The sequence below is a fragment of the Canis lupus genome, chromosome 1 (genome assembly GCF_011100685.1).
Source record: "Canis lupus familiaris isolate Mischka breed German Shepherd chromosome 1, alternate assembly UU_Cfam_GSD_1.0, whole genome shotgun sequence".
Classification (NCBI taxonomy): domain Eukaryota; kingdom Metazoa; phylum Chordata; class Mammalia; order Carnivora; family Canidae; genus Canis; species Canis lupus.
In genome coordinates this window covers 62780347-62881575 of record NC_049222.1, presented here as the reverse complement: position 1 = coordinate 62881575, position 101229 = coordinate 62780347, and the positions used below count along the sequence as shown (strand labels likewise).

The window sequence follows — 101229 nt, the reverse complement described above, 5'->3', positions numbered from 1 at the left end:
TGAGTTGTCAAATGAACAATTCCTGAATGCCTGTCTTCAGTGCAGGTCCTAATTATGACGCTGGAGCTGGGTCACTATATGAACTACAAGAAAAGAAAGTCTAAGGACCAACCTCCATCTGTGAGAAATAACCTGCTAGAGTTCCTCTTGTCTGTGTTTCATTGAAAAGAAAAACTGTGCCCCTAGCACCAATCTATTTCCAGCACGGTGGAGGCGTGGGCAGGGTGGCTTCTCTTTGCAAACCTTTCAGTAATGAAGCCCTTGGAGCAGGGAACTGCATCCTGTCTGTCTGCCTCTCACTTTGGAAAACATGTTTATCAACTCAGAGATGAATCATTGCAGCATTTATGCTAAATTGGCAATCCAGGGCCACATAGTTATTTTCCACTGCTCCAGCAGACTTTCTCTTCTATTTACATCTGAATCTCAGCCCACTCCTATTGAACAGAAAGTCTGGCCTCCTTCCAGACTTCCCAAATCTGATTCTGGAGTTCCCAGAGGATAGGTCTGATTGGTGTACACTACCTTGAGGGCCAGCCTCAGCTGGTGAGAGGCCTGCTGCTCTGCTCTAATTGATGTGTTATGGAGATGTCAGCCACTCTGAGTCATCAGCAAATGTAAGTTGGAGTACAGAGTGTGCTGCAGTGATGCAGGGCAAAACAGAGCCAGTCCCAGCTTCGTTCTCTACTGACTGCTGACAGTGCGCAAGAGATTCAGAATATAAAACTTCATGTTGTAATCCCTTAAGAGGGGTATCTGCTCTGTGCAAAACAGTGTTTTGTGGTGATTAAAGACCTAGGTTTATGTATCAGAGAGAACTTACCCTTATCAGGGAAGGGTCTTTGGGCACATAAATTGATGTCACAAAATCAGTTTCCCTCATTGGAGAATTTTGTCTATTCTCAGAGTCTAGGAGTAGTTTTAAGGCTTAAGTGGAATCCAGTATATAAGAGGCAAAACAAAGAACCAGGCACAGGATGAGAGTTCAAAAAGTAATAATATTATTAAGGATATTCCATACATTGTTTCCATACAAATCCAGTGTGGCTAACATCATTTCTTTCCTTTTATTTAGTCATTCCTCTGGCTTAACTCTCCACAGCACAACCCTTTATATCTTACCTTCCCTTTCACCTCAGTACAATCCACTCATCCAAAGGAATAGAGACAAGAAACGATTCATGTCCAAGAAGAGGCAGTAAATGAAAAATACAGATATTATTTTAAAACTCAAACACTAACTTCTTTGGCGTTAACTTGACCCATTGTCTACCTAAAACCTGGGTGTGGTGTTTGCTTTTGTTTATTTGTTTGTCTTTTGTTTTTGTTTGTGGTTTTTAAAAATGTGAACGGGCTTCAAATTAAGTCATTGAGCACAAACCACAGAGGATTTGCTAGTATGCCAAAATTCATAGGACATTATGTTAACAATAATACAAAAAAAACCCAAAACAATAGTACAAATACAGTGCAAAAGTCAAAGCCCCTATTCACACAATAGCTGAAACAAAATCTATTTCTACCTGTAGATGGGATTTACACCTGGGTTTTCACCCATGCTAGCAATCACGTGATGTTTGAGTAAGGCCATGGCTCACTGAACGTCTCTTCTGATCTGTCTTAGCCAATCCAATACTGCTAACAACTTTGCCCCTTGCTATTCTTCGGGCTTTTTCAGTTTCTTAGGTTAATTTTTCTTCCTCTGGTCTTCAATTGATTTCTGGACTTACAATCTCACTTATTCTTGTGTTTCAATAGCAACCTTAGGTTGCTAAGGCTGCCATAACAAAATACTACAGACTATATGACTTAAGCAACAAAAATTAATTTTCTCACAGTTCTGGAGGCTGGATGTCAAAGACCAGGGTGCTGCTGGGTTTGGTTTTGCCTAAGGCCTCTCTCGTTGACTTGCAAACAGCCTCCTTCTTGCTCTGTCCTCACATGGCCTCTTCTTTGGTGCTCTTTTCTTATAAAGACACCGGTCCTAACAAGGCCCGTATTTACAATATCATCTATTACCCTTAATCACTTCTTAAAAGGCCATATCTCCAAATACAGTTATAACAGGGGTTAAGACTTCAATAGAAGAAATCTGGAGGAATACGTTTCAATCCTTAACAACCTTGCAGATTATTCATTTGAAAAAGATCAACCTCCCTGACCTTGTCTAGTCAAACACCAAAATAGCAGGACATCATTCTGTAGGTCGCTTCCAAGAAGTATGACGTTCATCCTAAGGGTAGACCTGGGCCTAATGCAATCGAATTACACAGGGCCTGGGAAACATGGCAACACATCAGTTAATTATAAAACCAACATTTATTTAGTGAATTGGATAAAAAAAAAATCTCTCTTTCTTTTACTGAAATAATATTTCAAACATACAGGAAATGTAAAGAATAATAAAATGGAACTTAGGCACTCATCCAACTTAAAGCTTAGAAGATACTTTAAGATAATTTCCTTTAAAAGAAATATATTACAGATATATTTGAAGCCCCTGTGAATCCCTATTTGATCATATTCCCTTCTTTTCTTCTTAGAAGTAATAATCATTATTTTGAATTTGGTGGTTTTTACCCTCAGTATGATATTTTTATTCTTTTGCTTCATATAAATAGACTTGTTTTTCTCATTATTAAATTTCATATAAATGGCCTCAGAATATAGGTGTCAATGTCCAAATTCCTTTTATATATGTAGCTGCAGCTATTTTAATTGTCTTATCACACTCCAGTGTAGAATAGTAGAATATAGCACAATGGAACTGTTTATTCTTCTCTTGATGGACATTTACATTGTTTTCAATTTGTTGGTTTTTACAAATAACATTTGAAGGAAAATTTTTGTATCAAATCTTATGTGCCTGTTCAAAACTTTCTCTAGAAACTGTAAAGGAGGAAAAATTTCCCCAAGATTCTAGGTTCCAAAGTTTCTTTCTTTTCTCTTAAATCCTTTGCTCATTTTTCAATGGCATTCTCTGCCTTTTCTTATTGATTTTCAGGAGTTTATTCTAGATTCAAATCCTTTGTTGGGGATCCCTGGGTGGCGCAGCGGTTTGGCACCTGCCTTTGGCCCAGGGCGCGATCCTGGAGACCCGGGATCGAATCCCACATCGGGCTCCTGGTGCATGGAGCCTGCTTCTCTCTCTGCCTGTGTCTCTGTCTCTCTCTCTCTCTGTGTGACTATCATAAATAAATTAAAAAAAAAATTCAAATCCTTTCTTGGATATATTCATTGCAAATAGGTTTTGCTAGTCTCTATCTCATCATAAATAAATATATTTGTGGTTTATGATTAAATAAGTTTATCTTAAAATAAATAAATAAATAAATAAATAAGTTTATCTTTTGCTATATAGAGAATTTTAATTTTAATATAATCAAATATATGACTTTCTTTAAAATTTTTTGGTGGTGGTGGTGGCGAAGCATAAGAAATCCTTCCTAACCCTTGCATCAAGATATTCAGCTATATTTTCCTTCTAAAATTTTAAAGGTTTATTTTCACACTTAAATTCTTAATCCATTGAATTAAAAAAAAAAAGGTGTGTGAATCCACTAAGAATACTAAATATTAAATAAATACGGTAGGATGCATATTTATAATTTTTATCTGATAGTTCTAATGTCTGAAATTTTAAGGGAAGTGATATCCTTATTACTATTTATTGTATCTTATGATTTTGCTCATGGTAAATTTGGTTCCTCATGGATTTTAGATTGTGCATTATGAACTTTTTTGCAAGATCCCTTTGTATGGAAGTCCTGGGAAACATAAGTTTGGTATGTCCCTCCAGAGTGGTTGGTGCTTTTCTTTTTCCAGGCATTCCAGAAGTACCACCACCTAAGACTTTTTTTTTTTTTAATGTTATTTCTGATTATGGTTTTCTAGACCACTCATGTAGCTTAAATTGGAACCTTAATTCCACACAGTTATGAATTTTCAGCAGAGACACTTACTTTCTACCTGGTAAATTTGGTGATTTCCAACCTCAGGTATATTTTTATACTTTTGCTTCATATGAATAGACTGTTGTTTTTCTCATTATTAATGAGAGTAATACTTATAAGTTATTATAGTATAAATACTATAAGTAATACTTACTTATAAGTTTCCTTATGAGGGTAAATTTCCCTAGTGAAGTAGCTATTCTATTCTTTTTCATGAAGGCATATCCTTTTGGGGGGCCTAGTTGAGTGTAGGATCTTATTTCTAATTTACCATCTCTTTCTTGGATCCAAACCCTCATTCAACCTTTAAAACTGATGGAAATAGAATAGCAATCTCCTCCATCCACTTCTAACTCCTCCCTCATTCCACAAACCCACCACCCAGTATGATTCTGGAGCTTCAATACTTTTACTTTCTTATCTTGAATATTTCCCTTGTTTTCTTATTTGCTCAATTATCCATTTAAAAGGATTTTAAAAATATTGTGATCATTCTAACTATTTTGTTTCTCTAAGTTGAAGTTCTTCTTTTCTATTTATAAATATTGTATATATATATATATATATAAAATAGATTTACTTCGTGATTTACTTTAATTGGACAAAGCAGGATTTATATTCTTAAAAATTAAATAACTGTTCTATAGTTTCCATTTTCTTTTCAGCATTTTTATACATTTTTTCTATTCAGATATCACTTGGGAGGTATAGCAAAGGGTTTAAAATTCAGATTAATTTTCCATAAACAGTACAGCATCATGAATTATTTATTTTCAGAATTTCAGCTGGCTGTCCCTGGCTGCCAAATTTTTGCTGTCATGCAAATTGCAAAATAAAATAAATAAATCCCAACTGACATATTATGTAGCAAGAAATGTTCCTTATCTCCACTACTTGAAACTGGGAGCAGGGACAATTTAAATTTTTCCAATTTATGTCAGTAATGTTGTGGTGTCCCATACAGACCGTCTCTCTAAGCACTTTCCCAGGTCATCTGCTCCTAGTATCACTTACCTAGTTATACTCAGAATCAAAGGATTCAGTCTATGTAATTTCTTACTTCTCATTCCAGAAAGAGACCATTCAGGAAAAAACTTAAAAATCAACCAAAATTTATTTTACTTATTTTTGCTGCTTTTTCTTTTCAAAACTCCTGTTCTTGTTTCCTTTTGGGAGACTGGTAGATGCCATTTGGTTAATATAATTAACAAAGTGAAAATCTGCTTCGATTGTTAGTATTCCCAGAAATCTGTTGAACATCTTTTTTTTTTTTTCTATGTCATTTTAAGGAGTTTATGGTAGGATCAGACTAATAAAGTGAATATAACAGATATTCCAAAATTTAAAAAGATAAGAGCATATAAGTGCTTCTCATGTTCATCAACAAACCTGTCCTGTGAAAGAAGAGAGCAAGAGACCCTTCCAGTGTCCTCATTTTCCACTCAATGGAGATCATAATGTATCTTAAGCAAACATTCATGAAGTGTAAGTCATCAGAGAGTAGGTTTCTCACATTTTCCTTTTTTTTATAAAATGCTTTTGATTAAAAATAAGTCTTTAAAAAGTTCTAACACATGTAATACATGCCATATTTTTTCTCAGTTGTCAGGAACATTAGAAGCCACTTCTGATGATCATTTCCAAGTAGCTTTAGATAATGTGTTTCCAATATGAATCTCCTTTTTGAGAATGTCCATTCTTATTTTCAACTTATATCTTTCCCTTAGTTTTTGTCTTTGACAGAAATAGTGACATTTGCCCTCCAGGTCTTTTATATCATGAGTCACTTACATTGCACGGAAAGTACTTCAATATACGTAGATAATATTGTTTTATAAGATATTCTCTATATCTTATGTTTTCTTTTTATTGACACATTCTGCAAATATGCCAATCTTGAAAACCACATTGCATTAAATAAATGTAACAGAGATGAGGTTTTTTTATTACTATAAAATGACAAAAATTAATTTCAACAGCAATTAAACAATTCATCTAGTTGTCTGGATTATACAATACATGTTATATATGACATGCATGATAAGCTGCACATTATACCACGTTATGTTACAAAATTTCTATTAATTAGAATTATTTAAAAAGCAGAATATCTTGATTAATTTCTGATAATTTCAAGATATTTTTATGTAGCAGAAAATTGTAGTAGAAATATCTTCAGCACTAGATAACCATGTTTTAGAATCCTGCTCCTTCCTCTTACTACTCTGAATTCATCTTCATAAAAATCTTAATTTTCATCAAAGTGAAGCATGAGTTAAAAATACCTTCTCTCTGCTAAAAAACTACTTGGCACATAATATATTCTTTTCTTCCATGTTTATTAGGGACATTTAAAAAGTAGAATAAGCTATGTGTTAAATAATAGCTAAGGTAAAGTAATATTCTGTCTCTTTAGTCTAATTTCATTTTCTGTATTGCTGATAATGTTGAAAGCAGAATGTAAACTATTGGGACTACACAAAACAAAAATCTTCTGCACGGTGAAGGAAACAATCAACAGAACTAAAAGGCAACTTATGGAATGGTAGAAGATATTTGCAAATGACATATCTGATAAAGGATTAATATTCAAAATATATAAAGAATTTGTAAAACAACACCAAAGAATAAATAATCCACTTAAAAATGGGCAGAAAACATGAATAGACATTTTTTTTTCCAAAGACAGTATACAGATGGCCAACAGACACATGAAAACATACTCAATATCACTTGTCATCAGGGAAATGCAAATCAAAACTACAATGAGATATCATCTCACACCTGTCAGAGTGGCTAAAATCAACAACATAAGAAACAAGAAATGTTGGCAAGAATGTGAAGAAAGGGGAACCCTTTTGCACTGTTGGGTGGGAATCCAAACTGGTGCTGCCACTCTGGAAAACAGTATGGAGGCTCATCAAAAAGTTAAAAATAGAACTACAATCCAGCAATTGCACTACTAGGTATTTACCCAAAGGGAAAAAAGTACTGGTTCAAGGGGATACATGCACTCTGATGTTTATAGCAGCATTATCTATAATAGCCAAATTATGGAAACTGCCCAGTATCCATCAATTGATGAATGGACAAAGAAGAGGTGGTATGTGATTCAATGGAATATTACTCAGCCATAAGAAAGAATGAAATCTTGCATTTGCAACAAAATGGATAGAGCTAGACATATTATGCCAAGTGAAATAAGTCAGAGAAAGAGAAATACCATATGGTTTTACTCACATATGGAATTTAAGAAATAACCAATGAGCAAAGGGTAAAAAGAAGAGAGAGGCCAAAAAACAGAGTCTTAACTGTAAAGAACAAACTGATGGTTACCAGAAGGGAAATGAGTTGGGAGATGGGTTAAATAGATGATGGGTATTAAGGAGGGCACTTGTGATGAGCACCACGAGATGTACGGAAGTTTTGAATCACTATATTATATACCCAAATTAATATTACACTGTATGTTAACTAAATGGACTTTAAATAAAAACTTAAAAAAAATACTGATAGTAAACAGATCAACCGATATTATTTAACATTCATCAGTACTTTGAGACTTTGTCAGAATTTTCAACATTGCTTAACAGTACTCATCTCAAACAGAATAGCATTGGTGTTCTCTGGCTTCTAGTTCAGTTTCATGACACTGTTGCTATTTCTCAACTCCCTATTCACCCTTGGTAAGTTGTACTCCCTGTTGTCAGGGCATGAGTTGCTTAGTGGTAAGAGCACATAAGGATGGTTGGTCTATAAGGCAGGAAACATTGACCAAAAGCACTGTAATAGTTTCCTCTTTCTTCAAATGGGGACTAGTGGCCTGGAAAAGTGCTACTACACATAGAAATATAAAAAATAAAAAAAAGTATCTGGAGCAAAAGAGGCACTGAGTTTATGACTTCCTATTATAGATGTTCTTCTTTATACTAAGATCAGTTTACAGTGATAAAAGGGTCAGTCCTTCAAGAAGACATGCCAATTATAAACCTTTAGGTATCTAAGAGTAGAGTGCCAAAATACATGAAGTAAATACTGACAGAATTAAAGGAAGTAATAGAGAATTCAACAATAAGCATTGGTGTCTTCAATATTCCATTTTCGATAATGGATAAAACAACTAACCATAATATCAATCAAAAAATAGAATACAGAGACACTAGAAACCCACTATATTTAAATGACACCTTCAGAACACTTCATATTTTATAATGTTTTACCTAAATGTAAAAATAGAAAGTTTCCATCATATAATAATTAACACTAATAACTAACATTTGTTATTTACCAGGCTCTATCCTAAGTGTTTTACATGTTTCTTATTTTTTAATAGTCACAACAATCTTAATAAGTACAAAGAAGATTTTAAAAAATTATCCTGATGTCTAATTATCCTGATGATAAGCAAAGATGTTATAGTATAAGATTATGTCCCCCCTTTTCCAAATTCTTATATTGAATTCTTATATTGAATACCCTAACCCCCAGTACCAAAGAATGTGACTGCATTTGGAGATAGTGCCTTTAAAGTGGTAATAAAGTGAAAAATAAGGCTTTCAGGGTGGGTTCTAATCCAGTCTGACTCCTGTTTTATAAAAGAAGGAAATTGGGACATGGAGAAACACCAAGGCTATTTGTCCACAGAGGAAAGACCATGTAAGGACACAGCAAGAAGGCAGCCATCTGCAAGTCAAGGAGAGAAGCCCCATAAAGAAACAAAACACGCCAACATCTTGATCTTGGACTTCTGCCTCCAGAATGGTAAGAAAACAAATGTGCTTTTAAGCTACCCAATCTATGGCACTTTGTTAAGGCAGCCTTAGTAAACTAATACAAAGGACTTAAATAAGAGTCTGACCTGAGAGATCACAGCCAACAACTACTCTAGAGTATCATGGCTTACATGGTTATTTTTCTTTGTTCCCAATTTCTAAAAACGTATACGTTGTTCTAATCCATACATATTATTAATACTCATTTTGAACCTGTTTATCAAAATAATCATAGGGAGCTATTTAAAGTCACCTTAGGTTCTGAGTAACTTCAGAAACTTCGGGTTTTATGTTGGTTCACAAATGATGAATCTTAAAAGAAACAGACTTTGATTCTGGACCACCCATTCCGAAAGGTATAAAATGACTTTGTTAAAAACTGTTTTAAAGACAACTTGGAGGTTTATGAAAGCTAAAAAATTTAGAGATAGAAAGAATCTCACTTGCATATCTTGGTTACCATAACATTTCCTCCTATAATCCTGGAAGGATATCATCTCTGCTATATGATTATTTAAAGAGAAGGTATCCAAGGGAAATGAGTACTTGTTGTACACTTTCTGTGTATCCAAGACCTCAGAAAATCCTGCCTCACATTATGGAAGAGTAAAATCTGAGAGCTTTTTTGCCTAGGCTTATACATAAATTATCTGCAAGAGGAAAATAAATGACAAAGCAATTGTTATTACAAGGAAACTTACTGTCACTTCCAACCAATATGGAATACCTTAATTAATGTGCATCAATAATGTCTAGAATATTTATTATTAGATCAGTAGATATTTAGTTTCCTATGCCATAGTATTTTGTTTCCTTTCCTTTAATTTGCAGTATTGGAACACATTGCATTGAAGCACATGTCAGAAGTGTTAGTGAGAAAAAAAAATGTATCACAAAGGGAATAGCAAAGTTCCTACAATGTACCTTTCTTAAAAAACTAAATTAGGCTTTTATTCCAATGATCTATTCTGCTAGAGTTCAAAGTTATTAAAATGGCAATCAATTTAAAAGACTTTTTGCACTATTGATATGTATATACTCTGGCAATTCCTCCCACTACAAAACAAGTAGAAATGCTATATTTTTTAAAGGCTATTTAAATAATGCTAAACTGGCAATAAAGTAAGGGAAATCCTCAGATGATAAATATAAGCCAGGTGTGAGAATCTAAAGAAGGATATCAAAGATTGATGACAGAGATTACTTAAAAATAAAAAAAAATCTTTCAAAGATTGATGGTAGCCATTGACCTGGGACCTTTTACAAATCCTATTTTACCAAAAGTTTTGGTTTGAATAGTTACTGAAGGTACAAGAAATATAAATGCTTAAGGCTGGAGCATTTGAAACACAGAGCAGTGAATGGAGCTAGGACTACCTAAGACTGTTAGACACCTGATGGAGGAGAGCAATATTCGATCTCCATCATTCACTACATGGAAACATCAATTCCACTGAGGTCAAGAATTAAATGTGAAAGGCAAACATGTAAAATATTTTGGAAAAAAGAAAAGAGGAAAAAATCATTTCCTATAGAAAAATCCATAGCTTTAACAATTTTTATTAGAAAATAGGAAAGATTAATAGTTTAAACCCAAATTAGAAATTTATATTAAAAAGACAAGATTCACAAAATTTAACACAAAGAACCAGGCAAAAAAAAAATAGTGAAATTAATGAAATAGGAAGCAAAGGTACAATAGAGTTTCAAGTGAACTTCATAACTTATAAAGTTATATAAAAAAGGTTTATGACAGTACTAATAAAGACATATATGAATAGTCTGAGGAGTAGAAAGGGAAGATGAATACAAACACAGCATATGTATGTTAAAAAGTAGAGATTATTATAAAACTTATGCAAATCAACTTGAAAACTTCATTGAAAATGGTCAAATTCCTAGAAAAAGAAAAACAGTAACTGAAACAGACTCAACTATAAATGGAAACTTCAAGTCCTAAAGTCATTGAGGATATAGGATTAAAAGTTTAAATATCTACATAAGGAAACTACCAGTCACAAATCATTTTAACTAAATTCTGTCAGACATTCAAATTAAGAGATAACCCAATCTTACATGAATTATTTGCAAAACTATGTTTTTTAGAGATATACACATAAGTGGTAAACTATAGAGAAAGTAAAATTAACTGTCAACATAAATTAAGATAGTTACCCTTAAGCAGTAATCAAAGGACGTCATGTAGAGACATAAAGGAGGATTTCAACTATTGGAAATGATCTATATCTTAGGCTGAGAGGTCAGCACATGGGTGCTCCTTCCTTTATTCTGTACTATTCTATACTATTCTATTTTATTCTGTACTACAAACATTGTAACTATTAGCAATGTCAAAATGCTTTGAGACAATAAAAAATCTTAAGCTTTTTAAATTTGATTTTTCAATAAATAATACATTCACAAAGTTCAACAATAAAAAGAAATGTAGAAAGGTGAAAAATAAAAATTTCCTTCTCACCCTTGTCTTAATCCACCCAATTTCCAAACAACAAATGTTATTAATCCCTTATATTCTTCTGCATTTTCATAACATATAGGCAAATATGAATATTTTATTTCCCACTCCACTTTTTTACATTAACCATAACATATTCTGTGCAATATTCTGTCCCTTGCTGTTTTTCTCAACAATATATTTAGAAATCTATTCCAGCACATAAAGCATTTACTCATTTTTTTTTAGATTTGTATAGTGTTCTTGTTTATTTAAGCAGATTATATTAGATCTACATAGTATCTTTTCCATGGATATATCATATATTTTTAAGATTTTTCTTCCCAAATTTTTGTTCCTGCAAACAATTATCCTATAGATATCTTTGGAAGCATATTCGAATATATCTTATGAAATATTTCTCATGTGTGCAAGTATGTCTGAAGGATAAATCCCCAAAAGAGTAGCTGGAGTTTAGTACCATTTGTAATTTTGATATATATTGCCAAATTGTCATCCTTCCTAAAAGTAATATAAGAAGGGCTTATCTCCTCATAGCTCCTCATAGCATATCTCCTTATCTCCTCCTTGAGAAAGAGTATGTTATCAAACTACTCCATCGTTTGAATTTCTATTTCTCTCATTTTGAGTATGGTATGGCATTTTTTTTTCATATATTTTGTTTTGTTTTGTTTTGTTTTTTGTTTTTGTTTTTTTCATATTTTTAAAGATACTATATTTCCTTTCCTGTGACCCATCTGATCATATCAACTACCCATTTTTCTATTGGGTTTCCTTTTTATCATCAATTTCTAGAAACCTCTTACTATATTAGAAAACTTGACTCTATGTCTATAAGTTGAAAGTCCTCCCAGTTTCTCATTTGCCTTTCGGCTTTGCTTATGATTTTTTTCCGTGCAAAATTTTTTAATTTCATTTTTTCATTTAGTCAAATGTATCCTTCTTTTTAAAACTTTCTGGAATTTGAATCATAGTATAAAAGACTATTTCAAGATTATCAAGGCATTCTTTCATGCTTTCTACCAACACTTCTGTGGTTCCCTTTTTTAAATTTGAAATTACTAATATATTTGAAATTTATTGTAACGTATGATATGATGTATGGAGCTATGCTGTTTTTAATCATAACTTATTTTCCCAAAGAGAAATCATATCTTAAATAGATCATTCTCAACTTAAAATACTACATCTTTTTAAAATTCATTATTTTAAGAGAGCATGACTCTGTGTATCATTTATATTTTCAGTGTGTGTCTAATACAATGTCTTCACACATTATTTTAAAAGCCATAAAAAAGCAGTGAAAAAGTCACATAAAATAATAGTGGCCAAGTAATTCCAAACCACCCTTTTCCAAACTCAACAACAGGAAATGCTGAAATAATCTCAAGTAAAATGCAGAGCCTTTTTATTCCCTTTTAGTGAACTGACTTAAATGTTTATGCTTAGATTAGCCAATTTATTAAGATCCATAACTCTATGTTTTTTAAAGATTTCAGAAAATCCAATCTGTTAAATACTCCAGTCCACAAAATTCCTGTAGTAAGCTCTATGAGAACTGCACATCATAAATGTGCAGTAGGGGAAACACCTGAATGGACTCATGGGAAGCTCTCCCAAAAAGTAGCACAGCTTTCCTATATATCTTCACAGTGGTTTGGCAGCTATCACGGTAGTAACATCCTGTCCTACTTGCCTTAACTCACTGACAAATGTAGAGAAGATGGTCAAGAGCTAAGTGGAGTAATTGTGTTGAGATGCTCCACATCCCATTTTCTTCTTGAAATCAAGGAACACATGCTTCTAACCATGATCGCTGGCTTCATGAAATGACTATTTAGAGATAGGCCTGATAAAGTTTCATCTTCCTGTAGAACTGGGCTTAGCCTGAAGCTATTGATTGCAAAGATCCTGAAAGTTTGGGAATAGTGGATATGTACAGTCTGTCTCTAATTTGAAAATCCCTGAGCATTGCCCTCTTTGAATGAGTAGATGTTTACTTAACATAATACTGGTGGAGAATTCCAAGCACGGTAAATAGTATGGTGCAAAAGAAACAGGTTCATATGCAGGTAGAACCGAGTTAAATAGAAAAAGGGTTAGGAGAACAAGGGGAAAGTTATTAAAAGCAACAACAATATCACTGGACTGATATTGGTAGAACCAATTCTACCTTAAATTTATTGTATGACATCTAGCAAGATAGACCATTTATGGGTCTCCATTTATATACTAATAACAAGAGCAATTTAGATTATTTAATCTCTAGGATCTTCCAGTAGTGGCATCCGTTATTCTCAGGGATGTAAGAACAGAGGTAGTTTTTGGTTCAGATGAGGGGGCCATACCTGAAGGATAATAATAAAACTTCTTTTGTTTTGTGTGTGAGTGTGTTTTTTAATTCAAGTGTTAATAATAATCTGTCAGTTTCCATTAATCAAATATGTTTACAATTAGTAAATATTCTCATCATTATTCCAAGTTAAAAATATGTATAGTCACATATTTTTAGATTTTTGTTTAAATTTTGAAGTATATAGTTTGTTTTACTACTCTTGAGAAAAGTTTGTTAAAACATGCCTATAATGCTCATTAAATGACAAAAGAGCAATTGTGATAAAATAAGGTTCAAAATTCCTTGTTCCAGGAAAATGTTTTCAATTACCCTTTAGTAAATAAGTTGTGTAAAAATCGCTATTTTTTTTCTGAGACCAACTAAAATCCTCCATATATAATCAATAAGGGAAATAAGTGTATAGAGACTCCGTAAACAAACAAGTTCACAAAAGTAGACAATCTGAAGGGTGTCTCTACCTTCCTGTTTCTAGAATCTACATGTTTTATTATGACCATAATAAATTATGTTTTTCCTTCATAAATGTAATGAGTCAGTTGTTGATGTCCTTAAATACCTCTTTATAAAAGACTGTATGTGAAATAACTCCGGTTTTGATTAACATGCCATCTAGCCTGCCCTAACATAGACATTTTCCTGATTTTCTATGTGAACAGAAATAGAGAAGCTCCACGTTTCCTTAAGATGGAAGTTATTTGCTGTTCTTTTTTTTTTCTATATTTCTTAAGAGAAACTTTTATTTACTCATGGCTCCTCCTAGATGAGTTATAATGAGTATTAATGGTGTCTTTTACTCTACCCATATTTTGAAACTTTCCCATGATGAGTTTCATTAGGTATTTTATAATATGACTTTGCTATAAAAAGCAAAACTTCTCATTAAGTTTCACATATCAGGAGGAAATAATCTTTTTAATACTATCTAAATTAGCACCTCTGGAAGTACAATGGTCAGAGCTTCCTTTAACTGTGGTACATAGAATATACCCAAATTTGTTCCAGAAAACAATGGGTTTGTGGTTCTCTGTGGATAAGGGAAAATCATAGATGAAACGGAAAGATTAAATCATACAGTCTATCTGAATTTATCTTTGGTTTCTCTTTGCCTTCTTTTCTGATGTGTTTGTTTTTCAGTTATAATGAGTTAGAGTAGTAAAGAATCTGCCTCAAAAGGGACAAAATTGAAAATTGTGCAGGACCTTTGGACCACCTCAAAAAGCAGATTGTGAGCTGCATTACCCCTGAGTGTCAACAGCCCTAGTAACTACCTCCAGCCTAAGTGGAAAAGAAGGAATCAAAAAACCCTAATAGTCACCCTCAACACAGCATGGATATGAGAAGATGATGCTACATTTTTCCATGAAAAGGAAGGGGCCAGGTATCAAAAATTAGTTCACACTGTTGATACAATTATTGGCCCATTTTACAGATGAGGAGAGAGAGTGCCAGAGGTCACACAAATTAAACTAGATAAGCCTTCATCACACTTAAAACACCAAGTGACCGTATATAACTTGCTTATCTGCTGTTTGTATGTCTTCCCCACTAGAATGTGGAAGAGCAGGGGCTTTGTTTTACTGCCATATCCCTGGAACTTGGAACAGTTACTGGGGTGGAGGAAGTGCTCAATAAATATTTGTTAATATTGAAATAAACTGAAATCATCATTCACTCCATGGCTTAATGGGGTAGACTATAACAGACCCTGGCTTGTCTCTCTATCCTGTTATTCTAGAAGGCATAAGAAGTGCCTTTATAATGATTTGGAATTATACCAATTTTATCAAATATATTAGATTGAATCAAGAATAAATCAAAATAACATTATAACATGCCCACACATTTACAATCCATTTGAAAGCATTATATACTCCCAAATACTAACACCAATGTCATGTCTCCATATTTTAATGACAAATTTATTCATAGCTATTTATTATATCTTCTAAATTTACAGGAATTTAGTTTATGATAAAAAGATTGAAAGATATATTCACATTCACATTTCTGAATCCAAAATTTCATTTAGTGACATTTTATTTAACAGAAGCCCGTTCATCCTCAGAGATCAAAAGGGACAGAAATAACCTCAACAAGAAGTGAAACATTAATACTATGGTTTTAAGAATATAATAGAGGACCTACAAAATTTCTAAATCCATGTAGAAGTAGATAGAATTAATAAAATTTACCAATGAATATATTCCTAGGATTCAATCATAAAAATAATGCATTAAAAAAAATTTGGTAGAAGATGACATGCACTGTGTATGCTTGAAATTGAACCCTTTATTTCTGAAGTGATGCTAAACACATTCTTGAAGACTGGCAAAAAAGGAGGTCACAGAGGCAAATGCCCTCCACATGGTTAAAGATCAAAAAAGTAAGAAAATTCTTTTTCCCCAAGCACAGGCCATTTAATCTCTTCTCTATAGAAGGTTTTCCAAATTACCCATTAACCCCTAACTGCTATATATTTATGTAATTGGCAAGAAACATAATCTACATAGGCTACACAGTCCCCCATTTTAAAGCCACTGAAAGACTGATTGCCTTCTGAAAACATTTTCAACATCTAGTCTTATTCTTCAGGTTATAGTTCCTTCTTCAACTTCACCTTCAACATCACACTTATTTTCAGTGTCTTCTTAGTAGAAGACATAGTAGGAGATGGTAAGGCTGGAAGCTTGAATGATTCCAACGTAGGGAAAGGGACATGGGGTCGTGAAGGGAAAAGAATAACATAGGTTTGGTAAGAATGAGACGATAAACTGCAAAGGATAAAAATCAGCAACACATCACACCAAGAACCAATATCTAAGGTATTTGGCTACTAAAATTATGGTGAAGTCAGCCCAAATTGAAGCGGGGGGGAGTATGGGGATAGTCATGGATGACAAATATGACTTTAGGTTCAGAAAATGATAGTTGTTATCAAAATGCAGAGAAGGGAGAAAGCTAATTAGAACATGTGAACACGAGCGGTTCCTGTCATGTGGTACCAGAACTATCAGCCTCCAAAGTAAAAAATTTAGAAAGATATCAAATATAAAACACAACTGATATGACTTCTGTTAAAGTGTTTCCAGACTACATTGTTGTAATATGTATTTCTAATATCACCAGAAGAACCAAAGAACTTCATTTCTGTTATAACGATTTCAGAGAAGGAGTGATCACAATTTCTTACCCCCCTCCTCTTCTTTTCTTTCTCCTTTCCAGCAAAAGTAACTATCTTGGCATTTTCTCTGACTCTGCCTTCCAGTATTGGAGGAGTTACGGTTTTTCAACTTCCTGCAAATTTTAAATCGGTATGAACAAGGCTAATCAATGAAGAACAATTACTATGGTTTTGAGCTCAAAATGACTTTTTGTCTTTGTAGCCTCTCCAAAAGTGAGTGTAAGCCATGCATATTATAGATAAAGGGGCCAATAAACTTAGAGTAACTTCCAAAGACAGAGCTCAAACACTAATATAAAACTAAGGCTCTAGGGTAGAGACCAGATTTGAGGAAGCATGGGGATATAATTATTGGTTCATGTTTCCACCATCATCAGAGAGGGAAAAATTCCCTCTTTGAAATGAATAAGGAAAAAGATGTTTCTTATTAGGGGAAAAAAAACTATCCTTAAATGCATACTACTGGCTACTACATAACATACCATGCTGAAACAAATTATAGATCTTCATGCAATCTTTTTGGATTTGCTACTAAATTCCAGGCACTGTTAAGGCACCAGTAATGCAACAGTAAATAAGACAGACAAACTCCCTGCTTGTGTGGAGTTAGTATTCTATTAGGAAAAAGTAAAATAAACAAAATAAATAAGCTATCTGGTGTGTTAGAAGGTGATAAAAGTTATGGGGAAGAAATAGGCCAGAGAAGGGAAGTATAAAGAACCATGTAATTTTAAATAGAAAAATTCAGAGAGGTCTTTCTAAGAAGGTGACATTTGAATAAAGATGAAGGAAATGAGGGGGGAAAACTATGTGGATATGGGGGAGGGAGGTGTAGAATGAGACAGAATGAACAAAAATGCAAAGGTTTTCAGCTGGAAGAATGTTTGGCAAACTCTTGGCACAGCAAGGATGGAAATTTGGCAAGAGAATAATGAGTAGGAGAAATATTCCTAAGAAATCTCTAAGAAAAGCCAAGGTCAGGGGTAAGAGGGTATATTACGTAGAACTTTAGAAGCAAGAGACTAAACTATTTAACAATTACTTTTGCATTTTACACCCAAAAAGTCCAAACCAATCAGAAAATATGCCATTCTGCTCTGCTGGTGCTTACAGACTTTCTATCAAACCTCCTCATTCTCCATTATAAGGACATTGGTTTTTTATTCTTGCAGGTTTTGAGAAGAGTAAAATGATCTGAGCTCATTCTTATTATAAATCCACTTTAGGGCAAAAGGGCAGATGCAAAGAGATTCATTTTCAGATTATTAAAATATTCCAGGTGGAAAATGTTGAAGTTTTGAAACCAGGTAGTGATGTCATGGTTAGAGAAGTGGTCAGAGTATGGATATTACATTTTGGAGAAGAGCCCACAGTAAGAGCTCGCTGATTTTTTATGTAGTTTTGAGAGAGGGGGGTGGAAAGAGGATGATTGGAAAGTTTTGAGCTCTGGAACCCAGAAGATTAAGGCAACACTTAGGGAGATGGGAGAGTTAAAGGAGAAACAAGTTCAGGGGGAAAGAAGAGAAGTTTGTTTCTTTGTAAATGTTAAATATGAGATGTTTCATTTCATACATCTAAAGGAAGGGATGGATATTACTGGTCTTCTCCATAAATGGTAGATCCAAAAAACATTTCAGAATTTTCTAGCACTAAAATCCTATAGATTTTTGAGAAACTTTTAGGTAAAAATTTATAAATCAAGACACAAATATTTAATCCTATGCAACCAGTGAATTGTATTTATATGTGTATAATGTCACATTTTTTCTCAAAAGGAAGCCGAGTGTTTATGGTTTCTGTCTGATACTTTTATGAATCCAGTTAGAAAAAAAAAAAGGCAGGAGGGAGAAGAGAGCATAGTCATTTTTATTTTCTGAGAGAAGTGAATTCAGAGACGGGGGTTGCTGATGTCTTTGCTGTGCGAAATCATCTGCAGTTGAGCCAGAGAAAGTTGTAAAGTCTACCAAAGAAGGTTCTAGATAAATGTCTCTTTTCCTTCATTAGATGACTTTTCATCTACAGGAATGAAGGAATTTCACAGATACAAATGCGTAATTTGTTAAGCATTTTTTTTTTCAAGTCAGGCTAAATACTTTAATTTCACTTAATATTTTGAAAGTAAATAAAAAAAATATTTTGAAAGTATGTTTTCAAAATACTGGAGTATTTTTAATAGATTGATTTATTTTTTAATAAAGATTTTATTTATTTATTCATGAGAGACAGAGAGAGAGAGAGAGAGAGAGAGAGAGGCAGAGACATAGGCAGAAGGAGGAGCAGGCTCCATGCAGGGAGCCCGACGTGGGACTCGATTCTGGGTCTCCAGGATCACTCCCTGGGCTGAAGGTGGCGCTAAACCGCTGAGCCACCGGGGCTGCCCAATAGAATTGATTTAAATCAATGTTTCTTTATAATTTTGAATTTATGTTTCATATGTGATAACTTTACATAAAAAATGAAATTTTATTTACTGATCCTTCCCATTGCCATAAGGAACTTAAAAGTTGATTTACTTCTTCATTAAGACCATCCTTTGAAATCTTGTCTAAAAGTGATAGAATACTAAAAATGACATTTTGATTAAGTGAATTGCTAAGCTCCAAACAGACGTGTCAGAAAATCTCAGATATTCTAACCAAAATAGCTAACTAAAATTTCTTTAAAAAATATTGTCCATTTTTAGATGACATTTTAGAAATTTGCATTTTACAGGTGCAACAGATTCAATACTACCAAATTCAACGTTCACCAAATACAAAATGAATGCTTTTTTTAAAGCAGAAATGTATATTTATTCAAAAATTATATCATACCAGTTATAATACTGTATTGGAATAAAGAGCTCCCTCAAATAGTAAACAAGTGTTCTTAGTATTCTTATCAAGGACTTGTAGAAGTACCTCTTAGACATCTTGTTTTTTTTTCATACTTTTGAAAACAAAAACTACTTGGTTTTGGAATTTTATTTATCTTTTAAATAAGTCTGAAAACTGAAAACTGGACAATGCTTTGAATCTCTGTTATATGTAAACCAATTATAGCCCATTGCAATTTTTTAAAATTGTTAAGGATTTTTTCACTCTTAAAAGTTCCATTAACATTTATTTTGATTTTCATCTAGGTCCCTCTCATTCACCACAAAAATAATTTTGACAGAATAAATGCATTAACATCATTAAGGACACAAATATTTGTATTGAAACTTGAAACTAAGTCCAATACTGACCAACCACCTTCTTCATTGTAACAATGTCCACTATCTACTATAAAAATGCATTCATTGCATCTAAATCTATGCTTATTTTTTTTTTGTTTTAATTTCAGCAGTATCACTTGCACCCTCCATCTTTGAAAAATAGTACAATTTGGCTATTTCAATCCACAGAATTGCTCTTAAATGTTTTTTTTTTTCCCCACAATCCAAAGGAGTAAAATCCCACACTCATCACAAAATAGACTTCATAACAGTATCTCCATGTGTGGGTTAATGTATGGATGTTTACCAAATCAAAACTTGAATTTATGAAAAATTATGTTCTCTAAGCCATTATGATCATGATATTAATGTTTCAAAGTCATGCCTCCTTTTGTATTCTTACTTATTTGTCACCTTTCAAATACTAAGTAGTGCTTATTGAAAATCAGTTTTGTTCCAACTAAAACAAAGAAAACAAATTCTTTTCACTAGGGAAGATAATTATGCAGCCTGGTAATTTAGCCAATCCACTTTCATGCCAATATATTTCATACAACTTGCTGATTCTTACATGATCTAATGGCCTCATAAACTTAAAATGCACCACTATTTCTTAGGCCATATATCTACATAGCATATTTAAGTGGAATATATGCCTATGAGCTTATTGATATAAAAAATGTGGATACTACATCTGAAAGTTCAAATACCATGCCAGAGCTCTGCTCCTTTTACTTTGTGTGTGGAAAATCATTCTAAAATGTCCTCATGGCTGATGGCAACTTTTCAAGTAATCATTAATAAATACACACAAAATAATTTAAAAAGATTTTAACTAACCAGACCAGCTAGACATTTAGATAAAACAACAGAAGAGTACATAGCCTCTCAGTAAGTTTTCTTGATATAATCCCTCTAAAGGACCACAGGCATATCCATAAACCTTCAGGTTGTTTGTAGAAGGAAAGGAAGTCGATTTCTGAAGATACACTGCCATGGCTCTAAGGGCTTCTATTTGTGAGTAATAAACATGTTCCCCAAGGTCTAAAACAATGCTCCATTTTCTTGATGCATCAGAGGGACCTCTGCTCCCTCAGGAATATTCCAGAAACTTCAAATGTTTAATTTAACAATGTGACCTAGTTAACAATATGAAAGAGAACCTAGCTGCTTGGCTTTCCTGCTTATGAATGTATGAATTTTTCAGGCCTGTAAAGTGGACCAGCATTTTCTGTGAAAAGACTTAAGGAATATCTGCCTACACTATGCAAACTATCCTTGAAATAAAAGAAATCATGCATGCCCACTTTAAACACTTCCTTGTAAAGACTCATGTATTGTTTTAGCCTAATGCCAGATTTGTAAATAACGTGCTCCAGTTACGGTATTGAACTGACACGATAAAGACTTAATACCGTAGGAGAATGTTCCAGGCAAGGCCTCAATGATCCTTCTTCGAATGGTACTCATATTTCACCCTTTTGATTTAGATGCATGGATTTATTTTCCAGAAGAGACTACCAATAGAATCCACATTCTGGTATCACTGCTTTATCTCATTTTTAAAGAGGCACTTCTTCACATTTCTTAGAGTGTATTTTCACAACAATCTCTTCCTTTGAAGATATCAGGCAAATATCACTGACAATAAGAGTAAAGGTATTTATTTTTACACCAGCTTTGGAAGCAGCTGCCCCTGAAACAATGGAAGTAAGAAAGGATGTAAGAAGGAGCTGGCAAAACAGGCAGGGTGAGAGAAGCAGCGACTACTAGCTTGTTCCAAATCAAATGTGGTAATTCTTTGATGTCTACATATTTTCAGTGACAAGACAGCTACAAATGGAAAATGTAGATCTCAAAATAGGCATGTTCGTTATGGCCAACAGCTGTGTGTGTGCGCATGCGTGCGCATGAGACAGAGAGAGAAAGAGGACTCCATCACAATTAAACTGACATACAGGAGTGCTTATTTACTAAGTTACATGACAATAGACATAACTACAGAACACAGGAAATTAAATTAGGGGGGGAAATCCCTAAATGGTGCTAATTAGCTGAGACGGAAGGGAAAATCTATAAAGTTGACCAAATATCCCTTGACTAAGCAGCTCCAAAAACATTTCTGGCCAATGAGTTTACTCACAGATTGAACTCGATAAAGCAATTTCAAAAGGCATCATCGTCGTAATTTGTTCATTCGTTTAAAAATATTTTACACAATGCAGCCAAGTCTCAACTGCTCGTTTGAAGAGGAGCAGACGCACAGCCACAGGATGCAAAGTCTCCAAATGTTGGGTAAGGGAGATAGTGGGAATCATACTTATAATTGAATAGTTATTCATACAATATGCCTTTCTGGTTATTTTTAGATATGACACTAGCCTTACGAGAGAGAAAAGAAGCTGGCTCTGCTGCTTGACATCTGAAGCTGGTCTAAAAATTGGCAATAAACAGTGTGTATCAAGAGAAACATGGGAGAATGAAAAGTTGACCATCATCCTGCACCTTGTTTCTAGTTTATACTAATGCATTGTATTGCTGAACACTTTCTTCTATTGTATATAAAGTCCAAGACTATAAAATGTATATCAGCTGGGCAAAAATATAAGAATCCTGTGGTTAGGGTCCTTACAGAGATAAGAGTTGCCGTGGCTTTTTATCCCCAATTCACTCCAATCTCGATAATATTTATGGGTAGAGCAGAGGACCTGACAGTTGTTATTCTTCCAGACTTAACTTGAGGTTGGCATTTTCAAGGTACATTTCAATCATATTATTTATGCATATTTATGCATTTTTACAAACACCGAACAGTCCATTTGCGATACTTATGCAGATTGGCGTACTGATCTTGATTTTAAGATTTTTGGTATAGAATTATAACTGGAATTTTTGAAGCTTTTGGCTAAAAAGTATATAAAGGCTGTTACATTTATTTCTATCGGTTTCCAAGAGCTCCTTGAGATATTTTTCTTTCAAAAGAATATTTTAGTGGTAAATTTTCAATCTCAAAAATTACCACTCTGAAAAGGTGGTAAAAATCTTGCTTTTTCACACTGGAATTTGAAATTTAAAGTAATATTTTTAAAATGTGTTATAATTGCAGGATTTTTATGAAATAAAAACTAAATAACATAAGGATTCCACATCTAGATTTAAGCTATAATATGCTGTCTCAGATGCCCTCAGATGCATTATGTCTTATGGATACAATATGTTCTTTCAATCTTTTCTGGAAAGAAAATCTGTACTTATAGGTTCATTAGGATAATTAACTTGAATTTGAGAGAAATTATATTATTCTTGGTCACCTGATACTACCTACATTATGTTGAGACCTGTTGTTTTCTGAAGGAAAAATTTATTCACTAAAATGGCACAAATTCAAGATTTCATTACAAGTTAAATTAGAATTCCCTTAAAATAGGTTCACTGAAAGTCTATTTCACTATACTTCATTTTCATTAACTTTAGTGGAAATAGTTTTCCAGAGTTAGCATCTCATGTAATTATTTAAACATCTGTAAGATCATTGAATATGTATGATTTATTTTATAAGCCTGTCACATCAAGGATTTATTAGAGCTCAATAAAAATATATATATGTGCATGTGAATATATATACATATATATGTATATATGTGTGTGTGTATATATATATACATATATGTATGTATATATATTTCCAACCAGAGCACAAGAATTAGAAATTAGCCCCTTACACATGGCAACTTTTATGTCCAATATTAGTTGTCAGAACACTATTCACATATGAGTTCTCTTTCTCTTGGTCAAAGGATTTTAGGGGGGAAATGTTCTTAAGTACATCAGACAAGGATACAATGGGGTCTCAAATGAAAGACATACTGTGAACACAGCAGTTTAAAAAAAAATCCACTCTCTTTCAGAATTCCACATCTTAATCTGGGGAAATATCTCTTCACAAGACTCCAGGAATTAAACAACATAGAAGAGTTCAAGTGTTTAGTTTTTCAGCTCCTCTGCCATTCCTTTTCTCCAAAATTCAAGGCCAGTGATAATCACTAGGACACATTTTCTGTGAAATGAAAATCGCTAGACAGGATTTACATTTATCATCCTAATTTCCTAGAATCATCTAGTCACCTGTGTCCATTAAAAGTACATTGGAATATGACAGTTTCAGAGAAAAACATTGAAACAATCACTATGATAGCTGAAATATGGCTTCATAGGAAACAGGGCTACATTTAATTAGCTTCCATTGAGTACGTGTCTTTTCTGTTTTTTTGTTATAGTTCATACCACTGGCATGGACTCATGAGCCAATCTTTTCCAATTTCAGTTACTACCAAAGTTTACAAACTTGATGTGAAGATTACATTATATTTACAAAGAACTTGGCACTTACAGAATAAATTATTGACTTTTTTTTTCTTTAACTCCAGACCAGGGCACCCATGGTTCAAGCGAATGGGAAAGCCCAATGTCTTATTTTATATTATGCTACATTAACATGAATAAATAAGTTTCCAGCTGGTCATTCCTCCACAGTGCTGTCCCTGTTGCTGAAAACAAGTACCTTCCATTTCTAATCCATGGGGAGTGCAGAGAAGTTATCAGTCCAGAGAGAGCAAAGGTTGCATGTTTTCTTCTTCATTTTTATCCATGCGTTTTAATACTGTAGGATCCACTACCGATTGGGATCTGGAAATGATAAGGCCAATGTCAGTGAGTAATTATCAAATAATCACATTCCCTTCCCTGTCTTTTCTCCATTATTACCTGTCTCAGAGATGTGGATTATCTTCCCTTTATCAAGGAATTTATGAACTGAGAATGCTGAAAAATTAGAGTGGGGCATACTTACGTTGGGTTTTGCATCAGAGGAAGAAAAAAAATCCCCTCTGAATTCTAAATAGAATAATGAACAGCAAAGGCTTCTGAATGTACCATAATAGGCTTACATTCTCCTCTTCACAGAGAATTTATAGAATAGGACAGATCTGTGATAATAGAACATTTCCAAGTAGGAAATTATTACAGTGAAACTACTGTTATGAGAAATGAAATAGAAACAATAAGAACCTTGATTCCTCTCTTAAAGAGCATTATGAGGGGTGCCCACGTGACTCAGTTAAGCCAGGACTCTTCTTGATTTCAGCTCAGGTCATGATCTCAGGGTGGTGAGATTGAGCTCTGCATTGGGGTCCAATCTGGGGGTGGAGCCTGCTTGAGATTCTCTCTCTCCTCCTCTCCTTCCACCCCTCCCCCAGTTCTCTTGCAACCTCTATCTCTCTCAAATAAATAAGTCTTTAAAGAAAAGGAGGTCTGTGAAACAAATTCAACATGAATGTGCATTTTTTGACCATCATTTTTTATTTCTAATGACCCCATTAGAAAAAAATTTTAATGTGAGACTTTGTCAGATTCCCCACTAGAACATCCAAATAAAATCAGTCTTACTCTGGAAAGTTTTGTGAACCGACTTAAGATTTTTTTAAAAAGCAAAACAAAACAAAAAAACAAAAAAACAAAACCTCTCTTGTCTAGGCAGGGGCACTTTCTGATTAGGAGAGCAAGTATCTGAACTCCTTACACACGCTTTTGATAGTAGGTGGGAATTATATCTCAATTCATCATTAGGAAACAACATGAAACTGAGAAGGAGGAAAGTCAATGAAACATGCTACTGTTATGGCAGGAAACTGCATTCTTAATAGCTATGGCATTAAAGAAGCAGCTGCCCTTTTAAAATTCTCCTCGGTAATGAATTTTCCCCCTGCTGCTGCATTCCAGCCAATTGGCTATTGCTGTGGCAATATGCCTCTTAGCAAACCTCATTAACTCTCAAGAAGAAAGACTATAAGCTAAAATACAACTGCACATGCTAATGAAAAAGAATAGCAATGGAACTAATTATCAAAGCAAAAATAATTATAGGATTAACTGATTAATTGACGCATTCATTTAAATAAACTTAAATTCATTTCTAAAGAGGGAGCAAAAAGAAAGGCGAGGACATTAAAACAAGAATGTTTTATTTCCTAAGTCATTTTCACTATTTTATCTCAATAATACATTATAGCTCAATATATGTCTGTATCAGACAGGAGATCAACTAAAGTTGAATTAGCAGATGAGAAAGAGAGAGAGAGATAAGGAGAGGGAGAAGGAAAAGAAGAGGAAGCAGAAGAAGGGATTTTGCATCACTTTTAAGTGCAATAATAATTTATCTTAGGAAAAATGATTTATCTCAAGAATAAAATACATTCTAACACAGTGGACAACTGCACAAAACACTTAGGAATTAGACCTTTAATATTGTTTTACTTAGACTAAAATTAAAAAAAAAATTATTTCCCAAGATAAATCCATGCTAAAATACAAAAAAAAAAAAATGTTCATTCAATGTCCTATACTGAAGTATTAACTTGACAACTGGTCCCCACTAAACCATAAGTTCCATGAGCAGAGACTTCATCAGTTTCTCTCCTTATGGTGAGCACAACGTGCATCATAGAGGCTATTACACAACACTGTCTCCATATCTTCAATTCTATCCAAGAAATGGTTTGCAGACTGAAAGAATTTTGGGATTAAGCATTTAAAACAAAGAGTAATAAAGATAAAGCAATTTACCTATAAAAAAAAGAAATTCTTAACAGAAAATATGTTTCAAAATTCTCACAAAGTTAGATTTAGTCTATAAATGTTGATGCCTATCTTAATGACATCAATTAATCCACACCAAAGCTCTTCAGACAGCACAAAGTACGCAATTTAAGCATTTGCTGTGAGGTTCTATTAAAACACATATCATGTACACACATGGGCACGCACACCCACATACAATCTTTTAAATCCTTATGTTCCTTGACTATTTAAAAAAATGATTAGAGGATATGGTGACTTTAATGAAATATTTTAAATTACAGTGCACTATCAACCTGGAATTAAATTTCTAGTTTGCTTTTATCATGCACAACTGGTATCAGGATTGTTGGATGATGAATGCTGGCTCCATATGTAGAACAATTCCTCAATAAAACAAGTCAGGCAGAAATGATTTCTGATTAAGAATTTTTTTTTTTGGTATTTAATTGTCCCAAATGTACCATTATTTTAGTCCAGATTTTTCTCTGTCTTATCCAAAACAACAGGGCTGTTTGCGCAGGACCACAACCTATTAGTGCATCGGTCTGTTTCTGCTGCAATAGAAGGTGTTTATCATTAACTCATAGCATATCTCAGTGGACTCCACATAGCCTCTGCTGTCTTTGCAATAAATAACTTTTCTTTTTTTCACGAAACCCAAGAACTTAATTATTCAGGTATCATGTATCCATTTGCCGTGAGCCCACAATATTGTGCTATACCTTAATGTAGGAGGATAGATTTTGGACAGAAAGGGATTCTGATTCTAGTTCTGCTAATTTACTAGCTCTTAGGACCAGGAGGAAAGTAAACTTCCTAGATTTTCTTCTTTTAACTACAAGATGGAGAAAAATAACACCTACATCATACAGATGTACTAAGGATCAAGTTCAATGATGCGTATGTAAACCACAACACAAATTCTGGCAAAAAAGCAAGTGGTAGCAGTTAGGGAGATGACTTTTGGAGTTGCATAGCCTGTTTTTCAATATTAGCAGTGCTACTTTGTGGCTATGTGACATGTGGAAGTTACTTACCTTCTCTGTATCTGGGTCTCCTCACCAAAGAAAGGGGAATAGCACTATCTAATCAACTGTTTACAGAAGTAAAGGAGTCAATATATACAAAGCATTATTAGATGGAGTCTGACAAGTAGTAACAGTAGATGTTGAATATTATTCAATAAAATCGGAGCTCATATCACAATGGCAATGGTTCACTGCACTGTTACGTGCCTATCCTAGGCACTATCCTAGGTACCAGAGATATAAGGTGAAAGACTTTCCCCTAGTATAAGGCCCCACAATCCACCAAACTTTGTATTTTTCATGTGACTATCTATGTTATCCCTCCACAAACTAATACAGGGGCACAAAGTCATCTTCCTACACATCTAGCTAAATTCCCCTGACGGGGGAAATATCTACAAGTCTTTGGTGAAGAAATGATTCTTTTTCCCTCTCAATCTAATGATATTCCAAAACTGGGAGAAAAAAATGGATGAGGGGAGACCAGGGGGAAAACTAGGAACAATTTTCTCCCATCCTTGATGGGGAACTGGCACTCCCTGACACACAGAAGGTGAGAATCAAATACAGTAATTTTCTTAAGCTAATTCTTCATAAGTTTTCAGATAAAACCCTAAAAGCTTCATATTATATAAAACCTACACCAAACAAAGCATGTCTGAAATTCTAATCAATCCACGTCAGAAGCAAGAAACTCAGGGTTGGGGAGGTCAATGTGCTATGAGCCAAGTCTGCAAGAGGACAGAATGGCCTAATTAATTGGAAAGGAAAATCAGGATCCAAAAGGACTTCAAAAGGTAGACAGACTGAGCCAAATCTAACAAGATGGTATTAATCAATTAAAATGATCTGCTTGGAAAAAAAAGCTAAACACAGAAAGAGAGAATTATGAAGACATGGATCTATAAGTAAAGAGGCTCTTCTAGTGCTAGGGAGTTCAATATGAGTCAGCAATGTGCTCTGGCTGCCTGAACTGCAGCAACAGTCAACAACAGACACCAAAGGAAGCCAATGAGGGCAAATGCTAGGCAAAGCATTCTGGTACTGAAGCTCAAGTAGTAATAGCATCAGAAGTCCCCTATTTTTTTTAATTTATTTTTTATTGGTGTTCAATTTACTAACATACATAATAACCCCCAGTGCCCGTCACCCATTCACTCCCACCCCCCGCCCTCCTCCCCTGAGAAGTCCCCTATTCAGACAAAGCCACTGAAGTCTTCATGAAGCCTAATTTGGGGATGGGGCATAACACTAAATAAAATGAGTCAACTGACAGGCAGAAAATAAATGAGGTGACTGACAGGGAGAGACCAGCATGAGGAGAAAATACAGCTGATTAAGACCTAGGGCCTGATAAAGACCTAATGGCTCTTTTAGCGAGGTGACTTTGGATTGGGAGATGCAGGAAAAGAGGATCCCATGCAGCCATGACAAGTAGCCATTGGAGAGGATTGAGCCAGAGAAGGAGGCTACAGGAGCAGAAAGAAGGATATTGGGGCTGAAATATGGGGAAGAGAGAGAAGGTGGGAGACACATAGAGGAGTGAGGGGGGCAGGATCAGATCATGTAGCACTTTGTAGGCCATGCTACAGAATTTATTTTATTCACTGTATCATCAGCAGCCACTAAAAAGAAATTCGAGAAGTAAAATGATCTGACTTATATTTAAAAAGATCTTTTAGACTTGCCACGTGGATGATAAATGGGAGCCAGGGGAGCAGGGTCAGGTGAGAGGCAAAGACACCAGTAGGAAGTCTGGGAGGAATGCAGGCACACAGACTGTAGGTGATAGGATACGCACAGATTGTGTAGGATATGGAGAGAGATGTGCTCAGAGGAGGGGACCATGTTGGTGAACAAGTCACAGAAGAAGTGGGTGAAGGAAATGAGCATTATTAGCTGGTAAGGAGAAAAACCAAGGATCACAGATGACAGCTGTTTCCAAATCCTTATATAGCTCAGTTCCAGAGTTGAGAGCACTACGTCATACTATCTGGAAGGATAGATGAGGAAGATTTATATCAACAACATGGAAGGCTCTACACTTCATGGATTAGAATCCCAGTCCACTACATGCAGACTGTGTGATTTTGAAGAAACAATATCTGTTTAACAGGGTGGCTGTGAGGATTATATAAATTAATGTTACAAAAAAGATATCTCAAAAGGTCCCAACTCATGATAAGTACATAGTAAATGGCAGATTGTAACAACAATTAGGATCATTATTTATATCAGAAGGAAGTTATTCTTAGGAAACTGGGTTTTATTTATTTTTTATTTTTTTATTTTTTATTTCATTTTATTTTATTTTTGGAAACTGGGTTTTAAATTTTTGTTTTAGAAAAACAGTTTTGAGAATTTGATGAAATATATGCCATTCCTCTAGAAAAAACACACAAATATATATATATATATATATATATATATATATATATATATATATATAGCTGGACATACCTACACATGCAATTTTGAATATAATGTTTAGCACTTAACAGATGCCTCTAAGAGCCCGTCCATGGACCAGCTTGATGGGAGAGCATAGAACTCACAGTAAGAAGCCCTGTTTTAAGAGAAAGGAGTTGAGAAGCCCAGACTTGGCTTATACATAAGGTTGTTTATTGGTGAAGAAATGAAAGCTGGAGATATCTCCAGTCATTCCTTTCTCTCCAACACATCGCGGAGCAGCCTGGGGAGAAGAGGACACCACACACACAACAGTAGCAACAACAGCACCAGCTGTACAAAAAGGGCCGCCTCCGGGAACATAGGTGCCCCTGCGTGAGCAGAACTATGACCAAGGGACCATAAGGTTTTTATCAGAGAAAGAGGCAAGTGTGAGGGGTGACAGGGGCAATGCCTTGGTCCTCCCTGAGCTAGGTGAAGAGAGACTTGCAAGGGCTGTGGTTCTTAAATTTCTGTAATGGGAAATAAGCTGAGAAATAATACTCGTTACTATCATCCAGGTGAACTCTGGGTTGCTGCGGCCTGGGGGAGGCTGAAAATTAGGTATCTTCTGGTTTGCTACAGAATGCAAGCTCAGAGGCAGTTATGCATTTGGGTATGTTCAGCAACTCCCCCACCCTCCATCACCACTAGGCGATGGATGTGTGTGTGTATCCACTGTGAATCCAAAACACCGAGGGAGGTGCATATTATAGAGCATGGGTTCAACAAATCTGTCCTGATGGAAAGAAAACAGGCATAAAGTACCTTGAGAATCAAAGCAGGGAATCAGCATCTCACTCAAGAATGAACTTTATAAAGAGTAAAGCTATAGGAAAATAGAATGTTTTGCCCCAGGAACAGCTACAGTTTTAAATCAGAAACATGACTGAAATACTAAAGGGAGTATATAAGGTTTTAAATGTATTGTTTGAAATATGTGCGCATGTGTGTTTGCCATGGATCTCTTTCTTCCAATGAAATCTTATACTAGAGTCTAGTAAATTGCCTGGATAGAGGAGAGTTGTTCTCACTGTGGTCACGGGCACTGTCCCCACCCCACCTGCTTGGCCTAAGACACTCCCCCCAGAACTTTAAGGGTACAGTTTGAAAACCACTGGATTTAGTGACCCCTAACAGCCTTATTAGATTGTCTGTGAATATGAAACAAAACTGAGTTGACATAGCATTGAAGGACTTTGTCTTTGACTCAAAATTCCTAGGTGTCTAATCATGGGGATGAAAAAGGATTTAAGATCCCACCAAATACATATTCCCCCAAATTACAAACCCTGGAGTTAACGTGGGGTATCCCTATGCTGGCTGCTGCCCACTTCCCAGCCACCTCCAGCATACCTCTTCATGGACTTGGGGGAGAGTTCCTTTTCCACCTCCTTCACAGGCATGCTGTAGGAGTCTACATTGTATTCACTGTCATCATCATATTCGTGGTCTAGCAGTGTTCTCGCCCACGTTCCCATGTCATAAGGGGGCAGCATTCCTCCAAACTCAGAAGGCAGGATCTCGGGATGAATTAGTTGGTGTAGACTGTTCAGGTTGTTACCATGCAAAAATATCTACAAATGCAAGAAGAAGGGTGAGGAGAAGAAACACGCATGGGAGGATTCATACAATCCAAATGCTAGGAGGAAGAAGTGAGGATAGGAAAAGCAAAAACAAGAGTTTTCCATGTCTGTTAAAATATTTAAGTCCTTTATTCACTCTGTGACACAAACAGGGCTGGCACTATTATCCTACTATTTCCTATAAAAATTCCAAGGCGTTGGCATTGTAAGCAGTTTCTCGAAAGTCAGACAGTGGTTAGGTTAAAGAGCTGGAACCTGATACTTGATTTCCTACTTTATAGTTGAGGACATGAGCAGAATCCAATGCACACGCTGATCTGTACATCATCTTGATGTTAGTTGTGCAAAGCTAATGATGTGCATAATGCATGCTGTTAAAATAGAGCCTTCTCATGAGGGACTCATCAACTATAGAGCCCATCCAAGTTATTAAGCCCAAAAGCTGTTACCAGTATGGCTTTCTTTTTTATCATCAATAAAAATAAGAACACTGTAACCACTAAATTACAGCTTTGTAATGCAAAGTGTGTGATGTAAATAAAAGTGGATTAGCATCATCATAATGAAAGGTTGAGTGAAGGTTCACATCCCAAAGGACTTGTGTTCTATAATGTTGCCAGCATCTTCTCTACTAGAGGTTTCTACCACGCTTATTATTCAAATAAAAATGGAATAATGGAGTGAAAATGTAAAGCTGTATGTATACATCAATTATTGGTATGATTGTCTCCTAGAGTTTAAAAAAAAACTGAAAAATTATTGAGGCACCTGGTGGTTCACTCAGCTGAGCTTCCAACTCTTGGTTTAGGGCTCAGGTCATGCCCTCGGGTGGTGGGATCAAGCCCTGCATCAAACTCCATGTTCAGTGTGGAGTCTGCTTGAGATTCTCTCTCTCTCCATCTCCCTCTGTCCCTGCCCTGCTCTCTCTCTCATAAATAAATAAACCATTACACGGAAAAATTATTCAAGGTACATACTCAGGATTCATTTTCCCATAAGTTGCTATCTCTTTTCTCTTCCTTCATTTCCATCTCAAAACTATAGATCAGCCTTCTCTGAAAAAGCATTCGTGTCCTCTCATATAATTTATGTCATATTTTTTAATGATTATAGCTTGTAAGTAACTTAGAAATCGTCACTTATGGCTTATAAGGGACTTGTACTTCAGGTTCATGATGAATAGACTAACATAATTATCTTTGCTTTCCATAATTTTTGAGTTGACTGACGTCAACGTATAGAAAAACAAAGAAAAACCAGTCTACAACATACAGCAAAATGATAGGGATGGAAATTATCAACTAACAAGTAATTTCAACAGATTTCAGACCAGGAAAAGCAGATGAGAGCAGGTCACTGGCCAAAATAGGCAGAGCAAATGGCTGCTTGAAATACTTGATGTGGAGCCTACAGAGGTGGAAGATGCCATCTGCTCCAATGTACATTAGGTTAATTGCAAAGTTTACACCTTCCCACTCCTCTTTGCAGAGCACAATAGCCCCCCCTACACACACATACATACACACACACACAAGCTTAGATTCTTCTCATAAAAAATCAAAATAATTTGGGGGGGATAGTTAAGTTCTAACACTTAAAACTCTTGTTTTATTAATTATACGACCTTATTTCATTAGAAGCGTTTCTTCACGTAAGAAACGTCTTTCAAGTTATGCGTGAGTTCTCATAATAAATCCTTAGAGAAGTAAATGAAATCCTAGCACACTACTTCCTCTCTCTTTGCTAACATCCTGCTACCTCCTCCCTCAACATCACTTTCAGCTTTGGCCTTGTTTTCTCTTTCACTGAAAAAATAGGGCAACCAGATGCGACCCACCCACCAGCATCTGTGTCCATATGCTGCGCCTCCGCTCCTAGTACAATGGAAAGATAAACTCTACAAAGGCCACCCTCTCCACCTGTGCACTAGAAGCCATCCCCTCTCCTCTACTCAGTTAGATTGCTCAAGCAATTCTCTTCTGTCTCTCTCAACATCATCAAATTTCCTCCATCTGCTGGATCTTTTCCATCAGAGGACAAACTTGCCAACTCTTCTCTTCCCATTCCCCCCTCAGACACACAAAACCTCTCTTGGCCAGACTTCTACTTCCAGTTATTATCTTATTTCTCTCCTTCTCTTTATTACAAAACTCATCAAAGGAGTTGTTTATTTTCACCTTCCAAATACACTAGTCCCATTTTTCCTGAATCCAGTCCAGACAGGCCTTGCCTCCCACTCTACATCATGAAGACAGCTCTTGTCGGGCTTTTTCTCATTGCTAAATCAGGGTCCAATTCTCAGCCCTTATTTTTCTTGAACTCTCAGCAGCATTGGATATAAATGACTCTCATCATTGAAACATTTATTTCCAGCATCTCTTGATTTCCTCCTACTTTGACAGATGCTTCTTTTCAGTCTCTTTTACCAATTATTCCTCATCAGCCCAACATCTTAGTGTCACAGAGCTCCAGACTTTACTTCTTAGATTTATCCTTTTCTCTAAATGTACTTACTACTCCTGGTGATCTCATTCAGTCTACTGGCCCTAAGTATTGTTCACACGGTGAACATTTATATATCGAATCCAGACCATTCCTTTGAACTTCAGATTGCTCTTTCCACTCTCTACTTGACATTTCCACTTAAAAGGTCAATGGGCACACACACAAAAAAAAGGTCAGTGGGCACCTCCAACTTAATATGTCCAAAACTGAACTTACAACTTTTTTTCCCGAAATCAGTTCCTCTCTCTTTTGAACATCAGTTACTGGTATGACTGCTTCTAGTTTCTCAGGCTAAGACCTTCAACTCATCCTTATTTGCTTTCTAAGTTGTCAGTAAATCTTTTCGGTTCTTCATTCAAAATATATCATGAATCTGAACATCTGACCAATTCCGCCCCTACAACCTTTTTTTTTTATTTTATTTTTATTTTTTTTCACCCCTACAACCTTTAATCAAACTACAATCATCCTTCAAATTGTATTACTGTGCTAACCTTCTAACTGTTCTCCCCACTTCCACTCTGACCACCTACATTTTATTCTCAACACAGCAGCCAGAATGACCATATCACAACGTTAGTTAGATCATGTGTCCCTGCTCACAATTCTCCATCGGCTTTTCCTTTCCCTTAGAGTAAATCTTCTAAGGCTCTCCATAAACTCTTTCACTGAACACATCTCATACCTCCTCCCTGGTGAAACACACTATGCACACATTTGTCTCAAGAGACTGAAGATTCTTGCCTTTAGATATCTCCATGGCTTCTTCTCTCATATCCTGAAAGCCTTTCATTTATTCAAGTTTTCCTGTTATTTTTCTCCTTACATTTTTTCTCTTCCACCATTTCATGCAAGAATGTCTTGTTCTTGTGGGCTCCCTTGCCTCCGATTACCTTACCATTCTAAGAATTAGCCTAAATAATACTTTTATTTTACTTCCCTATACTGTGTCATTAAGATTATGGTAGGTGACCTGAGTGGAAGGGAGGGAAGTAAAATGTGTTTGGGAATCAGCAAAGAATAGAAGAGAGAGTCCATCATATTGAGGAAAAGGTAGAAAGTTGCACCAATCAGTGGGGAGGCCTGTTTTCCTGTCAGCTCTTGGGGAGTGGTGAGACCATAACCCTAGAATAGCTGAAGAGTGCCTGGGGTTGAAGACTAGCCATTTGGGTTCTAGCTTTAGTGGAGATGCTATTTTTTTTCACAGACAACTTGGGGGCAGAAGGAGATCTTAATTCAAGGAAATAATACTGGCTTGAAGAGTAAGGATGTCCAAAGAGGCCATATTGGATGGGAAATTTGACTCCATGTAAAAGATTCCAGATATTAATGAGATTTTGAGAAGAAAGGATTCTATACCACCTAGGGTTGATATTCCCATCAGTCCAGTATGTTGGAGACTCAAAGTCAGGTTTCATTTAATCAGAAAAAAATAAAGAAAGAACCAGGTATTTCCTTTTTGTGACAAAAGATTCACAACTGTTCCTTAGTTTTCTTTTACCAGTTTTTCAGAGCACAGATTTATAGCATCTGCGGTATAAAGCATTTGAGTAATATTATGATGCTGGATCACTTGGAATACCAGTAAATATAATAGCTTTGTGCTTTATATTGATTCTATAGGTAGAAACCAAAAAGTGTTTTAACCTATAACTATTTTCTCATATGAAGATTTACAAGTCGTATAGTTTTAATCAAAATGGTAAGGCCCAGATACCTCCCTTCCATCTAGAATAATGCTAGTAGCAGTGAATTTTTCTAAGCATTGTCAAAATTACTCAATTCAATCAAATAGCCCCAGCCCTGGAGGTTTCCTCATTATCTTAGACTTGATCCTCTTTAGTCATTTTCCACAGAGCAGAACACCCTGCTTGATCCTCTTTAGTCTTTTTCCACAGAACACCCTTCAGAACAAGTCACCCTGTCCTCAAGTCTTTCAAACTTTTTCCCCATCATTCTGACTGAAAGCCCAGACCCTTGCAGTTGAATACAAGCCCCCACATGATTTGGCACACCGTATTCCCTTCTATCCCATCGTGTATCACCCTCCTCAGTAGCTCATTCTGCTCTAGCTTTCTGAGCCTTCTTGCTGTTTGCCTAGTATATCAGGCAAGTTTCTACCTCAGGGCCTTTGTCTTTCTGGAACGATCTTCTTAATAAATCCACATGGTCAGCTCTACTATCTCCCAGGTGTGATTTAGAGCAATTTGCTTAGCCTTCTGTGCCTCATTTTCTCATCCCTAGAAGGAGAAAAATAACAGTGCTTCCCCTAGAGCTGTCCTCGTAAGGATTAACGGAATTAACATATGTAAGGTCCTTAGAACAGCATGTGGCATAGAGTGAATACTACAGAAGCATTCACTAGTGCAATATGTACTAAAAGCCCCAGCAGGTGTTTTGGATCCTGATCATCTCTTCATAAAACAAAGTTTGGAAGCGTTATTTGTGAAGCACATCAATACACTTTTCTGAACTCTAACATGTAAATTAATTTCATTCTCACTGGTAGAAACAATTCCTGATATAAATTACAATTTTTTACAGAGTCTTCCCCCTTTACTGCCGGAACATTTTCAACAAATTCATATACAGAAGACCTTCTGTTCAATAACGGTTGATACAAACACATATTTAGCAATTATTTCCCCTTTATGCTCACAATGAGGCCTCTATAACATGGCTTGGAGATACCTGAAGTGCCTTCTCATTCACTGAGAAACATGGAAAATTACTTTCAATACACATTTAGAAGTGAAGTATATTTTACTTTGGAACTAATCATTTGAAAATTGGTCACAGCACGGAGGCAAAAATAGCTCTAAATCTGGAATATTTGGATTCATATATTAGCTCTACAACTCTACAGCTGTGTAAATGAGTAAGCAAGTTACTTAACCGTCTTAAGACTTACTTTTCTCAGCTGTGAAATAGGAGATAAGGCTTACTAAATTTATGCTTCAGAGGCTTTTGGAGGATAAAATGAAATAATGGACATTAAAATGCATTTTGCAATCTATATTATTAATAATAACGATAAATGTGTTCAGCCCTTACCATGTACGTGCACTGTGCCAAATGCTTTATACAAACTATCTTATTTGCAGAAAACAACGATTATTATGTTGTAGATGCTTTGAATGATCCTCATTGTTAGATGAAACCGAGTCTTTAAACGCAAGTGACTTGTCATTTAAAGAAATACTAATATCTCTACACATCAGCATTCTTTCTGAAAAGCATGATTGAACATGACAATCACTACAAAATTATGTTAGATACTACAAAACTCTCTATATTCAATGTGATACATATTATGAAATGACTAACATTCATTGTCAGCTTATAAAATTATAACTTTGATCTAGATTTTACTTGAAATTAAGTGTACTAATAAAAATCTAGTAACATGGCATAATTATTTATTTTTTTTTTACTTTTAAACTGAGGCTTTATATAATGATGTACTGCAATGTTCTCCCCATTTGTGGGAAAGCCAATGAGCAGGCTTTTAAATATTTCTTTCATACACACACTGATCAGAATTAATCATAGGGTCTTGAAGAATTTTTAAATGTCTTAAAAGTATACTTATATGCACTACAGGGGTAGATTTTACCACGGCCAGTACTACATACACATTTTGCAGCGTAATTTGTTGAACATGGGAAGAAAAAGAATACAAAAACAAAGAAACAAGCAAATACCCTTTTCCGAGTCTTCTCCTTGAGGAAAGGCCGGATCACGGTGTACAGGGCATGGATATACCATGGCTGATTGACAAAGTGAATTCCTCCAAACCTCGCTGGGAAACTATCCTAGAGGAACACAGAGTGGGGAGAAAAACCAACACGTGCTTTAATATACTGAGACGGCTTGAGGAAGGTCATACGGTGTATAAATTTGTTATTCCGCACACTTAGCTGAGATTATTTGTAGAGTTAAGATGACTAAGAAAGAAGGAAGAAACTTACCACCCTAAACATTGCAACTTTCAGACCTAAACTGAAGCAATACGTAATAAAGCAAATCCTTCTCAAGAACAGTTTGTTGATAAGAGCTTCAGCATTTTTAGGAACGCTGTATTTTAAGCCTACAAACTGTTAACAGTCACTATTGGCCAAGAAACAGAAATAAAAGACACGAGGGATTTGTCAAATACTGAATCTATGTTAGATAAGCATTTTATTTAAATTGTTTAAAGTATATCTAAATTATTTTCTTAAATGTCACTATAGTTATCTACAATGTGAGCACTACCATGTATCAAAACTCACTTTATTCTATGTTGTCAACTTCATTATAAACATTCTCCTTCCCTTATTTCAGCTGTAAAAAACAGGGGGTAAACAGGCTTAAGCAAAATAAAAACTTTGCGTTGTAGTGTGGGAAATTTGGGGATGCATTATTGCTAGGTGAAGTCAAAACCCTCTGAGCTCACCCCTTTTCAGGAAGAAAACAGGCCTATCCTAAAGCCAGTCTCCTCTTCAGCAGGAACTCACTTGTGTAGTAAGGCTTGAATCTGAAGTGATGTAAAGATGTCTTTTCTTCCTATCTGTGACTAAACAGGTGCGTCCCACTTCACTCCATAATATGAAGGAAATCCTTAAGCTGAATAGATTGCAACATCTGACCTCACTTGAGTGTGCTATGGATTCCACATAAATGAATGGATCCTTGCTACTAGTTCGAAATCCCACACTCAACTATGAAAGTCTTAAAAAAAACAACAAAAACTATACCACTAGAGGTGTCTCTCAGGAAGTATCATAATAACTGACATTCTTCTGGATTTTTTTTAGAGCATGAATGGGAACAAAGAAAAACTAAAGGAACTGAAATAATCATAGGTGCATTTTTAAAATTTTTTTAAAGATTGTCTAGTCAAAAACATGCACAGCTTATGCTGTGCATGTTTTACCTTTGGGGAGACACTTAGGAGCATTAGTAATTAATTCATGGTTTTCTATGCTGATTTTCAGAGCCAATAGCACTTTTTTTTTTTTGCAAAGCCATTTCTATCTCTGGCAGCAACGCACTATAAAAAAACAATACTTAAAAAATAAATAAATTGGAATAACTAAAAGTAAAATACATCTCCTTTTATGTAAGCACCTTACTTCTTTTATAAACATGTAGTTTTCATTCCTCAAGAATTTATTATAACAGAAATGAATTACATAGAAATATAGACATCGTATGTTTTTAAGTTATGATATTTTTATACATAAAAGGAAAATAATCTATGTACAATAAAGAGAATGCTAAGATAAACATCCATGTGCCCTCCACTCAGCTTAAGAAATAGAACGTGGTAAAAAAAAAAAAAAAAAAAAGAAATAGAACGTGGTTGGTAACCTTAGAGTTGACTTTATTCATATTCTCTGTTCCTCTACCACATTTTAAAATTTTATATTATAAATGTTTTTCTTATATTTTATAAGCATTATAAATATATAAATATCTTACTCCTTATTTATTTTATAATTTTGTATATTTTATTTATTTCTATATTTTATATTTCTTGCTATGGATATACTTACAACCCCTAAAAGATACTGTTAGGTTTTCTAAGTACTTAAACTTTCTAAATATATGAATGTATTCTTCTAGCATCATATTATATTGTTTTTGAAGTTCCTCGTATTTGAGTTTTACACATGTGCAACTGTAGTTGTCACTATTGTATGGTATACTATTGTATGATAGGTCATAATTTATTTTCTCTTGTCAATGCACATTGTTTTACAAATATTTTGTCTGGTGTGCATCACCAGGCATCACCAGTACCTCTGCTCTGTAGACTTCGTTTATGGACATGCGTCTTGGGCATGTTCAAGTGTATATGTGGGGTATATATCTGAAGTCTTAAGTCATAGAGTGTACATACTTTACACAATTGGTAACAGCAACTACATCAATTTATGCCTCTCCATCCCCCAGCAATCAGGAACGTTGCAGCTCTTCCACATACAGCACTTGGTATCGTCAATCTGTTTAATTTTTGCCAATTTATAGGTTATGACATAGATTTTCATGTAACTTTAATTCCCTAGTCACTTGGACTTTGTTTATTTTAATTCTGTCATTAATAACATTACTTAATAACATAATCACTTAATACATAGGTATTTTGTGTCTTAGTCCTTGGGACCCTGAATTTGGTTACTTTCTCTGCTGATCTTATTTATGGTGAACTTATAGTTGGTTAATATTAATCATTGGGAATCCTGAAAGAGCTAGTTTGAGAATGCCTTTCTCCAGATAAGGTCTGTATCAGTTCCTACTAGGTGCTATCAACATGATTTGGCTTTAATTTAATTTCCTTTTGGGGGGGATCTCTCTGATTATACAATGTGCATTCAAATCTCAGACTCAGGGCAGCCCTGGTGGCTCAGCGGTTTAGCGCCGCCTTCAGCCCAGGGTGTGATCCTGGAGACCTGGGATCCAGTTCCACATCGGGTTCCCTGCGTGGAGCCTGCTTCTCCCTCTGCCTGTGTCTCTGCCTCTCTCTCTCTCTGTGTGTCTCTCATGAATAAATAAATAAAATCTTAAAAAAAAAATCACAGACTCAGAGGAGACAATTATGGTCTCAGATTATCAGAGAAGACATTATCATTATTATTAATACCAATATTATTATCGTTACTATTATTTTTCCACCTGCTTATGAGAGAGGCAGAGAGGTTTTCTTAAAGGTTTCCTAGCCAGCAGAGATTCTCCTTGCACAAACCTTCCCTAAGGATAGAGCACCTGGACGAATGCAGTCTCACAGCTAGTCCCCCTTTGCCCACAATGTATGCAAACCCAGTCTTTGCTTCTATCCATCCCAGGCCCTAGGCATTCATTACCCTCTAAAGCTGTAGGTTCCTGCAGTCAACATTTGCCTCCAGAACCACCTAGGCTTCACTTATTCTCCTGTTTTTTGTTTTGTTTTGTTTTTCCAGTAGACTTTGTGCTCTTGCTTTAGGGTTCAAGGGGCAGTTGAGGGGTGATGACTTCTTTCTTGCTCCCTAGAGTTCTGCAAAGAATCTGAAGATATTTTTGTTGTGATTTATCTAACACTCTGTGTTTCATGGCGGGAAGATCTTCAGGAATTTTTAACCTGCTGCACTACCTGAAGCAGAACTACTTAGAATGCTTTTAAAATCCACTCCTGAAGAGGCATTTAATCTCTAAAACAAAAGTGAATAAACATCAGCTATCAAGTTGTTAAACCAAACGTCTTGGCTCAGTGATTTTTTTAAACTACAATCCCGTGGAGGTCATGCTTCTTCTATTGAAAAATAAATATGTACACGTATACACAAAACATACACATGAGTTCATGGGATTTCTTGGATGTATCTTTACATAAAGAAGGACTTGATCAGTGCCAAATCACAGTTGAGACAGGGTGCACAGGAAGGGAAAGCAATGACTTTGCAATCAAATTAATCTAGGTTAAAATTCTGATTCAGTGCCACCTCTCAGGCATCAAAGTGCAACACAATGACAGCATAATCCTTGATTCCTCTCTTCTCCTCACTGTGATGCCTTGTTTCCTTTCTTTCTCTTCTCCTTGTGGTATTACAATTACACATATGTTATACCTTCTGTACCTGGCTTCCAGTTCCTGGTTACTCTATTCCTTTTTTGTTCCAACGTTCTTTCTCTTTGCTTTCCATTTTGGAAGTTCCTATTGATATAGTCTCCAAGCTCAGAGACTGTTTCGTTAGCCATGTCCAGTCCACTAATAAGTCCATCAAAGGCATTCTTCATTTCTGTTAGGGTGTTTTTGATCTCCAGATATCTTTTTTTTTTCTTTCTTACACTTTCCATTTCTCTGCTTATACAGTCCATCTGCTTTTGCATATTGTCTACTTTATCCATTAGAGCAGTTAGTATATAAATCAAAATTGTTTAAAATGCCCAGTCTGATAATTCTGACTTCCTTGCCCTGTCTGGTTCTGATGCTTGCTCTGTCTCTTCAAGTTGTGTTTTTTTAAATTTTTTTTTAGTACGCCTTTTAATTTCTTTTCCTGATAGCCAGACATGATGTACCAGATAAAAGGAAGGGCTGTAAATCAGCCAACTGTAATGCAGTGGTAGGTGTGGTAGGAGGGAAGTGTTCTATAGTTTTATGATTAGGTCTTGGTCTTCTAATGAGTCTGTCTCTGGACTGTGAACTCCCAAGTGTTTCTCAGTCTTTTTTTCTTCCCTGAGGTGGGACAGGTAGCCTAGAGTTGGGTATTTCCCTTCCCCATGTGGATGCCTAGAGTTGGGTATCTTTCTACCCCCAGGCCAGTTAGGTTCTAATAATACCCCAGCAGAAAGAGAAAAACAGTAACAACAGCAACAACAACAACAACAACAACAACAGAGTGCTCTGGCATATTTCAAAATGGTTTCTTCTCCTTTTCCTCTGACAGAAACACAAGGGGATTTTTCTCTAATATTTACTAAAAACCTGATCCAACCCATGAAGAAAATCTCACAAAAGTGTGGGGAGCCCTTAGGATGGGGCTCCTTGGAATTTTTAACTCTTAGCCTCATTCCCAGTGAGCTTCCAGCAATTTGTCACTTAAAGTTCATGATATCCTGCCCCAACATTGGTTCCCACCATGGTTTGTTTCCCCTTCTGGATCTCTGCTCCAGTAAGCCAAGACTCCCTGTGTTTACCTGCCTGTCCCTCCAGTCTTGGCAACAATGGTTTTCCCTGTTACCTCACCTCATTTTCCAGTCTGGTTGTTTATTTGTTGTCAGGACAAGGTAGAGTCTTCCAACCTTCTTCCAAGCAGAACAAGAAACCAGAAGTATAAGCCACTTGCTTCCAATCATGCCCCCAAGCCCTCCAATATTTATATCCTCAGCTTTGTGTAGCTTCATATTTTTGTATTCACTCTCATGGCCATAGTAAAACCCAAAATCCACTGTGTCCACTCCCAGCTTAGCACGACATCACTTCCCTGCATCATCTTCATGTCTGTTGCAGTCCACTTGCAGTTTTAAAGCTTGTTGACTTTGTTCTCTCCCATGTGCCTGGCATAGCCTCCCCTCCCTTTTTGCATTGTCCTCTCATGTTGAACTTTTAAGGCCTAGCTCAGGCAACATCATCTCCAGGAAGCTCTTTTTGATCCTTTCTCTCACTTTTCCATGCCCTGTTCTCTCTTAAAAGCCCAGTCTCTGCCATCAGGAGCACAGTGCCTAAGTCTCTCATTGCACTTGCCTGTATAACCTTGAAACTGTCTCTTCATTTGTCTGCTTCCACTATTAAAATGTGAGCTCTTTGAGGCTTGATTTTGCGTTTTATATGGTCTGTTGGAGATGGGCCTGCATCCATTTCCACTCACTTGGTGCCCCACCCAATAGGGCAGGGGATAGAAGGCTAAAACATAATTATAATCCTACAGCTGGATTATAAATAAGAGTTCTGTCAGTGAGAGACACTTGAACAAGATTTAAAGGACCAACCGGAGGCCACAGTCACATTTTTGTTGCAGTTGCAGCTGCTAGGAAAACTCTAGGGGAGCAACTGTTTATGGCAGTGTCTGGATACTACCTTCCACTTTCTAGGTATCACTAGGTGAGAGGCTGCTGGGATGGCAGTAGTGAGAGGGTGAAGACAGCAGTTTCTTGATCTCTGGATCACATCTGCAGGGTTGGGACCTCAAAACCAAGAAAGCAGACACAGCTCCCTAATGACATTGTAATTCCTCCCATTTTTCTAATGAAATTTTAAAGCACAAGCTCCCTGTATTTTAATTCATCTGTCCTTGAACCATCCAGAGAGATTTCTACTTTGCACATTAACTCAGATCCAGACTGTGTATGATTTCATCTTTACATTCCCAATATTTTAAAAGAGAGAGAGAGTGTGTGTGTGTGTCCTAGAGCAGAGCTAGATGAATGTTTCTTGAATAGAATAGATTCTGGTACTTACTACATATGTAAACTGAGCCTCAATCTCCTTATCTGCAAAATTGAAACATTTAATAGGACTGTTAATGGCCAACCATAGCCATTAAGCACACCTCCTAAGTCCTGGACTACCATATTAAATATCAATTTTTACTTTATACATATGGAAATGACCATGAAGGAATTTTATAATGTGGTTTAATGGGAAGTTGTTTGGTCCTAAAACACTACATAGTATAACATAATATTTAAAATAACAGCATACAGGGATAACTGGGTGTCTCAGTCAGTTAAATGTCTGCCTTCAGCTCAGGTCATGATCTCAGGATCCTGGGATCAAGCCTTACTTTGGCTTGATCACTTTGCTCAGCAAGGAGTCTGCTTCTCCCTCTCTCTCTGCCTCTCCCCTCTGTTCATGCTCTCTCTCTTTCTTTCTCTCCTATAAATAAAATCTAAAGTAACATAAAATAAAATAATAAAAAAATAAAATAAAATAAAATAAAATAAAATAGCAACATACAATATGCTGATCGTTGACTCTGCTGGCCACAATGCTCTTCACTGAAGATGATGAAATAAGAAGTACCTTGCAGTCAGTGAAAGTACAATCAAGATTGGTTGAAGAAAGTTAACAGAATTTCTGCCTTCTAAAAACTTCTGGCAATTTACCTGTTCCCATTCATTTTATTCTTGAGTGGTACACTTTTTGATGGATGTACAAAGTGTGCTGGATTATCTTGACTGAGTACTTGAGTTAATGGAAACTTGGCTGCCAAAGCTCTAGTGGAATTCAACATCTCTCCAAGCCTCTGTTGACTATATACTCAATCTTTCTTTGGGAGAAGATGACTTTGGAAATATTCCCCTCATGCAAGATATGAGTTTCCCTATAAGTTGATTGCTATTGCCAACAATTACAAAATAATATCAATCAAAGCAAAGCCTCTACCTTTTCCTCATTGGCATATAAGTGATATAGACACTATAAATATTGGCACTATGGGTATTCTGGAGAGAGGTAAATATATGTACATGTATCAAATATACATAAGTAAGTTATGCACACATTTCTAGCAAAAATTTGCTTGCCTCAGATGTTTGGCCATTCAAAAAAGAAAACTTGGAAAATGAACCATTAATATAGTATTCAGTTCTTTAATTGATATTGGTGAATAAAAAAATTATGTGTTAGGACAATACTATCACAAGGAGTCAGTCTTGAGAACAACATAAATCAATGTAATTTCTGGTACAATCAAGGTACAGTTTGTAGCCATAAACATGAACAAAATAGACTCTTTTATGAGAATTTAATCTACAACTTTGGTCCTGTTTCACAAGACTCTCTAGGATTCCTAAAATGATCAAGTGTGTTAAGAAGTGACCTCATGTAAACATAGGCAAAAACTGTATGTAAAACTCACTCATTCAAAACTAAATTCATTAGCCTTTTTAAAAAAGATTTATTTATTTATTTATTTATTTATTTATTTATTTATTTAGATTTATTTTAGAGGGAGAGAGAGAGCATGTGGCTTGGGGAAGAGGGGCAAAGGGAGAGAGAGGGAGATTGAGTCCCAAGCAGACTCCACACTGAGCACAGAGTCCAATGCAGGCCTCAATCTCACAACCTTGAGATCACAATCTGAACTGAAACCAAGACACACTTAGTGACTGTGCTACTCTGGCACCCCCATTAGTCTTTTTTTAACGTTTTTTTTTTTCTTTTCTACCTTTACTGCACTTTTGAAGCACATAATTTCAACTGTTATATGCACTATGGCAAAGTGCATATAATGATAAATCATAGTATGCAACACCTAGAAGTTACAATTTTAATTCAAAACTCTATCCCTAGAATTATATTAAGATTAAAAATATTGCACTATTATGATGATTTCAGTAAAGTTATTGAGCATGATTATTGTAGAAATTCTAAACATCAAATAAAGCACAATAAAGAAAAGTGCTCATCACCTTATCAACCAGAGACAAAAGGAATACTTTAAGCATCTTAGGGGATGCTTCTAATTCTTTTCAGTTAAGTTTTATACAGATGACATAAAATTATATGTAAAAGTCTAGAATTATGAGAATAATTTTTACAAAGCCTTAATATGTATACAACATATATAATAATATCACCCTCTCTCTTAAAGTCTGCCTAGGTATAGAAAGTAGAAGGTAACTATTACAGCAGTTGGTACTACTAGTTCCTTAGACTGCATCAATATTAATTTCCTTCAGATATGTTTAAATTTAAGATTTGGCTGCTTTACAAAGATGTCTTAGGAAGAAGGTAGGATGGGGAAGGCATCCCCCAGAAGGACAGATCTAAAATGCAGCCCAGAATATTGAAGAGAATGGAGTAGAAATGCAAAAGTGCCTGTGAAAGGTGCCAATGTGGAAAATACATAACTAACATTCTGAACGGTTGTAGGAAGGCCTCAATTAGGAGTTCTGTTAAGAGAGAATTCAGAGAATTTTATTAATCTGTTCTCTTAGCCGATCTAATAAAGAAAATCAGGACATGGTAGGGGGAATAACTGATGTGCCTGGATATACTAACCACACCATATTTTCCTAAATATGTCTTTTGGAGATATTCTTTCTAGCTGGTATAGTAGCATTTGTATACTCATACCTATCTTTTAGAATGTTGAATAAGCTATTTGTATGCAGACCCTACACATCTTCTAAAAGATTAACATTCCAAAAAAAAAAAAAAAAAGATTAATATTCCTGAAAGAAATCAGGTTTGTCCTAGTTCCAAAGCCCTGCTTCCATTCCCACCTCTAGTATTCTGTGCAGTGTCTGGAACTAAAGAGAATGGAGCTACAGCTGGGATATATAATCCCATATATGTAGTCTCATTAATACCAGACAGGCACATCTAGGTAAGTCATTCCATTGCTTTCATGAGGGAAACAAGGATTTTTACCAAAATATTCTAACTCGTGTGTTTTGCCAAATTGAGAGAAAACAGCCAGGAAACTATTTAATGACCAGCTAATTGGAATGTCTTTTTCTATGCCTGCCTCATAACTGGTAATGAGCCATGTGTAAATGGATGCAAATAACAGATTGAAAACAAAGGCTCTTGACCTGGTGCAGAGATAAGCATTTAAGCTGGGGTTGTACAAATGCAGGAGGATGCTTCACCTCCAACCTCTTAACTTCTAACTGCCCATTAAACCCTCATGCTATCCAGGTAAGCAGACAATAAAGGAACTGGGTTACACGGAAAGAACTGCGTAGAAACAAACTTCACCAAAACAGGTAATTGCTCTGACATGTATGGAAACAATAATTACTAACATTTTCTAAAGTTTACTTAACACTTTGGAATTTGAGAAAAGAGAAAAAAATAATTAAATGGTTAAAAATGAATAGTCAATTCTTGTTAGAGGAAACAAGTCAGCCTTCAAAGATACATCACATTTTATTTCAAAATAAGCACTTAGCAAGGTTTTCTATTTGATGAGCAATCTCTGAAACAAAATGCACATAAATTACAGACTTGAATTTTAATGATTCCTCAGAAAACAATGTCATAATTTAATAAGTGTTTTAAGAAACATTGATTAACCATAACGGATCATTTAAAAGAGTAATTAATAGTATACATTAATTTCCCATTAATATGTGGCATCGTAGGTAAACATTTTTTTAGAATTAAAAAATTTTAAGATATGAATATATTTTGAAATAATTTTGCCCTCCCAAGTGCTAAAATCCTAATCTACATATGCACTAAAATACAGATAACTTTTTAGATTTTTTAATTTAAAAATTAATGTACCTAGATTTGTATTTGCATATTTTACAATATCTATTTGTTCTAAGACCTTTGGCAAAATGTCAGCTATTGTTTAAACTATCATGAATACAAGTGTGTCAACATGTATTTCTCTTAAGGGTGGTCAACAGAATGTGCTCTGCCCAAAGGCAAATACATGTCATTTCTGACATTTCTATTTAAAAAGTAGCCATTCCTCCCCCCATTCTATATACATCAATATTTAGCTAATGAATACTTCGTGACACTGTGACTCCTAATAATTCTCTTTTGCTCTGTCGCTCTCCTTTTATGAAATTCAGTTCTCATTATAGATATGGGCTAGATTTGTTCTTTTTCAGTTTTATCCAAGGGTGTCCTCTGGTTTAATTTTTAAGTTAATTAGAAATGATGCCCATGTACAATGATGTTGCCTGATGTTCTCCTTTATAGGGTGCATAAAAGAAAGCATAGAAGGATTTTCTGAAGGGCTGTATGTTCTCAAGGCAAATTACTAGGAAACCTGCCACAGGGATTCTAAAGTGTAGAATAATCATCACCTTTAATTGTGAGTGGACATATGCTGTAGGCAGCTCAGGTCTCACACCAACATGTTGAATGCAAAGGGATTTTATTGCATGGCTTTCGTGATTCTACAATCAGAATTTATTATTTGGACTAAGAGAGTCTTTTAACTTCCACTCAAGAACACTAAGAGGAATCTTCTCAGGTCACTCAGAGCACAGTGGTGGTCAAGGGCTTCTCCAGTTTATAAAGCTACAGGCCCAGAGAAAAGCAAGGAATTGTGCTTTCCTCTTCCAAGATAACACATGATTATCATCTGCTTGAGTAAAAATGAGTGTTTTGTGGTGTTCTTAACGCTGCTGCAATCTTAACATAGACCATCAGTTCTAAGTTTTTAATTTTGTTTTAAAAATCTTAAATAACAGCATAGCTGACTTGTTTAAATCTACAAGGAATAACCCCAGTTCCTTTTCTGCCGGTAAATTATCATTTGTAAATAACAAGTACACATAACAATCACTTGTAAATACCATGTCAATAAATATATTAAAATAACGACATAATAACTTGTTATATACTGATTCAACAGAAAAAAATGCAATGTTATTCCATTTTTTTTTCTTTTCCTACTCGTTTTGAACACGTGTATTGAAATCATCCATACATTCTTGGCTTCTAGGTTCCAGTGATAAATCTACTTACCCATGAGACAAATGTGTCTCTGTCAGCAAAAGTATCCCTGCCACATATACAGAATTACTAAATAGAACAGAGTACTATTGTGGAGAGAATGTCTCCTAGAGTACACTATGACTGTATGATCAGGGCCTCTGAAATTTGTGGGCTAGAACCGCCTAATCTATCTCAAAATCTCAAGGATACTCTAATTCTAGACAAATCATTATTTTGTCATTTTTTTCCTGTGCCCACCATTAATCAGTTGGTGCTGGCTCACCTGGCTTCAAACACAGCCCTCCTCACCCTGCAAGGGTCCCTGGAACACAAATGCTGGTTTATTAGCTTAGAAAAATCCCTCCACTCGGATAAAACTCTCAAATTACACTGGTGACTCAGTAGCATCAACTTTGCACGGAGAGGGGAATGTCTGAGTCTTGAGGCAACTTAGTGGGATATTACATAAAATATTCCTCCTCGAAAGAGCTCTTCTGAGCTAAAACTATTTCTTAACGCAAAACCAACATGGAAAACTACTTAGAACATGTTTGGTCATCCTATAACTGAATGGGCAGGAAGATCTTTCTTTTGTGAGCAACATACGTGTTGCTCCCAGCTACTTTTTTTTCTGTCAGAGATGGTGATAACAGATGGAAGCAAATCACAGCCACAGAGCCCTAACATGAAGACACAAGGCTGGTGTGTGCCTGGTACATGCAGGAGGCAAGGCAGCCTGGAGAACGTGACACAAAGCCATTCTCACACCTCTTCACAATTCATGAAATATCAATTCCAATCAAGTATAACAGCAGGAGAGAACCCACAGTAAAAACCACCAACTTATGAAATTGTTACATCATCATGTTCCAAGTCAGGCTCTTCTATCAAAAGTGGATGCATAGCAAGGGTAACAAATAGTTGTGCCATTTCTCATCAAAATAGAATACGTAGTAATTTTCCGTGACCTGTGTCTTGAGGCCTGTAGCTCCAATCTAGAAGTCAAATGCAGTAGACCTTACTACTACCCCAGCCAGTATATCAATAATGATTAGGTCTCTCACTAAACTTTTAAACTACTTTAGTAACACACATTCAGAAGTGCTGACATTCTCATATTCAAAATTGCCAAAGGGGAGTTAAGCTGCAGAACTTCAGCTAGAGGAATTGAGAAGAGCAAATTATAAAAAGAATTAGGCAGAAGTCCTTAAGTGGATATTTCAGGACACTCCTGCCTACATCAGGCATGCAAAACTAGACCAGATTGTTTTTTATGATGAAACTCAATGCTGCAAGGGTTTGGCAAGACAGGAGCCGTCAGATTCTGCTGAGGGAATATAAACTGGTAAAACATTCCTGAGAGAAACCTCAAAATATACTCCTTTTGTACCCTAATATCAGTTCTAGAAGCCAATTATAAAGAAATCATTGTTAGAGTAAGATTTTATGTACAACAGTGTTTTTTATACGTATTTTGTAATGAGGAAAACATTGGGATCAATTTAAAGTTACTTTAACAAAACAGTGAATAAAAGAATAATATATTTGCTCATGTTCAAGAGCAATTAAAATGGCATTTCCAAAGAATTTTTAATGACAGAAAATAATCAAATATTATAATAGGTTAATAAATTAGGAAAAACATTAATTTACTTTAAAAAGGAATATAAAATATTTAGAAAAATACATCAAAATGTTAGCTGTGTTAATTCTGTGTAACTGGATAATAGATGGCTTTTCTTTTTATGCTTTGCATATTTTATATTTTTCAAATGTTTTTATATGACCATGTACTACACACAAACAAACACACACACTTGTAAATATGTATAGTGGTAAAAACGTCAAATACTTTAAAAGTATCAACATAAAGACAGCAATATGCCTGTCTATGCATCTATTAAATTTAGCAAATATTTATTGAACCCTACTCAAGCCTGGGAAATGTAAGGGGAATGTGAATGAAGCAGAGGCCTTACCTTGAAGGAAATTATAGACTACTGCTAAAGGGAATAACAGAGAATAACATAAATCAAGAAAAAATAATTTATACAAGGTGTGTTTAAGTTTGAAGGAAAGGAACGATGCCAGATTGAAGAGAAATTTAGAATAATGATGAAAGTACTCCCAAAAGAGGTAGTTCATGGCACAGACCTTGGGGTGTCAATGAGAATCTGGTAGTTGTGGATGAGGCAATGGAGAGAGTGGAAGGGTGTCCTGGGGTAAAGGAGCAGTAGGACCAAAGATGTGAAGACTGAGCCATCTTTAAGATAACGGTTGCTCGAAGTGTTTATCAGGAATTGAGGGTATGTGAGAAAATGTTGGCAGCATGGCTGAGAAGATCATTATAGAGTCTATGTGGACCATCCTGGTTGTCTTGCCTGAGGGGGCTTGTACTGGGCATTCTTGAGAACAAAGCGGTATGCTACAGTTATGTTGTAGGAACATTAGCCCAGCAGGGGTGTGTAGTTTGTTCCAGAAATCTGACATTGTAATATTTATGTTTTAGTGCAACCACTTTGATGTGGAGACATTCTATCTCAGGTTAAAAATTTTAAAAACAGCTAGAGTTTTAGTCTAATTATTTTTTTAAATGATCAAGTAATGTGTGACCCACCATCTACCAGGTCCTTTATCATGACCACCCATCATGGAGCAGCAGGGATGAGGTGATGAGGGTTAGAGATGGGATAGGGATGGAATAGGGCTATAGTTAGAACTGTTAGAGATAAGGATAGAATAAGGGTTATGGATGCATATTTTTTTAATTTTATTTTATTTGTATTCAATTTGCCAACATACAGGATAACACCCAGTGCTCATCACATCATGTGTCCTTCTTAATGCCCGTCATCCAGTTACCCCACCCACCCACCCCTTCTGTAACCCTTTATTTGTTTCCCAGAGTTTGGAGGCTTTCATGGTTTGTCTTTCTCTATTCTTTCCCCACTTAATTTCCCCCCTTCCCTTATAGTCCCTTTCACTATTTCTTATATTCTACAAATGAGTGAAAGCATATGATAATGGTCTTCTTCTGACTAACTTATTTCACTCAGCATAATATCATCCTGGGTGCACATTTCTTGAAATAGAAAATGGTGACTTGATCCTTTGACTTGCCCAATTTGTTCAATGAATGCCTACAAAATATCCTACTTTACTTGATTTCAAGAAGATGGAGACATGCATTCAAATCTATTAGCACGATACAGGCACTAGAGCCTGAATTTGAGTCCTATTAAGGCCTAAAAGCATAAAAGGAAAACAAGTTACACATGTTAAAAATATGGAGAATATACAGCTTAACAAATGACCGGATGCACAGGGGACCTACCACAGAATGGCTGAAAGTAGGCTGCTGTTTTTTAACCTGGGTTTATTCACCACTCATTGTACCAGAAACTGACATAAGGAAAAGATCAGATTAAGAGGAGGTCTGATATGTTGAGATTTCAGTGCTGTAGGCCATACAAGTGAAGATACCCCTAAGCTTGGAGAGCTCACACAGAATTAGAAAGCAGAAATGGAGCAAAAAAAAAAAAAATTAAGATTTGTGAATATACCAAAAAGCTACGGTAATCTGTGTACTATTAACATAATCATAATATGCAGTTTTTTTTCCCTCATTTAAGTTCCTGACCAATGTCAAGGACTGGCTTGAGTAAGGAGTTGGAGAGAAGAGGTCACTGAAGCTAGAATGATGTTTTCCAACCATTTGCCAGAACACTTTTAGCTTTACCACCGCCTTCCAAGACTGTGTGATGTCCATATGGGTTGTGAGGCAGTGGATTATAGAGACAGCTTGAGAGAGTCTAAAGATGCTTCAGGCACGTGTCCTTCAAAGAAGCACGCATGAAAAACAGCACGACTAGGGCTCACGGTGTAGGCAGTCCCCCTCTGCCTGCCTGCTAGTGAGGAATTCCCATTCAGTCTCTGAACACCTCCCTGCAAGGCTGGGGGTAAGCAAGATGATGCCTCAGGTTAGCTAATCTAGGAATATGTGCTTTCTCTTATTTTCTAGTTTTACGACAGGAAGGAAGCGAGGGTTCAAATTCGGATCATCATCCCCTCCCCAAAATTCAAAGATAATTAATGAGTGTACCTCTAACTACAAAAAGAACCTTTAAGTCAGTGCTTCAAAGATTTCACTGTGCTTTTCTTGTGTGTATCCCAAAATTTTATAGATACTTATCAATTTTGGTTAATTTGAGAATATTCTGATTAACCACCAGGAAATCTATGTGGCCTCAGTTTCTTTTGTCTTTTGCTTGACCCTCTGTTACTTAATTGACAAGTAATCATCATCCAGAGCTATTCCTTAGACATCTTCCATCCCACTGCTGCAAAGCCCTCCTCCAAATAAAATTCTTTAGGAAGGAATACTCAACAAGTTTTTGACCCATGGTGCACTTCACTGGAATGGCAAAGTCAACAATTAGCCTTAACCATCTCCCCATAGCAGTATTATACACTTAAGGTCTCCATTTATTCTGGAATCTTGCAATGCAATTGGAGAGTTCATGTTAGTCTTTGGTCTGTCAATTTGTATAAACAAGATACACAAGCATCTCCATCTGATCAATCATTCACATCAGGACAACCACACACATTTGCAATTTTTCTTTCCATAATCTCAGTAATGGCACGTAAATAAAAACACAAAATTTCCATTCCAGCCCCATTAAGTTACACAAGCTCTCAAGGACACACAGATTCTCCTGAATAAAAAAATGTTTCCAACTGTGGCTGTGTGTGTGGATATATGCTTGTGTTGTTAAGAGAGCTGCCTGGCTTTGACCTCTTCCTTGCAATTCAAGAGTATAAGCAAGAGATTATATTCCTTGCCTTCACTCATCCTTGAAACCTAAGTGCACACAACGATTCTGAATTAGTGACAAAACTGGTAAAGATCTGTTTTATGTAACATGTGACTCTGGCTAGGCCGATGCATGTCATTTTAGACATTGAAGTATGTGAACATATTTAGGCTGCTATTTTGATTTATAGATTTTTTTAAAAATTCACTCTACTTTTTAAAATAGACCATGGTTCAACTGTGAGTTACAATTTAGGTGGACTCTAGAAATTCTGTAGATAAAACACAGTTACATCTTTTCTCCAACATCTATATCTTCAATAGTCACCCACCCCATCTATATAGTTTGCCGTTAGATCAGATCTTGATGATAATCCCTTTCTCTTACCATCTGCTTCCCATTCCTTCAATATGGGTCTTATCTGTATTCATGCTCGTGTGTGTGTGTGTGTGTGTGTGTGTGTGTGTGTGTATGTGTGTGTAGCCAAAGGAAAGTTCTATTTGAAGGTTTATGTATTAACTCTGAAAAAACAATCCCCACATTTAGGTAAAGTCATCAAAACATTCCTTTACATGAAATGTTAACAAAGAGGATTTTACTTTGAAGACTTCTGCTTTTATCTCTAATATTCTTCCTATCAAAAAATCGAAACCAAAATGAAACACTAAAAACAAAATCCAACTTCTTTTAATGATTCAAAATAAAAATGCTTTTTAAAATACTATCTTATGGTGTTCTTCAAAAGAGATAACAGACATCATCTCTTCATTCTCATTCAACAGTTATTTACTATTTCTACTATATATTGCCACAATGCTGGCGGTAGGATCTAGACTTTGTGATATCTCACTTTTTTCACTACTCAGAAGGTATCCGTATCTATCTATTGAGTAACTGTTTTTAAATTTTGAAATATTTATAGACCCCCAGGAAATTATAAAATGAATAAGGAGATCCCATCCCCCGCCTCCGGATCCCAGTGGGATACTTCACTAGAATAAACCATCAAAACCAGGAATTTGATATTGGTACAATCCACAGAGCCTATTTAGATGTGAGTGCATATGTGTGTACTTCCATGCAATTTTATCACCTGTATGGCTGTGTGTAACCATTACCACATTTAATATTATTGCTGTTATATAAATTTAACACACACACACAAAGGGACAATCTATTTCTTTTAAGGATGTAAATTTAAAATATTTTCTAAATATAACACTATGTTGTTCTCTGAATGTTAAATAAAAGTGGATTTTTAAGAAAACCGTGCCTTACCCAGAAAAGCTAAAATTAGCTTGTCACTTTGAATCTTTTAATTTCATAAGCCAAATAATATTAGTTTGAAATGTTTCCCTCTGAACAAAACAAGCGGGGAACCTGGATGGCTCCGTCAGTTAAGCGTCCAACTCTTGATATCAGCTTAGGTCATGATCCTAGGGACCTGGGATCCAGCCCTGCATTGGGGCTCCATGCTCAGTGCGCAGTCTGCTTGAGGATTCTCTTCCTCTCCCCCCCTTTGCCTCTCCCTCAATTCATGTGCACAAGCTCTCTCTCTCAAATAAAAATAAATCTTAAAAAAATTTTTTAAAGATTAATATGCCAACATGAAAAAGATAAATCACAATCTTGAGTCAAAGTTATACATCTGAAGACTGAGAAAATTTACTAGGAAAAAACACAAATCTAAGGAATAGTTTTTAAAAATCTCACATAGATAAAATAGAGAACAACTAAACTTTCAGTGTTCATGATTTACAGAACGCCCATAATCTCTTGGACCAGCCTGTTATTGTGCCATCTTAATTTTATAAATGAGAAAAATGAGGCACAGAAAGCTTAAAAATTCAAAAGAGTAAACCTCTAATCAAGCTGTTATTACTCAAGGAAAGCATGGACTTAACCATAGTTTCAAATCTTCTTTTTAGTTCATTGGCTCTAAGTTTGTATTCATTAAAGAGATGAAAATTTGCATATTAAATAAGGACTATCATCCTAAGAAAATATGGCACATACTCCCACAGCAGTGACATTGCTTTGATCACTCTATAACCAACATATACTATCATTTTCTTAGTTTAGGAAAAGAAGAAAACCAAATTTTATTGAATATATATATATATATATATACACACACACACACACACACACACACAGATACATGAGATATTTAATGAACATGTGTTAAGCCCCATTTTTTGCCATCCCCTTAGTGATAGTAAGACACCATCCCTGCCACCTATGGATTTTGCCCCTCAGTTGAAATAAAGTTTTACTCTCTGTTTCACCCTGGAGGATTTCAGTGGCTTACAATGATACATAAAATTATTTAAAAGTAGATAAGCATTGGAGCACCCAGCTGACTAAATCAGAGCATGTGACTTTGACCTTGGGATTGTTGATTTAAGCCCCATGTCGGGTGTAGAGTTTGCATAAAAATAAAATCTTTCTGGATGCCTGGGTGGCTCAGCAGTTGAGTGTCTCAGGGAATGATCCTGGGGTCCGGGATTGAGTCCCACATTGGGCTTCTTGCAGGGACCCTGCTTCTCCATCTATGTCTCCCATGAAAAAATAAACAAAAACAAAAAAAATAAAAAAATAAAAAAAAACAAAAAATAAATTAAAAATAAAATCTTTAAAAAATGGTAGATGAGTATTTTCTGATTTAAAATGACTGAGCACATATATTTATCTCCCTTACTCTTGAGACTTCATTTAAAGTGATGGAAGATGAATATTTTTTAAAGGAAATGAAAACCGTTAATAGTGAGAGAAGTGGAGAAAAAATAATCATTGCATAAATTATTTCAAAGCACTTTTAAAATAGGAGAAGGAGATAAAAGTCTAATGAATAAAACAAAAGCAATACAGGTGTGAAAAGCAGGGGTGGCAGGATAAAGATATTCAACTAGAAATGACAGATTTAAACTAGGAGTCCAGTGAAAAATGATCCAGAGTGATAGCCATCCAGCAAAACTAGAAAGCAATTAGACAAATCAGAAGAGAAAGTCACTAGCCTAAAAGAAGAAGGATTTTTGAAAGAATAGAAGAAATTTCATCAGTAAATACTATGAAAAGCTAACCATAAAGTTTTGGCAGTGAATAGTGGGAAAAGGCCTTTTCCTTTTCATTGTAAACTCCTCTCTTTAGTTTTTTTATAAAGAAGTAAATATCTTACCTGATACAGTTGTTTCATGGGGCTCAAACTCATAACCCTGAGATCAAGACCTGAACTGAAATCAAGAGCCAGACACTTAACCAACTGAGCCACCCAGACGCCCCATCAATATAATATTTTTAAATGGAGTTAAGTATAAAAGAAGGAACAGTAAGACCAAGAGGCAGAATCAGGAGACTAATGCAAGAAAAAATGTGCAAACATATCCCTGAGTGTTTTAGCAGCAGAATCGGGAGGTGTACTCCCTGACAATCTTCTGAAAATGGTCACTTAAAAGTTCATCAGATTCTTTAGCAGGTATATGAGCTGGACTTAGAACTGGCATTTGCTTGAGAACACAGACGTCACCTAACAGCGACGACACCTACCGACAGAAATATATCCTTCCTCTGCTCTGTCGTGTACTAATGATAACCTTTCAGACAGGATTAAGATGCTCCTTACAAAATTATTTCCACCTCATCCCAGCACATAGCCAATAAAGCAGCATGGAAGGCCCTGGGATTTACTCCAGGGGGTTTGGCAAAAGTAGTCGGAGTCTCAGATACTAATGGTAAGGAGGAAGTATGCACTGTCGTGTGGATCTGCACTGCTTGGTACCCCTCCAATATTACCTGGACAGCAAAGTCCAGTTGGGAGCTATGGAGAGAGACAAAGGGAAGCACCTCTGGGGAAAAAAAAATGTTGCTGAAGGTAGGGGTGACCTTTATGCTTAGCCAGCAGGAAGTGAACAATCCCCAAGCATTCTCATATGAGTCTGAACAACAGAGAGGTTCAGGTGACATATAGTGTGTCTTCAAAGTGACTCATTCCTATTTCTTACTGCTATGGCTTTGAGAACGTTAACACGGAATATGAGATAAGATTCTCAGATAACTGGGACTCCACTGAAGATTAAACATTACACAATGGATTCAAGAAGCCTGTCTCTTGCTCGTCTCTTATAATAGCTCCAGAGGCCCAGAGATGAGATCAAAGATCATGCACAGATAGAATTGGACAAGAAAAGAACTAAATTTACACACTTTTATTAACAGCCTATTTAAAAACCTGTTTCAAAGAAATAAGAAAAAAGTCATATGAAAGGAGACTTTGGGATGTTCTAAGACAACACTGTGATGGTGATAGATGTAACTTCCTGCCTCTTTTGACAGTCGGCACTAGCCGTGCTTTGACAGAGCTTTGCACTCTCGGAGTGGCTTCTGGATGTCCAGTGTGCAGAGGTTCTGAGCGTTTCACTAAGTGAGGGTGATGCATCTTCAGGTCGAACAGCATTCTCCACGTAAGATGATTCATGAGAACTATCCTCACAGGGCTTTTGACAAAAACTGCCTCATCAATCTGTGTTTTAATACACTGCTTCCTTGCTGCCTAGGAATTCATCATCAGTAAGTATTTGTTAGAAATATGGTTGATGGCTTGCTTAACGTGAGCCAACAGCGTGTTGTCACTGTTACAATGCTTCCTTCCGCGGAACCCATCCTTTATCACAGGACCACTAGACTGATCTCTTAAAATGTTCTTATCCTGTCAAGTTGAAACTTGACTGATCACTTACAGAAGAAACTCAAAAACTTAAGAGTGGCAATCATGACCTTTTATGGTTAGGTATTAACTAACCTTTCCAACCCTGCTCCCTATTTTACTTCTTCATGAATGTTAAGATACGACTAAATTAACCTACTTGCTAATAATATCCAAGTGCATTATGTACACATTCATCTCTGTTCTCCCCCCACCCCCATCTTTTCTCAGCCAATAAGATTTTTTTTTTTTTAGCCAATAAGATTTTTAACAATGCATTATCCTCCTTTCAAAATCCTTCTAGGGCCATCTATGGATATCTCTTTTCCTAATCCTTTCCCTAAGTAAGCTATAATTGCCCTGTCCTTTTTGCACTTTTATAGATCATTGGTTATTTAGTAATATACTAAGTAAAGTAGATAACATAATAAATGATATAATATGATATAATAATGTATAAGTAATATATATTAAAATATAAAATACATATTTCCTGCAAGTGGAAAATATTTGCCAAATGGATCAAAATACATGTAGAATAATTATACTTTCACTTGGAGAAAAAACTGATAAAATGTTTTGAGTTCAGAAGTCAACCAGAATGATACACCATTTAAAACTATGTCAAGAAAGGATGGAAGAACAGGCAATATGTATTTGGAGAAGGAAATTATAAAACGAAAGATCTGATCACTTGTAATGTTCAAAGGAACACACACTGTATGTTTTTGAAATATTTTTATATAAAAGAGTGTATTAGGTGGAGTGGCATTAATCCTGTGCTCAAGAGTTGGCATAAGAGGTGGTATAAAGTGCAAGATTCTGAGGCGGGTTTTAGCTGGATTTAAGAAAAGCTTTGATGCCAAACTCTTAAAGATGAAAAGGTCTGCCTTGTTAGAAGCCGCACTAGCAGGCTCTGAATGTGTATAAACAGAAGTTGCATAATCATCTTTTAAGACTACCACACAGAAGTAATTCTTATGTAAGACGGCCTGTGTGATGTTTAAGTTTCTTTCAAATGCTAAGATTCTAAGATTCTAGACATGTCTACGCTAATCTTTTCATTATAGCACTTGACATAGTATTTGCTCCTGTGTTGTGCACCTACTAAAACTGACTTAGATCTGTACAGAATGGCCAACAGCCCAATAAAGAATCACATAAAATGCCAAGAAATAGCATCCCTATTAGATAAGACAGATCACATTAGGAAGCTCTCTAATGTTTTAAGACTCAGTTTTCTATTCACCTGCTCTTAGTTATTAGTCTAGAGAGTGTATAGGGGGAAAAAAATCCAATCATGTACCTGTAACCGTTAAATATTTAAAGCATACAAATAATACATCAGGTTGTATAAGATCATGTTTTAGGAAAAAAGTTGTTGTCACCATGTCAAGGAGAGGCAAGTTGGACTCAGGGCCACTCATCTGTCTTTTGAAATAACCAAGGTGAGAGACAAGATTTAAATAAGGACACGAAGAAAAGTGGATAGGAAAAGACAGACCAAAAAAAAAAAAAAAAAAAGGAAAAGACAGACAAAAAGGACCCTCCCTTTCTTTTTCAATATTACTTGGCCTGCACTACTGTGGACTTCCAGCAAATCCATGCTGGGTTGCTACAAAAGCTTTCTAGATTCCCACTTTCCCAAATCCTTTCCTTAAAATTATCCCACACGATACATATTTGTACAATGCAATCATGAACAAATGAGTGATGTCTCATTAATTTTTGTATTGGCCATTTTTCATGATTTGTTTTCCTCAAAGTACTCATTGATTCTCCATTCTTTATAAATATGGTTTAAATTCAAAGTCCCTAATATTTTGGCCCCAAACTATCAGATTCCTTCAGCTTATCTTTCTTGCCTATCTTGCATCAACCCTTTACATCAGGCTGCCTAGACTTACTACATGTTCAAAATCCAATATAAGCTTGTTCACCTCTAAACCTTAGCTCTGCTGTTTCCTTCCTTATGTCTCTCTATACCCATATTATCTCATTCTTGACTAGTTCAATTTTCAGTTCTTCTGTAAAACCTTTCTAACGTTTTTAGTCATATAGCATAATCCTTTCCTCTGAACCATTAAACAATTTCTGTCTATAAAATTTATTTTGCCATTTACTTAACTGATTTAATTAATTTTAATCGCATAAAGATAAAATTGACAGAAATAGTAGGCATTCTTTAAAAAAGCATGATTGTCTTTATGAGGTGTAATTTATGTCCACTTTTTTGTCTTTTAATTCATTTGCATAAAAGTGTTTTTTAAATAAGGCTTATTGATGGCTGTTTAAATTCAACTTCCTTTCTTCTTCAGACCAAAAACTAGTTAATACATGCCAAGTATATTAGTATAATATTTCAGATTATATTCCAGCCTGGTAATTTCATTAAATATGTTTTTATAAGCATGTCTGATCTTTTACTCCAAACCATATTTACATTTCCACTGACTCTGCTGCAGATATTTTTTGTGGCCCCTAAACGTGACCCTTCACAGCTCTATATGTTAGCATTGTATAATTTTCTTAAGATAAGCAGCTACAGCTGCCTGATTCTATTAGCTTACTTATCAACCTATGTTAATATTATTTAAAAATAGAAGATAACCTTTTTAACATGGCATATTATCTTTTTCTTATTAAATAATTTGCTTTATTTTCTACTGTATATCATGGCTATTTGAAATAAATATTTCGTAATTAAAATACTATGTCCCCAATGGTAAAATGTGCAAAATGCAGAAATTAGAAAAAAAATTCACATAGTCCTATCACTCCCATGTAATAATTGTTTACATTCCAATACATTTTCTGCTCTTTTTTAACACATTATTAGCATAAATATGATGTTTTACATTCACTTATATGTTTTTTACTTAAGGTTATACATAACCATTGCCCATATTATTACAAACTCTTTGCAAAATTACTCCTAAGAGTTGAAAGATCACCCATAGTAGAAAAGACATGGTGTTGCAGGGTCCTTCTTTATGGGGATTCCGATATTCTCCTTCTGGTCATGGATTCTGAGGCTGAGAACTGGCTCAGGTCAGAAAACTAAGCATAGTATCTTTACCTTACATTGAGAAAGTTGTCTTCATTCCTTTTCATTTGTTTTGGCTGAATATTTTAAGCAACACTTATAGTCTTCCCATCTACCTTTCCCATAGGAATACCATAACCCCCAAAGGCCAAGCCCTTATGACTGCCACTCCAGCTGTGCCACTCATTATATTTGCTCTCCACATATTTCTGATGTTTAAATGCCATCTCCTAGCCAGTACTATTTCTGAATCCTGCCACTCCTACTGGTCACAAAGTCCTTTTAATGACTTTCTCTAATGCATCAGCTATCTTTTTCCCATACTTCTTTTGATTACCACTTCTGAATCTCTCAAATGCCTGAGATATTACACCTTCCAATGTATGTTCTCCCAAAAGTATCCCATCCTACTTCACCACAGGTGAAAGTTTTAAGAACTTCAGTTCTACAATACACCTTTAGTCCACCCAGAACCAGTATTATGATCCTTCTTGCCAGCCAACTTGTGAGCTATCTGGCTGAACTCAATGTCATTCTTGCCATTGAGGAGCTTACTGTACGGCTGAGAACAGTGAGGAGAGGTATGTATATTAATCACATCTGTACAAGTTTCTTCATGTGGTTTCAACAGAAAATATTTTTGATGTTCCCTAGAGTGAAAATCTCAGGAGTCATTAATCCTAGAAATAAACTAATGAGTTCCATGTACCATAAAACACCAATACTTACTATGATCATATTAAACTATTATTTGCACCCAGAAAGGACAAAGGCAGGGGCTGTAAACTTCTATGAGAAACTATTAAAAGGTGTGTAATTTGCAAGAAATTGTGTGCGTGTTGGGGGAGGGGAGGTTCTTCCCACATAACTTCAGTTGGTTAGTTTTGTATGATCTGCCAAGTGAGGCTGATTAGTTACATTATGTAAAAATCATACTTTAAAGGAGTAACCTTTTTAATAAGTAAGTTTGCTTACATTCTCTTCTGGAGCACAGGGCAAAAAGGAAGTTCATGGACAGAACTGATTTAACCAAGAGCCTTCTCTGACTAGGTATCATGCCTGTCTCTCTCATATAGGATATCTTGTTTAATCCTCATCATAATACCAGATGGAAGGTATTAATCCCATTTTTAAAGATGTGATAACAAAGCCTTGTATCAGTTAAGCAGTCTATCTAAAATTGAAATCTGGATGTGGTAGAGGCAAGACTTAAGCCCAGGAACACCTGATTCTAAAGTCTGACCTATTCCAGCAATTGTCAAGAGGAGATGATTTTGCTTTTAACCATATGCTCTAAAATTCTTCTCCAAACAACTCCTTATAAAGAAAGAAGATAATTGAACATGACTTTCCAAGCAGTTTGCTTGGGTGAAACAAAATGATCTCTTTCTTCCTTACCTGGTATCATGATGAAAAACAACTCACAGTGTCACTTCTTCTACCCTAAATCCAACTTAAGAATGGCTCACATTCTAGAAAATTAGGTTATAAACAAGTGGGATGCCTCTCAGAGGAAAGAAAAGGGAAGGCAATCCCAATATGTGAACTTTCAGTAAACAATTCCAAAAACAGGAGCTAGATAATAAAACAAATGTCTTTTTGTTTTATATATATATATATATATTCTTTTAATATATATATATTATTTATTTATTCATGAGGGACACAGAGAGAGAGGCAGAGACATAAGCAGAGAGAGAAGCAGGCTCCCCGCAGGGAACCTGATACGGGACTCGGGACTCTATCCCAAGACCCCAGGATCACAACCTGAGCTGAAGGCAGATGCTCAACCACTGCCATCCCAAGAAAATGTCTTAAAAGTAGAACATGGAATCACACAAAAAATGTAGTATTAACTCAAACACATATGAGACTCAGGATAATGAAAAAAAAAAAGCCCTCTAATTCTGCAGGGATTGTGACTTATTCTAAAGGATGATGAGCTTTACTTTAGAGGCAATAATGACGAGAGAAAATCAAAACTAGAAAGCAGAAAATGGCAAACCACGTGGAATTTTAGGAGCTCTCCATGGTGCTGCTCAATTCCACCTAAGCCTCCTTTGATGGTTTCTATGCAGCTCTTTTTTTGGGTTAAGGTCTTTTCCAGATATAAACATTTATAAAACTAGAAAACAGCTTCTTATGATTTATAGTAGAGTGAGCTGACTCTCCTTTCACTAACTTAATTATATCTCTAAGTTTACCACCATCTCTAAGTTTACCATCTCTAAGTAACAGTAACCTACTATGATGCTGACTATCTACCTGGGTTGAGACAGCAGGCCTCAGTTGCCACTAAATATAGTTTGTTTACCAGCTACGTAGCAACCATTATTGTCCTGTGTGGAGTAGAGTGTGCTTTCCTTAGCCACATTAGCAGAGATAATGGGATAATCAGAGGCATCTCTTAGAGATCTACTGAAACCAGGTGATTAAGTTGTCTATCTGCCTGAATCACTACCTAGTTGCAAATAAATCTGGTTTTCTGAACTTCAGAGTCTTACTTAGGTTAGGTGGGCCTATACTTATTTGCAAAAAATTGTGAGTACATCCCTTCGAATTTTGATTTTGGAAATAAATTTATTCTGTATTTCACCCTAGAAAAAATATCTCTGAGAATTTAGATTAAAAAACAATAATAACAAAACTATTACCACGTGAGAGAATAATGCTTTCTCTCTACACCCATATATAAAGGTTAAAAAATGATGCCTCATGAACTTCATTTCTATCATCCTCTGATCATAAACTAGATAATGATTGGCTTTAAGGTAGTAAGGAGCTTTCACATCAATACAGTAGACTGAATAAACTCAATGTCCTCACCTCCCTCTATAAATTTAAATGATAGTAAACAGTACAAACAATAATAAATTTATAGTAAATTTACAAAAGCACCAGGAAAGAGGCAAAGTAATATTAATAAATCAGAGATTGGATAAAATTTTATTTTTAGATTTTATTTATTTATTCATGAGAGACAGTGAGAGAGAGAGAGAGAGAGGCAGAGACACAGGCAGAGGGAGAAGCAGCAGGCTCCATGCAGGGAACCTGACGTGGGACACCATCCCGGGTCTCTAGGATCATGCCCTGGGCCACCCAGGCTGCCCTGGATAAAATGTTAAAAGATGAAAAAATACATGGCGTTCTGACTTCTACCCCCAAGAAAATGGAATAATCACACTTTTCCTTATTCTTCCCATTAAGCATATCTTAAAAACTAGGAGTTGTATATAAAACAAACATAAGAAGACTAGGAAAAGTGAAAGTAGACCAGCCAGAAACCTTAGGATCCAAAGAACGACCTAGGTAAATTCCCTAGATTTGATTTTGCCTTATATATCTCAGGTTTCAAGCTCGAGAAACTGGGCAACTGGAAGTTCCAATGAGCACAGACCAAAAAATAAAAATAAAAAAGTAAGAGCCCTAACAAAATCTTGCTCTCACTGGGTAAAGGATCAAGAAAGTTGTACATTCACAACGTACAAAACATTTAAGCAATAAGTACTCTACTCCAGCCATATACCACAGGGAAAAGGAAAAAGAAAAGGGAAAGAAAAGAAAGGAAAGAAAAAAAAGAAAAGGAAAGGAAAAGAAAATAAAAAAAAGAAAAAAAAGAAAAAAGGAAAGAAAAGAAAAGAAGAAAAAAGGAAAGAAAAGAAAAGAAAAGAAAAGAAAAGAAAAGAAAAGAAAAGAAAAGAAAAGAAAACCATGTGACCTCATCACCACCACATCAACAAAAGGTGAGAGGGAAGTCTAGAATGGCATCTTTTCCAGGCTGTTATGAGGCACCCCACCCCCCTACCAGAGTGGTATCGGAGAAGGGTGACCAATCAATCAGGACTTTCATTCCCTACAATATCATCATTAACATCCTAATTGTGAGATTGTACAGTATTTTTATAAGACTTTACCAATGAGGGAAATATGAGATTTCTCTGTACTACTTCTTACAACTGCACATGAATCTACAATGATATCAAAATAAAATTTAAAATTTAATAAATAAATACATTTGATCATGAAACATGATAGACAAAGGATTAAGGTCACAGATACAAAGCCCATGCTATAGAAATATGAGAAAAGGGATCAGAGAAAAATTCAGTGGAAAGAATAATACAAATGTTTCTTTTTCCAACTGAAAGAACAATAAAAATGTTTCATATGGTCTAGTAGACACAATGAAAGACATGCTCCCCAGTGCACACTTGCAAATGCCAAAGATAAAGATACTAAAATCTTTTACAAAGTGTAAACACTTACAAAGTAACAAGTATTTATCTAAAGCCAGACTTCTTAGAAAAAATAATGGATGTTTAACAACTACGAAATGATTTCACAGTACTGAGGGAAAATTATTTTGAGTTTGTATTTCTATATCTAGCAAAACTATCAATCAATGTGAAAATTAACCACTTAAGAAAATTCAAATACTCGCTAAAAAAAAAAAAATTCAAATACTCTGCCATTTTACCTCTTACCTCATACTCTTTCAGGTAAAAACGAACGACAACAAAAACAAGAAAGAATGCAAAGACTTGAGGAAATGAAATCCAGGAAACAGTTAATATAGCACAAGTGAAATTTTAAAATTTTCTAAGGTGGCAGCTTGAGATAGGTAAAAATTGTAACATGAAATAAAGAGCTCCAAGAGTATCTTCAGGAGGAAAGTGACTTCCTGATAGTACACAATATGATTGAAAAACTAGGTACTGATGATGTAACTTTTGCTTTACTAATTTATTTTTTTTTTTTTTAAGATTTTACTTATTTATTCATGAGACACACAGAGAGAGCAAGAGAGGCAGAGGCAGTGGGAGAAGCAGGCTCCATGCAGGGAGCCCAATGTGGGACTTGATCCTGGGACTCCAGGATCACGCCCTGGGCTGAAGGCAGGCACTCAACCGCTGAGCCACCCAGGCTTCCTGACTTTACTAATTTCTGTACTGATTAAAATTATACTGACTTCTGCATGTTTTCTCTATATGACTAAATAATAAGTAAAACTCCACCTGGTTTTTAAAGCATTTGATAAATGTTGAGTGTTTGTGGACTCTCCAACCTAGTCTGACAGAGATTGTATTCTCTAAGTCCTTACAAGACTCTATAGTGAGAATCCTTTTAGTGTGTTAGCAGCTAATAATCTTTTCTGGGAGTTTCTCAAGTTAGGTCACCTCATTAAAAAATGTATTCTCTTTCTCATCTTTTTTTTTTTAAAAAGTCATAGTCTCATTTTATAAAAATTAAGTCCCAAATTCAGAGGATTTCTAACTTCAAGCTAAAGCAACTGCATCACGATCATTGTTATCTTGGACACTGTCTTAAGTTTACAGAGGAATTATTTAGCTTTTCCTCCTTTTAAATTCAGCATATTTGGGAATACTCCTTAGGAAAGTCGAACTGATTGAATCGCAGTCATGTTACCTTTGTAGAGATATAGTTGTAGTGACCAGATACACAGAAATTGCCAGCCCCTTATCTAAGCAAAACTAGTCAGGTACAGAGACTGCAGTCAGTACACAGAATGAATTATAGAAAAGATGTATTTATTACATTGTGCTTGAATGTAGCAATTAAACTTCCTTGAAACACTGTTTAATTATCACCTCTTCCTTTCAGAGAACATAAGCAAACATAAAAAAAGAGTCATTTCAGGGAATCAGTTTTGTGAAAGAGAATACAAGATGTCCACCATTCCTCTTCTTCCTAGGATCACAACCAGACTACATTTCTTCACCTTCGTAGTTATGGATATCTACTTGACTGAATTTTCTAGCCAATAAAATGTGAAAGAAAGCAATGTGCACTGTTTTCAGGGCTGGCCCATAGAAACATATCATGGGTGATCCTCCATACTTTTTTTATGTTATTGGGAAATGGAATGGAATTGAGCAAAGTGACCTGAAAAACTGTACCTAGAAAGTGGCAGGACAACAAGATGGAAGGAACATGAGTCATTGACTCACTAGGAGAAGCTTCTTATTGGACTTCATGGCAAGATGGCTGAGTCAGTGTACATATTTGGTTTGTTATAGCAGCTATTACCACTTTATCTAACTACCTCACACTCACCCACATCTTAAAATTCCAATTAATTGGGACCTTGCAAAAGCATTTGACTTTAAGTTATGGAAACACACTGTTGGGGCATTTCGGTGGCTCAATAGGTTAAGCATTTGCCTTTGGCTCAGGGTCCTGGGTTTGAGTCCCACATAGGGTTCAATGATGAGCCCCTATGTGGGATCTCAGGGATGAGCTCCCTGCTGAACAGAGAGCCTGCTTGTCTCTGTCTCGTTCTTTCTGCCCCTGCCCACCCTCGCTCCCTCTCCTGCTCCTTCTCCCACTCTCTCTTTCTCAAATAAATAAATAAAATCTTTAAACACACACACTAATTGTGCATCAAATAGTAGTCTAAGAAGTATTCCTTTTATGAGTTTTTTGTAGTTTCTCCAATTGCAGATGTGAAGAAGACTAAGCCCATTAAAAACAGATCTTCAAAATAGTTATGATGAAGGATATATTTTCCTTCCAGATCAATCTTAAGAAAATATAACAAGAGTGTTATCCATGGATGAGACGGAAAAATCACTCATCTCCAGGATTCTGGAAATATGGTACCAGAATTTTAAAATTAATGAAAACAAAAATGACACCTTAGTTTGAGATTTCAAATTTTTCGGTTTAGATGTACCTAAGGTTATATTTATGAAGGTGAAATGACTAAACATTTGAAAAATAGACATGTGAATTTTATCAACCTCTGTAGAAAAATCTGATGACATAAGGGTCCTCATTATTAAGATATGACTGACAAATAAAAATTGTATATATTTAAGACACACAGCATGTTTTGTTATATGCATACACTGTCAAATCATTGCCACAATCAAGCTAATTAACACATTGGTCACCTCACATAATGACTGTTGGCGGAAAGGGATGCGTGTGGGTGTTAGTGATAAAAACATTTGAGATCGGGCACCTGGGTGGCTCAGTGGTTGAGCATCTGCCTTTGGCTCAGGGTGTGATCCTGGGGTCCTGGGATCGAATCCTGCATCGGGCTCCCCACAGGGAGCCTACTTCTCCCTCTGCTTATGTCTCTGCCTCTCTCTGTGTGTCTCTCATGAATAAATAAATAAAATCTTTTTTAAAAAATTGAGATCTATTTTCTTTGCAAATTGCATCAATATAGTACATTGTTACTATCTATAGTCACCATGCTATATGACATTAGGTCTCGGACTTCTGCATCTTATGGCTGAGAGCTTATAGACCAGCATCTCCCATTTCTCTCATCTCCCAGCCCCTGATAAGTACTCTTCTACTCCTATTACTATGAATTTGATTTTTTAAAAGATTCCACATGTAAGTAAGATCATGCAGTCATTTGTCTTTCTGTGCCTGGTTTATTTCCCTTAGCGTAATGTCTTCCAGGCTCATGCGTACTGATGCAAAAGGCAGACTTTCCTTCTTTTATAAGGTTGAGTAGTATTCCATTGTGTCAAAACCAAGTTATTTTTTTAAGATTTTATTTATTTATTCATGAGAGACATAGAAAGAGAGGCAGGGACACAGGCCGAGGGAGGAGAAACAGGCTCCAGGCAGGGAGCCCGATGCAGGACTTGATCCCAGGACTCCAGGATCACGCCCTGGGCCAAAGGCAGACGCTCAACCACTGAGCCACCCAGACATCCTAAAAACCAAGTTTTTGAAAGGATAAGTGGATGTTCACATTTTTGCTGTTTAGAATTGCAGAGAATGAAAAAATAAAGTCCGATTGGGGGAGAAGGATATATCAAGATGCATTTGCATTGCTACTAAAAAGAATAAAAGGGAACTTGCACTTACTCATCTTTTTTGTTCTCTAGTTAAGGACATGTCTAAACATAGCCAATAAAATGAAATGCAGAGCAGCTCATATGGTTCGTTCAGTTTTTCATTATAGATAATTACTTTCTGTCCATTTATCATTATCTCACTGACTCAGACCAAAAGATTGCCACTTGCTTCTTTCCCTTTTGTCACTGCAATTATTTGGCTACGTGAAGTGAATATAATATCCTTCCGTCGTGTAGAGGTATTAAATTAAAAGTGTGGAGGAAAAAAAGTGTAGAGGTATTACATTTTATTGACAATTACTACTCTAAGTCAGTACGTGTTAAGTAACTCTAGAGCACCCATCTCTTCATTTTTCTGTCAAGGTTGACACCTCCTTCCTACAACTAGACATTTTAAACAGATTTAGCCAGTAATCAGAAAATAAAATAGCAATTGTAATGCGAGGAAAAAATAGTTATATATATATATATATATATATATATATACACATATATATATATACACATTCCTATGTATCTATGTATATATAGGCATCCACAGAATTTTCCTAGCCCATCATCAAAGGTTATATAATCCTTAGCTTGCTTGCTGAACTGAATATTATATATAGCTTTTACATGCCTATTGTCAGCTTTTAAAAAGACTGCCAACGTCCTACTTCTGGGAACTGAACCTCTCAGCCAAGCCACCACATTCTCACACCATGAAATAAAGCAACGTTAAGGGTTTCACTCATTTGTTTTAGGTTAAGTAAGGACCGAGAGGAAACACACTTAGCTCAGGCAGCGATGCATGTGACGAACAAAATGTCACTTCTTTTACACGCTGCCCTTGTCACTGTTTCCCGGGATGGTTCTGCTTGTGCATACGAAATGTGGAAATAAACGCTCCCACCTTCAGGCTGTCTGAATGAATACGGCTCATGAATCTGTGTTCATTTTGAAAAAGATAGGCATTGTTTCAGCCCTCTGCCACCAAGGGACCATAATGCCGCCTTAAGTGTGCAAGGTAGCTCCAATGCAAGAAGTTTCTGCTGCTGTCCAAGGCACGTGAAGCCTGAAAGCTATTGGCAGGCTAACAACCCTTGCAGAGAACATGGTTGCAAAGCATGGAGTCCTTTTGTTTTGTTACAAAGTCCAAGTTTACTCAATATCTCACTGAGTTCTCTTTTGATATTGTCTCTTAACCACCCTACACGCGTGCACACACACACACACACACACACACACAGAATTTGGAAGCTGCCAGAAATTGCAGATCGGATTTAGAGGACTGCACAAACTACTGCTGGACCGAGTTAATGGGGCTCCTCACCCGCTAGGCTTGGACAGTGATGCTCCAAGTCATTAGCATGTCTTCTGTTTTTGGCAAGCTCCCCCTGGTAGGACTGGGCTTCCAAACAGTCAGAGCCAGAATTTGTAGCAGCAGCACTTTCTGCCTTCCACATGAATGACCAGAGCTCCCAAAGCTGGCAGATTGGTGGCTGCTCCTAACACTAGACCCTTTAGATAGAAGAAAGGGCTGGCATTAAGTACTGTGAATTGATTACATATTCTTTATTCTTTCACAAGTCCTATTTATTAAGGGCTCTTAAAATATCTGGCACTGATTTTGGCATTTTGTGACAGGCCCTTACATCTGAGTTTTATGTAGCAACTCAAAGAGCTATTCAGTTCCTTGTTAGAGCCAAACCCCCTGACAGCAAGCCGGGCCTTGACTACATTATGTACTGTTCAGCAGATGGAGTTTGGGGATTCCTGTGAAATTGTGAAACAAAAGCACCGAGACACAACAGGACAGAACTAAGAAGGAAAAACAGATAAATATATCCAAGGAACAATGAACAACACAGGTAGCGTTAGTGTTAAGTTAAAAAAAAAAAAAAGATGACAAGTAAGAGATTCTGGATTCATAAGAGAGTTGGAGTTTTTCATTGCTAAAGAGTTTTTTTTTTTTTCATTGCTAAAGAGTTTTAAGAATGATAGTATTTTATGAGAAAAAAATTAAAATGGAACAACAAGGACAAAAAAATATTAAAAAGAACATCGCTTGACTGTAAATTCAGTCCAAGATGTTCCAGGTATTTCCAAACATTTCATGTTTTAATTGGCTTCCCAGGGCTACAAGTCACATCCACTTAATCTTGTATTGATTTTCTAAGATGCTTCCTGTTACCATGACTACCCCAATCAATTAACTTCTTATAAGGAGCAAGATAATTTTCTTTCTTGTGTCTTTCCAATGAGGACTGAATAATTTATTTCCACAAAAATATCTGATGTTGCCTCTTATCTATCAAGGAACTACATTATGTTGGTAAAAATGTTGGAGGCCTTCCGCTTAAAAAAAAGTTTACAGATCCCGTACAGAGAAAGCATACAGAATTGCCCTGGACCATATATCACGAGTGGCTTATCAATCTGTGCTTGTGTTGATAAAAATTCTCTTTGGCTATGGAAAATTGCCTTTCATGTGGCCTTTATCATATTGAACTGAGAGGCTGGCAATCACTCAAGGAGGATGTTCACGGGGAAGAAGAAAATGGTTCTGCCACAGGCTAGCCATTCGTGACTTCTTAAACACAGCTCTGGAAACAATAGAAACAAGATCCAGGAAAGATATTGGTCTTTTGAGTCAGGCGACTTGGACTCAAGCCCTTAGGTCGTTTGAGAAAATTTGGGTAAGTCTCTTAAACTCCCTGAAGTTTCATTTCCCATCCTACAAAATGAGATCAATCTAGTTAGCTCCATGGTGGTATAGGGCTCTCTAAATCTAACGTCTCTATCCTTCTATCCAAGTCCTTTCTTCTACTCAAAATATCTTTCCAAAGCAAAGGAGTGACCAGGCCCACTTGCCTGTTCCAACCCTCCCAATTTGTGTGGAGATAGAGGCCAAACCACATAGGATGCCATCCTCCATCCCAGCCAGCCTTTCTTGGCTCATCTCTGGTCATTTGCCTCAATTCACTTCTCAGACTAGCCACCTCAAAACAGATTTATCATATAGCTTCAACGTCTTACAGCTTTATGTTTGTTCAAAGCACTTCCCCCAAGGTTTTCCTGCCCCAAACGTTCTTCCTATCCTTGTCCATTTAGCAAATTCTTGCTCATCCTTCCAGGCCACGGATATCCCCACAATTGCCACCTTTCCAGCTGTGCCTGGAGTTTCTCCCCGCAAAAAACAAAAGATTAATTTTCACCAGGTGAAACAATCTCATTTTTCATTTGGCTTCCAACATGAAAAAATATTTTACCCACCACCTAACATAAAAACATCTAGATGCTACTTAACCACACAGCGAAGTGATTTTTTTTAAAAAATGCAATCTGTGTATTGATAACCTAAGCATTAAAGCAAAAGATGGTGTTATTCAGATTCCTAATCAGCTTTAAATCTAAATAGTTTAATTAGTCACTGAATTGTGAGAAAACCAGCACATATGCAGAAAAATATGCCACCTGACAAATGAGCTTATCCACATCAATTACTTTGAGCATTGCTATCACCTGTTAGGTACAAGATGTATCATTTTGAATGTAATACTTTAAAATTGGTATAAATGAACAGACTGAGATTCAAACAAAATAATGTAATTTGCCCAAGTATTTAGTATGTAACAGGCTTGTCATCCAAACCCAGTCCTATCTGCCTCTAAAGCCCATTCTACTTTCACCTTTTCAGCCTGCACTTTGATCACAGGTAGGTCTTAAAAGCAATGGTTTTAGGATGCTATCAGATGCTACCTCTAGCCAAGTCATTCAAAATACTCATGCCTGAGAAAAAAGAGGTTGGTGTGTGTATGTAGACAGGTTATACAACCACCTAAAGAAGAAAAAAGATGGAGCCTCTTGAAAGCACAGTTACATTATCTTATTAATAATATATATCATTAAAGAGAGTTTTCTTCCTGGCACTAGACCCATTGGTGGCCTTTCTTATTTTGAGCTCAATTCCTTAGAATATTTTTTATGTTTGTCAAAATAAAAGTATCATACTATAGCATGATGATAGCATGATCTAAATTATCACTGAGTTATTAGAAATATCCTCATCTCTTAATTTTCCTGACTGGCTTCATTGAAAGGGGTTTACTATTGTGGTAGTACTGGTAGTCTTGGTGATGGCACAACCTAAAGTTTCGTATATATCTTACTTCAAACATTTCTTGGTGTTACATTAATCTCAAAAAAAGTTTATTGATGCTTCACATGAAACATATCAACATGCAACAATGCTTCTCACAGAGCATATGCAAAGTAAAACAGAGTAGTGATTAGAAAAGTCATAAAATGTTACCCCAGTAGCAGACAAACTAGGAAATCACGCACATCTCAATAAATGGAACATTGTTAGCACATTCTCTATTGTTATTTGGAGTTACTATTATTTTTTTATCTAGATCTAGACGTAGATATAGACACAAGATAGACACATTGATTCAGAGCATTTAAAAAATCAGTTCAAACTGGAGAAAAACTGGAATTAAAAGGTTAGTAACTGGGCAGCCCGGGTAGCTCAGTGGTTTAGCGCTGCCTTCAGCCCAAGGTGTGATCCTGGAGACCCGGGATCAAGTCCCATGTTGGACTCCCTGCATGGAGCCTGTTTCTCCCTCTGCCTGTGTCTCTGCCTCTCCCTCTCTGTCTCTCATGAATAAATAAATAAAATATTTAAAAAATAAAAAAAATAAAAGGTTAGTAACAGGGTGGCTCAGTTGGTTAAGTGTCTGCCTTATGGCTCAGGTCCATGATGTTAGGGTCCTGAGATGGAGCATGGAGTCGACCTCTCCCTCTCCCTCTGCCCCACCCCTGTTCATGCTCTGTCAAGTCTCTCTATCAAATAAATAAATATTTGAAAAATAAAATAAAGGTTAGTAACATGTCAAATTTATTTCCCAGAAAGAGTTCCTTTCTTTTAAGTGGCTTCCCAGTTGGCCACCAGGGGAACTCAACCTCGCTTGCTCAGTCTGGGTCTTGGAAGAATGGAAAGGGACTGAAGCATTCCAGGCCTGCCCTGCTGAGGAGGGGATGTCTCCCTCTCCAACATAAACACAGAGACTTACACTGACTACAGATCCTGTCATGCTGACACTTAGCACTTAAAAGAAATTCTGATAGTGGCCACAGCTAATGGGGAAGCTTCTAAACGTGTCCCAGTTGTCAGTATCCCTCCCCTGGAATGACTGACAATGCTACTATTACAGGACTTCACACAGCATGTAAGTTGGCAAATAGCAAGATACCAAGTCTATTCTTGAGACTTCTTTTTCTCCAATCTCTTACAAATAATATGAGGCCTCCAGTTCTTCATGTAGCTGAAGGTTTGGCCTATCGCTTGTGCAAAAAGAGAATGGTAGATTAAATTTTTAAAAAATATATAAAAGGCTAGATTACTATTCTGTGCTAAGTAACACGGTTGTGGTAACCAATTTTCTTTACAAAGCAAAGGATGCTTTGTACACTGCTGGCAAGGGAGCAGATTAGGACTGATTCTACATGATGTACACATTTCCAAACATGCTTATCCTGTGTCCTCTCCCAACCCCCATTAACTGCCTCTATGGAGTTTTAAAAAAGATGTTGTTTAAGAGAAGACAGGAGCAAGGCTGACTCACCCAGAGCAAGTCAGGAAACCTGCACCAGGGAAAAGCTATGTAGAGAAAAGGATCAGTGTGCCTTATTCACTTCACAGGCATAATCCAAACTGTGAATTGAATTTGGTTAAGATGTCCTGCTGCCTGGAGAAGTGGACCATTTTTAGTGAGTCATCAGCCATCAATTTAGGTGCCTACAGACACAGTCAGAAATTACTATAGAACAGAGATCTGGATAATTTTGGCTATTCAACATAAAAAAAATAAAGTCTAGCATTCTGGCCTAATGAATGACAGAGATATAATTAGCCATTTTAAAACAAGTGATATTTTCAGCAGTAAAAGTTACAAAAATTAACTGTTGATTTGCAAACTTCTAAAATGCATGTTGAATATATGGAGAACAAATAGCAATTAATATCACTGGAGGGTTCATTTGCAAAGTTTTGAAAGAATCGAAAATTTATTCCATAGATATTGTATGTGAAATATGATAAACTACAGAGAGAGCAGAAGAAAGACATCCTAAAATTTAAAAAGAAATAGTCAATAGTAGGTTTATGACATGTCACTAATTAATAACCATTGATTTTTCATTTTATAGTTCCTAACCAGTTCTTCACTGGAAGATGCACCATTCCTATGTAAATTCCATATGACAGCCCTTCCACCAAAACAACAACAAAAACCCCAAGTAAGTTTAGAGAAGTAGTTCAAAACAGTGATTCCAAATCATAGATATCAAAAGACATATTGATTGCCTTTTTCTTCTTATTATTATTCATTCATGAGAGACAGAGAGACGCAGAGACACAGCCAGAGAGATAAGCAGGCTCCCCACAGGGAGCTCAAAGTGGGACTCAATCCTGGGACTCCAAGATCACACCCTAGGCCTAAGACAGATGCTCAACCACTGAGCCACCCAAGCGTCCCTTGATTGCCTAACAGTTTTCTGTGCGACATGAAACATATTCCCAATCTACCAGGTTAAATGGAATAGTAAAGCAAATTTTGAGCTAATAATTAATATACCCCGAAAAAAGAAAGAGAAATAGAACAAAAAAAAAAGCCTAAATAGCTAATAATTAAAATCCAAAATGTGCTCTTTGTTCTGATTATCAAGATAAAAAAATCTCAGGTCATCATCAATATTTATGCTTAGTCATAGTGAGGTTTGCCCCCAGTATTACCAACTCTGTCTGTTAAAAGGTCCACATCTTTCAACTTTTCTTCTATCATCCTTCGCCCAGTGTTGTAATATTGGGGCTTAAAAATTATTTTAAAAAATATTTTTGTTATTCTTTTTTTAGTAAGATATTTTGTCATTCTAACATATTAGCTAAGAGAGTCAAATGCAAAAGGCTGAGAAACTGGGTAATTTGTAAATCTTTACCTGAAGGCCTTCAATAGCCAGTCGCAGCATGCTTGGTGTAAGTTTGGAGGCTTGCTTGAAGGTGAAGTTACTCCAGTCTATGATCAAAACAAATCCATTGACTTGAAGCTCAGGATCTTCAATCATGGCTTCTAAAGAAAGTAAGATGGCACGCAAAATATCCACCAGCGTGTACCTATCAGCAACAGAAATATACTGCATTAAATCTAACAACCACTTTCCTCAAAACTATAGAAATTGTTTAGCACACTGAAAATTCCCTTTAAAATACCTCAGGAGTCTGAAGATAATTTTGTTTAGAAATCTCCTAAGAAGAAATTTACTTGCTGCACTTCAGGGACATATTAGAATTTAACGTGTATCCTACCAAAACAAACGAAAATGCTCTTGAAAATATTTTGTTTCGTATTTTACAATCATTTCCTTTACCTCCAGGCCTTCCTAGGATTTTCTAAAATCTCACCTTAACTATCCTGAAAATTAGGCATCGTGCTTTCTGAAGCAGCTCAAGAATGGCCTCAGTAATACTGACATTTCACACCTTGACATTTGGAAAATTTGAGAATGAGATTTGAAGGAGTTTCACCAATAAACACGAATACTAGGGTTAAACAGCTATGGTTAAAAGTTTTAGTATATTTTAATTACTCGTATGGAGTTTATATCATAAAGATGCAATTAAAGATAGAAGGGTATGTGATTGAGTCTATATCTTTCTCAACCTCGCACCCTAGTGCAGTGCCTGGCATGTTGTAGGAACCCAATGAATGCTCTTTGCATTCCTGTAAAATGGGAGTAGACGAGAGTGCAAAGACACTAATTATAATGTAAGATACTGCCTCAGCGAAGGCAGAAGGAAGAACAAAGGAAAAAGCCAAATGTGAGAAGTATTTTAGAGGGAAACTTGTTAAAATTCGATACTTAGACACAGAAACTAAGATTGAAGGAAGAGTAAAGGAAGACACAAAGATTCTCTAGCTTCCATGCCTAAGTAAATGGTAAAATCTTTCATCAAAATCAATAATGCAAGACAAGGAGACAGTTGGGAGATGGTGGGAAATGTAGAGTTTGGAATAAAACCCACTGCATCTAGAAGTATGTAGACCATCCAGAAAGATATATTAAGGAGACATCAGAAAAAGTAGACCGTAAACTGACGTGAAAGCTGGAGGGAGAAAATTCCAGAGTCAAAAACATACAGAGCCTAAGTTCAAGTAAGTGAAGGAGGTCATGGAGTCACAGCTGAGAAGCAAATCAGAGTGTTATTCAAGAAAGGAATCCCAGCATTTCAAGAGGAATAAACAAATTTATAAAAACACTAACATTTCAGGGTTTTCCCCTCAGATATTCAGGTATAGACATCTAGGAAACACCAGACAAAGAAATCTTGAAAGAAATCAGGTGGGATGGGGGGGGGGGGGTGGATTAGGAGTAGAAATCCCTAGCACGGAGTGGAAGTGATGGGCTCACCAGGAAAACAGTATGAGGTAGTGAGCACGTATGAGGGAGGAGTTCCATTTTTTTTTTTTTTTTTTTTACTTCTAAAAACATTTGGAGGCGAATGGAGAAAGCACAGTAGTCCAGAAAGGAACTTCAGGCAACTTTTCAGTTGCTCTGGGTCTCATTTCCTCATCTATAAAAGCAGTAGTTTGGAATACAATCCCCTTGGGATCCCAGCATTACTCAGGCATAGGGCATGGTGTCAGAAGACTTCAAGATGGAATCTCTTCCCTGTCCCTCATTAGCTGTGTGGTCCTGGACATGTCATTGATCTATACTTCTGAGTATATGAAGAAATGGAAGTGCCCTCATATGAAAAAATGGGAGCACCTGTAATTATCTTATTCTATCTCATTGGCAGTAGGGAGGTGAGGTGGGGATGGGGAGGAAAGTCAAAGACATGATTCACGTAAAAGCACTTCCACAGTGCTACGTATACAGCAAGTGTTCAGGTAATGTTGGTTGGAATACAACAGAACATACTTTTTTTTTGTAAGGGTAACACATAGACACAGAGTACTAAGAAGGATATAGTCGGAACTGAAGGCTATTTGTACATTATACTTAAAAACTGATGATCTTTAGACAGCTTATTACTCTTATAAAAGGCAAGGACTGAGAGATAATTTTTAAATTTTTGGAAGGTATACAGCATATTTTAAGGATATAGCATCCTTAGGCCTATAAAATACTTCTGAATACATAAGATAATAAAATTTTGTGTAGAGCTCTATTATCTATTTGTCTTTAAACCTGTAAAATATATATAGCTGGATACCTTTATTTGTCACTCCATGGCTGGCTTATCTCCTTTATAAATATGATGGCCTAACCCAGTGTTATGACAAAAAGCCTATAAATCTACACAGACTGGAAAGATGGCAGAAGAAGGCTGCATTTCTGATTTAAATTGAGCCACCTCTTTAAAAAAATATATTCGTTTTAGTTCCTGACATCCACAATAATAGTATGGTAATAAAAAATATTTTAATTAGAAAAGCCCAATTTAGCATTTCTCCCCAGTAAGATCACTTTTACGTTACCTATAGGAACACCAAAGAGCATTAACACCAAATAGCATGAAATAAATTTGAATCTGAAATCAGCTTTGGAAGGATGATGTATTATATTCAGTGAGAACAAACCATAGCATCAGTAAAGGCAGAAATCAAGATGCAAGGTATCTTAAATAACACACTTCACGCATGGTTTTCCAAAACTGAGGCCAAATCAAGAGAAAAATTTATAGACGTTATCAGCATTCCCAAGGAAATATAATAAGGCAAATCCCCTGATCAGCAAAGGAGAAAATCAGGTTTGCAAAGTTTTCAAGTGTAAACCTCACCAAGTTTTTAAATGTAATAGCTTTCTTCAAAAAGAGAATCCTCTGATCTTTATATAAATCATTTTGGTGTCCAAATTGAAGCAAAGAAACATTAAAACATCTCAGCTGACTGCATTCAAAGGGCAGGTCAAAGCCACTCTTGACATTCTAGTCCCCTGTTGTCAAACATGTCACATCGCTACCATTAGCAGCTCAGCAGGCTACTCATAAGCAGAGCATTAGGACATGAGATCTTGCCAAAGTCTGTAAAATATCTCCCAAAGAAATGGAGGATTTTATGAATTTTATATCTTCAGGAATCCTACTGTCATTCTTCTTCTGTTGGAAATTATCTTTACCTGTTATAATCTACAAACCTGAGGCCACCGCAATGAGTACCTTGGTGTTTGAGGCCTCCTTCCCAACTGTAGGAGCTCCACCATTGCTATTCTTCCCTTGTATGTTGGAAGAAAGCCATAAATAACAAACTAGCACATTAATGCAGCTCTTGACTCTTGACGTTGCTTCCCAAAACATCATCAAGTAAAGCCTGAATCTGAAATCAACTTGGAGAGGATGATGCATAGCCTGGAGTAAGAAGAAATACCAACACCGGTAAGGAATTTTACAACTGGGACACCAGACTACCCAGACCATTGCTCTTGAGAGACAGTGGAGCTGCGAAGCTATGTAAATACCGTCTGGAGGAGACTGACACCTGTATCTGTGGTTCACTAGCCATCCAGTCAAGAAGAGCAGGGCAGCTTGCTCGCTGCCTCTGGCCCTGCAAGGACAGGGGAAGCTCAGCGGCCTGTGCTCCCCTGGGCCTTACAGAGAGGCGTCCCCTACCATTTACAATCCATGCAAAGAGCAACCTAAATCACAAACAGGTCATTTCCTTCCCGTTCCCCAGCCTTTTCCTTCAGCCTGACAAGGAAAAACTGGCACCTGGGCAACACACTGAACAGCACCACGCCAGGAAATTTCCCTTTGTCACTAAATCAATCAGCTAAGTCCTTCGTTAAGGCTGCCCCACCCCTCAGTTTTCATTAAGCCACGTTTCTCCCATCTGAAGCACTTCCTATTAGAAGGGTGCTGAGGGGAAGACAAAAGGCCCCAAATCGCCTCTCTGATGCCTCATGGTATCATCAGCGCTAGGGCTGACGGACCTATCTAGGTGTTGTATCTTACTGAGTGCTAATAATAATAAAAATAGCTTCATCTGTGTCATCATTGAAGATTTCCAAGGTGATTTCAAGTGCATGATCTTAAACTCAAAACAAGCCCAAAGTCCCTCTGCTGGCTCTGCTCCTATTATTTCGGAGATAAGGGCACAGGGTCTCCAAGAATGTGAATGGTTTGCCCAGAATCGGCAGGGGAGCCTACAGGAGAAGCCAGGTCTTTGGTTTCTCTTGCACTTCCCAGGGTACCTGGGTTCTCTTGCACTCCCCAGGGTACCTCACCCCCAGAACACCCATGAATCGCTGTCCTGCTGTTTCAGGTCTCCATGGCCCGCATGTCCAAAGGCAGGGGAAGCCCATTCCCAGTGTGGCACCGTGCCAGGTTCCAGGGCATGCTTCAGCCTGGCCCCAGCAGCAGGCTTTGGTGAAGGAAAGCCAAGAAGACATTCATGAGTCTCAATGGGAAGAGGAGAGGTCTACAAAGCCTACAGAGAATATGATCTCTGAACCACTCCTCTGTCTGGCTTCTATCACGGAGCTCAGATGATTAGCTGTCTGAGCCTTGCGTTAGTTTTACTGCTGTGGGGATGTAGGTGAGTGAGAACAAGTGAATCACCCAAACGGAAGCATCTACAGGAATAATGTCTTTCATCGGGGGGGGGGGGGGGGGGGGGGGTGTAAAACAACATGCACCTACTGCCATCAGAATAAGATAAAATAAAATGAAACAGAACTGTGCTGGAAAAAAAACTGCAAAGGTCAAAAAGGCAGCTCTCCTTTTCAGGGTAGAAAGCAAACGTCTGCTGAGTGCAGTCCTTGTCTTTGGAAGATTTATTCTAGGAACTGAACTTTCTAATGATCTATGCTGACATTCATTCAACATTTTCTAAATGATAGATGCAGTTTTTTCCCCTCGGTTTGTTTTTCCCTAGACTCGTGCTGGTAACTGTGTGTACACACACAACACGTTTAACCAACTCACTTACTGGTTGTATGGTCATGAGCGAGGGTCTTAACTGACCAGCGCCTCACCTTCCTCATCTGCACAGTAAGGCCCACCTTAGAGGAATGCGATAGGATTTAAGAGATTAATTCTGTAAAGGGCTTAGAGGAGTGCCTTGCACACCACGCACGTTATAAAAGTATTTTAAACGAATTAATTAATTAATTAATTAATTAATTAAAATGAAACAATAAATAGTTGAATTCAAGTTACCAGAGAAGGCGATGCTCTCGAGGCACAACGCCAAAGAGGCCATGGCTGGCCCTTAGCCCTGAACTTCGATCAAGGGCAAACAGTACCCTCATTAAGCACTTAGAGTCTCTCTGGTAGTGATTTGACGCCTCATGTTTATTCTTCCCAAAGGTCATGTGTCCCTCGATGGTATAAACAACGTCTTATGCGTCTTTATTTGCCCCTTGGCACCTACTATAAAGTTCTATGTATGTAGCAAATGCTCAACTCAGGCGTACTTTTTTTTCAAAAATGATTTGAATTGAGTACTATTTGCTCAGTTTGTTATTTGATGTTATAAAGACTTGACATACAAGGACATCCTTTCCCTCCTGTCAGTAGTGTTGTCTATTATGTTAGTAAAGTATATGTACCTGCACTCAGTGAGGGAAAAGAGCTCAATCTTTCTCAGAATGGAGGAAATGTATTCATTTCCTAAGGACTACATTAATTTATTAACTGTTGGTCTCTGTTTTAAAATATCTTTCAACATTTCCTTTGAGGCATCCTTTCAGTGCAGTGTAGTAACCTCAGATCCTTCGCTTCTCTTCAATTTTGTTTAAAGTTGCATATCTAAAATGTGAACATAGCCCGGTTCAAGCCAGACCCCATCAACATCCTACTTTAAGGTTGGCACTCTTGGTCTTTGTGGTTATTTCAAGATTATTTCACTAATTACTGTATAATTGCCCCAGTTTCTAGGGACCGTCCTATTTTTTCCAGAAATTTGTTCCAATATTCCACTAACATTTGTCAGGACGTTTTTTTTTCTTTTCCATTTTCCATGGTATGAACCAAAGCATGGTTTGGAATGAGCTGCAGTTTCCAGAATATTTGTGAAAAGAGCCTCCTTATAGGAAGCAACACAGAAGCTCTGTGGGGACAGAAGTCCCATGGAATCCACACTTGCCATTTCCAGTTTTCACTGAATCTCAAAATCCACCCATAACACAGCACAACAATGCTTCCAGGATTTGAAGGGTGAGGATTCCTGAGCTTGACATGATATATAACACTGTAAAACAAAAAGTTGAAATATATTTAAAGAAAATAAATATAAAGTTTAATAAACAGGGACACAAAGTCTTCAAAAATGAGGCCTCAAAAGTAAGCCTATGTTCTTCTGGTGTTTTGGTTTTTGCTCTTAAGACTCCTGAGTATGAGTGTTTCTCCCTAATTATCTAGTTGATTACCCTTGATTATTCTTAGTAATTTTTACTGTATTTTGTTTTATTTGATTTTAGTGTACTTCCAGAGAAGAGTAAGACTTTGTGGCTGGGATTAAAACATATCTGTATAGTCTATGGCTATTTTAAAATTTTAATTTATTGTCAACATGACCTTCTTTCAATTTGGAGACTGACCACATTATTTGAATACATGGGCGCATAATCATAATTCAATCTGAACTTGCAGATGTCATTATTTCTTTTTTTTGTTGTTGTTAAAAAGCCACACAATAGGAACAAACAAGCCAAGCTGACAATAATATGTTTTGTAGGAAAATTCCAGGATACGTTAGAGAATCACAGCATGATGTTTGACCCGTGGCTCTTGCACCCCTTCTAGAGCTTCAGTATTATAAATGATAATCGATGTGTATCACAAGCCAAACATAATGCAGGATGGTCAGCACTTCTGAATTGCCTCTATATTAGGAATCATTTTGGTTTAACTGTATTTAATTGTTTTCCAATGGTTATTAACCGGATTCCAGATAAATGCTTGATTGATGTGCAAATATTTAGAGAGCTGCTTTATACGTCTAGTGAGGTAAAATACTACTTATGACCTACAGGCCGACTATCAGAATGCATGTCATCATTATGTTTCAGGTGACCCAATTTACTCATGAATATTCACAAGATTTATTTTCCAGTGAATTCAACCTCTCAGATACCTGCTCCTATGCTCTAGAGTCTAAACTGTGATCTACTTTCATTCCAAACTTCCTTCTCTTGAGACAGTATGATCTCTTCTTGCTTCACGTTACATGATCCTCATACGCTACCGTTGCAATCAGGGCGACAACTGAAGGTACCTGCTGAGTCCCAAGCCGGGCACTATCGTTCAGGAAGGAAATACAGCATGTAATGTGTGGAAAACTACTCCACCCTTAGTGAGCTGGCGTACTAAACAATTAATTGTTTTTAATTTTGAGGAATTCGCTCGTTTTCAGAAATTTATGTTAAACAATCTGAGAGAAATGAGATAAAACTGTATGAATCTTTACCAAGGTCCTCAACAAATGTACCATGAATCTCAACACATGTAATAAATCATCTGGCCCTGGTCTATCCTTTTTAGAACACCCACAGACCACATTGGAAGGCATTCTGACATTTCAGTATTTCAATTATTTTTTAGATATGTTGAAAGGCAGGTACACTGTAAACATCATTATTTTACCTTAGTCTTCCTGAAGATTCCATGTCTCCTATAAAAGATTTGGAAATGGTCCAATTCTTTGTCATAACCTGAAACTAACCTGCACCACACTGCAGTAGAAAGAGACACTATTTTATTTATAGTCACTATCTCACACACATTTACTGTTGCTAGTCTCCTGAGGAGCACAGAACACTGTCCTACAAATTTAACATAGGATAAAGTATATATCGGGTAACTTCCTACTTAGAATATTTTTTGATGCATAACTCACTGCAACAAATATCAATTAGCATTAACTCTGGTTCGCATGCTATTATAAATATGATAAGACCAAGATTTTGTCTTTTCTGTTATACAGATCAGTTATTTCAGAGGTCTTTACAAAATTTTTCAAAATTTCTTTTTTTTTTTTTAATTTTATTTATTACAGTCACACAGAGAGAGAGAGAAAGGCAGAGACACAGGCAGAGGGAGAAGCAGGCTCCATGCACCGGGAGCCCGACGTGGGATTCGATCCCGGGTCTCCAGGATCACGCCCTGGGCCAAAGGCAGGCGCTAAACCGCTGCGCCACCCAGGGATCCCAAAATTTTTCAAAATTTCTTAAAAAAAAAATCTTGCTTTTCCCTTCGGGAAGTTGGAAATAGCCTGTTTTCCAAATAAAAGGGATACTTTCATTTCTGGAATTTCCCTGTGTAATCCTGGACATTCCCATCTATTGTTTCTTTAAAACAATGCTATTTTACTTTCTTAAAACAACGCTACTTAAAAGAAAAAAAAATGTTGAAAGCCAGGCAATTCACTGAACAACTTAAGGAAGGTGGTCAGAATTATGATCACATGTGCAGTCTTCTCAAGAAACCCAAGCTGTGTGGTCTGACAGGATGAGAGTGGGATAGGACTCACAGGACAGGAGAGGCATGGGGACCAAGAGAATTCGGCATGTGGCATGTCCACCTAACAGAACAGTAGTAAGGTAAACATGGAGGGAAGGAGGCACAGATTTCTGTAAAAGTAAGTGAGATAAGAAGGGGGGCTATAGAGTGTAGAAAGGAAAGAGATTCAGACCCAAGGTAGGAAAAGGGATGGTGCTACCCTGATACTGGAAGGAAGGTACGGCCAGAAACCATCCTGCAGGCTTCAGGGCAGTTCTTATGCACATGTCCCAATGATAAAAGTCTAGAGAGTATGTCAAGAGGATAGAACTGTTGATCCACTAGTCCTTGTCACTGGATATATGCGGATCTGAGATGGGGGGGCAGGTAGGAAGAAGGAAGGAATGATTTAGGAGGAATTTTAGACCAGCTCTAAATAACTCATATACCTTCTGATCTTGACAAACTATAACTTTTTGATTATACATGTTTATTTCCAACTGCAGAAACAGAATCCACAATTTGTAGTCTGTAAGTCCTGATAGAGTATTTGTACAGGGCATAGCTTCTCATTGTTAACCTCACATATATGAAATTCTAATGTCTAGGATTTTATGTAGATTTAATAAAAAATGATTTTACATACCAAATAATAAATCATCTCCCATTATAGATTTCCAAGGAGCTAGATCTTCATGACCATACCCTTTATATGAAAGAATAAGACAGACAACTAAAACACAGTTCCTTTAGTAAATCTGGAGTCATCAACTGCCCATATACATGAGAACTATAAGTGACTTTCATCTTAATTAGTGAATATCAGTTCACTTATAAAGATAAGTGAAAAAAGTTCTGATCTATATGCACATCTCTGAATGCAATCTGCCCCTCTATGGGTATCTTTGACAGACTCTGAGATATATTTAAATGTAAAATCTCCATAGCTCCCATTTCACTGTAGCTCAATCAACAGAATACCAATCTCACTGACATATATGGATTAGATTCTTTCTTGAATATTTTTTTTCAATTTTGATATATACAATAATTGGTTTATATGACCCTACAATGTACATCTCAGATGGATGGGAACTTCTTAAAGAGAAACTGTGATCAGAAGGTAGCATTTCACAATCCTCTAAACTTTGCCACCCAATAAAAAGTAGAATGAGTAATCAAAATAAGGAATGGAACTCCATTCCCCCTCAGTAGTTAACTCTGTAAGTTTCTTAGCTTTATGATTCCTGAGGTAGCAATTTTCTTTGTATTTACCTAAAAGAAGTTAGAGTAGTTCTCAACTTAGACTCACAGGGAACAGGTGAATAACTAAAGAGTAAAACCCATTCATTTACAAAACAGTCTGAGAAGCCTTTCTAGAAAGCCATAAGATCAATAAGCTTTCTCAGTAACTATAAAAGTCTTTTACAATTGTTCCAGAGATGTTTTCAACTAACCAGATGCATCAAAAGTCACCATTCACAGAACTAAAAATACACCAATGTTATAACAACCAGTTCCTCATGATTCATAGTTCTGGTAACATTTTCAAGTCCCATGAAATATATTTAGCTTTGAACTTAATTGAAACTACCTTACACAAGACCCTTTCATAATTTGTTTATGTCTTTCAGTCTGAGAAAATAATTTTGATTGAGGCAGTGAAATAGTCCCCCTCTGCATTTGTCTGTTATGATACAGATGAAATAAGAATATAATTTCTCCTCCATTAAAAAGCAAGAGAGCTCAAAAAAAGTCTACCAACTACCATGTCTGAACATTTTTCACTTCCTTATGAAAGATGAAAAATCACTTCAGACAGGAAACACATTCCTTAGATTAGTGACAGGTGTAGAACGAGCACACCAGTCAGTCTTTATTTTCAGTGTCAGTAGGCATGCTCAGCGACAGAGGGTACAACTCTTCCTTCTCATTGAAGTGACACACATCATATTATTCCTTCATCTACACATCACCAAGCAGAAAAGTTCCCAAGCAACAAAACTACTTGATCTTGGTTGAATGCCAGGCTATTATTAAAAAATAAAACCTCAGTACTAAGGAGAGAAATGATGATGACGATGATGATGATGGTGATGATGATGATGGTGATGGTGATGATGATGATGAATCTAGCTTAAGAATTTCATTAGGAGGAAGGAGGAAAAGTTGTCTCCATCCTCATCCTCATTTCTCCACAGAACAGTAAACTTATTCAAGAGGTGAAAAATTTAGCGGCTTTATTTAGAAGTTGAATGCTTTTAGACTGCAGCACAGTGATATGGTTCAGGAAGCACTTAAAGCTGCAGTAGAGACTAGGTGCTCACTTCCTGAGTTTCAAAGGTAAAAATAAAAGCCTTACTCCCACCCCTAGATGACCCTCCCAGAACCCCAGTTTGTAGTTCCAATTTCTCTTTTTCCCCAGCCACATGAGCACAAACATCAAAGCTGTAAAACTATGACACTCAGGGTAAATTCTGGAAAATGGGAGAGTAAAAGAACCCCTAATACAAGTCTGAATTTAGGATTTACCTGCTCTGATCCCAGTTGGCTGCAAAAAGGACTAGAATCTTCCTGCCATAGTGGTCCAGGTTGGCCAGGCCCCCAGGGAAGCCATCCTTCAGAGCCTGCTTGATGCCAGGGTCCGTGGCCTTGAAGCTTTTGAACATGTCCAGGTTCTGCTGCCGGTACTCAAAGTACTGGGCCAGGAGGCGGAAGGCCTCAAAGTGATGAAACTTCCTGGCCCGCAAGAAGCGTAAGATGAAGGCATCATCTGTGCGCAGAAAGCCGATGTCCGGCCTGGTGATGACCATGTCCCTCACCTCCTGGATGTCCTGGTGCAGCGTGTCTGGATTCTCGTTGAGCTCCAAGCGAGCTTTCTCCAGGGTCTCGGGAGAGAGACCAGCTTGTAAATGAGTCATTGTTCCGCTTGTTCCTGAACCTTCCCTTCCTCTTGACTGTCCCGCGACAACACACCTGGCCTTGGCCACCACCGCGCTGCGTGCGGCCTCCGGGCCTCTCTGCAGCCTGCTTCCTCTTCTGCACAGGAAATTTTTTTTGTCTCGGTGTCCAGACTAGTACTTGCTCCTGCTTTCCCGCAGCTTCTTTTTTTTTTTTTTCTTCCCCTTCTGGGGGGTATAAACTTCTTTTTCCCACCTCTTAAAAAAAAAAAAAAAAAGACGCCTCACTTTGGTTTCCTCTCCCCTCTCCCTTACAGGGATGCGGACCTGCGGAGGGCCCAGCACCCCCTGTCCTTCCTCAATCCTAACAGAATGCCCCGAAGCCCACCCTGCACGCTTGGCACTGATCCGGGGAGCGTCCTCTTCTCTTCCGAGATGTAACCACCACCGCCCCCGCGCACATCTCAGCCGCAGCTCCGCGCCGCTTCCCTGGTCCCCCCTGAAGGATGCGCCTGCCGGGGCCCGCGGGGGCAGTTCCGATTAATAATAAGGTGGCTCTCCGGCGCTGAGCTCCGGGGCGGGGAGGGAGCGTCTTCGGCAGAAAGAAAAAGAGAGAAAGGGAAAGAAGGGGGGGGGGGGGGAGGGCGGAGAAAGGAGCTTATTTTTCTTTCTGCTTTATTCCAAGAGGTTATTAAAAAAAAAAAAAAGACGTTTGTAAGATTTTGTTTAAAGCGATTAGGTTCCAATTAGGCGGAGACGCTGCAGATCGCGCACCTTCCCTCCTCCCCTCCGAGGCAGACACAGGGTGATCTCAGAAGGCACCAGAAGGGTCTGCCCCCCCCCGCCCCCGCCCCAGCCCCAGCCCCACCCGCAACTTCGGCCTGCCTCCAGCCCTTTATTCCCACGGGGCTGTCCCGGGGGTGGGGGTGCGCAGGGAGGGCAGGGATCGCCCCCACCCCGGAGCTTCCAGAATGTGAGGGTGGGGTGGGGTGGGGTGGAGGAGGTGGAGCAGGGGAGCGGGGACCCAAACGGGAAGGTGCCTAGCTGCCCGAAGCCTCCTACCGGCAGCCCCGGGGGCGGGGGCGGGGGCGGGGGCGGGGGCTCTCCCCGGCGTCCAGCGGCGCCCGAGGCGGCGGCACCCACTCGGCTCCGCGGGCTGCAGCGCGGCGGCGGCGGGCGGCGGGGCCCCGGGCCCGCATCGCCCCCTCCCGGCCGGCGGGGTGGGGGTGGGGGTGGGGGTGGGGTGGGGGTGGGGCCGGGGCGCGCCGACCTAGGGCCCCCCGCGCCCCAGGTCGTCGCCCCGCGAGGCCATTCGCGCCCCCGGGAGGCGGCTGGAGGCGGCGGGAGGAGGCCGGGCGGGAGGAGGCCGGGCGGGCGGCCGCCGCCTTTGTGCGCCGGGCTGCGGGGGGCGGCGGGGGGCGGCGGGGCTGCTGCGGGGGGCGCGCCCCTCCGGGCGGCTGCTGCTGCGGCTGCTGCTGCTCCGGCTGCGGCTGCGGCTGCGGCTGCGGCTGCGGCTCGGGCTGCGCGGCTCGGAGGACTCGGCTCTAACCACCCCAGCTCCGCTCGAGCTGCGACGTAAGCGCCCCCTCGGCTCGCGCGCGCACCCCGCTCCCGCCGCCCCGGCCCGGCCGCCACCCTCCGCCGCGTCCAAACAGACCGGCCCCGACCGCAGCCTCCTCCCGCCGCCGCTCCCCCGCAGGGCCCCGGGAGGGCGACACCTGGCCGGGCGGGGCCGCGATGCCCGGCCGCCTCCCCCCACCCCGCACCCCCCGTGCCCCCCCGCAGCACCCCCGTGCCCGCCTACGGTCCCCCCGCGCCCCCTCTCCTCCCCCCGAGGCCCCCCCGCGGTCCCCCGTGCCCGCCCGCAGCTCCCCCGTGCCCCCCTGCGCGCCCCCCGCGGTCCCCCGTGGCCCCCCCGTGCCCCCCCGCGCCCCCCTCCTCCCTCCGCGCCCCCCCGCAGCGCCCCCTCCCCAGGCCGCCCCCCCCTCCGCGCCCCGCGCCCCCCGCCCTATGGGGACGAGACCCCGAGCGGTCGGTTCGCGCCAACTCACCTTCTCCGGGCCCCCGGGCGACCGCGCCGCCGTGCAAAGTGTCCGGAAATCCTCGGGACTTCGGGCACTGCCTGTCGCCAGAAATGTTTGCTGTCGACCAGAGGAGCAGAGGGGTTCCAGAGCGCCGCGTGGATGACGAAACCTCCGGAGGAACTTCTACGAATAGTGTCCCGGCCGTAAGGCCCGGCTGCTGGAGTGCCAAGGACCACCTGGGCCCGCGAAAGGAAAAGGAAAAGAGTCCCAGAGGAAGGACACCCCTCGACTCATTTCTCATCTCATAATGAAGCAAAGGTTTCTGCAGACACGTGCGCTCGTTCCCCGGACTTGTATCCGTCTGCAGACTAGAATCATCATAAATGGATGTCTTGGGGCTTAAGGTGACTTCCAAGGGTTTGAGGGCAAGGAATGTTTTCTCTTTTCAACGCACAGCATGTATTCCCGAGGTGTCACGGAGAGCAACTTGGGCTTACAGACTAGATAGAACGAGTCCTAAATTCCAGTCTGCACAGTGCAGCCAGTGTTTCCTGAGCTCCACTGCGGGGTGGGCATTGCCCTGGGTTCTATGCGTAGAATAGGTGGTCTCCAAGCTGGGAGAACCTGTCCTCCCCGATGACCGTCAGAACACTCAGGGTACAGGTGCACACTTTTCGTTGTTCTTCAGCAATGGTGTTCACAAAGAGAAAAAAAAAAAAAAGAGGGAGGACAGACCTCTAGCATTTTATTAATTAAATTAGTGCAAAGTTTTGAAAGAAACAGAATAAGAGAATACATTACACACGCGCACAGTCATCATTCCCAAGGAATTTACACTTTAAGTAAGAAACTAACACACACTCGCTCACTCATTCATACACACCCATATATAGTATCCTTCTAGGACTTTATATAATTATGACTCTTCAAAAGCATTTTGAGTATAATGTGAACTATTAAAATAATTCGGTTCACAGTTTAAAAACCTTTGAAAAATTTATTTTTGGCCAATATTCTAGAACTTGAAGAAAATGTGTGTTCTTTTGAACTGCAGCAAGAGGGTTTATAAAGAGATTTCCTTGATACGGAGAGACAGCGCTCCATAGACCTCTTGTATTTCTGAATGCCTCAGGCGCAGAGCATGAACTGTTGTTTTCCAGACTCTTCTCAAGGCTGTGTGTACAGTGTGTATAGTGCACAACTTTGGAAGGGAATTGGAAGCTAGGGATAGTAGTACCTCCATCCGAGTGTAAGGTTTGCTTCCCTGATCTCAAAGCTACCGTCCTGTATGTAATGCCACCCACTATGTGTACCAATATCTGACCCTCTTCTCTTAGGCTTGTAGGAATCCGGGCTCAGGAAACAAGCATGAAATATGCTGGTGCTTAGACTGCTTCTGTGCCTGAGTGATAAAGTTGTTTCTCTCTAACCCAAGGGTTTCGCAACTTCTTCTATGGCAGACATAAAACTCCGGCCAGCTAAAGTTAGCTTGCAAGTGGGGTTACATCTTAGAACCGACAGGTGCTTAAAAACCAATTACTTAATTTTGTTCTCTGAGACCCTTCTCAGCAGTAGAGCATATTTTTAGAAAAGAATAAAATTAAATTTGTTGGTCCAAGGTATGGTGTGGCTTATAGTTATTGATGATATTTTTATTATTTATCAATAATCATTGATTCAAATAAGATTCATTTTATTCTATCAATATGTCATGGAAATCACATCTATCATGCAGTAGGTCTGTTTGGAGTAGGTCAGGTAGGTAATATGCAAGAATTTTTTCATTATATTCACAAACTGTTAAGTCCTTACTCCAGTAATTTTACCACTAGTCTCTCTCTACTTTAACAATTGAAATCAGTTCTGAAACCAAAATAAATATACAGAGTAATCTAAGGGTTAAACAAGGTGTTTATCCAGATGACTTCAGAGCATTTGATTCCCATTCAACATTTATTTACTTGCCCAAATTAACGCAAAGTTATGTAGGAACTAGAATAGGAGAATACATTAACTAAACAAAAGGATTCATTAAAGTATTGTTGGAAAAATAGTTACATTAAGGACTTCCGGTGTTTTCAAGGAACCCGAAAGCAGTTTGGTTTATTGCCATATTTAAAGTGGACAGAGTAAGTAATTTACATTTTAAACCTTTTCATCCCATCTATTGTTAAATAAAGTATACGTTCCAAAAGGGGCACGAAACAAGATGTATAGTTCTGTGGGATATTACAAAGCAATCATTTGTATAGATACCCACCCAGTTGAAGGAAGAGAACATTGTTCGTACCTACAAAGCACCTCTCTCCTCCTCTCCTAACTACTTGCCTTGCCTTCCAACAAAGGAAGCCACACCATCTTCATTTGGAAAATAATCACTTCCTTGTTTTTCTTTAAAATTTTACAAACTAAGTGACTCTGCACCATAATTTCGTTTTTCCTGGGTTTTTTTCTTAAACTTGAATGTAATCATTCATTGTAATTTCGTGATTGGCTGCTCTTACTCAATATTATGTTTGTGAAATAGGACTCCTTCTCCCAAGTTGTTGCGTGTAGTGAGTTCATCCATATTCAGTGATGACGCATGGAATTCCATTTTATAAACAATATACTTATCTGTTCTACTGCTGATGGAGATTTGAGTTGTTTCTCTATTTAGGGCTTTTATGAATCACCATGTATAAACATTCTGATCTACATCTCTTGGTGCACATGGACATACGTTGGAATGGAAGTGCTGGGTCATATGGAATGAGCATCTTCAAATTTACTAGATGATGCCAAACTATTTTTCAAACGGTTGTGCTATTTCACCCTCTCTGCAAAAGTATATAGGATTTCTCATTGTGCCACGTTCTCACGTACCTTACTATTATCCATCGGTTTAACTTTATCCCTTCTGATTTTGAACAGGTATATTGCATGGTGATTTGGGTATGATCTCCATGATCGCTAACGAGGTTGAACAAGTTTTCGTATTCTTTTGGCCATTTGTAGAAAACTTTTGTGTGAAGTGCCATTGCTCTCTTATTTAATCTTTTGATTAACATCATTTTAAATTTTAATATAGCTCAATTTTTCTTCAATGAATAGTGTTTTCTGGGTCCTCTTTAAGAATATCTCAAGGTCACTCAGATATTCTCTGATATTTCCTTCTAGAAGTTTTATTGTTTTTTGTCCTTCACTTAAGCCTACAGTCCACCTGAGACTGAGTTTAGTGTATGGTGTGAGAAAGGGAGAGAGTATTTTTTATATGAATATAAGATGACTGAGTACCATTTATTGAGACTATTTATTGAAAAGATGATCTTTTCCCTATTGAACAGAAAAGCTACCACTGTCACAAAATAATTGTCCACATATGCATAGATTTGATTCAATATAAATTTTAAATCCCACAAGACAAGTCACTGTTTTAGAAACAGTATTATTCCTCAGTGGTTCTCAAAGTGTAAGCTTCAGACCAGTAGAATTAGCATCACCTGGGAACGTGTTAGAAGTGTAAATCCCCACCTCTGACATCCCGAATCACAATCCTGGTATGGGATCTCACAGTATTGTCTGTCCAGCCTTTCACATGACTCTAATTTACATTAATGTTTAAGAATCATTGCTCTGGATTTACATACACATTTATCCTTTTCATTGTTCTTTTTTCCTCCATGTATCTCTGAGTTTCCACAAATAGTTATTTTTCTTTTACTTGAAGCACACCCTTTTAACATATCCTTTAACACAGATCTGAGGGCTAAAAATGACTTGTCTTGTTTGCCTGAAAGCCACTTTCTCTTGATTTCCCCCTTGAAGAATAATCTTGCTGGGTATGAGAGTCCGGATTTGCAGCTATGTTCTTTCAGCACTTCAAATATTATAATCCAACTCTTTCTGTCTTGTAGTATTTCTGTTGTAAAGTTAGCTTTCACCTTTTCATTATTCTTTTGATAGTAATCTCTATTTGTCTCTAGCTGATTTTATTTTTTCTTCCTTTCATTTTTAGCAGTTTCCTTTTATGACTTTGCTCATTTATCACTGTTTCATTCTTGTATTCCTTTATACAATTTAAAAAATCCTTCTTGAGAGTTAGAGGGCTTCCTGATGCTATCTTGAGGGCTCTCATGTGCCTTTGGAACGATCTAAGTCATAATATCTTCATATGTTGTTTCTGTTCCATTTTCTTTCTCCTCTGCTTCTGGAATTTCAGTTACATGGGTATTGTATCTCCTCACCATTTCCTCTGGGTCTCCCTATGTGTCCTCTGCATTTTCCACCCATTTTTGCCTCATCTTTCCTTTTGGATATTTTCTGTCTGAATTGCTTTCAGTTTATTAAATCATTCATCAACTCTTGCTAGTCTACTGCTGTTTTAACCGTCTGTCATTCAGTTCTTAATTTTGTATTTTCTAGTTCTAGGATTGCCACATATTACACAGACAGATACACACATATATGTCAATTATGCTGGAATTATAATCTGTTTTTATCTCTACAAATGTAATAGATAGTGATTTTAAATTCTTTAATAACTCCAATACCTGGGTTTCTGGTGGATCTGTTCTATTATTAATTATTGTTTCCATTGTTTCTCTGGTTTTTGTTTTTAATTATATTATTTCCTTGAGTTTCTGCCTATTTAAAAAAATTGCATCCTGGTCAATGAACTAACAAAGGTATTTATATCAATAAATTAAGATCTAGAATGACTTTATCTTACTCCAGAGAGTTTTTGCTATAGCTTTTATCCATCACCTTGTGTCCATACATATGAACAATTGGGCACTAGAACTACAGATCAACTTTATCTTATTCCAGGGAGTAAAATTATTTGCAACTGAGCTGCACTCTGTATAAGGACAAGTACATTTCTAGTATACTTCCCTATGGTGGGCCCTGGAGTCTAACACCTATTCCCTAGACTTTTGAAGCTATCAAAAGTATTGATCAGCCTCTTAAACTCTCAGCTTCTTTTTCATCAATCATAAAATGACCCTCAGGAAAAAGCGGCCCCCAATACCGGGCATCCCTGCTCTTCCCTCTGATTCTCTGTTATTGTCTCTCTGATAGCTTTAGGTAGGGTTTCCTTTTGTTGATTGTCACTTCTAGATGTCTTCGGGACTCCTATCAATCTTCAAAATACCCAAACTGAGTTCTTTTTTCTTAAGAGACTGTAGGATAGTTTAAACCAGTTTCCAAATTCTCTTAGTACTGGCAGACATTTTTTAATGTTGGAGACCATAATTATATATCTACATCTAGAATGTATAATTAAGAGGTATATAAAACTATTTTACCTGTAGGAACAATGCCTGCATTCTTAAATCACTCTGAGAAGCTCACATGTTCATGAAAAGAATAAAAATTTATTTTAACATTAGAACACATTTCTAAATTTTTCCTTCAGTAGTTATTTCTCAAATGCTTATTTATTTTATCTGTAATTTCCACTTGCAGACAAGTGACAGTTGATCCTTAAAATATAAGAAAATGTTTATATGTTTAAAATTTAATTAAATTAAAATCATAAGTTGAAGATTTTAATTGAATTTTTATTTTGAGACCATTTTATATTGATATGCAGTTTTATGAAATAATACAGAGATCTCATGTACCCTTAGCTCAGTTTCTCCCAATGGTAACACAACACAATCAGGATATTGAAACTGATACAGTCAGGAAACAGATATTTCAATCACCATAAGGATCCCTCCTGTTACTCTTTTATAGCCATATCCACTTCTTTTAGCTCTGCTTAACTCTCAGGCCCCCAAAACCATGCCCCTAATATATCTAAATGCACTGAGATTTTAAAATTTTCTTCCTTCCACTAGAGGATTCATAACCAGTAGTTTCCCTAGCATAACAGAACATTAAGAGAACTTTGAAATAATATCTTGACCATTTCCATCGTCACAATCATAGTACACAATCTCCATTGTGGTAGCTAATAGGCAATTTTTTTTTCCTCCAGAGGTTTGACTAGGTGTTGCAGATGTAGTTGACAAATTCTCATTTCATCTTAGTGTTGTGTTACCAATGATATCACACCTTCACAGAAACCAGTAATAGGAAATTGATCCAGCTATTCCCCTGGTGATACAAAGGCTTCTCAGAAACCATATTAGATGCAATGGAGGTGATTGTATTGCTCTTCTTTCCTTCAGAGAAGTAAATGTAATTAAGGAGATGATTATATTAAATCTTATTAATCTGGTGAGTTTTATTTAAAATTATAATAAATTATATATATGACTATTTTAATAACATTTCATATCACAGATCTATATTAAATTAATCTTTTGGTTATTTTATTCTATTTTGCAAAGTTTCTCTCTACTTTTAATAAAGACTTCTAAATGGATATACTTTGCCCAGGTCACTTAATTCCATCTGTCAATAGTTCCAATAGAGTTGCACAGGTGAAACTAGATTAAAATAATCATTAAGGAAAAACACTCTATCAAAGATTGAGAGGTGTGTATTTGTGTGTGTGTGTGTGTGTGTGTGTATGTAGGTAGGTAAAAAGAACAACAAAGGTCTGGATGGATGTATATAAGCCTCAGCTATTTTAATCATAATAAACTGACATGTTCTTTCTCCCTGGGCAATAGTTTGGGATCAACAATACTAACTCCCCTGAAATGAGTTTCCCAATTTACGACACTAAAGAGTCTGTCAGCGTGAAGATACTGCAATAGATAAACATGTGGAAAACTACAGTTTGGCTGGATTTCTCAGAATTGTCATTTCTTAAATGAATGCAGTTGTATCCAGGCTTATCGATGTAGTGAACATGCCAGTGACTAAATGTCACCCTGTTGGTGATGTCTCGTCAGTAGATAAGAACAAATTCAGTTCTGCCTCATTGCTCTTGTTTTGAGGCATATAATTTCAGTTGTAACATATTTTTATACCAACTGCTCAAACTTAAATCTCTTCCATTTTCTCAGGAATAATTTTGTTCTTGAAAATATTGACAATCTGGGGCAACTGGGTGGCTCAGTCAGTTAAGTGGGGACTCTTGGTTTTACCTCGGGTCATGATCTCGGGGTCCTGAGATGAAGCCCCACATTGGGCTCCATGCTCAGCACTGGGACTGCTCAAGAGTCCTTCTCTCCCTCTGTCCCTCCCCTCAACTCCCACAGGCACCTGTACACCTACGTGTGATATCTCTCTCTCTCTCCCTCAAACAAATAAATAAGTCTTTAAAAAAATATTAACAATTCTGTTACTGTGTCATATCTACTAATAATCATCTAATAGGGCCTAAGTTTGTTTTAATAGAATATGATTACCTAAATTTCATGAGTATTAGAAATTTTCTACAACCAGCACATAGAAACTATATGTATGTTTGCCCTGTTGTGCGGCCCCAATGCTCAGCATGCATTAAAACTCAAAAAGCCATCAGTGAAAACAAGTGGAAGAAAAATAAAACTTGTAAAATTAAAAAAATAAAACCATATGTGTTTCATCTGAAGATCATTTTTTAAAACATGGAAATAGTCCTCAAAATATACAAGTAACATATTTTAGATTCATGAAAGTAGTTCTCTGACATTTGACTCAATGTATTATAAATTGGTTTTCTATGATTTTTTTTTGCAGTTCATTTAAATCATCCTTTGAAAATGTTTCCCTTAGATTTTCAATGGTTTACTTCCTCTCAAGCTGCAGTTACAGACACCCATGTGTCTTTCCCAAACTGTTTATCTTCTTGCTTACTAAAGAAGATTATACTGTAGAAGAAAGCCTTGAAACTGTCTAGGCGGCTACATGTTGATGGATTATTAAGATGACATTCTTAGTGATACAAAGAATGCTTTAAAAAATCATTCCAGGAAGTCATGGATTGATCCTCCCGTGAAGTTTGAAAAAAACGTTGTTTAAAGATGCAAATGGAGTTCCAGTCCTTTACTAATTCATTTGTTCTTTCACCAAGTATTTATTTAGAACCAATTATGATGTGCGCCCTATGCTAGGCAACTCTGCTTCATTTTCAGCTCGGTGGGACACATTACATACAAATTATCTGAACTATTGGAGGCTTATTTTACCAACGCCTCATTTTCAGGGTTATATTGCTCAGGTCACGTTTTCCAGTTTAAGGTAGGCATAGTTGTATAAATTTAAACAGAATCTTTCAAGATAACGACCACTACCAGTGATAGTCTGGCCTTTCAAATTGATGTTATAACCCAAAAGTTCCCCTTTTAGCATCCCTTTAAAAACAGTTCCATTTTTCTGAGCCACTCCATACAGGTTTTCCTGGCCTGTGTCAGATATCATCGCATGAATTCATAGATAAGATAAGGCCTTCAGGCTTCGTGCAATCCCTGGAAAGCTTGCCTTATCCAGGATTCCTCCTCTCAAAGAAAGTGTATCCGAAAGGAAGCCAGAGTTATAAAAACCCAACCCAAATCCTCCTCTCAGTTGTAGGATGAAGATGAACAATTTCCAAATGTCAGTACTTTAGGTCTTAGTGGTCACAATGTGATGTGAGGCACCTCACACCTGATCTTTACAAAAGGTGTCTGTTGGCTCTCGTAATTAAGAGTGCTGGTCTTGGCCTCATCCGTTGATGTGAAATTTATTTAGTGTCTGTGTCTGAATGACTAGATGTCTTTTTTTGATAACAACTACTTGTTGATGACAGTGTTTAGTTATGTCAGCTGCCTCCTTCATTTCTCTGCCTCTGGTTGACCCAGCTCCTCAAGGCCGAATCCCAACAGGGTGCTTCTGAAGATCCTGGCCCTTTTCAGCTTTTCAAATCAATCAAAACAAAAGTAAGATCAACGGAAGTTCCGAATTCAAATGCCATGAGGGACCCAGCCATGGGGTATCTTAAAATGTGAAGCAGCCCAGGTAAGGCCACGCATGGAGCATGTTGATAACTGGCTGACTTGAGAGGACACCGACATCTTGTCACACCGTGCAGGCCACCGAAACATCAGCATGTGCGGCCCGTTTGCAGCTCTTGACATTAGTTACTGTTTCCTGCCTAAGCTATTCCTCTCTCATGCTTCAAACCTGAGATTTTGTGGCCCACCGCACCTCCTGCATCCTCACGTTGTGCTGCTCCACTGTCCTCATCTCACCACCCCCATCACTTTAGTTACTCAACTCCCTGGGTCATGTTGTGCCAGAAGCTGGCCTTAGCCAGCATTGGTATAGTCCCCAGATCACAGACCTTCAGAACTGCCTTGTCTTTGACCCACAAGTGGACCCAGCCCACAGGAATGAGCGATGAAGCATGTCCCAGACTCTTGCGTATTGATTGGGTCTCTGTTATTCTGGCTTTGCTTATTCTGTTGCTCTCATTGTGGTTAGAATATTGCCTTTTATCTGATACCAGGCACCAGCCATTAATAGGCAATTTCTCCAGAAGGTGACCATGACCTCTCTGACTTCTGAATGTTCCCCTACCAGTCCAAGGACTGCCGGCTACACTTTGACTACCTGAACATGAGGCCAGGCCCCAGAACCCACCGCTTCTGGGATCAAGGTCAAGAGCACATCTCTCCTCCAACACTGCATGGGAAAGATTTAGACACCTCCAGAAAAGTACCAGAGGCTCAGCGACATCTCAGAGAGTAGGTACTTTTGGCTCCATCTTCCTTCCTTTGTCTAACCAACATTGTTCTTGAATCTCTCAAAATTGCAATATACCTGAGCAGCCCAGAATAGGCCTGACCGTGGCAGTTGGCTCAAAGTGTTAGCTGCCCATTTTCACGTTACCTGCTTACAAAGGTTAAGAGACTTATTTATGATAAATGTTTCCCAAACCTCAGCAGCTTTGCAGTATGTGCCTATCAAGTTACTATGGAAAAAGATTTGAACAACTTTCACAATGAAGCAAAACATAATCGAAATAGTATCATAATAAGAAAAAAAACTGTTAGGGGCTCCTGAGTGGCTCAGTTGGTTAAGCATCAGCCTTTAGCTCTGGTCATGATCCTGGAGTCCTGGGATCCAGCCCTGCTGCGGGTTCCTTGCTCAGTGGAGAGGTTGCTTCTCCCTCTCCCTCTGTCCTCCTCCCTGCTTGTGCTCTCAATCTCTCTCTCTCTCTCTCTCTCAAATAAATAAATAAAATCTTTTAAAAAAAAAAACCCTATTAGTAGCAATTTTATCCAGCTAGAGTTTTCAAATTGTTTATTGCCAGAACACTAACCACTGAAAGTAATACCCCACTTCTATCTTTTGATCCTGTAATCCTCTAGAAGCTACAAAACAGGACTCCAAAGAGAGTTGCAAGTTTTCTGGGATCCATGTTACTAGGGAATATCAGAAGAGTTTGATGTATATCCACTATGGAGCAGAAGAAATAAAATATCGATGTCATGATTTCAAAATTTATCAAAGAATAAGTAAATTTATAAGGTTATAAGAATTCTTAAAATACAAAACAACTGAGGAAAAAGAAGCCGCTCAACTCTCCAAAATAACCCTGACTTCTTGAATATGGGTTTACTCATTCCCTCTAGAAGTATTAGATACCTTCTCCTGGGGCTGGATACCCATTACTCCCTGCTCGCAGCTTCAGAGCAGAGCTCGAGCCACATGTGGCCTGGCTTCCCAGCAGAGGGAGCTGCAAACTTGCTAGAGGTTGACTAACATCCAGGAGCCCAAAGCCTTATGGTCACCTACCTGGGGTCTGGACTACCTTGTGCCAGTTGAAAGAAGGGTTGCCTATTTTAGAGGAAGAAAAAAAAAAAAAAAAAGATGCTCAGATAAATTTAAATTTCAGATAAACAAAATATAAAACTTTGTTTTAGCACAAACGTGTCCCATGAAATACTTGAGGCATACTTCTACAAATGTTTTTAGATTAAATTCAAATCTAACTGAATGTCCTATAATTCATCTGGCAGGCCTAGATGAAAAATCTGTTGCCTACAGAGGGGATGAAAGAAACTTTAAGAGTGAAAAACAGGGCCTATTTTACCGACACAAGAAATGGAAATGGAAACAGGGAAGAAATAGAGGAAGAAGCTGGTGAGCAAGAGCAGCCTCATGATGAAGGCCCTGCACCCAGTGGTCAGGTTAGCAAATGCCTACAGGACCGAGGGGGTGATGGAAAGTATGAGCAGTGGATTCAAGAGGGACTTTCTATAGGAAGTCAATAAAGTGTCTGCAGCCTGGGAAGCTGCTTATTTGATTTGTCTGGTTTATCTTATGTGACTGCCTTGGCTCTTGGAGGGAAGGCAGACTCCAAGACATGCCTCCATCTCCTGTGAAAGAAACTGAGAGCTGGAGAGTTTGAAGTTCAAAGAAACTCAATGAATAAGTTAAACGTGTCTTTGCGTGTGATCTCAGCCTTTGAAATGTGCTGTGATTTGAAGGACCTGGAATCAGCAGGCACAAGGAGATCCTTGGGCCTCTTGAAAAAAAAAAAAAAAAAAAGAACCA

General features: G+C 37.3%; 1 protein-coding gene across 2 annotated transcripts; it reads right to left on the bottom strand.

Annotated features, from left to right (window-relative positions):
* Nucleotides 1-19090: 19090 nt before the first annotated feature.
* Nucleotides 19091-90134, bottom strand: CLVS2 (clavesin 2). 2 transcript variants are annotated; one of them, XM_038526697.1, is made up of 7 exons: nucleotides 89854-90134; nucleotides 88191-88394; nucleotides 87435-88060; nucleotides 76400-76574; nucleotides 37842-37952; nucleotides 31403-31623; nucleotides 19091-24620 (listed from the first exon to the last, which is right to left on the bottom strand). In XM_038526697.1, exons 3-7 carry the CDS (start codon nucleotides 87821-87823, stop codon nucleotides 24533-24535), a joined length of 984 nt encoding a protein of 327 aa, XP_038382625.1. In that variant the 5' UTR covers nucleotides 87824-88060; nucleotides 88191-88394; nucleotides 89854-90134; the 3' UTR covers nucleotides 19091-24532. The 2 variants fall into 2 exon arrangements, with proteins under 2 accessions (XP_038382625.1, XP_038382626.1); XM_038526698.1 differs by lacking the exon at nucleotides 88191-88394.
* Between the last annotated feature and the right edge of the window lie 11095 nt (nucleotides 90135-101229).

What these genes read in the sequence shown, in the direction of transcription:
- CLVS2 (XM_038526697.1), bottom strand. Translation starts at nt 87,823, where the DNA reads ATGACTCATTTACAAGCTGGTCTCTCTCCCGAGACCCTGGAGAAAGCT. An exon ending in TGGCTATTGAAGGCCTTCAG is followed by an intron (nt 37,953 to 76,399) that starts GTAAAGATTTAC and finishes GTGTTCCTCTAG; the next exon opens with GATAGTTTCCCAGCGAGGTT. An exon ending in TCCCCCAAGTCCATGAAGAG is followed by an intron (nt 24,621 to 31,402) that starts GTATGCTGGAGG and finishes TATCATTTCCAG; the next exon opens with ATCCCAATCGGTAGTGGATC.